Genomic DNA, 131379 nt, shown 5'->3' with positions numbered 1-131379 from the left:
TGTGTCAGATGGAAGAGAGAAACACAGTCTCTCAGGACAATAATTCAGGGCCAAATGCAGTCTCTTACGGGATGCCTTTACAGATCGATTTCTTGGGGCTATGAAAAATAAATGTAAACATTCTTGCAAAAGTCTGTCAGCATTTATGGCTTTGCATTATGTATAACTTCTGCCCATTTATGTCAGAAAGAAACACCACCTTGTGTCATACAGACTTTTCTATATTACATGCTAAATGTTGCATCGGTGTGTCAATGGGATTTCGAAGAAAATCTTGTCTAGCTCAATGTTTGCTTTCTTGGAAAGAATTAATTGCACACCCACGTCCTTCTCCAATGGGAAAATCCTATGTAAAGCACTTTTTTTTTTTCTTTTTCTTTTTTCCCCTGTCTCCCTGCTCTGGGAAGGTATACAGCCATGTAGCAAGAAAAGCAAGAGCACTGAGAGATACACTCCCAGCCAGTAAGTGGTGGAGCCGACCCTGGCAGCTGTCAGTCCAGTTGCTGTTCCACCTGCCTGACCTGTTCATGCCAGTGCCAGACCCAGTGGCTCATATAGGAAATAACGAGGCTTTGGTTGTGTCAAGGCTGCTTGAGGTTGGTGCCTCAAGTTTTCACCCTATATTGCGTTTTATAGCAGAGGAAACTTGCCTCTGGGGTAAGGCAAGGGCTGGACCTACTCTACAAACAGGGGTCAGAGTGCCATCAGGTGTGATTTGTAACTGAAACAGCTGTACTGGCAAAAATTCCTCATGTGAATGCATACGCACAGATTAAACTTTCCTTTAATTGGGGCTGGCGGTGAGGTATGGTGCAAACCTGACTTTCTATGTCCACCTTTCCTTTTTGTTCTTTTGCAGGAGCTGCTCCCTCTGCTTTCATTGATCTTTCCCCAAACCCAGTATGAACACGAGCATATGAAGGCAGATTTCAAGCCCACAAGAAACCATGTGAGCAGCAGATTTAAGAGCTATAGTGTTTGCTCCAAAATATTGGAGGAAGAGAGCTGACACAAAGCATCAAACACCATTTTTCTTTAGGAATGAGAGTCAGGACAAAACACCACCATGAAGTGTCTTCATCATTTCAGAGTTACAGCGGACAGAATGGTGCATGGTTCACCTGTAAAGCTCAATTCCTGAATTGGGTGTTATGCTTTTGTTCCACTTTACAGATGACATGGCTGAGATCGAAAGTGCTGGAATGGGTTGGTACCTTCAACCTGTCTCCTGATTTCTGTGCCAGGGAGTCTGTACTTCTATAGGGACTACAAATGAAGGCATTATATGGATGAAAGTCTGGATCATCCTGGGCAAGGTCCATCACTGTAACCGTTTGATCTATGGGGGAAAAAAATGTCCTCTTATGTTAGATCTATTTGGTGTTTGTGAAGACATATGGAGTGAGAATACTGGAAACCACATGCCCACATTTATCTGAAGGTTGGGGATTACCTTCCTGACAGGTGAGAAAGAAGTTGTCTCAAATCTCATTCGAATGTTTCCTTTGTTTCAGTAAATCTTGGAAGAGAGACAAATTATAGCAAATATGTAATTTTGACATGAAAAACAGTCCAAAAGGGCCTGAAATGAAACCACAAATTCCCTTCAGCTAGGCACAGATATTGAGCATGGCTCTCTTGCAAACAACCTGCTCTCGCATGTTGAAATTCCGAAGATTGGTCTCTCTCCTTCTTTTTCTCTTTTTAATTGGAAAAAAGGATTATTGCTCCCCCACCTCATTAACTCTGCCAGTCTCCAGTGGTATTAAATCTCTCTTCCTAGTAGTTTAAAGCAAGCCTTTTGCATCGTTTTAAACATATACCAGCATCAGCTTTTTGAGCGTCCTGTATCCAGGTGTCAAGCTGGGCGTGGTGGTAAGAGCAGGACCTCAAGGAGGGGATCTTCATGTTCTGTCAAACTATTTCTGGCTTTGACCTTAACAGAGAAAATATGGCCTAAGGGGACTGCGTGAATCAATGTAATCAGCAACTTTCTGTTCTGGTCCCAGGTTTGCCACTTAACTGCTCTTTGATGTTGGACAATGTGGTGCTTTATCTGGGTCTCTCTTCTCCGCTTGAGACACCTCTTGAGACACCCAGCTCTTTGGGTGCATGAGAATCCCCTCCTGTGCGAAGCCTACTTATGCCATGACCTGCAGCACGGTGCCCAGAGACTTGCCCAGGTCTACCCGAGTCAGGGCCAGACCAAGATCACCCTGTTGGTGCGGCAGGCTGGGCACAGGGCTGGGCCACGCCATTGCTGGGTTGGGAGCAGACCATAAGAGTCTGGATGCTGCTGCAACGTGATTCGGCTTAAAAGTGCCCTAGCTGATCCACAAATGGTAATAATAAAATAAAATGTATGGTGTTGCTGTAGGATGCAGCACTAGTGTTTATCTAGAAAATAGAACATGGGGTTTTTTTTCCACTCATCTTCCACTGAAACTGGAAGACATGTTCACGTTAGGAAAAAGTGTACCACTGAAATAGCTATGAAAATTACCCATGTGAATGATCATTTGCATCAGCTCACTAGTCCTGTTGCAAGTTCTAATGTTAAACATTACTATATTTCAGTGAGTGTCAGCTGCCAGCATATTTTTTATTAGTATATAGGCTGTCACTTCACTGCTCTCAACACTAGAAAGCGATGGCAGACTGAGAAACGTAGAAAGCTGCTGCTATTTTGTCATCCTCTCCTTCCCCACTGAAGGTCCCTTTCCTCTACATTGTATCATTTAATCTGGAGAGCAGTGTTTTGCCTTGCTGTGGATTTACTTAAGGCAGACATTGGTGTGATGGCAATCAGTGACAGGCTTTCTGCTCACAACTGTGACACCACAGAAACTTTGTGACTACTTATCTTCTGTTCTCAACTTCTCTGGCATCACCATTTAGGACGTGCTGGGGAAAAATAAACCAAACCAAACCATAAAGTTCCTATGTAAGCAAAATAGGATGTCAGGTTAAACAGTCTGCTAGAACCAACTGAAAGCTCTGCATTAAGGGGTAAGCCGCTTGTTGGACGGGTTGGAAATGGTGCGAGGAGGAATTTGCAAAACAAGGCTGTACTTCTGTGAGCTCTGTGCAGGCCTCTGGAGGGAGGGAGGAAGGGAGGGAGGTCTCCTCTTTTATTATCTGATGAACATCAGTCCCTTTGGTCAGACTGCTAGGCGCCTCCTGGAGCTTAACCTCAGATTAACATCTGCTTCATTTCAGTGTCTGTCTGATAGTGATATCAATAAACATCATCACCTTACAGTAAAAACTGATAATGAAATCTGTGCCTGCTGACTCACTATCTATTGTGCCCTGGGGAATAACTGCAGATAGTGAAGATTTAATAGAAAAAAAAAAGTTATATTTCACTGAATAATGAATATGAAACTCTTGTAAGCATGATTAACCACAAATAATGTGTATCTATAGATCATATGAAGAGCCACCAGAGGCAGGCTGGGTTTCCTTGTGTTGGTTTAGACCTGCTGTAAATGGGTAAGTCTTGTTGACCAGGTCTAGACCTGTTAGACCAGGATGGTACCTGCAGGTCTGACCCCTGCCTCCTTTCTGCTTTGCAAAGATCTGTGGCAACTGAAAAGAGTGTATTGGAGGAAAAACACAGGTGAGCACAGTGTCACATTGCATATACATTTGCAACTAAGAGCTCTTGCACTCTCTATTAGGCAGATTTACTGTCAGGTTTTAGTTGGACAGACCGGCTCTTGAGCTACCAAAATCCATTTTTCATGACTTTCCTCTAAGCTGCCCCATGGTGTCTGGTAAACAGTCTCTCGAAGTGATGGGGCTGCACCTCCTACCAGTGACGAGGAGTAAGAAACGTCCTGAAGGAAAGCGTGAGGCATGAAATGCTTTGAGCAAGGCAAGGGCTGACAAGCACTTTCTAGTATTACGTGTGAGGCCCTGTTAAGAACCGAGCGTGGTTCAGCAGGGAAGCTCCTCGCCGGCAGAAACAGCTCTCCTAGGACCCTCCGCATGGTAGCGGCTGAGCATCCTGCTGAAATCAGTGCGCAACCCCCCCAGTGAAGTGACTGAGCGGTGCTCCTGTCAGCCTCCATTCGTCACTCGCCCTGTCTCCTACGGTCAATGCCATGCTAAAGTGTAGACTAGGAGCTGGAGAGGACTCAGTCCGCAGCTTTGGAAGAGATTTAAGTAGGTGTTCAATTCTGTGCACTGCCAGCTGTTTCTTGGGTGGTGCTGCAGGCAGGATCAGAGCCTTGAGCTGAGGGGGTTTGGTTGGTTTATTGAGAAGACAGACTGGGAAAAAGACAAAAACTGAGTATTTAATTTTGCTTTTCTAAACAGCCAGCCTACATGTTTGTACATGCAGAAAAAGTCACTGTCAGGAAATGAAAATGCAAAGAGTGAATCGGAACAAGAGTACAACAATGTAGCTCTGCCGTAAACAAGAGAAAATGAGACTTCTTTCTTGAATTTTATATCAAATTCTGTCCTGCTGGTTTGGGGAAAAAGATACAGTAGGGGTTGTTAAACTGCTTGCATAAGCACTGATTTTTATTTTTTTTAATAAGTAAAAGTGTAAAAAACAGTTAAGATACTTCAGCTGTGTGCACATTTATCTTCTTCAGTCTACCTGTTGATGAGGGGTTTGTGCAACTCTCCTGATGTCATTGCTTCTGGAGATGGACCCAGAGACATAATGTGATCCTTCTGTGATTGGGGCATCACGTCACCAAACCTGCACGAGGATTTGGGCTCACTTCTGAAATCGTGTGTACAGGGCATTTGGGGTGCTGTTAGCAAGTGGTGTACGCTGGTACACAGAAAATGTACATTTGAGTTAGGATCTGCTCGGCAGCCCAGGTCACAGAGCCAGAGTCATACCTGAAACTGCCCCTGGAATCTTTCAGGGTTTAATTTGTAGGTCTGAATTTCGTGCTGCTTGAGTTGTTTATGAGTGAGGATATTTAAATGCCCTTGCTAGACATTCCTAGATTGCACTACAGTTAAAGTTTACTTAGATTTAATTAAAAACCCCAAACACTGAAACCCCCCCACCCCAATACCCTGCAGTTCTGCACTACCACTGACTGTCATAAGGTTAAAGCAGAGGTAGGCAAAATATCACAGCACTTGAATGTGAGAACCCACAAAATAGGGATCTGGGGACCCATATTTAAGGAATCTTTAGAGATCTGAGATAAACTGTTCCTACTTTAGCTAATCTCCATCATTAAAACTCGTGCATTTATCATGCATTGATACATATCATGTTGTGATCCTGTTAAAATCAAAGGCAATTTGGTCCTTCATCTTGATGGGCTATCATTTCTGTTATTTAAATAATGTCTATTTTTAAAAAAAGAATTATCTGTAGCTCTATGTGTATATTCAGTGCAGAGACCCAGCGTGAGATCAGTAGGTTGTACCAATATTTTATGTAATGCTTCAAAACGAGGCCCGGCTGGCAGTGAAATGGGGGACTGAGGAAAGGCAGTAGGACACATTCGTCAAAGTTTTCATTGACAGGACAAATCTCCTTTGCCAAGGTTTAGGCTAAAAGCTTTTGCTTCACTTTTCCCATATGGACGGTTCCTGTGGTTCAGCCATGTGCATTAACCCATTTAGCTGCCCAAACGCGTCTGTTTGTTGAGAGAAAGGAGACACCCTCCTCCTACCCTCTCCCCAGAGGAAAGGAGGGGACACTTGAGCTTTGTTTGGCTTAGCCTGTTTATAGTCGTATTTTGCATTAGGAAAAGAAACTTTATGTTTAGTGGTAAGTAAGAGTGGCAAAGCTTTGGGGAGACTGTGTGTGGTCTCAGAGGGTCTGAATTTTGAATTGTGCTTGGCTGCAGATTCAGGGGTCTCCCATCCCACAGCAGCGCCCTGGGCAACTTGGAGGGAACCGGGGGCTCCTCCGCTGCTTTGAGCACACGGGGGCACCTTGCGGTTTTGGCTCTCAGGGGCATCCTCACCCGCAAACTGGGGATAGGGTACTGGGGGGGGAGCATAACCCCCTCCTGCCCTACTTGCTGAGTCTGACGCTCGGGCAAGGGTTTGCCCTCTCTCTGGGGCCACGTCTCGTGGACCTGCAAAGCTACGCTGTGGCCTCCTCCCTGCTCCAGGGGCCGATGGACCTCGTGAGGGTGTTTAACAGGTCCTGCAAGCTGCCATCTAGCTTTGCCCAGCACACAAGGGCCCAGCGCTGCTTTGCAGCCCGGGGAGGGACAGCTTCTGGCAAGCGGCCGTGTGTGGAAAAGCTTACTAGAAAAGGTGCTCTTTGGCTTGACAGAGTACCACGGGTGGCCGGGTGGGCTCGAGGCAGCTGGCCAGCATATGCAAGGTCATACCATCAATCTTCCTCCTGGCACGGGGTCCTGGGCCATGGGGGTGGGCACAGAGCTGGCCAGTGCAATGGAGCAGAAGAATCCCGAGCAGCTGGGGTTAATCGGGTAATTTGTGCATGTTGCTTTGAACATATGAAGGGATATAAAATGCCAATTAATATTACGAGGTGTCTAACAGCCCTTCTTAATGTACCGCTGCTGTTTTCTTTAGTGTGCATTTGTAAAAGGCTTCTGGCAAAAGGGACTGTTATTGTTAACATTCAGAAAGGAAAATTTTAGGCTACGTGTCCAGTGCTGTCTTGGAAAAATTGTATCTGATAACTTGCCTGGCTAAAGTGAGACCAAAATTAATGGAGCAGGGCTTACATTAATGGAGCAGAGCCAGCTCATAGCCTTTGCTCTCTGAGCCCTTTTGAAATTTCTGGAAGCATACAGATGCCTCAGAAACCTTTCTACTTCACTAAATGTATTTCAGCTATGGTTCTTAAAGGAATGGTAGCTCAGTGTGCAATATTATTGGCCTATATTTATAGAGAAAACACTTCCATCCAAACTCTTAAGTGCTTTACTGATGTTAATGAATCCTGGCTGGAGAGAAACTCATTTGTATTTATGAACAGGGCACCTGAGGCATGGAGAGAGTGAGTTATTTTTGTGAGTGCAGAAAGGCACTAACATCCACCCACGCAACATGCTCTTCTTTGTGGCTGCATTGACTAAAACTGGGTGGCTCCTAAAACGTGCCTGTGGCTCAACAGCACCCTCGTGGATCGTATCAGCACTAACCCTCCTCTGTCCTTCTCTCCCTGTCCTCAGTGCTCTCACACCTAAAGTAAAAATCCCAAACACTTTCAAAGATCTTGCTGCTTCTGCAGATTTCATGGTACGTTTTCTTTGCTTTCAGTGGTTTCTGGTTGGGCTGGACCTTCCACAATAGACACAGTAGAAAAAACGTCACTCGTGATACCAGGATTTGTGTCTAAAGCGGGATCACTTCCCAGCTCCTAGGTCTCCTGCTTGCCTTGGCCAAATCTATCACCATCGCTCAATGAGACCTGCATGCACCCATACTGCTGGCACCCTGTTTTCCGAGCGATGGAAACCTGTGTGCACAGGAGAGAAAGGAGCTGTGGCAGCCTCCACCAGGTCCCTGTGTGGATGGATCATCAGGGCAATATGACCCCAGGCCATGCAAGCAGCACATGTGCCAGACAGAGAGCATGAGCGTAGTCAGAGCCATTCAGCAGCAACTCACTGAATCTGAGTGCGGTCCTCCAGGCCTCCAACTTTTTTCATCTCCTTGAAGTGTACCTGAGGAAGCTCAAGGGAGCTGATAAGGGAGACAGGGCAGGAGCACAGCCTGCGGGTGACTGTTCAGCAAGGGAATGGTACAGGGTTTATTCCAGCAGGTGGTTTTCCATGAGCTCAGTGAATAGAAAGGGAAATGATTTGTAAACTGCTGTTATTGAGAAGGTGTCTATTTCTTTTCTAGATCCTGTCTCTGGTTCCTGGCTTACCACTCTAATTTTTGCATCTGGAACACAGCTCGAGCATGAGAAACATTGCTCTGAGGCAGCAGCTGGATGGATCGCTACAAGGTAGTGGCATCTCAGGTGAGTTTCCCATTGCTTTACACTACACACTGTTTCCTCCCTTGTTTTCTCTTTCATTTTTCCCAAGCAATAAGTACTCCTGGTATCAACAGCTAGCATGTCAAAATGCACAAATTCAGGTTGCAAACCCAGGGAACTTACTTTTCCTTTGAAGCTATAAAATAAGGTATTATTAAAAGCCCAGCCTGTACTGCTGCCAGACAGTGCCATTAAACAAAGAGATGTGAACTAATTCATGTAACTTAAAAACCTATACAGTATTTCTCCCAAAGCTCATATAAAACCCTTTGGGGACATGTCAGGAGAATTTGACAATTTGACATATATTTGAGAAATTGCATAGCAACAGCCTTGAATATGTTCGGGAATTTGTGTGGAATTTTTTCCTTTTGGGGAAAGGAGGTATCTACAGCAATTTTTTTGTGTTATATTCTCCCCAGGCTATCACTTGGGAAGAAATTTGATGAAATGTGCACAAGAGGAATAGAAACTAGAGCATCGTTTTAATGTGGCAGGTATGAAGGTGAAGAGATAAAGAACTGATTTAATTTCCGTACGGAAATGTGTAACTGGAGGAAAAAGAGGATTTGGGGGTCTTGGTTTAGAAAGAAGTTCTTTTTCCTGCAGAAAAATTTGAAGATTCATGTTCAAAACATTCAAAAAGTGTTTGGCCACAGTCAGTTCTTAATCCTATAGGCTAATAGGAAATAAATTGGGCAAAGTGAAAACAAATAATACATACCATATAAAATTGGGCTTGCCACAATTTACATACACTCACCTTCAAAAAGCTTGTGCAGAGATTTTGGTAGATATCAAGAGCCTCTATAAACTGTAAGAGGCAGCATGGTGACTGATGCAAATGCTGGGTTCTGAGTGGTGGTCAAAGACTTTTTTGGCAAAGCAGGACCCCACTGAGCCACAAGCTGGATAATCTGTCCATGGACAACCAAGACTTAACTGTAACTCTGATAAAACTAGCCATTTAGTTTGCCAAGGGGTTCAATGTCTCTCAAGATTTCTTTGTGAGTATCTCGCAGAAAGGCCAGGAAATTGAACTCTAAACTCCGTTGGAGGCAGGTCATGTAGTTTTTATTTGTAAGAGAATTGTGTGCTGGGGTTTGGTTTGGGGCATTTGTAGTCAGTGCTAACATCTCCTTTCATTTTATTGACTAAACCCTTTAGATGTGAGGTTTTACACAGATTAAATTAAGATATAACAGCTGTTGTTTAGTCTTCCATTCAAAAGTAAGTACATTTGAAGAAAAGAAGCTGTAACATTTAAATAAAGGAGAGCAACGAGTGTATACCCAGAGGGGCTGTCACTTCAGATAAGTGCGAAGGCAAGTTCTGTAGCGTGGTAACACGGAGAGCTGGTTTCTTCATGTGTTAGTTTTGCTCATTACTTGATATAAACAGGAATCCAGGAGCTGTTTAACCTGACCCAGTAGAATAAAAGCTATATTGAAGTATAATGCTGATAGGTATTCAGGATCTAATATATATCCCCTAATATATAGGGTAACAGTGACTCTTATCTGCATTCAGCACATAACAGTAAACATGGATCTGGTTATTTACCATGTTCTAAAAGCATATATATTCAGTAATAACACATATGCCTGGATGACTGGTTTAATCTCTTCACCTGGATTTATGAACCTGTTAACAAGCCTTCCTATTGTCTCTGAAGGAAGCTGGTATAAACATTGTAATTCAATCATAAAGATTTTGACCTTAGCACCCTCAATGAGAGGCCTTATTGCTGGCTGAGGATGTATAGCTGTATGCTTGAAAGTGGGTATTGCAAAAATATGTTTGCCATGAATTAACATTTGAGTGAATTTTGGCAGCTAGTTTTATGTCTGGTTTTGTCTGTTTTCTGGCAAAAAACTTTATTGTGAAAATAGCTGAGAAGAGTTAAATTCGAATTCTAACACAAAAGTATTCAGTGAAACAGAAATGTATATAAGCTACATAATTATTTTTGCTCTTTCAGCCAAGGGCTGGAGCCAGTCCCAAGCGTGACCAATAAGAGCTGACCAAGCCTCAGTCTGGAACATTAAGTATTTGTTTACAAGCTGACTTGGTAGATAATTATACATGTACTTATTGAAATAATTGGTAAATTAAACAGTTGCATAGATGTTTGCAGGATGGTGCTTACAACTAGAACTGTACAGAACAAAACAATTCTTTCGGCAGTGGTAGAACAAGAAATACATTTGAGGAAATTACAATTGGTCTCAAATATTCTGCAGATAGAAAGAGACTCTTATGTCACGGGATGCATTATTTGTTGAGAATGAGTTGCTCCAGCTCCAGTTGTGGATGAAAGACAGAATTTAAACTGATCAAAAGTTACACAGAGCCATAACTGTGAGGCTTAAAATTCAAGTAGGTGAAAGCTCAGAAGTGAAAAAGAGCTATTTCCACATGGCTGAATTGAGATAACGACTTGGGATGAGATCCCTTTGACACAGCCTTGGTCGCTGCAAGAAATTGCTTGCAGGGCATGAAAGAGCCAAATTTGGAGAGTGCCTAGGGAGAAGGAGAAGACAAAAGGGTAAATTCAGCTGCACTGTTTCAGACTTCAGCGAATGCTTTGGAGGTCAAGGAACTGAGTTGTGAGAGCTTTGGTCATAGCCTCTTCTGCCTGATTTTCTTTTGTCTCCCGTTTCAAGGAATTTAAAGAAGGAACTTGGGAAATATCATGTTAGCTAACACTGCTGACCAAGTGTGAGGGTTTTTTGGTCAAAAAGTAGGTGAGCTTTAAAAGTAAACTTTGAAATGGGTTTTACCGATCTGTTTGATTTTCACCTGGGTTCTGAGATTGGCCGGCAGGGAGAGACAGTGACTACAATGGCAAAGCAGAAAACAGTGCCTCTTCTGTCTCAGAGGGGTAGGACGTCCATTTTTGGAGCACAAGGCCTGGTAGGAGTGGTCTATATTCACCTCTTTCAGGATACCACTGTACCTGAGCTCTTGCAATCTCGGAGTACTTATCCTTGCAAAGGTCTGATAAAGCGGGATAGTACTATTATTCTCATTTTACACGTGGTGGAGTCAGAAAGAGAAAGAGTAAGTAACTTGCCCACTGTGACAGAAGCATATTTGAGGCAGAAAGTTGAGTCTCATTACCTCATAGTTTGCCCACATGGAACATACGTTCCAGAAAATAAGTCATTTGAAGGCTCAGGCTAATATACTGATTTACAATGTGTTTGCCAAAGGAAAGGGCCAGTATTTATTTTCATTGCTTTCGAGGTGTGATGGTTCACAGCTAATAGTTTGGACAGCTGTATGGACCACTCCTCCTCCAACCCCATGATGCTCTTCCGTGAAACTGCACCTCCTCTTCTACACTGATCAGTCTCTCTCTTCTTACACATCTTGATGACCCTCTGCCATTTTTACCTGTGCTGAAAATGTTGGTTAAATTTCTTCTTCTACTAATGACTCCATATGCAAAACTATGGTTGTAAGCCTTTCCTTGAGTACCTTGTCTCACATTCTTTTCACTGAAGTCCTCACAAAGTCCTCGCAAAATGTTTCAGCTGCTTTTTACTCTCACCTTTCAACGGTTTGTGGACCTTTCCTCTCCAGTTCTTCCCTTTGCTCACTGGGGATGCTTCCTCTTTTGTCTTTGTGAGATGTTGTCACACAGCTCCAGCAAGCCACGTGCAGGAGAGATTTATTGCAAACTAATGATAGTCCCTGTATTTATTTGAGTTGCTGTCGTGTTTAGTCTCTATCAAGTCAGAGTGGCTGCATCACTGACTTTCACTTACAGACTTGTGTTAAATGTTGTTTTCAGCATGTGTTGTAAAACATTTCATGGTGAAGATAATCCATTTTGTTAGTTCTGAAACACAAAACTCTCACCAGCCATCAGGAAGAACCTCACATAGGTTGTATAAATGACTTCGTTATGGCCAGAATAGATGCTGAACTCATAGATTTGTAACATTGTTAACTGCTTAAGCAGAAGTGCCTGGCAGGAGAATTCACACTGACAGTACAGCATAACTTGGTTTACTACGAAGTCAGGTGGTAACAGCATCCAGTTTTGTCCAGCAAGCATCCACAGGTCTTCCTCTTCTTGCATGTTAAAAGCTACCCCTGCTGTAGACAGCAGCTCACTGAAAAGAGCTGTATTAACTGATGTCCTAAGGCATTATTGAGCGCCTGGACAGGAGTGGTCCCTGAGTGCAGCTTAGATACTGGGTGGGGGCCCCAGCAAGGAGAAGGGGCAACTGGGAAGCTTTCCTTGGAGTCAAGATCCAGCTGAAAGCAAGCAACCTGTAATGATGGAGCTTGTCTAAAGAATCAAATAGCCATGGAGACCTATCAAATGTAACTGGGGAGGTATTTTGGCTTCAGAGGCTCTTGGGTGAAGGGGACACACACAACACTGAGCTAAACCAGGGCAAGGAGGCTGGAGTGCTGCAGATTTGTTTCTCAGTATCTCTCTCTGAACAGAGTAAGTGATCCTTTAACCTCATGTTTAGGAAATTAATCATCTTTACTTTTACTCCAGGTCTTCTCCAGTGCTGAGTGATTTCAAGGTGGCAGAGCAGCATGCTCAATTCACTAGGACACATTGGTTTTATTCTCCAACTTCCTGACATCTCACCCAGTGTAGACGTTCCACAGTATTTGGAGGGTCATCTCCACAAAGATGAAAGGATTGGTAATACATTATTGTCTCTTGGGGAATGGCATCTCCCTTGGCGAGATCAGAACCTCCTTGGCATGCAGCGGGACATCAGGAAACAGCCTGAAACTCGGGAGTCCTCCAAAATGTGGAGAAAAGGCCTGCCTTCTGCTCACCTTATGCGTGGGATAGATAAGGTACATGTTCATCAAAGCATGCTGTGTTTTAGAAAACCTGGCCACATCTGTGACTCGTATTGCACCAGTCAGGAAAAGGGCTCCCTACAGACGGGGCAGCTGATGGAGAATTGCTTCACAGACTTGTCCATTTTTGGGGGGAAGGGGGATGATGATCTGGTAGTTTTATGTATTGCTTACATGTCCGGTTGGTCCAGCAGAGGGGGCTTTTACACAGAGGAGAGAGAGTTTTGTGTGTGCAGTTCCCAACACCCAGGAGCAAGTGCTCCTGCAGCAGGGAACAGCAGTCTGACCAGAATTCACTTACAGCACTTAGTATGTAAACACAGTGGTGGGTTTATTAGATTAAATTTGTGATGCAGGAGACATTTGGCATTTCTTATTTGTGCCTGGACGAGTCATCTCAACTGTATTGTTAAGTCTGATAACAAAATGTTCCCCTGTTGTCACTCCACCTTCCCAATCATAGGATGTTTCAAGAACTGCTATAAAATATGCTCATGCTGAAATGTAGCAGCAGTGATATGATCTAAAAACTCATAAGGTTTTAGAATTAAATTTATGCAGCACCTAGAATTGACCATCTATAACACAGAATAAGCTTTATTTATTGCTCTGAAATGTCTTGTTTGATTTTTAAGTTAGTTGCCTGCACACAGAAAATTAAAACTCCAGGAAATGAAAATTGGTCATTTGTGCAAGCAGGGCCTTGGTGGATAAGAGAAGCTTATGACCTTGTTTTTGACCACTAAATCCCACTCCTTGCAAGGCAACCACACTGTGGGTATGTTGCGCCTTCAGATTTCATTTATACATCCCCAAATCATGCACCAGACCTGCAAATAGCCATACACATGCTTTACAGCAGCTTCTGACTCCTCTAGTCAGCCAATCTCTGTGCAGAGCCATAAGCAAGCTCTTCCTTGGGCATGACTGGCCTTTAGAAATTCACCCATATATTTATTCATGATAAATAAAAAAAAAAAGTTGGCTATTTTATGTCATGCAGAGGCAGATCTGAGTTATGACTGAAAAAACCAATATCTTCTCAGATATTCCCAGCATGATCAAAGGTTTGGTATAGATTATTCTAGATGCAGAGTGAGAAATGACTGTTCAGCTAAGGTGGCTTCTACTGTGGAGCAACCCTGGCTATTGAAATCCAGATGTGACTCCCACTGGCTTTGTATGTCCCTGTGTGATGTATGTTTTAATCAGCTGCTGCTTGCAAGCCATTCATCTTCCAAGATTTCTATATACTGCTGCATATACAGCTGTAAGCATTCTGGGCAGACTCATCTCAACATCTTAATTGTGCTAATTGTTTTGTACTTGCTGGTTTGTTTTCTTTTTTTCTTGCTGTAAATGCAGCCTTTTCATTTGAACTGGTTTGCAACCTGCACATTTATTGGCACTGCCTCCTCAAATAAGGTGTTATCAAATAATATTCAACAAAAAGAAAGTATGATTTAACAGATAAGTGTGAAGAAAAATGTATTTCAGCAACAAAGTGGGGGGGAAGGAAGGAGAAAGGTGTGGGACACCCTTAAAGCCTTACTGAGAGCCTTGTAGGAAGGCCATGGCTGCTGCAATGGAAGAGTTGATAGAGAGGTGAAATCTGCATTTCATCAGAACCTCCCCCTGCAACTCACTTTCAGAGTGATCATTTTTTCCTAAACATTTCTGTGCATTGTTTTAATTATCAGTTTAGCAAAAATTTTAATCAGAAAATCCATATACTGATGGAAGAATCCAGGAAACTCTGAGACTTTGGACCCAGAATTCTGCAAGGTAGAGGGATTTATACAAGGGAATGCAGGTGAAATAGATTAAGTTTTTGAGCTGCTTCCACAGTGGAGGAAGAATACAATGTCCGAACAGAGATGAAATGCACTTGCTTGGGAAAAATGCTTGAGCAAATTGAATTTTCTGGCACCCCTTTATCCCTTTTAAGTGTGAGAGTGGAATCCATATTTGTATGAATTATAGCACAGCCACAAAGAATAGCAAGTTAGCACAGCATAGTTTGTTCAAGTAATCCAAATCTGACAGTGCTTCTCTCAGCTTCTTTTTTCTGACTCAGATTTTTTCTTCCTACTCAGGCATGTCCAATAACAAGTAGCAAAACTCCAAAACTTCCTGTGCAAGTAAGTAAGTAAATGAGCTTTACTCATTAAACATGTCATTTTAACATAGCAAGTTTTCAGTGATGCACAAAGACCATGCATTGTAATTCAATATTGGAACCTATTCTTCAGGTGTAGTCATGCGCTGAGTTGTGGTAGTCGTTTAATACTTTGTTTCCATGCTGAACCTCAGTAGGAAGAAAAAAGATACCCCATTATGTTAAAAAAAAAAAAAAAAAAAGGCACCTAATCTTATACCTAGCATAGAATACATTAACACTTGCTATTGAAAATCCATATAAATTCTGCCACCAACACTGGCCCAGGGTGACTACTGGAGAAATACCAGTTGCTTTTTAGAGAGTTACAGTTTTTCTACTATAATTTGCTATTGATTTCATATATGACATATAGATTGATTATGCTTTTAATACCATTTTGCCTAGTAGCTGCTTGAGGGTTTCTTTTGGCCATTTTCTGCAAGTACGCTTTCTTGGTCATATCTGATCCTCTAGAATAAAACTCATCCGTTCATTTTTAGAAAGTGAACTTTTGCAGCTTTATTGCCAAGCATACAACTTGGTAATCATGAGGTTTATGTTTCTTAGCAAGTGCTTTGTATAGCTCTAGCTTGGAAGAAAAATGCCAGGAAAACCCATTAAGGGTTGCAATAAAAATCACAGAAGAAGCACAGGGCTGAAAGGCAATCCAATAGTTTGCCTGGTTCTTTCTGCTCCAGGATAAGGCTGATTACCTTTATAATAATATTGTATTCTGTTATATTATATCTTCCTAAAACATTCTCCAGTACTTCCAGTGATGGAAACACCACACCATAGCCTTGCCCTGCAATACACTGCAGTACTTCTCTCCTCTTACCACCACCCTATGCCTAACCTTGAAACAGCGTGTGCTATAAATCCTTCACTCATTCTGTGGATGCTTTGAAATAAAATAGATGAAAATGTCAAACCACCTGTCTGTTTCAGAACAAAACTTTCTAAATGACCTTCCCCAAAATGGCAGTTTTGCAAAACCAGCATCACTGAAATTGTCGGGGCTTTCTGTTTTATGAATAATCAGGACTATGATCAAGAAACATGATTTCATTTTAGCAAATGACAACATGACTGTGAGTAGTGAAAAATGTCCCCAAAAGAAAAGCCTTTGTACATCCTGTGAAACGAAAAATAACATTGCAACTTGCATATATGTGCATATGTGTGTTTGAAAACAGAATTAGTTGCTTATTCATGTCCAGAGAAGGAGTTGCTCTGTGGTTTGCACAATTCAGAAGCTCCACGAGTAATAGTTCACAAAGTTTTGAAATGACTCAATGGCACAGAACAAGATGTCCCACCGTGTTCAATCATTTCAACTGAAAGCCACTGTAATATATTAAAAACTATCACTGCCTCTGCAAAATTTCCACCTTTCCCTGGGACGTATTTATAAAGAACTAAGGTCAAGGAAGGAGATCGCTAGGGAAAAAAAAATTAAATCTCAGCTGATACATAAATAGCTAATGATTGAGTTACTATCTGTAACTTAGGAATAGCAGCAAACCACTGATCCTCGTTTGTTCTTTATCACACTGAATAGTTGCTGTGTTTGGATAAATGGGAGTAACTTTGCCAAGATTTCCTATAAACTGTTTTTGTGGTTTGATACTCTAAGGGAGAAATTATACCACAGTGAATTAACAGAAGAGCTCAGCCTGCATTATGGCTTGGTACACTGACAAGGAGGGAAATACATTCAAAGCATACCTGCTATATGACTATCAGAATAGCCTACCATCAAAATTTGACATGAAAACAGATAGCCTACTTTTGGGCAGTGGACAGCTAAAGACCTGACCATCTCATGGCAAAGCCCAACCGGCCCTGCAGCTTAGGTGAGGCTTGCAAATGCTAGTTCAACACAGAGGTTTCCTATACAGGCATGCAGGGACCATCTTCAGCACCTCAGGTTTTTCTGGGCAGAGCGTGCCTAGGGCCAGAAAGACCCTACTGACTAAAACGCCACCAGCCTAGCACTGAGAGCAAAGAAACTGGAGGAGGAAGAACTTCGACTGCCGCATACTTGGTCAGAGCCTGGCTGAGCTGGTGCAGCCCTGCTGTGTAGCTTTGCTGTGGAGGTACTGCCTGGCTGGATTAAGAACGAGGAGAAGCCCCTGTTACCACTGCCCCAGATTACCCACTAAGCTCCTACACCAGTATGCTGCAATACCCTATAAGCTAGGGGTATTAGCAGGTTAGCAGAGAGGCCTAGGAGTCAGATCTCCTCCTCTTCCTCACTCTTTTTCTCTGGATTAAAAATAGAAGAGTAAGCAAGGCTGGTTTATTCCTGAAGAAGGGTTTTGGGGCATGGGCAAACAAACCACATCTAATTTGCTGTGTTTCACACACAGATATTGTAGTTAATGCTATGAACTTAATTCTAATGATGCTTTTTGATCTTGCTTCATTTGCAAGATCTTTACAGTCTTAACCATAATTGAGTGATATCTTAGAATAAGGATTCTTTTGTCATTTTTTTAGCATTGTCATTTTAAGCTATTTTTTGGATCAATAATATACCTTTTTCTTTTTTTTTTTTTTTTAATATAGCTGCTGAAATTCCATGTGTTGGTCAAGCTATTAGGAAAGATATATTTGCTTCAGTATACTTTATGTCAGATTCCCAGAAAATAAATAACTGCATCATAAGAAAGAAAAATAGTGGTTTCTATTCCCAAAAAAGAGTCTGTCTTGTTGAAACCTCTGAGCATCCACTTCACTTTGAGTGTGTATGTTCCTTCTTTCTTTGATCACTTCATTAAAGATGGAGAAATGATTGATTTGCTCTACTTTGTTCTGGCCTTAACAACTTTGCAAGCTGTGCGATACAAAGACTCCTCAGAAAGGAGAAAGAGGAAAATGAGAAGGAAAGAAAATGCTGAAAGGTTTCCTGGCACTGTGAGTTGAAGCAAAGAAATTCGATTATGACAGTTCTTCTAGTGGCAAAGCATAGACCTGCAGAAACCAAGTGTTTAACTTCTCAGGAGGCTGGTCTCTTGGCTGATGTATTGCCTAACAGCAATGTATGCCATTCATGCTACTCTGCAGACACTTTACCGTGCTTGTCCTGGTCCTTTCTGGGGAGGGAAGGATCAAAGATTACCCCCTTGATTTGGAAAAAAAATTACTTAATCCTGCTAAACTTCCTTACATCATTGCATAATTGCTCTCCTCTGCTAATAGCACAATGTATGGGCTCTTCCTAAATTGAGGGAAACAAATTCCCCTTTTCCTTCCTTCCTTTTTTTTTTTCCTTCCCATTAATCACTTACAATCATATATTAATTCTTGTTCTTCCTTACCACATTTTATGTCAGCATAGTAATTTATTTTCTCAGTGATTTTAACTCCTGAATCAACCTCTAACTGCTAGTCCTGTGATCGGAATTTGTCCTCCTACGCTGTAACTCAAATTAAAAGAAAAAAATAACATCCACAGACAGTGCAGGTATTACAGCAACCTGCTTCCTTTCTCTCTTAGGCAGAATGAAAAAATTTACAAATCCATTAGCCTGGAATAGACAAGTTCTGAACAAAAGGATTGGCAAATAGCACAATTTCACAGCATTTGAATCAAGTTCCCATAACACCTCTGCAGACTAATTTCACCAAAGAGCTTATCATTCTCATCATTCTCGAAGACATTTATGATTGTCGTTGGTTTGGTTTTTTTCTACTATGTCTAAAAAAAACCCAAACCCCAAAAACCTTCCTCCTCTCCTGGGAAGCCCTGCAATTTCCCACTGCTTCAGAAGTAAAAAGGGAAGAAGATAGGAGAGATGTGATATGGAAAGGGATGTGAAGTGCTGGATAGCGATTTGTGGTACTTGGTCCCATGCTGTGAGATGAACTCATGCTCACTTGAAGGCCAATTTCTAGTTAGAGCCTCTGTTTGCTCTTCATGCCGCCCTTCTCCACATTTATTCCAGTCTCAGTGCATCTGTCTTGACTCTGGGGGAGCAGGGTTAGGCTCTTAGACGATTAGCCCCACTTCTGTCTTTACCCTTTCCTAAGGGCTGGTCTCTCCCTTTGGGCTGCTGGCTTTCCGGGTAGTTCCTTTAAGGACAAAGTTTCATGAGACATTATTAACAGCAGTGTGTAATATTAATCTATGAAATATCAACAAGTTTTGCTTGAAAAAACTTTTAAGAGGAAAAGTGACACTGGAGCTCTTAATCCCTAGTGAATGGGAAGAAACTGGTCTAGGAACCTTTTTGCCTCAATGTAATTTTCTGAATCTTCTCAAGGGGATGCTGTCATCTTTGCCAGTTTGCGTTGGGTGAGCAGTTCCCCACTGACTTGCTGCCTGGCCTGTGTTACTTATGCAGCATGAGGAAAAAATTTGTCAGCCTTGCCTTCTCTCTTTTGGCTTAGCAGTTGGCCCTAGCTATAGGGATCAAGTCTATTGCTTTGATGTTATTAGCCAGTTGCACTGACTTGCTAAACTACAAGCTTACATGAGCACCTCCTACTCTGTTATACACTCCCCCAAATTGCATAAACACCACATTTAATGTAGAGAAACCCCTGGGGCTAGCTCATACTTGTTTGTACTTTGTAGGTGTTGAGGACTAACCCAAAAGCACAAGTGATGTCTGGGACCTGAAATGTTTTGTGCATCAGATGAGAGAACCCACTGGGTTGACCCATCTACCATGTATGTGCAATCTCCTCCTGGTCTGCTTGCCTGGGGCAACGGACAGGAGGAGTGAGAAGGGAGCTAGGATGAAAGGGACAACAGGTGGGAAGCAAGGATGTGCACCTGAAATGCACAGTCTTAGTAGGAGCCATAGAGGGACCTGACCCTGACACACCGGCATATCAGCTCTTTCCACCGTGCCGTCAGCTCTAAGCTGATACAAGTTTCCCTGGCTTGCAGTTTTCCCTCTGGTGCTCTTCACGCTGCTAAAGAAATCATAAAGCCATGACCATCTCTGGAGAATGGTTTTGTCCATCCCCTTACATACAAGCACCCAACACTCGCTTCCATGTCCTACTGCCCTTTTCCTTAATAGGGAAGGATGCTGGCAGGGGGCACCAGGGATGTTTCCCACTACCACAGCCCTGCTGGGTGATCCAGTCTCTCAGAGGCACCAGCTGGGAGACATTCCCAGTATTCCTGCCTGTCTGCTCCGCCTGCCAAAGGCAATGCAGGGCTGCTAGGTGTGACCAAGCAGGGCGAGAACAGGAGTGAGACAGCATGGCTATCGGGCCCGGCTTTCCCAGAGGTGTGGGAAATGCTGCTGCCAGACCCCACTCTGCTTGATTCATATCAGACTTGGTAAGAAAAGGCATTACTCATCGATCAGACAAACCCCTAGGCTCCTAATTGAAGAGAGTGAGCACAGCAGGTTTTCTTCACAGCTTCTGCATGCACAGTCCTTCCCTTTCATATACAAAATATATTTATGGGAGCAGGAATGTGAACTATGGTCATTTACACAGGAAAACCAGATCTACCAGGCTATCGAGCGAACTGCTCCATTGCAAACTCTCTCTGGCCTTCCAAGTAACAAGTTTTAACTATCCAGCAGGAAGCAGCTATTTAACGTGTGTAAAAAAAATAGAACTGAAAAGTGCTTAGGGAAGCCGTGGGGCAAGCGGCACTGAGCCAGCACTCACTTGGTTCCCTTTCTCTGGATTTGTCATGTTTAGTGCCTGTCACCTCGTCCTGCTGCATGAGGATTTAGAGAGGAAAATCAGTTTAGTTAACCTTTTTTCCAGCAGAATTTCTGAGAACTCCATTGAGAAAAGTCTGCAGGCAGGAGGAGAAACATGCCTTTTTTTTAATTTGAAGGCTGTAAATTTTTATTCAAGGGACTGATGTTTTACTAACTAATGAAGTAGGCTGATTAGCAAATTCAGGAGTTTTGCTTTCACTCATGTGAAAGAAAAACAGGGCAACTGTCACTTTCCACACCCACGTTGCTTTTAGCAGGGTCTCTGTGCTCAGGTTGGTGTCCCACAGAGCATCCAAATTACTGTTGAGATTTCTTTTGCATTTCGCAGTATTACACGACATGACTGACCACGCTGCTATGAAAGAGCAGGCCTGCAGCCCAGCTTCGTCCAGCAATCGGCTGGGCAGGTGCTGAGCATGCCACGCAGGCTGGCTCGGTGGCAGGTCACGTTTCTGATGCAGGGCTGGGGCTGCGCCACCTGTGAACATCTGTATCAGCACGGAGACCCACTGTTTACACGGGTGCCTCCCACCTTCCTCCTGAAATGGGGAGCCTTCAGGTCCCTGATGCAACTCCCTCCATCACTGCTTGCCTAACCCTTATTTCAAGGGATAATAGGAAAGCAAGGAAGCCTGTGGGTTTTTACTCTCATAAGTACACTGGTGTATACTTCAAGCACTGCCTGCTCCCAGTGCTCCTCAGCCCACAGCTGCCCACTCTGCGCTGCCCAGTAGACGATGTAAGGGAGGAGTGTAGAACAGCAGCACACAGCATCCATTGGTTTTCATTTTTAATTTCCACAGCAAGATAAAATAGAGATTCCTTCCCTCTCAAAATGTCTGCTGTCCTCCTCTTAAGGGCTACATACCTGGATGATGAGACATTCACTTTCTCCCAATGATACATGTGTTGGCACCTATATTTGTTATTCACTCATTTGCAGTCAATTCTTAGCTCCTACCTGATTTCAGGTCTCTCGTCTAGAAAGCAGGAATTTTGGGGAATGGGAGGTTTTTCTCCTTATTAAACTGCCCGTGAGGGTTGTCAAACAGGTATTTTTCTTCTGGAAGCTATGCAGCTTTTAGCAGTCTCCCAGTCAGGTACTCTCCCAGTCATTTTCTCTCCCAGCTTTTGCATATAACCTAACCGTAGGCTTTGCTCATGGATCACAGAGTGCCATGCTGCATGGTGGAAGCATGCTCAGAACTACATCTCATCCACACCCTCCACCATACAGGTTCATTATAACACAGTGCTGCTGATGGAAACTTGCTTCTTTTTCTTTCCTTCAAGTTCTGTCCAGAAAACCTGAAATAGGCTTAGGTTTAAAGGAAGAAAAGGAATATGTGAGAGAAAACACTCCTTCCTCCCTGCCATGTCCCTGCTGAGTATTGGCGTCTTTTCTTCCATCAGGGCTAACTTTCCACATAAATATCCCTTTACGTACTTGAGAGCTCATACAAATGCAAACATATGACAATCCCTTTCCAGAGCCTGAGGAGCTATTGCTTCCTCTGTCCTGTAACTGAGTATCATGAGACAGAGTATGAAATGACATCAGTCAATTAAAGCCCTTTTGATACCTACTCCAGAGGCTTGTGCACTGGCTTGCTCGGTCTCCTTTTGCAGGCTGGCCTGCCCAACCTATTAGTTTCCCCCTGTAATAGCAAACCCGGGCCTCACGGCTCCTCCGAAATAACTACCTCGGGAGGTTGGCTGGAGCGCTTGCTTCCTCTCCTCCTGAACTGCGATAGCAAAACCCTAGGCACACTGTGATTTTAGGATCTGCGCCCTCCACTTTTAGCCAAGAGTTTAGTAACGAAATGTATTTCTAGGAAGAAAAAGTACTGGCTGCCGAAACCGAGGACTGCTTTTCCATTCCGCAGCGGTCCTCGCCGCTGTGAGCTGCCTGGCTGCTGCTGCTGCTGCTCCTCTTTGCTCAGGGACTCAGTGATACGGGCTTTGGTTGCAGGCAGTGGACATTCCCCCGGCACGCATTGCCTTGGTAGCGAGAAGCAAGGTTTTTCAAATGCCAAGTCCTGTATTTGTGTTGTCCTGCTCGTCCTTGTGCTGCTGGCAGGGGATGGGGGGCCGGCACTGAGGCTTCACCTTCAGGCTGTGTGGCAAAAAGGAAGCTGATACTGGGAAGGGCATGGTATTTCTCAGTTGGAAAGCATCTCAGAAAAGAGTCTTGGAGGCCAACTTCTTCTGCTCGCTTCGTGTCTGAAGCAAACGCCTTTGTCAACAGGTCTGTCACCCCACCTACTACCTTCTCACCTAGTCACGCTCTCTGTTGGCAAGGAAATCCTAGCAGCCACCTGATGGCTTCCTCCATAGGAATTAAGTTTGTCCAAAGCAGGAACAGAGATGACTGTGTTCCCTTCAGTCTTAAACAAAGATAATTTTTTCAAAGTTTCCTTTAAATCCTAGGGCTGGATGAATGGGAAGAGGAGTTAGCACAAGAACAAATCTAAGCTTCCCTTAAAGTTTGAGCCCAGAAAGTTGAAAACCTAGTAGCTTAGGATCCAAGCTTGGGATGAAAGCTGTGAAGTATTTTTCCTGAAATGGCAGATTCCAGAAAGTTTTAAGGGGAAAAAAATGCTTTTACAGTTTCCAGGTCCAGCTGGCAGAAGGAAGTTAAATATCCCCTCATTCCCCAGAATACCATCTCTGGAGAGAAGGAACTTGTGAAGAGCAACAGTCACTGGTCAGCCAGGTGTGATCCAGATGTAGGATTGCAGGCCATTGCAGAGCTCACTCTCCCTTTTGCTCAGCGCATGAACATGCAGATTGCAACATATCCAGTGCCTCTGCCTCTCAAATCCCATTTTTGGAAGGACTGGAAGGAATAGAGAAAGGCAGGTCAGTAGAAAGCCTGCACGTGGACTGTGCATCTGTGGTAATTTTGCACTGCAGAGCAGAGACTGGCAATACCAGTACAGTCTCTCATAAACCAGGAGAGGTTCTTCAAGGCATTTCTTGTGCATATCTCCTAGCTGGCCTCCAAATGGAGAGCTGTCAGGCTAAGTGGGGACAGCCATGTTCAAGTGAAACATGAGTTAAGTAATGAGTGGCAAGAACTTTGTTAGAAGAGGGTTCATGCTTAGAGAGTTGATCACCCAAATCCTGTAATTATGTACTACCCTCTAATTATGACATCAAGATTTTAATTTTGTGTCTTTGAAAACAAGTTTAAGAACTGCTGATGCAATAGTTACTCCAAAGTTTAGGATTCATAAATAAGTCCTGCTGGTGAGATACCTTTTTTTAAGGAAAACATTGGCTCCTGTTCTACCATTTACATGACTAACGGAGAGATTAGCTTTAGTTAAAATACCAAGATATTTTCTTCTGGGTCTTTCTATATATTGGCTTTGGAAGGTTTCCCAGTTAATAGTAATTATAACAGTACTCGGCTCAAGCTGCAACTGTGGAAGACGCGTAAAGAAAGAACTGATGAGTCACTCTAACGAATGCTACTTTCTAAAGTTATATAGTTTAACTTGACTTTGTTATTCTAACTATTCCTCCCTCTACAGAGTTATAATCCCTGTAAGGTATATGTTACTTAACAGTATAAACAGTCTCTATGAATCCAAGAAGGACTATTTGTACTACTCTTGTACAATTTATGACTACTGCCATGGACGTCAGTACGTACAGGGAAGTGTGACTTGGAATAGCTCAACCAAACAGCAAGCAGGACTGGAAGTTTCACGCTTGCAGCTCTTGTAAAGAAATATGAAAGTCGGTGGATAATATTATCTTACTTTTTGGAACTGGTGAAAAGCATCTAAATGGAGCACGCCAACAAAAGGCATAACGAATGAGGAAATAAAGAGGTAGTTTGTAGATACCTGAGCAGAACTTTTAGGGAAAAGTTAAATAAAGGGTTTAAGCTCTGGAGACCCATAGAATTACAACCACTGCCTTACCCAGCTGGTGTCTGTCTTATCTAGGCAATTTCAGTAAAAACTAGAAAGTCTGAAAAGTTTAACCTGTCTAATTAACACTGATTGTGAAGGTAAAGATAACTGGGCTCAGTACATTGATATAAATGCGGCCATCAGTGTTGAGAGCTCATCAGCAACTGCACTTGAGCCCAGTGTTATCAGGAGGAAAAAAAGAAAAAATAATCTATTAACAAACATATTGTGGCTAACAGCAGGTTCACAACTGACAAGCTACAAGCAATTACACACATCTCACCAAGCAGTCAATGTCATTAAACCATGGATATAAATAATCCTACATCCAGAGTTGGGTAAGTGAACTGGTCCAGTACATTGCAATGTCACTGCCACAGCTCTGTAGGCTACTGCCCGTGCAAAGTCTTTGCTTGTTGTTGTTCTTAGTACTTTCATTGCTGGGCTTTGTTTGGGGACACACCTCAGACTCACTTTTTCTAACTCCTCACAGCAGAGAGGAGACAAGCGCCCAGCCTGCCCGGGCCTTGGGCAGTCCGGGCACCAGCTCTGAAGATGCGGATGCTGTTTTAGAACCCCCCAGGCGATGAAATGACTGCGAGCAGCCTCCGTACCTGCATCTTCTCAGACAGGTGAAGCGAGTTCAGGTGACCCTTTTACAATTCCATCAGGCACCATCTGGAAAAACAACTCATTTCTCTCCCCCCTTTTCCCCTTTTTTTAGCCTTGCCAGTGTGTTGCATTTGCTCAAAGCAATAGACACAAATCCAGATGTAACCTGTGGGCTTCACTCCCCTTCGGCAGGGGATGACTCAGGAGCAGGAGGCCGCGTGTAGAATAACAGTGGTTAAGAGATTACAAAGGAAGGTCTACGTAAATACAATACCAATCTTAAACCTGGAGTGTCTGCCATACTGTAGCATTAAGCTTGTCAGTAGGAGTGAAGAACAGTTTACTTGAAGCAATAGCCTGGACTTTTTCTTTTAAACTGCCATTATTGTTTAACTTTAAAAAAGTGACAGCTGCAAAATAACCAAGTTGTTGATGTCTGATGAACACACTTCACTCTGCAGGCAGCTGACATGCACTGTGGGTTTTGAACTATTGAGACCTTCCCACTGGGCGAGTGAATTCATGGAGGGGTGGCAAGTGCATGCTCCATACAGAGTTATACAAGCCCTTTTTGCAGGCAGCATCTGGAACAAAACCATCTCTGTAAACTTACTTTACACTTCAGTTGCCGTTTCACAGCTCTGCTTGCAACATCGCAAATTCAAAGTTTGCATAGGATACTTTCAAGCAGTGAGCTGTCATTCAAAGTGACAGTTATACGTTCCTTTAAAAATCTCCTGATTTTAAGAACAAACTCAGTTGCTACCTTTTAAGAAAACAACTCCGAAAACTTTTATACATCAAATATTCACCTGTGAGACCTTTGTAGCTAAAATTTTGGTATTTTTATGTATAAATGCACACATACTTTTGATGAGTTTTCTAGATTTCTACAGAATTTGAGCAGTAAAGTTAGCCCCCGGTGCCTCATACTGTCACTATCTTACACACACGAGGATGAGAAAGTAAAAAAAAAAAAAAAAAATTAAAAACCCCACACACAGTTGAGAGCAATTAAGAGCATCTCCTAGAGACCCTTGTATAGCTTGGACTTACTGAAGCTGTGTGCAGTTGAAGTTCACTCCTTTAAAAGACGGGAAACCTCTCCCCACGGAGGAGCGATGCGTGCGGGCAGTCGCTGGCGGGCAGCAGCCCCGGGCAGCCGGGGAGCCCGGCACAGGCGCTGCTCAGCCTCCCCGGAGCGAGCAAGCGGCTCTGGCTGTACCGATGCACAGTACTGGAGATGCTGCAGCGTGTGCTGGGTTTCCAAGCTGTGACAGAGACTTTGGGACAGATTTGCTGTATCTGCAGTTATAAAAAGGCAGGCTTAGGAAAGACTGTCTGGGTAATGACGACAACCTGTTTGTCCTCTTCCAAATACCAGCAACTTTTTTTTCTGTTTTACACCTGAAGTTGTTTAATGTTTTCAGCGATTTAGTCCTTTTATTTCCTAGAGTGAGGCCCTCAAGCTCATTAGCATTGCTCTACTGAGGGAGGTGGAAGGGAAAGGAGCCTTTTTCTTGCCCAGTTTTTGATGGCTCCTTCATTAGATCCTCCCTAGGGCGTTGTATGACACTAGGAGAAAGACGTCTTTGTTTCTGAGGCTCCCGTGCAGTATTTCCTTGCCAAGCTTTCTATCCCTGAGCTGTGCCGTTTCCTGCACATGGCCTGAAGCCCCTAGCAGTCCCACAGGCAGTGCACAGGACCTGCCGCCAGCCCTCCTGCTGCTCTCCGGGACAGTACGCAGCTTTAACACAGCAGCCACCTCCTTCACTGCTACAGATGAATCATTTCTCCTGTTCAGAGCAAAGCCGTTTGCCTCACTCACAGATGCACAGAGAGAAGCCACATCTTGAGGTTGCACAGCAGGGAGCAAGTAATATTTTGTCAAGGCAGTGCAAGAAGCGAGCAGCCCCTGGGTACTAGAGTGCTACCGCATGTTCCCCGACGCCTTCTACAACAGCAGAGATGAGCAATTTAGCAAAGGAAGGTCAAAGATGCTTACAGCCGCAGGGAAGAAAGCAACCCAGCGCCAAGGCTGTGTGAGTCCTTGGTAGTTGTCTACCAGGGATTTCTATCTGATCCACTCACACTGCGCAAGCCAGGTGTTCCCAGTGTCTGTGTGCAAATCCATACAAGCCACCAATATTATACACTGCATGCAAAGATCCTGGCCAACTGCCACATCTCATTTCCTGTATTCTTCTTTTGCTTGAAGGAACAGGCTTTGCCTGATTGAATTCAAACAAGTCTAGGATCAAGCAGAGGAAATATCAGCTCAAAGGTGTCCTCTTAAAGGGATGTATATTGCATAAGAGCAGACATTCTGGAAGCTTGTTCCCTGGGTGCAGTCATACTTAAAAATGTTTAACTCACACAAATTTTTCTCCTGCCCCAGAAGACGTATCGCACCAGATGGTTTAGTACTGACAATGCTGGCTGCAGTGGTGGAAAGTGGAGTGGGAGTTCACAGAGGAACTCAGGTAGAACCAAGACCTTAGGCTGGAGTCTTTGCAGTTTTCCCAGTTTTCTCTTGAATGCCCCATCAGCTAAATCCAGCAGATGTTTCTGAGAAGACAAGTTGCCTGTACGTATCCTCCTTTTCTGTTTTAAATAAGCCCAGTGAAGAGCATGACCATCTATACTGTCCTCAACATGCTACCAGCATTAGCAGCCACATGCTCGAATTGCATCTTACAGCTTCAGTCGCTCTGTATGGATGGGTCAAGGTCCTCTTCCGTCAACCTAAAAAACCAGCTGCATGGGACAAGCCAAGGGGCAGAAGTCCCACCAGGAGCAGCCCCCAGACCGCACCTCGCGGTCAGCCCACTGGCCAAGGCTGGCTATGTCTTCTCCAGGCTCCCTGGGAGCACCCGCATACCCCTCTGCAGGGGAGTCGCTGCCCACATCTCTCTAGCTTTTGTGTGTGGCTCCAGGCCCCACGCTTGCATCATGCTGGTTACCAGATGTGGGGCAAACGAGGTGATGTTTACCTGGAGCTTGCAAAAGCTCTACCTGAAGCAACAGTTATATGCACTGTGCTTGAAGTGATGTAACGTCCTTCTAGCCTAAAAATCTACAGGCATCAATAGTCATGAATTAAACTCCGAAATGGCACAGAGTTGCATTCATGAAATGTATAACCCTCTTAAGTGGTAACAGGCCTGAGCTGCTTTTATCTCCCTAGACCTAGCCTCTGTGACACAACAGAAAAAATGTTCCCAGGCAAAGAGCACTACCCCAAACAGCTGTGACCTTACCTATCTTACAGACAGATACCCTGAATGGTCATCAGCCTATGCGTGCTCAGTTTATCTTATATAGATAAAGCCATGTTGAAAGAAAAGCTTTATTGAAAAAGCAGAAGAGGTGAACAGAAAAGTCTTTGTTAACTGTATTTAGCTGTCTGTCTAATGAATACTTGGGAAAAAGGATTTAAATACCCTCAGCATTTCCTGTGCCACCATTTGGGTTTAAGTGCCAGCATTGTCCTGACCAAACCTAGGATCCCTGGTATTTCTAGTAAAATTTAAAAGGAAGAAGTACTGACCCAGGGAAATCCTTTATGTGTGACCTTTAAGGTCTTTTAGCAAAAATAAATTATTCTATATAACACATTCCAAAATCGATATTTTCTATTACTGTTTCCTTTATTATAACTTCACCTACTATCATTTCTATGATTAGATAAGTTAGACATAAAATACACAAGAATGGCTCATTTTTAACAGGTAAAACTAAATTTCCACATCATTTGACACTGCGGCTGACACAGTTAATTGTTGGTACTTCATTAATAATTTTACAGGGAAATGCAGTATTTCTATTAACTGTGAATCGCACTAACATCCCTAAACCGGCATGATATGAACAGGTGATGCCACGCTCTGCAATTTCCTTCCTATTGGAGGTGCAAAATAGGACGTGGAGAAGCTTAGTGCAATTTTCTTCATCATCTGCCCTGTGGGTTGGTGGAGGTGTCGGCAGCGCTGGGTGACAGCAGCTGAGGTGCATTGCTGGGGCATGAAGAATTACAGTGACCACAGCAGCAGAAAGGATTCGAGCAATGAATTGCAAATGCAATTCAAGGAATTGCAGTTGGCGATAGCAGGATGGGGACTGAAGCCGGTACTCTCACAGGTGGACGGAAATGTTCTCCTTTGCGGCTAGCCCAGGGCAGCTCAGGAACGAGGACAAATCTGTTGAGCAAAGCAGTGGAGCTCAGCCTGGTCTGAGCAGGCAGACCATCAAAATCCTTGAAGCAGCAGGGCCCGGGGCTGTCTTTAGGCTCGTTGCGGAGAGCAGGGAGGAAAGCTGAAGAGTGGCGTAGATGAGAGGCAAGACAGAGCACCGTGCCCCAGCAGATTTCATCTGGCTTCACCTGTCTTCCCCAGATCAGTAATTTAGGCAATGCAGCCTACTCCTTTGCTGTGAAAGACGTTATTTATAACTCCTTTTAAGCCTTCTCTGGTGAGCTTGTGACAGAGCAGCAGCAAGGGTTTGCTCCCTGCCAAGCCCTTAGGCCTCTGAAGGGCTGGAAGGTGGCAGAGCACACGCAGCTGAAGGCATTTATGTGGGTTTTTCCAGAAGGGATTTTGTGGGCACATCACTCTGAGGGAGCACAGAGGGCACCAAGCTCCTTGGAGAACGGACAAAGAATGTTTATTCACCATTTTCACATTAAGCAATGTGGCAAATACTCGAGAAACTCCTTGGCGAAGCCCAGCATCACTGTGAAATCTGTGTTTGCTTGCAGGGACTTACCGCCAGCTTTGTGAAATGTTTCAGCTTTGTCTTTGAGGCAATCGCTACGCATGAGGGAAAAAGCGTAGCTGAAGGTAAGGCCGTGCCGTGCTCCCAGACAAGCAGGCAGGAGAGCAGCAGCTACAGCCCCGCGGCTCCCATCCGCTGTGGCTGGGCTCCTGCATGGGGTCAGCTTTGGTCATTCATGCCTGGCATCTGCTCCGGGCCAGAAAACATTTCTTCTTGCTGGGTTGGCAACAAACAGAGCGCTGCTAGAGCCACGTGGTGATGGATACCTGCCTGGCCACACAGTGCTAAAGGACAAGCATGATGCAATTTCTTTTGTCCCGATATCATCTTTCCGGGTAAGCGGCAGCCCAGGTTTGGTGGGACGTCAGGATGACCGAGTCTGCTGGGGGCTTTCAGCACAAGGTCATTGCAAGTCATGGCAGCTTGACAGAGGAAACCAGAAAGGAGAGTTCATTTCCCCTTGGGGTATAAAGGGTGACCCTCCCTACCCATAGCCTTGCCAAAGGTACCAGCAGAGTGTGTAGTACGTCCACAAAGGCTGTACCCTTTTGCTTTCCACAGAATCTTAATAAAGGAAGGATTTACATGCTTCATCTCTGCTCCTACCTCAAAACCAGCTGTAATCCAGCCTGGGTCACAAGGAGCTGTCAGAAGCATAGAGAGGTGGGTAGTGGAGCCAAGGAAATGTAGTATCCGCCATAAGCCTGAAACAACCCTATACTGCCCACATCTCACTTTTTCCCCCTCCCAGTTATTGTTAGAGTTCTTCCCAACAGCAGAGCTGCACCTGCCTTGGAAGTCCCCCTCTGCTTTGTTACACTTGCTCTTCTGCTCTCCCTGTGCTAATACTGAAGATGGTAGGCAGCACTTCCCTGTCCATATCTCCAATTGCCTCTTCTTGCTGCTCCACTTCCAGGCTGCTCCTTGGGCTGGTTCCCAAACCAGTCCTCAGGAAGGTCACCAGGGTCTCTCGCAGTCCCACGCGTGCCCATCGTGGGCTTCCCGCTCTGCTTTACCCCCCTCCCTCCACCTCCAGCTCATGCTGCCTTTGCTCAGAAACCTGTTGTGGGGCTGGAAACCTTTCCAGGGGGAGTGGTGGGGTTTCAGAAGGGATGTGCTGCAGCCCAAACATTTACGCTTTGGATCCTGCCCGCAGTCTTTGGTTATTCCTGCGATAGATGCAAGTCACCTTATTGATTTGTGTATATGGGACAACAAGCTTTTATTTTCATTTATAGACTGCTTTGGTTTAACTACAAAATCTTAAGAGCAAAACAAGCCATGAAATGCTCTTGCTGTGCAGAGCAGGGGTGACTACGCCCATCATTTAGCATGGGTGCTTGTCTACATGAGTTGTGCTGCAGGCCAAGGGATGGCTAAAAGTAATGTTCAGGAACAAAGGACACATGATCGTTCAGCAAACGGCTGGTGCAGAAATGTTACAGAGCAGACAGTGCCATTGAAAGCTGTATGACAGTGCTGGCTGGGCTCGCTGGCAACTGCTGCTGTGTTTGCACAGTCCCCCTGCTCAGAAGGTGTCATGATGGACGGGGATTTTTTTCTTACCAAAGATTAGGATTTCCAAAGTGTAAGTGTGTAGAAACAGGGCATTCAAGCTCCAATTATCTGTATGATATGCACTCGTACCATACAGATGCATGTGCGCACATACACACAAACAAAAAAACCTTATAATGCTTCTAGGTGGTACACAAAAATATGAACTTGATAGAGATTTGCTGAGAAGTGAAAGACAGAGTAGCCACGCTCTAGTCTCATAGCTGGAGAACTGCATCTCTTTTTCAATAGCTGGACTTGGTGGCAGTATAGAAAACAAAATGGATGGTATGGATTAATAAAACACAGAGACAGATTTTATTTTGAACCAAAAGTTAAAATTTTATTTGGAATATCAATATACCCCCAAAAAATAAAAATAAAAACTTCCTTTTATGTAGTGAAATAGCCATTTGAAAATGGTAAAATAAAGATATTTCTCATACTATTCTCTCCTAGTTATTGTACACATATTTAAGGTTGGTTTTTTCTGAATATAAATCTAGCTTGAGCTTTAAGGCTCCAAAAAGCCTAAAGCATGTAGTGGCTCTTTTGAGAAAGCAGATAAGTCAATCAGAGCTGTGTTTTTTCAGCAGACAGGCCTGTTTGAAGCTGTCCAGGACTGGACAGAAGTGAGACTTCTCAGGAAGGTCACTGTTGCAGGCGAGTATTATTTTATAGCCATTGGAAAATACACTCTAACCCACTTCATGCAGCATTTTATTGAGCTTTATGATGTACTGGGGAGGGCCCTGGCTCCCCTTAGCTGTTGAGTTCTTGTGCAGATCCAATCTTATTTGTGTTGGTACAGTTGGTTTAATTTAAGAAATCAAATCCTACCCTGTCATGTTTGCTCTGCTAGAAATCAAGCGTGTAACAGGGCACTGATCCTGCCTTTACCCCTGTAAGCAAAAGGTTTCTGTGCCTGTGTATAGCTGCACTGACCGCAACGGGGCATTTACGACAGCAGGATCAGGGACTTGTCCTTTAGCTTGCTTTTAATAAAATAAATGGAATGGCAAAACGTATTGAAGTAAAACAGTAGAAACCCATGGACTATTCTTAGTTTTAATTCTTCCCTTTTAGAGGGCTCGTCAACGCTAGGCTGCAAAGTATGACTGAAGAGCCCTGTCAGGCCCTGAGCGATGCCCTGAGTGGTTCATGTCAGAATAAAGTAAACAACAAGGGGATTTAGGTCTCGTATCGCCCTCTGCAACTGGGCTGCAGCAGGCTGAAGCAGAGCTCGCTGAAGTCACTGGACTTCTCACCAACAATCTCACTTTCAGTAGGCATTGGACCACGTCCTGAACTTATGCGGTACGGTCTGCAATTCGCTTTGATTTCTTCATTGATCAAAGCCATTTTTATTACTTAAGGTATGTCTGTATTTATGATTTGTATAAAAACATGTTATACTTCTGTTACTGGTTCTGAAGTACAGGATAGACTACAACTACTAGAGATACTACTGCACTAACATGTTATATCTGGCACTGCTTACAAAGGCTGCTCTTTCACGGTCACAATAATTGGTCTAATGCTTTGTTGCCCGAAACCCACCTGACTATTGATTCCTGAGGTACCATTGCTCTTAACTAATACGTTGTCCCAGGTTTTTATTTTCAGAAGAGAAAAATGAAATACACCCAGGCTGTGAAGGTCACAAGTTGCTAGACCACAGATGTTCCTCCAAACAAATCCACAGACCCATGCTTGCACTCAGGGAGCCACTGCGTAATTAACTTCCACAGGAGGGACCCCTTCACACAAGCCTTATTCCACCAGCCACCCCATCCCGGGCGCCTGGCACTTTGCAGCCCATCCTCCTCCTGCTCTGCCTTTCCTCATCTTGGGAAGGAGGGAGCGTTCATCCTGGAAATACTTTCTCCTGGGATATGGAATAGGTCTTCCCCCTCCTTGCATCTTTGGCAACTTGTGCTCAATACTTTATTCCTACTACCCAGCTTGGCTCTTTCGAGTGATTCCTTTTGCACGCTTTGGCCCTTATCTTGTAAGTAAAAGCTTGTATTGGTTTACTGTGAGATTCTGGTGAGAGGTCTCTTTTCGAGCCAGCTGCTTTTAGTTGGGTGTTATCAGTGAGCCCAGACATAAATAATTTGTGACTGCGAGTTACAGAAGGTCTGTAAGCATGCGGGGTTTCCTTCCTGTCACAGGCACAAATTAAAGAGGCTGCAGAATTACCCAGGTTTTTGTTCTTCCACTAACTAGCTGAAAATATTTTCCTTAAAGCATTCACTACAGAAAAGTTGTGCTCAGGAAGAGCCAAATTCTGCTCACAGCTGCCTAAGTGTAGATCCATACTAACCTTTCTGGTTTTATTTCAGTACATTGAACTAATGCATCAAAACATAAAACACAGACTTCGACCCTGGCAGACTGACCTTATCACCAGTGTAACTCTCCTGACTTTAGTGAATCCCGTAACAGCATTTCCAGCATCTGTGGTGGTTGTCACAGGTCCCATAATGCTTGGTAATTTATATAAAGTTTGAGTTCCCCATGGCGTGTGTGAATGCAACAGAATTACAGCTTTATTTAAAATTAGGAAGAAAAGGTTCTGGTAGTGGACAGAAAAATTTGAAAGTGTGACCCCAAGGCTCAAACCAGGGGAAATAAATAGGACTCAATTAGCTGTGTTTATATTTGTGGCTTGTAGGTTGGAACAGCTGGAGTATTTTTGAGGTGTCATTACATTAGGGTTGACTGGCTCAGTGTTTAAGTGCACGTCAGTGGGTTAAATGTGATGTCTAAATATCATGCGTGCATGTTTTAGGAAGAAAAAAAAAAGTAGGAAAACCAGTGTAAGTTGGTTTTGGTCTTATCCTCAATTTCTTTAATGCCAATTACCACATTTGACACCAGTGGAAAACCTCAGAGGAAAGGCCCAATGCTACAGTAGGGTCACAGGACCTGTGTAAATGCATGTGTGATGTGTCATCTCCTGAAGCAAATGGCAGTGTGACAGCTAATTTCCAGTGTGACGATAAATGTACTCTAATTTATCACTGTCCCTTGCGTGCCTGATCTTCCTGCCCCTTCCCTACACATATGCTTGCCGGCAGCCTTATCAACCGCCAGGACGGCCACTGAATTCAGCGCCGAGTTCCCCCTGCATGCCCGGGGTACACCTGCACTGCGTTTTGAGGAGGTCGCTCAGGCTGGTTTCTGCACAGGAGCCACTTCCCAGGCAGTAAGGAAGGTGGCCCTCTCCTGCCTGGCCCCGGCTGGTGGGGCGGTGGGCACGTCAGGGAGCAGGCACTGGGAATGGTGCAGCGGTACCCACGAGGGCTTTGGATGAAATTTGGGTGAAATAAGAGTGGGTGAAATTCTTGCTCCGCTGAAGTCAGTGTCGGCATTGCCAGCATTGCCATCCAGCATGCACAGGTGTGGGTTTTTTCCTCTTATGCAATTAAGGAAAATAGTGTATGAAACATGGTAGGCTGGTTGCACCACACTCTGTTTTCTGCCTGTGTTAAACTTAAGCTGCGGAGTCCTTGCTTGCCTTGCTGTGGTGTCGCTTCTTATTGATAAAGTTTATGGGGCTTTTAAAGTCACTAGCCATAAGCCTCAAATTAGCAGGAGATGTGTGTGGTTCCTTCTCCTCTGCTCAGATAAAAGGCAGTCGGACACACCAGCTCTGTTCAAAGCAGAGCAAAGCCTCCACTGACTTCACAGGGTCCAAGATTTCTGCTCCAGCTTCAGCTCCAGACGCTAGGCCACTTCCACTCTCTCTTGCTTTATTTGAGAGACCTAAGATACACGGGACTGAGGGTCTAAATGGCACAATGGTGGGCTTCTACCAACGCCTTAATTTTGCCTTTTCCACTCTTAACTGGTCTTCTTAACCTGCTTCTTAGCCAGGGCAAAATTAAACATGAGGAAAAAGGCTTATTCAGCATTATAATTATCTGCTCCCAAGCTGTATAACAAAATGGCTTACACATTTAATTGGTTTTGTCTAATATTTCCACGTATACAGTAGTCCTATTAATGAATATCATAGCTTCATTACTGCATATCACATTTTGCTATTTGTTGTGTACCATAAAATAACGTCAGCACATCAATAACTTAAATAACACAAATGTAAACTCATTTTCTGCTTGTTATAATTATGATTTTAGCCTGCGAAGGCTTTTTGATTTGTAAGACCATTCACATAACATGGAATGTAACTTTATTTGTTTTTCTTTTGTATATAATGAGACACCAAAAGCCCTTGTCGTCTCTTAACAGGATACTAAAGCAGCTCTGTTCCATGAATGACAGCACAATTAAAGCTAAAAATCATAATTTAAAAAAAAAAACCAAACCTTTGTACTGTACAATCTCAAATTAAAGCAAGAAAGATAATGACAATCTTTTGCATTAGCCAGGAAATGTGATTCTCTGCCACTGGGCTTTTTTTTCTTGTTGACAATTCACAGAATGTGTATATGGGTGTAGTTATAGGTGTGTGTATATCCTATGCAGAACAGCAGTCCCTATTTTGTTGATCTAGTTCTTCTAATTGTTTAGTTAAACTACCTAACTGATACAATTTAGAATACTACATTAACACATTTAACATCAAGTTTACATACTTGCGTCTTTGAAATACTAGGAACTTTTACACATTTTATTTGGCTTTGTAAGGACTGAAATATCACAGATAATGCAATCTACTTGTCTTTGAAAGAATATGGCTGTTCTCAACTAACTCTCTAAGGTTCAGAGTGAAATACGTTTCTCCTTATATCTGCAGCTGACTTCAGAGAAGAAAGAGTGTCTTCTGAAGTGGTCAGTCTGATGTTACAGTACAGATTCTGCAGAGAGAGAGATATATATTTAATGAAGGATAATTCTCTCTGGACTTTAGAGTTAAGCTGTTGCAGCAAGATTACTCCGTTTAGACTAATTTTTTCTATACAAATCTCAAGAAAAACCTATTCCAAGTATGTTTTGTAGTAGTATCTCCACATGACCAGAGGAGGGCACTTTGAACATCTTTGCACTGCCCAGGAGGCAGATGCAGAAGCACAGTGTTACCCAATGTCGCGCAGTCCTGCCACCTCTTCCCACCCAGGCAGGTATTCTTGTGTCCACAAAAATACAGAATCCATATTGTACCACAGGGCTTTGTTCTCCAAACAATGGGCAGATATATCACTCTCTTCTCGCTAACTAGGATTTCTTCCAATTTCCCCCATTTAATTCAGTGTTGCTGCAGGTTAAATTGAGATTAACAGATAATTCCTAAAAATCACGTGAGGGGAGTTGTCTCCCTCTCCTTCCTGAACATCCCTCTGCTATTAGCCCCTGGTAATTTAGCAAACATTGATTGATTTAACCCTCTATGACTTAGCCTGCTGCAGAAATTCCTTGCCTTTAACTGAAAAATGCACTTGGAAAATGCACTCTCTGAGATATGTATTGCAACAGTGCATCTTTTCACATTAAACTCTTGTAAAAGTACTGCTCCTTTCCGCCTTCTGAGGGAGGCGACTCTGCATCCCAGATCTGCTCCCCTGGCAGAGTACATAGCGGAGAAATCAATCTCTTCTCTTTTCCATTCATGACCACAGCGTGGAGTTCAGCCACTTTCCATGCAGGAAACATCCCTTTGAGTTTCATTTTGGCTAAAGGTATCAACCTTCTGTGGAAAAGATTTTAATTTTGCAATCTTACTGTTATCATAGACAGGTTATTTGTCACCTCTCTGTTTTGTTTTGTTCAATTTTACTGCTGAAAAATTATTAGAAAGGATTTAGAAACTTCTTTTTTTAAAATAAAAGTCTCTCCTCCACCCTGGGGAAACACACTGCTTATTTAATAAACTTTTTTTTCCCTCAACATTATTCCTTTTCTCTTTTCTTCTGTCTTTTCGTCTCTTTTTTCTTTCTTTTTTTCTTTTCTTTTTTCTCTTCTTTCTTTTCTCCTTTCTTTTCTAGAGCAGACAGGTACAAGAAGGAAGTTGTCTTTCATCAGCAGTCCTTTGAGATAGAGTAGAATTCAGTGAGTCCTCACCATGATAGGATCATAAACTTACTGGGTTAAACCAAGCTAACTTACCCTAAGCTGCCAAGTTTTAGCTGCACCATACATACATGTGTTTCCTTGTGCCATTTTCTTTTCTTATAATTTTGTTTTTCTTGATGACCCTGAGCTATGGCTGCTTGTTTCTACCACTAGTCAACCTTCCTTTCTTTTCTGGTTTTGCCGATATAGGCCTCAAAGAAAAAATGGCAGAAGAGCACAAAGTAGCTGAGGTACATGAGAGAGGACCAGATGATGTTCTGCACGTGGGAATGGCACTGGCCCTGCTGCATCCAGGAGAAGACCAGGTAATTGATCACACAACCGATCAACATCTGAGTGATCTGCGACAAGGTGATGAACATGGCAAACTTGCGTGAGACTCTGAAGCCAGCAGCCCGCAAGGCATAGTAAGAGTACATAACGGCGTGTACTCCATAGTTCATGGTCATGAACCAGCCACCGCCAGCCACCATGTCCTTGTAGGAATACCAAGAATAAAGTAACACAGTAATGTGATGGTACCAGTGTAAGAAGATGAGCTTCTGTTTCCTAAGAATAATGAATATTGTATCACCTGTAACAAAAAAAAAAAAAAAAAAAAAGGAGGGGAGGAAAGGAAATGAGAAACATATTGAACAATTCCATAATTACTGCAGTGCTCTCTTCCCTTTGCTGTTGCTGGAGTAGACACTATTTTGGAGCACGAAAAACCACCTCGGCTCTAGATCTGAGACCCTGTCTGATCTGAGAGCCAGCTTGGCTTCTAATCTCTATGCAATCTTTGGAAAACCAACATATCCACATTTTCTTGTGTGGAAAAGCCCTGTCTGAGAACTCCATAGGTTTACTTGGTAGCCCTTTGCTGCAAACATAATCTCTGAAAGTCTGATGTGAGGTGGGTGGATGTACATGTATCACCTCCGACTGTGAGACTGTCCATTATATATTGTGACTAGAAGAGAAATGCAGCTTGACAGAGAGCAGAAAACCTGAAGAAGCAGCAGCACTGTGTCCTCCAATTCAAATGCCTACCTGCAAACTGAACTTAGCTAAACTCAGTAGAGCCTTTTGAGCTACTATGCAAAAAGCTATTGCATATGCAACCTGCAGTACTGAAAGGCATGTCATTGCCAGAAAAAAATGGTTCTAGAAAGAAATTTGGTTTATGTTGAAATGCACATCCTTTTCTGCAAAAACATGTTGCTATTGTAGAGAAGTAAATTTTATCCCTCTTTCCTGCTTTTTTCTTCCTTCTGCTTCTCACGATTGCACTGAGCATCTCAATTAGATATATGTATATATGCACGCTACTTGTTTTCGGTTGTTATAGACACGGTTTCCAAAAAGGTCCCTGAGTTTGGAATCTGGGGACTTATTTCTACGTATATGTATCCCAGGAAATCCAAATCATGAATATTAGTGATGGGTGGAACCAAAACTGCACTGTCTGCACAAGGTCTGTAACAAGCCGTAATACTACTGTTTGCTTCGTTAGCTGCAAGATGTTGACTCACATTTTAATAAGTAATCATATGTTCAATTTATTGTTGCTGTGCAGTTCTAGCTGTTTTCTTCCAGTTTTAACAACTAAATTTTCATGGGTTTGCAGTAATTTAAGCAGCAGGAAACCAAGGGATTCTGACACACCAAGGCAACTGGTGTCTCTCTCTTTCCAGTTTTTATGCTGATGAATTGCTGTCCTGTAATTTGCTGAATCAAATTCTCTGCGGAAAGGTAAAGACTTATTTTTGCTGCACACCTGAACACAGTAAGTGCTGCAGACCTTTGAGGTTTAGTAAGGGCATCCTCTGAAATGAAAGCTAGAGGCCTGCTAAATCGCTGCCTCCTCCTTCCCATTAAAACAATCCTTTCTTACACTAATAAGCCACGGGACAAGAACACATGCAGACTGGCTATTAAGTTGGCTTTGGCATGTATATCATAAGTATCCTTACCAAAAAAACTGCCAGAGAGACAGGAGTTTATAAGAATCAGGACTGGAAAAGCTAGGGATATTATGGGAAACTGGTTTCTATTTGAAGGAAGCAGACAGCCACAGCTTTCAATGTTTAGGGAGGAAGCACTTTACTGTTCATAACTGTACGCCTACATGTGTATTTAAGGACGAATGCTGCAGAATGGAGGCAGAACCTGACTCAAAGCTTCTTGCTGACACAGCTGCTGTAGCCCACCCTTCAGTTCTGTACCCATGGGGTGAGTGACTGCTGATTACGCTACTCGTATTTGCCTACGAGTAGCTAAGGAAAAGGTATGGACCAGATTCCTCTAGCCTCTTGACTGCCCTGCTGTATATAATTACTGCAGTTTATTCCTGGGCTGGGAATGGTCTTATTCAACTGCACATTTCTCTAACTTCAGCCAAGCTGAACTTAATCTCTAGAGACTAGAACATGCAAAGTTTGGGGCTGGCTTTGTTTACTCAGTTTTTCTAAGACTAAAATGTATTTCAACAGCACTGAGACCCTTCTTGTGCTTCTTGCACAGACATTTCTGCTCTAAATATGCATAATGAGAGAAAGGGAGAGAGGGTACTCACCTAGTTCGGGTGCTTTGCTTAGCACAAATGCATATGCCCAGAATTTGCTGACGGGTCCAATGTAAAAACTCTGGTCACACACTGACTGCTTCAGGCCTTTGGTCATCAAAATGTACAGCATATAAGCACCAGTTCGAACAGCACCGAATATACTTTAAAACAAAAAGAGAAAATGAAGAAAGTTGAGTGGACACTTGAAATCTACATGCCGTCACTTCAAAGCATTATGAGAAAAAGGCCATAAATGTGCTGAAATATTAACTTGGAGACAGCCTTAAAGCTGGAGCAACTCTGCTGGCTTCTAGGAAGTTATTCTGAACTCAGATTTCTAAACTGGACTGCAGTCGTATCCTCTGGTGAAAGTCTGGAATGGTAACGTCAATGTTTTTTATTTCATTACTACTGAATGACCTTTCAGTTTTCAGGAGCAGTGGGAGACATCTACTTCAGCTGAAAACAACATGCAGAGTTTTGATGCTGACAGCTGGAGACTCCAAGAATCGAGTTCATAAAGAGCTGTCATCAACATAATCGGGACAATTCCCTCTTCCGACTTCCTCGGGATTTCCTCTTGTCTCGCTGTGTTTGTTACACCCACAGGAGCTCTGAGCACAGACAAACCCAGGTAGGGCACACAGATTTTGATGGGTGTTCTCAGTCAGGGCTGGTATTTTGGTGCACATGCTGACTTCATACTTCATCTCTTAACAGGTCATTGCTAACAGAGGAATCAACTAGTTGAATTGAGTCGTAAACAGCAGATTCACCCTCACCGCATCAAAGTGAGATGCAAGGTGACAGTGTTCTGTAAATGAGAAACATCAAGAGATTTGCAATGGTATTAATTAGTGCAATTACAAAGGGGATAGGTTCAGATAACAAAAGACATCCACCTGATGTAAGGAACAAAGGCTTCTGCCTCAGCAGTGAGGAGCTCTGCAGAAGGAATTGCCTCACTGTTTTGCAGCAAGAACATGCTTGCCCACTATCTATCATTGTAGCTTGTTGGCCCTTCAAAAGCTGTGACGAATACTGGGTGCAACAAGCAGCTTTCAGAAAAATGGAGCAAAGAAAGACCCAATCTCCTTTGGGGTTGAGTACATCTTACTTTATGCCTACATCATATGTCCCTGTGCCCCTACCCAGCTCCAACTTATCTCCTCTCTAACTTCTTTGTGACCTTGTCCTACTCATGAATCCTCTGGTTCCTGCTCTGCCTTGGTCTTTCGTGACTATCGCATGGCTGCAAGCAAACCAAGCGACCTAAAATTGATGTGTAGACACATGTGGACAATGCAAGCTACCATTTAGGCAAAGTGTGTGAAATAAGGAACATTTCATCTGAAGTTATAGATTCTCTGTTACTTGTCCTTGTCTTGTGAAGTCAGTATTCTTTAAAAAATGTGTTTTAAAATCATCAAGGCAGCCTCAAAAGTTGAGCTCTATGGCAGTTCTTATGTCACTTGGTCAGACTAGAAGGTTCAAGTAAGCTTGACGAGCATAAAAACTGTTGACCTAACTTTTTATATTTTTTGCACGAAGTATTTAGATTTCCAAATCTGCAGCATTGATATACCCAGTCAAACCTGCCTGCTGCTAAGGAGCAATGCACCTTGCTCTCCCCTGTCCACTGCACGCACTCTGCAACCAAGTGGAGTACCACGCTGCCTGGTGCTCTTCTGGCTCTGTCAGTGGCATCACAGGTGGGGCTCTACAGTCAGGACACACCCAGGGAGAAGTGTTACGTCCTGGCTCCTGCACCATTACATTTTGATGCCTGAGGTTTCCCTATGCCATCAGGAAATTCAGACAATAGTGAGCACTGAAGAAGCTACTATTATTATCTGCTATTTGTACGGTGGTATTTGCTCATGGGCTCTACTGCCAGATGAGTCCTCTTGTGCTATGTGAAACCCCCCCCCCCAGCCTGCTGTGGAGTTTAGCTGAGTCTGGGTTTCCCATTAATACTGCCCAAAGCAATGCACATATTCCCAGGCTTAGGCAAGATAGCTATTGCAGTCTCTCACGTTTGTTCATCCAGCCCTGCATGCAGAAGAGATAGATAGTGCAGTATTCTTGGCATCTATGCAGACCATAGTGCATCCTCTCTGTGTAGGGCTTTTCCCTCCCAGAAATGCTCTCTCATTATGCTTTTCTCACGTCTTTCGGGGATAGGTCCTTTTAACTTGGCAGAGAGTGCCAAAGCCCGCAGGAGGAATTTTCAAATGAGGTGCAACGCATTGTGTCTTCTCTCTGGCATTTAACACATGCCCTTTTTTTTCTCAGGAGTAGCATTTCTCATTCCCAAGAAGACAGGAGATCCTGACAGAGATGCGATCTGATCACTTCCTGAGGCAGTGAACTCCTCAAGCTAGCCAGGGCAGGCTGCTGCTTGCTCCTATGTTTTGGGTGGTGGCAAAACTGGGTGGAGGAAGATCAGGCAGAATATCTAATGCTACGCTGGTTCTCCCATTAGCAAATACCTCAGTACTGACATTAAAATGGAGGAAAAAAAGGAAATTTTAAATTATGAAATTAAATAGCTGCAAGCAATACGCCTTCCCTTGAACAGAAGCTGTACTGCTTTTTTAAAATATCATTTATTATTAAAGTTTTAAAACCAAAGAGAATTCTGTGCCATGAACACAAACTCAGATGAGACGAGTGCTTGTTTGAGCAACAGGCAAACACTGACTTAACTGAAAGTGGTTGAGTATGGACACCCAGGGATTTAATCTGGACTGATAACAGAGCCAAAGAGTATTTGCCCTGCGGGGATTACAGAGTTTCACTTTGCTGTCCTTGAGATTATCATGTAATTCTTCCCATCTTTCTGTTTAGCAACTACTGCAGAGCTCTCCTTGGAGTGCATGTGCACACACACTCACTCACACTCACACACTTTTCTGTAATTTCACAGCACCGTGGCTTCCGCTAGTTCCATGACTCTAGAAGAAGTGACTCCAGCTACTGCTCTACATGGTGTGAGTCAGACTAGTCTGAATTTTTTATCAGTAAAAAATAAGTTACATTTTTGCATAATTCACAAGGGAAGGCTTTATAAGTAAAGAGGATGGCAAACTGGAAGTAACTGATTCGATTACCTAAATAGATGCCACGAGCAGGTAGCTGTTTATGAGATATGCTGCATGCCAGAACACTACCTTGCCAACAAGCACATGCCACCGGAGACAGAAAAAGATCTAATGCACGCCTGCAAATGTGCCTTAGACCCAGAGAGCCAGGACTGCTTTTTGTGCCTCTGCCACTTCGTCTTGTTTGTTCTGTAAGGTAAGATCAACCAACAAATTTCTGTCTTGCAAAGACATGATGAGCAGCAGAGTGATGACATTGCTTGCTCAGTAAATCACTTCTGCTTCATTTTGTCCTCGCCCTGCTCTCTGCTGTAGCTTTTGTGAGGTATTGTAATGAACTGCTTACCAAAGCAGTCTGTCTGGTGGGAATCATCTGCAGGGATTTTAGAAATAAGGTGGCAGTGAATTACTGTAAAATTACAGCCTTTTGCAACTAGAGAGACTGATCAGAAACAAACTGCACTGGCTAATGCAGCTTTCTCATCTATTCAGACTCAAAATGTCCTACATTCTCCTCCCTTCAGGCAGTGACTTCTCTGGTAGACTAACAAATGCCCAGTTGATATTTTACTGTCCATAATATGATCAAAATATATTCGTGAGTAAAATAAAAACTAACACTTTTCCCTCACAAACTTGTTTTCAAACGAGGGCCTCAAAACACATTTCATGCATGCATTAGGTTCAGCATTAAGAAGGAGGGAAACGGAGGGCTGGGGAGCTAGCTGATGGGAAAACAAAGCAGGCAGAAGCCTATTACTGCTTTCTGTTCCCTCCAGCTTACTTACCAGGAGGGAGTGAAGTACTTGTTTCTCAAAAGCCTGAGAGGGCAGCAGGTACGTCAGGACTTCAGTTCAACCCCAGCTGCCACTGTAGCAGGCTCAGCTCCTTCTCGCAGTGAGGAGAACACTGCCCATTTTTGCTAGGGCTGCTTTCTATGCAGACCCATCCCTGCACTTGGCTCCTGGCACCTCTGGACATCCTGGTCCAGGATCAACACTGCAGAATTGAGCAGCAAATGTGACTTCCACATAAAAAAAAAATATATATTAAAAGTTCAGCACAGAATATAGCAAGATTTTCTAAAGGATTTTAGTGCTGTGATAATCGCAGAGTGGAAATTCTCTGCTCCAGTTTAAGTCTTAAAAAAACCCTTAAACTAACCAAACACATGACGCAAACTGCCTGCAGAACTAGGTGAAGATGGCACTGAAGGGGATAAAAGTCTTGACTATGGCTAAGGTGAATGTAAAATCTGTTAGCTACAAGCTACATGTCAAAAGTGGAGTATCTTTACTTTCAAAAGCCTGCCATCCTGCGTACACAGCACCAGCAGAGAGCAGCAGGGAGCCCGTAGACAGCAAGACCCAGGCTGTGCTTTGCAAAATTAAGGGCTGGTAGGGACTTCAAGCAGAGCTCTCCTCATCCAGGCCCACAGGCTGTTCAACACGGCCCAAACCACAAGTGCCCAGCTGGTTTAACCAGTCTCCAAGGTGCCGGACTATCCTCTGCCATGGGTGTGTTGGGCTAGTCCAGCAGCGAGCCCACCAGGCACATAGCCAGAACTCCCACGGGTCCGGGTCCAGCTCCAGCTCCAGCTCCCAGCCTGGGGCCTGGCTGGAGGAGAGAAGAAATCTTAATTCTGCCCCAACCTGCTTACATGGCGACTCACAGGAGTCCCAGCAGGTGAGTCTGTGCCCCGAGAGCACAGGGAGATGGCGGAGAGCGCGTGGTCCTCCTCTGCGAAAGCCACATCGAACAGACGGTGGTCCTGAGAGAGCAGTCGAGATCACCTTACATGCGGAGTCACAGCCCCCAGACTGCAGCCTGCTTGTACCGTAAGGATAACAAAAAAAGGAAGCAGTTTTTTTGGTGTTCTGGGCTTTTTTTTTTTTTTCATTTTAGCATGCAAAATATTTACAGAGGAAGCACTCTGAATTCAAAAGAAATGTTTAAAGGTCAGCACATGAAGAACGCAGAGCTTCCTACACCTTCTTTCATGACAAATCAAACCATGTTCACCCTTCTGTTCTGCTCAGCAGGAGTATTTCAGTGGTCATATCAAGTTTCCCTTCTGCTGCTGAAGAGCTGGTCTCTTAACACAATAGAATGGCCTTTCTCTGCCCTTCCAATTTAAAACGCACAGTCCTCAGGAAAGAGGAATAAGTTGTGCTGCTAATGCTGTGGCGCAGGAGCGCGGGATGCACAGCGACCCCTCGGACTGACAGGTCAGAGCGGCAGGGTGGTCCGACAGCACGCCTGGAGAACGCAGTTCTTATAAAAGGGCAAGAGAGTATTCCTGTGCTTAGCCAAGCAACAGAAAACATGTAAAATATGCACTGATACTGGGAAAACGCACAGAGAAAACATCTATGAGAAACAACTCTCTGAACTAAGTTTCTTGAAAAGAAACGCAGCTAAAGACACCTTCATCAGAACTCCCCAACAGGGCTGTTATCCCCAAATCAGTAAAGAAACTCAGAAACTCATGGTATTATCAAGCAGCATGGACCAAGGTGGGTGCATCTCCATGTGAAGGAACGTCTCACATCTTTCAGCCATTTGCTCACTGTGCTCTTTGATTAATTCCTAAAAATAAGTTTGTAACATGACTGGTGGGTTTGTTTTGTAGTTCTTTGGAAGTATTTATACAGCTTTTCTTCTCCAGCTGGTAAGGGCCAGCTTCTTTCAAATCGCTCTTACCTTCTGCAGTCTCGTGAAACATGGTCCCAGAGTACCAGTCCACCAATGATATGCGCCAAGTGGATGACACAGCAGGGGCAGGGCTAGGTGACAGCTTGCTTTAGAAACTGATGGATTTTGTTACCGGAAATTAAACTGTTTTGTAGATTTCTATCTGTCTCCCACAAAACCCCGCTTTGGCCATGTGAAAAGGAACAGTAGTTTTGGCTGACTCAAAAGACCCAGAGGCACCTCTGGAGGAGGCAAGCGTCAAAGGGGCCGCTTGCCTTGCAAACCAGCAGAGGGAAGGGTTTTTTTCCAATCTTGCCACAGAATTATTTTTTCCTAGGTGACTTCAGATAAAGTTGGCAGACCAGCGCTGGGAAATGGCCCTTTCCAGGGAGGAAGCACACAAGGATAGGTCCTTCATAGCAAACAGGGCACGAGTTCTGGGAACATGCATTTGTATGGTGACCGCACGCTATATGTACAGCTGTATTATAAGAAGATATACCTAAACTATTATCTGTGTAGACAGGTGAGGTACTCAGATCACAGCGTGCTTGCTGCTTTGCTACTGCTGTGGTGATTATACTATCAAACCAGTAGGAAAGATGGAAGATTTAATGAACCGTTGGCCTGCTGTCAACCTAAAATTTGTGCTTACATTTTGCAGAGGCTTCAGGTCCCGCAGGAGCAGAGTACTCTGGGAAATTGCTAACCTTTGCATCAAAAAGAGAAGACCATCAAACAAAATTTTAGTAGCTAAATCAGGAGGTTTATGGGAGTCTGCCCTCATAATCTGTAAAAAAAATATGAAACTGTGTTTTCCCCAGTTCTCCTAGGATGTGGTTGTAGTGAGGGTATTTTCTTTTTATAGATGAGCCAAAATGCAGGGGAATGTCCAGGTTAAAGTGTTTATCTGGGTAGTGTCAAATGAGGAAAGGATATTAGGGTCTAGTTTGTGCTGACCGCAAACCAGGTCAACAGCCTACTGACTTTTACTGGTGCCTGGGTTCTTATTTAAAGGGTATTGTTCCAAAATTGTTTTGTGGGTAGACATGCCAGACTGTTTCAAGGCTGGGAGAAGAATTAAAACCATAAGAGTAGCCTCCCCAAGAGCCTGCCCAACAGAAACAGCATTCATTCCACCGCAGGGAGGTGACTGGCGAGACCTGCCATCACATACCAACCTTCCAGCATACGGAAGCAAAGGGCGAGTGAGAATTATGTTTCCTGGCTAATTAAGTTTCCTTAAACTTAGGAGTCCATGGGCACATGTTCACAGAGAGTGAACGCAGATCCTGTGGGCCCCCCTTTCTGGGTGGGATGGACGTGTGCAGGAACGTAGCAAAGGAGCAGCACAACCCACCAGAATTTGCAATTGCTTTGCTCTGCTTTCTGACACCCAAGCTGCTCCTAGGTGTTTGTGGACTGGCTAGATTTCATTGCAGCTGTTCCTCCCCCTCTTTTTTTTTAAAAATGAATCACCTCTTAACTCTTTTCATGTTTTTTTTCCCAGTGATGTGCACATTCATCCACATCTGACAAGCTTTGCAGGAGGAAGGGAGGAGCAGTACAACCTCCACTGGGCAATGTGCAATACATGATGGTGCAATATTAAAAAAAAGTTGGATGTTCCAGATGGAATAAATTCTCCAAAAGAGAGGAAGAATTAATTAAGCCTATGGCAATTTTAATAGATAGGTTCACTAAAAGATTGTCAGACTACCTAAATGTTCTCTCAGATGTGACTCCTGTCTTAGTTTGTATTGATTGTATTCAAACGCAGTTCCATAAAATGGTGGATCTTCTTGTATTTAAACAGGTGTAGAAACTATAAGGTTGCTTTAGGCTCATCTTTGCAAAATCATGGTATTCTTACTGTACAGTGAGAAACAATACACTAAAATCCCGATCATTAAGTACAAATGAAATGTGGGCAATGACTGAAGGATACCATTTGGCTGTTGTTCGGTGACCTACCTGGAATTAATGGCTCTTATTTTGATCTCAAGGAGTTAATGAGAACTGTGGCTAAGTCAGTGCAGTATGACATGTCCTCTAATCTCATAGAAATGCAGCCTAGAAAAGGATCTGGCACCCAACATCCTAAATAGTCAATGTGACACAAGGACAGCCTACATGAAATATTCATATATATTAATAAATGACTAGAAGAACCAGCTTTGTAAGTCTGCACCTGGTTATTAAAAATATTTTGCTAGGTTTATGGAACTGAGGGTTACATTTTCCAAATTAAATGAATCAGTCTCTTGGTCAGTGAAGGATACACAATGATACGGTATTAATCTAAGTGATAAAAAAGTTTGAAAAAGAATAGTACTGACTACGGATTTGGTCTCTCTTAACTCTAAATGTAACATTTATGAGGCATTTTACAAGCGTTTAAAAGAGAAGACTTCTTAATAGTGAGTTACCTTGAAATCCTAGAGACACTTGTTCAAATTAGAGCTGACGAACTTAGCCCAACTGTTATTTTTATAAGAAATGGCAAAGCAAATTAATGTAATTGGGCTTTTGTTTCATCATCCTTCAACATTCCTGAAGTGCTTTCAAGCAACACCAAAGTTAGTGGTGGAGAGAGGGAGACCCGATCCTGCAGAAAGACTGTTCTTACAAAACACTTGTAAAGCACTTCCCTGTTTTACCTCCCAGAACTGATCCAGGTACCTCCCTGGAAGACCCTGTCTCCTCATCGAATCCACTCGTGATGAAAAGGACATCTCCATTCTCTCCACAGAGCAGACCTTCCTGTTGCCACACCAAAATTTTGGTCTTGCCTGCTTTACAACAACCAAGTGACCTACCACCTCCAGCTTGGGCTGTCCCAGAATTACCAACGCCTCAACAATATTCAGGCCAGCAACCGCTTTAGCTCAGACAACCCTGTGTGAAGAACTGCTAAGTACAAAGCTGTTTCTAAGTGGGGGTCTCTTCAGGTTCAGACCTAACATCCTTCAGACTTCTTCTGTCCATGTTGGCATCTCCAAGACCCTTAGCATTGTATTTGTGAATATTTCACAGTCCTTAATGGCCTTTACTCTTGTGACAGCTTCATAAAGTAGCTAGCTAAGCGTAAGACCCATTTCAAAGACAAAGAGGTGAGGCAAACTGAAAGTTAAGTGTCCTGTCAAAAATCTGTGTCTGAGCCAGGATGAGAAATGCTGTGCAACATCATGAGTTGTGGTTCAGTGCCCTACCCATGAGGTCCGTTTGATGTAAGCAGAAAGAGGTCTGACCTCACTCCGTAGCAGTGAAAACAGTATTAATGAATTAACAGTAAACACACTCCAGTAGGAGGAATTTTCTTCAGAGTCCTTTGACCTACTATAGATTTTCTTTTCACTTTTTAAAGTTACCTTATAAACCTTCAAGTCCCAAACCCTCCATCTTAATTACCCAAGGTACACCTATGTCTTTAAAGATAAGTAGTTTATAGACATAAAAGCTGTTACACCTCTTAACACCACATTTTCATTGTCTGCACATCTGATATTTTGGCAGCATACTTTCAAGACCTAAAAATACAGAGTGATGCGCAGAGAGATACAGTGCAAGTTTACAAAGCTGTGCTGTCCTAGAAACACAAACAGCTGAAAACTTCCTGACCTAGTCAGAAGACTAGATAAGAGCAAGATGTGCCTTCCACAGACTCAGTCAGACTCTTGCTTTCCCTCTGTTTTCCCTTGACATATTAGGCAAATACCAGGGTGGATTTGGCCTGACACAGTTGGACGCAAGCCACAGAGAATGTGAACCTACGGAGTGACTTTTAAGAGCATCCCTGCTTCTATCTCCTCCCCACTGTCCCACCTCTTGAATTTGCATAGGACCAGACCCCAGCAGCTGACCTTGCCATAGGAGAAAATATTTGGATTCTTCTCCCTTTTGGAATTTTTGCAGTTGTTCTAACTATTGTAGTTGTTTTGTATTAATGCTCCCTGCTGATCCCCTTACTCGCACCAGCGAACTCCAGAAGAAAATCAGGTATGGATCAGAATCCACAGTGGGGGGTGCCTAATTCCTTGCGGCATGGGCAGGTACAAAAAACACACTAGTGAGGTGGAAAATTCAATGCCAATATTCTTAAAAACTCCTGTTTTCCTTTACTAATGCCCTCAGTTGATAAAACTACAAAAATGCAGGTTTTAATCCCATTCAGCAGGAACTGATTCTGTGGGAAGTTCATTTTAAAACTCTTCTATCTACCCAAGTGTATGAAGGAAAAGCCTGAAGACCTAACCAGCGAGTCAAACGTGGACAAAACCAGAACCCTAAACTCTCACTGTAAAATGAAAAAAATCTCATTATTTCAAAGGCAGTCTTGCAGAGGACTGCAATGCTTGTTTGTATGGAATGCTTGTATGCAATGCTTGTATGTTTGGGATTTAGGACTAGCATGACGTTACTGTGCACCTAAGTTGAACTCCTTTCTGACCCATATTGTTTGCATTTCACTGTGAAAAAAATCACATTGGCTATCATTTTCCCATATTTTCCTTTAACAAAACTAACTTCAGGCACAGATGTGAAAACATGTTACCGAGTCTTCTCTGGTGCTGATGAACTATGGTAACTACTTACATGCTCATTCTGTCTATAGCAATTTTAGTGTAAAACTGTAAAATCAGAGAAGGAGGTTTGTGCTACCATATTTTATCCCTTTGTAACTGTGTTTAGACAACCATGTGCTCAGTTACCACAATCCAGTTGCTAGCAGGTAACTGAAAGCACAGTAACACCCTTGAGCCTGTGTCCTCCAAGGCCTAGCCTATTGATAAAATTATTTGGGACCATTACTTATTCTCTTACAATGGGTGGGAACATGAAAAAATTATGGAAAAAGCACCTTGGTCCCATGATATACCTTTTTCCCATGGTAACTGAACACCTTTAAAAGACCATTTTAAAAAATTAACAAAAAGTCATTTAAGAGCACTTACATTAATCTCATTCTTTAAAAAGAACACAGAACTCATCCTCTTCAGCCCATGTGTCTGAAAGGCCGTAAGGTGTCTATATTCTTCAAAATGACTAAACTACTGTAATTAAGTGCACAATTTTCACAAATGTTTTTAGACTAAGAAATGGTTTTAGCTTCCCAAACTCCCTGAAAGCTTGAAATGACTAACGCTTTTGTTCCCACTTGCAATTTTACCTCTCCAGCTGAGGGAACGTGTTATTTGAAAACGTTCATTTTCTTCGATGAAGTGTATGCGATAACTATTGATGGGCACTCTCTGTGGCTCTTCTCCGCTTTGAGCTCCTGTATCTGCGCATCCCACAGTGAGCTCCGCTAGTCCTCCCGCACTGGAGCTACTCCACCACTCACTCCGCAGGCAGGCTGCTGCCTCCACTTCCCCGCTGCCTGCCCAGTTGTGCTGATTTGGCTGGTTGCGTGGCTGTGCTGTTTAACTAGACTGGTGAATGATGCAGCTAAAATAGTCTCTCCTCCACTTCTTTTTTTTAATGACATGATTTCATTGCTCTCAGTCACAGCAGGGAAACAAGACTGGGGAAGGCAGGAGTCCTTCCAGCCAACCTTGGCACTACAGAGTTCGAAATGTGGCACCGTGCTCTGAGCAGCTACTCTGCTCTGGGAAGCCATTGAAAAGGCATTTAAGACAGTGGTTTGCATCTCTCTGCTGGATCTTGTTTCAAATATGGTTCCTTCAGAGCATTTAACAAGCCCCAACAGCAAAACCTTCCTTCTAACGTCTTGCTGCCCAGCTGCTCCTCAGCCTCTCCCCCTGCCCATCTCCTGACAGGGAAGGAGAACAGATGTGTCTTGCAGCTCACCCACAGAGTCCTCCCTTGCCCTCCTTGAAGATGACGGAGTCTCATTTAGGGTGGAGTCCAAGCCACGGTATTGTTAAAAAACAAAGGTAAGAAAAGGGAGAGATGAGGAATAACATATGCTTTTTTCAGTGTGGCGCTCGCTTACCCTGAACCCTGGTGGTCAGCAGTACTGGAATTGTTTTATAATAGGGTGCTCTAGCTCTCCATACTGTGTGTGAGCAAAAGTTGTGCTGATCTTTGCAGTTTTTATCACTCTTTTTGGCAGAAGACCTTCCTTTGCATAAGTTCACGAATACTTTGAGGTTTGGGTTCAGTCCTATCAAAATCCCAAAGCAAAATTGAGAGAATTCCCCTTCCATCTCTAAAAAAGACCCCCATCACTGAACCAAACACACAAGCCCTGCTTTTCAGACCGTTCTACTGTATCTGATCCAGATGTCTCTCTAGTAAGCTTTTCAATGCAAATCATTTTGAGCTTTCAGTTGGGACCAAAACCTGAAGCCAGGCCAGCTCAGAATGATTTAAAAATTGTGCAAATATTTTACATGGCTCTAAGAAATAATATATCATTTGTGCAGGTTTATATATCCATAAGCATATGCATACATGCCTGGGTGGTTATTAGTTTCCCATGTGATAAATTTTGGGGAGGGAAATGAGGTATATTAAAGTGACAGCTTGATCTGTGGTTTTCAAGTGCGGGCAGATACTGTGCTCCTTGCATCAGTCCTTTTTTTTTCTCCTCGGCAATAAATCCCTCTATGTGGGGCCACTCCCTTCAGCCCCTCCCTCTTGTCAGCAGATTTCCTAGTCACAACTCACCTGGCTCCCAAAACCATTTCTTTGTCCTTTTTATTGACAAAACTGGAAAGAAAACCAGGCTTAACTTATTTCCTTCCCTCTCCAGGGACCTCATTAAGCACACCCAAACAGTGACATCTCTGCAGGGCTCCAGATCAATGGACACTGTCATCTGGAGACTTTAATCACATTAACACCACAGCAGAGTAAAATCCATCTGATTCTCCCTTGCTAAAGTGGCAAGCTCAACACTTCTGCCAATTGCTGCAACTTCTACTCAGAAGCCTTATTTATATGTGTGGACAAAAATCAATCTACCACAGCTACTGCTTTTCTGTCCCCCCTCAGGGAGCCTGAATTCCCTCTCCAGGAAATGCAATTTGATCCCCCAGACCTGCCTTCTTTATGATTGGGATTAGCTATATTCAGACAATCCTGAGGAGCAGTGTACAAAAATGATCAATAAAGTGAAGCTCCGTGAGGCGGTGGAAGAACCTGCACCGCTTACAAAGCATAGCAGAAAAACAAATGCCAGGGCTACAATCCTACAAGTAATCTTTGCAACAGAGGAGAACATAATTGGCAGAGGTAAAAAGGGTTATACTTGCAAGGAGAGTCTTACAGAGAGCACTCAGTGGCTATACAAGGCCCATTGGGTTTTGGTAGAGATAAACAAGGAGCAATGGTCAGGCTGAAGGGCAGTTGCACTCAATCATTACCCTAGGAACATGAGAGAATAGCATAAATTGCTTACAGGGACACCTGTGTAACCATACACCATTGAAAAACATGTAACTGTTTTCTTTCAATGAATGAGAAATAATTTCTCAGCTCCGTCCACGCATCCCTGCATCTCATCTGACTGCCAAAGAGTCAGTTACAAGCTAATCAATAGTAATTACCTATCACATGGTCTTGCCCTCCTCCATGTGCTGTTACCTGATGCTGCTCCCTGATTATCTGGCACATGGCGGGTAGGAACTTGCAGGAACAATATTTCTTGACGAAAGCTGTTATTTCTCGAGCAACAACTCACTCTTCTATCACTAAATAATAACTGGACTTCTGTTGCAGCTGAAGATCCCTGGCACCCTGTGAAGGCTGTATACTCAGTGAGATGTTCTGTAAAAAACATTTCCTAGTTCTTAGATATTTATTTCATCAAGTTTGGACTGTGGCTAAATTACTAAAAAGAAAAAAAAAATCAATTTTCAAATTAAGCCCTGTGTTTGGTGCAAAATCTCATAAGAATTAAGGAATCCATCTCAGGATTTCTAAAGTAGCCCATGAGGATTCATAAGCACAGTGTACCTCTTAAGCAATCCTTAATGAATGCTTCAGGGGCTTTTGCACTTGTTCCTGTGTCATCACTGAAATTATTCTCAGCTTCCAACATTATCTCAAGAAAATTTTAGAATAACTGTAATATTGCAGTGATTTAAATGATAACCCGAAGAAAGTAGCATATCTATTTCTGCAGGATAAATTAAAGATACTTACAGGATCAAATGTATCAAGTTGTTAGAGTAACTGTCATGTAGAGCATTGAAATGTATGTATTCAGGAGTCTGAAATTATCCTAGGCAAATAAAGCCAAAAAGTAATAAAGTACAAGATTTAGCAGAGAATCAAGCCAACCAATGGAGCTAGCCATCACTAAAGCTGTAAAACAGGCAGGTAACAAAGTAAGCAAAATCTAAGTTACAGAAAAAGACTAGCATTTGACAGAATAAAGAAGGCTTAAAGAAGCCAGAAGTTTTAATACAGCTGTAATGAGCTGCTCAGATCCATAAATTTAATGGCAATTACAGGCCTGGAGCCATTGATCTTCCTTTTTCACTCTGTCCTCCCTGGGGCAGTACTCCTGCAAGCATCTAAAGAAGTTCAGATCTCAGGGATTCGCCTACAGTTGGTAAATAACAAATACATTTTATTCATTCAGCAACCTAGGGAAGATGTTGAACGGTACAGGCATGAGGATGCACATTTGTTCAGAAGAAGTTAAACTCGTCGCAAAACAGTGACTTCGCTTAACCACGGCTCGACACCCGTATGCAACCCTGCGTGTGAGCACTGCTCGGTTTGGCAGTGTTTATTAACATGCTCGTCCGCAGATGCAATGTTGGATTTGATAGGTCATGCGAGTTAACGCCTCTCAGTGTTTTATTCCCACTGTCTCCAACCAGCACAAGCTGTTGGGGACTTACTCAGAAGAAACTACATGGAGATTTCTGTTCCCCAGGGATTTCTGCATGGAGGAGGATCTTTTACCAGGCACACGAACCAAGTACTGAGGCTGAGTAAAATGCAGAAGTGCCGCCCTAGGGAGACAGATGGGAGGTTTGATTTCTTTTGAATGAATTATCTATTTTCTCTCTAGTACAGTTCCCTTCTTAAGCCACCAGACAAATGTTCTTTATTCCTCAAATACACTTTTCAGTCTGCTCCCCATTTAAAATGGCGAGGAAAAGTGTCACTCCCAGCAGTCTCTGCTTTGAGTACAACATTCATGCTGAGTGGTGGCGTGCGAGGGCTCCCATGGGCTGGGACAGGGTGATCTCACGAGAAAGGTAAAATTCAAGGTGAAAAACTGAGTGTGAACACTCTCATTGATTGTGAGAGTGGGGAGGGAATAGGGGCAAAACGAGAGCAACAGCTACTTTCCAAATAATGTATTGAATTCACTTCGCTAAGATGTTCCGGTTTTCCAGCAATAAAGACAAGCAAGTGAACAGTCAGAGAAAAAAGGGAGAAGTTTTTAAAGAAAGGAAGCCCAGCTTAGCACTGAAAAAAGAGATTTTCATAGGAATTTTTAGCCATTCCTATCCATATCTCCTGTACAGTAGCATCAGCCAGGTCTCACAGTGAATCCTTGGCTTACTTTTAATTAGGCCTGATTAGGTAAAAACAGTAAAACCAATTTACATTCAAAATTACTTTGATGGACACAACAGAGTCCACAGCAGTAACAGCAGAGTGAATGAAGACGTGAGATTTCAGAAGAGGATGGGCACAGCATTTTGTCACATGGCATCAATTACAATTCTGGGAATTAAGATACCTGTCGTGGGATGCTCTTCCTACTTGGAATAAATAAGGTACATATTGGAGATACATCTTTGTGACAGTACTTTATTGTTCTTAGTCTATATATTTTTATCACCTCTACACTGTTTTTTTAATGGCAGCTAGCATTTGTTTTGCAATGTATGAATTCACCCTACACAGCACTGTTTGTATTTCACTATAGGGATTACAGTTCAGCTTACAGAAAAGAAATTTTTCTTCTTAAACTGTAAAGTCTCATCCAAGGGATTTTTGTCTTCTCTTCAATCATTTTGAATTCCTACTGTTCACCCAACTTTCAACTTTTGCTCCAAAATGGTAATTAAAAAGATGTTTCCAGTATCTGTTATATAAGAAAATCAGATAAGTACTTAAAGATGAACATGGTCCTATAGAAATAAATTGTTAAGTAGGTATATATTAAGCATTTTACTAATCTGGGTTCTGAGAAATGTCCTACTGAGAATATGCATTAATGCTTTACAAATATAGGGAATGTTTCAAATGGAATTCACTTGCTTTTAAATTTATAAGAGAGAAGATTATTACTTCACCTTAAATGCTGCTCATTAATTTTAATGTTATTTGGCAAATATTGCTCTTTTCAGTAATTCATTTTCTCTTTGAAGGTACTGTCAGGACCTTTATAAAATTTTGGAGTATTTTAAGATTTTGATGGGTTGCTCAGCAACATATGAAATTAAGTTGTGTTTTAATCTCCAGGGCAAGTATCTGTGAATGGCAGCTCTTGAGATAGGATGTAAATTTGAATCATTTTTCATCAATTTTCCTACTTATAAGCATGATAACTAGAATGCATTTCAGAGTCACAAATCCAAGCAATTGAAATCCTTTCTTTAAACTTATGTTTAGTCTTTTCCATTCAGTTCAGCTCAGGACTGAGTTCCTCACATAAAGACGTGTTTCGGACTGCCTTGTCAGGAGCTCTCTGCGGAACAAGTGCAAACCCTTCTACAAAATGCTGCTGTGCTTGCAGTAATAAATCAATTACACCAGTTTTATAAAAGCAAAGTGAGTCACCTTCTTCCAGTGAGCCTTTTTGGTTTTGTCTTTCAAATATAAGACCTGTTGCTGTTGGGATACTTCGCTTTTGAGGCTCCAAATAGCTTTGTGGCAAGCAGCTAGTGACCTTCCAGCTATGTTTGATACCATTTCTTCTACTTTGAGAGAAACTGTGTCCCAGGAAGACAGACATTTGGAAACCTTGTATTGACATCAACTGATTTCCACCACTGCTACAAAGCATAGCTGAATTTGGATTAGAATCCAAGTCATCTCAGGTGATGATAATAGCGTTATGGTTGTGTGATTTGGCTAGACAGAGACAAATCCCTCCTTTCACTGCACCAGTCATGGTTAGGCTTAGCCTCTGCCTACAAATGACTGCATCACATTGGATGTTTTAGCTTCTTCGTTTCCTGTACTGACGTGACACTATTCCCTAGGGAAGACAACCTTTTATTATTATTAGTTAGTGCTTTGACCCTGAGACTTCTGTTGGCAGCCCCTTAACGATAGAAAGCAAGTGAAAACAGTGCCATGCTGCTGCCTTGTGTTTAAGCTCCTTGATAGCGATGCTACCCTTACACAGACTCTACAGCCTACAAAAATCCAGCTGAGATGTAATGAAAACATGAATTAATGACTTCGTATCCTTCTGTGAGAGTCCTGGTCTCAGCTTTGCTGGTTCCTAGAGATGCCAGCATGACACTTTTGATATACTCCAAGTAAAAAATTCAATGAATGACCTAACTTTATGTTCAAAGTGGCATCAGTATAAAACTGGCAACTCAGATTCAATGTGTTTTTGCAGATTTTTAACCCCAGGAAATATTCAGAAATACAGGGCTGACTGTCACTTTGATGTGTAGGTGAATCAGCAACAGTTTCCTTGGGGTCTTATGAGACTGAAAAATGAACTTTTCTGTCAGCTTCCTAACAGTGGGTTCCTGTTGACATGGAGCAGCACAGGGCTGCTCCTCCAGGACCTCAGTACATAACCAGGCTGGGCATAAACACTTAACTGAAGTGTGGAAAACAAAACAAAACAAAAGACTGAAAACATTTCAGACACCAATAAATCCTGAATGCTTGAAATAAGTCAACAAACCTGCTAGGAAGAAAAAAAACCCAACCCAATAACCCAAGAAAAATATCCCAAACTAATTTCTCAGCAAAAGATTTCAGAAGACCATGTTTTCACAGTGGTTTCCAAGTGAAAAGCAAGATGTACTTTCATTGCTCCTACAGAAGCTTCCACTGAGAAGTGGTAACCTTATTCCAGAGACAAAATGTTCAAAACTAGTCGATGCTTCCAAAGGGAAATAAAGCTGCTTTTCTGCCCCAGAAATCCTGCTGGCTGCCAGTGTTGACACAAAACTCACTCTTGACCGAGCTCCTGAATGCTCAGCAAGCTCAGTAGGGTGGTGTAGTTGTTTTGTTTATTTATAAGCATGGCCAGTTTCCTACTGTAGCTGCTACCACGTTTAAATGATCTTGGCAAGAGCAAGGCGTACGGGATACATTCTGAAGAAGGACCATGTCATTGCCTGGCAGACAATTTCCTTTTTTTTTAAGCCCCAAACACATCTTTCCAGCCTCTGCTAAGTGTTACTATTTCTGCGGATATTTGAAGCAGGTAAAATGGTAGGAGAGGTAGAAGGGAGATAAACAAGGAGTCTGGAAAAAAGCCTCACACTGACCTTGAGGCAGAATACTGAGGGCTCTCCAGACCGGCTTTTCTTCCTCAGTACAACCACTCACGGCAGACAAATACATTACTTAGAATTTCTGCAAGCTATTGTAAAAGTCATAGCATTTTAGCATCCCAGAAAGCCAAAGAGGAAGTCTTTTTAAAGTCAAGGAGCATTTTCCTGGATCCATAGTAAGTTTACAGGCAGAACATTGGCATCTAAATCTATCTGAATTGACCTTCAGAGGAAGCAGAAATGTCTTTCAGGCCAAGCTTATGAAAATGAACCACTTAGTTATGCGAGGAGCCAGAAAAAAAAGATCCAAGTTACTTGGAAAGTTTACAGCATTCAAAGTCTAATGCAGCTTGCTAAGAGAGTCAATAAGGCTGGGAATGACCAATGGCCCTAGAAAGGACAGTGGTGGTGAAACACCAGGAAATGCATGTTCCAATTAACACTTTTTATAAGAAGTCTTCATCTCAAGTTTTAATGAATATTCTGCATTTCCTCTGTTTTCCAGGCAAGAAGTCAAGGGGTTTTGTCTTTGGGTTGGTTTTGTATGGGATTGCATGTTACTATGGAAGCTACAGAGGTTTCATGCTCTGTCTTACTGCAAACATTTTGGGTCATTTTTCCCCTTCCCTACTTCACTCTTCTGCGTACTACTCAGTGCCTTACAAGAGCAAAGCTTTCTAAGCACAGACATACAATTTTCATAACCAACTGGTCCCCACTAGTAAATCCAGCAGCTTAAATGCTCAGTGCTTCTGTGTAGTCCGAACATCTCACACTCCTGTTCATCCCTCCCCCCTCAATCCTGCTGTCTCATTTTCCGACGTGCAGAGGAAAGGGTGAGTTCTGCAGTGCTTGGGGAACACTTGTCCCTGAACAGTGCTGTTTGAACTGATGGAGAAAGCAAACTCTGCAGTGGTGAATCCCTCTCAAACTGCGCCCTTCTGGCCACCGCTTCTTATCTGCACAAGTAGAGCTCACCTCAAGTGCCTGCACCGTGGGGCACAGCAAGAGGTGGTCTCTGTGGCAGGTTCATCCTGGCAACTTCTAGCTTCAAAAACACGAAGTCCACATTTTAGATTTCACCCGGCATCATCACTCAGCAGCTCATGCTGGCCATGCGTTAGCTATTTCATATGATTATGATGGGAAACTCCAATTAGCAAGTAATGAACGTGCTGATTTTAAAGTCCACCTAGACAGCACTTTCACAGTGTAGTGTATATTCTTGCTATTCGTTGATCAGTGCATTGCTTATGATTTGGGGAGGAAATGAATTAGTGAAATTGCTTAAAAGCCCCACACTGTGAATGCCAGCCACAGACCCATCTCAAAATAATGCGATTTTAAAATTCATCCTAGACACCTTCTGCAAAGGACAGTTCTGAAATCATGCTTCCCCCCCTCTGACTGGGAATGAAACTACAAATGCTTTGCGTAAGTCAGCTAGTTTCTAGTGTCTACATTCAATAAGAAAGTGTAATTGGAATATGCATTTTGGGATCCTGCTTGCTACAAATCACTTTACCAACTGATCCACAAATGACATGCCATCTAGAAACCACTTCAACAGCTGCTGAAATTCAGCTGTTTCTGGAACAAATGATGACAATTGCTTACAGGACCCTAACAGCAGAACTATGTTAGACATGCGGCCACCAGTACAGCGCCAAATGCAAGCAGATGAAAATTATAAATTTTCACACTGTTAGAACTTGCTGTCAGAGTTATCCAGATCGCTCAAAGTTTTGTCTGCACTAGGATTTTTTTTTTAAAGTTACCAATGAATTATTAAAACCAAGCCAACATAAAGTTCTTCTGTTAGCATGTCCTAGCTGGATGAGACAACTTAGAAATATAATTTATTTTTACCTGCCAGAGTTTTAGAAAGTGTCAATGTGATGGAACAATTTTGGGCAAAAAAAGCAAAAACCACAAAAGAAAGCAAACTTCTCCATTCCTGCTTTATTTTACTCTGTAGAAAGTCTCTGCTCAAACTATTCCCATCCTGTGAAAAATCATGCACCATTCACAGCTGGTCAGTAAGCAAACATGTTTTATGTACTTGTGAACTAAAAAATCAGTAATTATTATATTGATATTAGAAAAAGATACAGGTATCAATGCTTGTTAATGGTTTGCAAATGGTTTCTATGCTGTTGAGTGAACTATAACTTACACTCCCAATAGGCACTGAAATAAAGGATAATCTTCAGGTCTTCTGTGTACTGTTATTAGTAAATTGTACCAAAAGTTTGTGTGTTTGTAAGGGTTATTTTTATAAGCATTTGTTCATTTGTTTGTTTATCTTCAGCCTCATTAAAAATTAGCATATTAAGCAGATAAAGTGGATTTCAGGTTGGTCAGTTTTACTCCTGGCTTCAGCAACTATCCAGAATCTGAACCTGACTTTCCCCATACTCGATGATACAGAATCAACACACAGCTAGAGAGATGTGCATCACTAAAAAATAGCCTTTCCCTGTGGAGCCACCCTTTCGCTATATTCACAAGCTCTTTGCGATGGAATAACCAGAAGCCAGATACTGGTTTCAATTACAGTGACCTGATTTACCTGTCATCTAAGCAGTGACTTTAGGTTTACCTCACTGTAATGGAGATGAGAGTCTTTACTAAATATTCCATATATGCAGCCATATAAATGTTAATACTAACTAGTAAGTGAGAACCAGACTAACATCTTAATGTGTTTATTTCCATTTGTATATTCCATGATAAATTTATTGCAATGATAAGTGCTTTTTCTCGTGTCCTCACTTTATTTTCACCTTTGTTCTTCAAGAAGGTTATTGATTTCTCTCCTCTTCAAACGCCGAATGATCTGGCAAGTCAAAGGGGACCATTTCAATGGTGAGGAGTGGATCAGGACATAACTCTGAATAGCAGAACTAAAGAAATGCCATTTCTGGGTGAGCCTGTTGTCACGTTAGCAGTGCTGTTGTATGTGAAGAACCCCAAACCCTCCTCACGGACTACTGTCAAAGGCAGTTGGTGTGAAGAAATGCCTACCTGAAGACGGCAAGGCTCAGGGACCAGAGCACTAGTGGTTTCCTCAGTTCAAATTTTGCTCGTTTGTTCATTAGGTGCCGACCACCAAATATAAAGGCAGCATACAGAGCTGAAAATAGGAAGGATTTCTTCCTGCAAAACAAAACCAAAAAACACCTGTCAAGTATTTAATTACTATTAGATACACAGCAGAGTCGCATCTGGACATAACTGCCAAGGGCTTGTTTCCTTGAAAGGAAACTCTTTTGAAGACACTCCTGCAGCCCAGTTGAGATTATCGTTAGTGTATGAACCTACATGCCTGCACATAGGGCCAGGTCCAGGTGCAGGCAAAGCTGACACTGGGGAAGTTCTGAAAAAGGACAGCCAAATTAGGCTCCCATTCTTCCCCAGTTTCTGAAGACTGAACTTCTGTGAGAAACAGAATAGATATTGCAGAGCCCAGACACTTTTCTGCAAGCACAACACGGTTGATACTTGAACCAGCTGATTACGTTTTGTGGCTCATTTATCTTTTTCATATCAATTTTTGTTTCCCGCAGGCTCCTTGCTACCTGGCAATTTAGTTTCCCATTGTTTCCTCCAAGAAGACACTTAAACTTGAGCACTGCAACACAACATGAAGAGCCTCATGAAAAGTGGAGAACCAGCGAGGAGAGGTCAGTAGCCCCGTTAAGCAGCGACCCCATTAAGCAGCGTGGCATCGTCCTGCTGCACAAGCCCTGCCTGTGAATGCCAGTTCAGGAAATCCAGTGAATTTGCTGAAAGGTCAAGCAGGGGTCTGTTAAGGAACTTCAGTGGTACTTTTAGAACCGCAATTTTTACTTTTAAAACTGCCTGATAGTAGTCCAGCCAGCAATAATCAGCAAACATCTGAACTCTGCTACTATAACTTCGTGTACATCAACCATTAGAGGTCAAAAATAGATTCAGCCTGGATTCCTTCCCACACAGCACAATATTACACTGACTAAGACTTAATGATGTACAGCATTAATGGTGGCCTAACTGGATGGGCATATATTTAGGAACAGATTTTTCTCTAAAATCTTCTCCCTTTTGGCAAGGGATATGTACAGCACAGCACGGTCCTGAAGGCCAAGCAATACGTGCAGAACAGTACGGCACAGCGCAGCGCGTGTCAGCGCATGCTCAAGGCAACTGCTACATGGATCGCAAGCTTCTTGATAGACAAGGGTCTTCTCATGAGGTCCATGAAAACTAAGAAAAGCTGTAGTAGCACATCTGATTGGAAGTACAAAGAAAGCACATGCAGCCTTCACTGGAGATAAATGAGTTTTATATGAGTTTGAAAGCCAAGTAAAAGCGAAGTCCAAAGAGACAAAGGCATATCAGTATGCCTGCAGCAGCACACCATTTTCTGCCCACTAGAAACTCCTCTGTTTCTATTGACATGTTTATAGCTCTGTGTTGCAAAACACGGGTAATTGCATGAAAATCCGACTGGTGCTCTGCACTGAGAAGGGTGGAGCCAGTGCCTGTGGTCCCCTGGGTGAGCTTTAGCATCCACACTGGCAACAAGCCCCAGGGTGACCACAGAGCCAGCACCCTCTCACCTTGCGCATTGAGATGGTCTAATTGCCATGGCAATGTTTATCACAACCGGGTTTTGAAAACCACAAAGCCTCAACTCTTATTCGTCGCATAATAAAGAAAAAAGCATTCATTTTCACTTCTATGGTCTTGAATTTCACAGTCAGGGAAGGGGCAGAATTACCACATTTGAATAGCATGATTGCTGTTTAGCTTGGCTGGAGGTCAGTAAATATTTGTTAACCAGTTTGGATAGTGATGAACCACCTCAAACTTGCTCATACTGAACCATCTAACTGTTAAGATAAGATTTATAGGTTACGAGACAGGAGCAGACTCTCAGTGTGAGAGGTCGGACCGCGTTCCCATCTCCTTCCCTCTGCAGCCTCTTCAGCAGCAGTGTGCAGAGCAGCCCATCGCCAACCTGTGCGTGGGCGAGGGAATGCAGAGGGCGTGTGATGGGCTGTACCACAGCCTGCAGTGCTCTCCTGGCTGCCCCAGGGCATCGGGAGAGACATCCGCTCTGCATGCTTCTGCCCCTTCGATCCCACAAAAGTCTGGGCTCACAGCGCTCAGCGCAGACACACAGCAATGCACACAACGAGGTATGGAGATACGCATACACATGTAGGGCCCCTCAAGCCAGGTCCTGCGCAGGGCCCCCACAGGAGGGACCCTGGAGCCCCACGCCACGAGGGAGGTGCAAACCCCCCGCCCGCCGTACGGCACTGTAGTGGGAGTCCCTCACACCAGAGGCAGGAAAGGTCTGTCTTGCACTGGTCCATGCAGGGAGCTCCACAGCAACTGAGAGCAGTGCAGGATGACATCTCGAGCAGGGCAGGATGGCATCTCTGTCCAGGGGAAAAAAACTGCGACAGTACCGCCACGCAGCTGCCAACAGGACACGGGCTCCGTGGGCTGGCACGGGAGGAGGTTAGGATTTAAGAGCAGTAGCTAGAGATGCTTTGCAGGAAGGCAGGTGGGCAGGGAGCAGTTCAGTTCTGGATCAAATACAGCCAAGACTTCAAAGTAATGGTTCGACTTCAGTTCCAATTCAAGAAGAAAAGACCAGTCTGAATGAGTTAGCAGCTCAGGTCTGTGCTCTGTTTGACTCCCTTCTTCCTGGGCAAGATACTCCATATATTTACACCAAGTAACATTTCGTTTTGTTTCTTACTACTGAAACTATTTTTTGTGAGTTCAGTCAAGTCTATGGAGGTCAATAGTTACATTATACTAATTAGAACAACAGATAAATTTTAGGTCACTTTTAACAGCTTTGTAATGAGTTTAGCATTATTTGCAATGATGGTAAATGGTATTCCCACAGTATACAGCTTTGTATTGGCAGTGGCAGACACGAGAAGATTTGACTGCAGGCATGATGTGAACTGCAGAGAGCAGCTGTAAGCAGTTTCAGACAAGGAAAGATGCAGTTGTATTATCTCCTATCAGAGGTAAGCACAATACTGAATAATGACTAGGCTGATTTTGAAATCACCTCTCTGTTTTGACACCTGCTGACAACTTTTGATAACTTTTTGCATCCAAAGGACTTGGAATTTTCCCTCTTTGGAGCATAATAATGGTTAAAAGGACTGGGTAGTCCAGGTGATATAGTTATAAAGGGGTTGCAGAGGTATGTACTCTTAAGATAATCTGTTTAACTGCATTAGACTGGTATTAACCAGCTTCCTGCCAGTGTTTTTATGATGGATTTTCCTGAAAGGTTCATGACTACAGTCTGGTTCCTGGGCTGGTGACACAAAGCAATGGCAATCTGACAGCATTCAATTATATCTGATACGGTTTTAGCCAAAGGAGGTTAATATCAAATGAGCATGTTAAAGACAGAGTTTTGGAGTTGTTCTGGAGCACTGTAACTTCTCATTACTGTTATCTGAAGAGAAACTAAATAGAGCAGAATGATGACAAAAAAAATTAACCTTGAAACTAAAAAAATAAAAAAATCCCCCAAAGTAATTCAGTAGCAGACTCGCATCCAATAACTTCAACATTAGCACATTCATGTGTTTGTCTTCAATTCTGTTCTGCAGGGTAACACAGTAGACATAAAGACAGGGCTGCCAAATCCTCCATATTTTTCTGGCATTTCTGTTTCTCACAGTTGTCTCCCACCTTCCTACATTTTCAGACTTCAGGGACTAAGTACTATCTCTACTGAATACAACTCCATGTTTCCCCGTCAAAAGTTGCCAGCTCTTTCCCCCAAAAGGGAGGCAGGGGAATTTTCTGGAGAACCTATAAAACGCTCTGCTTGGGCTGGGGGTTACTACAAGAAAGGGAGGCAAGAATTTGGGGCAACAGGCTGAAGATGTGAGGCAGATCTTCCAGGACGCTAGCACAGAGGTGGCCATATCACGAGGCAAGGGGACAGGCAGAAGCAGCTGACACGATGGGAGAAACAGAAGAGGAAGGATGAATGGTAAGCAGGGCAGCAAACGAGGGGAGCTGGTGGCCAAGAGATGGACGTGAAGCTGGGACAGCATGGAAGGGAAGGAGGCTTGAAGTCCTTTCTCTGCTGAAGCCCCTGCAAGGATGCTTCTTGCACCCATAGGCACACCAATGGGCTCAGGCTACCCACGCTGAACACAGAGCTTTGGTCACTCTCCTGCAAAAATCCTACAACAGGGACAGGTGGTATTATCATCCCCTGGACCACAGCCCACAGGTTCTGCTTGTCCCTCTGCACTATGTAAACTATAGGCAGGTGATGTGTTTTATCGAGGATGGATGAAGGTTTGGGCACTCATGCTTTTTAGAAGCTGAAATCCTTTATTAGGTCTGCCCTATGGCAGAGGAATGGAGACAGGAAAGAAAAGGAAAAGAAGTATAATTGAGAAGAGGGAGGCAGAAACTGGGGCTGATAAAGGAAGACAGAGGAAATCCACCCCACCAGGAACTAAGCTTCTCTTCGCTCGCAGCCGGGGAGTCCCACCCAGCAAAGCCCACTCAGGCACAAAGGAGTGACAGGGAGAGATCAGCCATCCAGTCTCAGGCAGGAAAACACAACACGGAAAGGGGCAGCAAATAATCCAAAGTAGAAAGCAACAGTAAACAGATGGCTAAGGAATAAGAAATCCTGACTCCCCCAGAAATATGTTATTTATAAAATACCAAAAGTATAAGAATTACCACAGTATTCTAAAATAAGGGGCCAAAGCCTGAGGGTGGGCCTCACGCGCAGCAGTGCAAGACATCCCGGTCTCTCTGATTCAAAGTGAAATAGCCCCGAATATTGCAGTGCTGCTGAAGCGGAGGTGGTTTCAGCCCAGATGCACTGTTATCATTTTTCCCCTGAAAATAGCAGCCTGAGTCATTATTGTAGAGTTCTCTGATGTTAATGAGTAAATTGAAACAGATATAGATATTTGCTATAAAATTTAATATTTCCATAGCATTTTCTTTAATCATTAAGGAAAATCCTTATAGAAATGCAGAAAGGACAACCTTATCATAGATCTTTTAACTACCCTCTATCATGTAATACAGGATTATCCTCATAACAGCATTCAGTAGGGGAGTAGAAAAGTGAAGCAGTGTTAGCCCCCTCTATTTACATTCTATAGGACTTTAAAAACTTTTTTTTATCAAGATGTATTTCCTTTGCACAGGCAGAGCTCATTCTTAAATTCATTACCACGTCTTCATATGCTGTAAAGAGAGCACAACAGGTAAAAAACCAAAACACTGCAGTTGCCAGAGCAGAGTGCTTCTGGCAAGTAAACAGGCAATTTCAGGCTCCCAATGTTTTTCTTTTGGCCTTCTTCATCACCATTTTACTGACTTAACCAGATTTTACTAGGGGGAAAAAAAAAAAGAAAAAAAAGGATGCTTGGTAAGGTGAAAGCAAAGGGACTTTTCTTACCCATTTCTCCCAGCTTTCAACAGAAAACAACCACCACTTGTGTTTAGAATTGAAACTCCTAACTTGAGAGTCTGATTAAAGTGCTTTAACCTGAACCAGTGTAAATCACACAGCATACCCGTGTCCACAGCTCACAAGCAGTGGCTGGTAGCCTTGGCAAAGTTACTTTCTCTCTGGTGCTTATTTAAAAATCACACAGTCTGTATGTATAAAAAAGGGTGTGAAAACGCTTCTCAGTCTCTCAGTGTTTCTACCTCAGAAATACTGTCAAAGCAAACCTTTCTCTCTGTCTTCCCAGATATAATTTTGACAGAATCAGCAAGAAGAGATCCAATGTGTGGATATGCCAGATCTGCATATGAAAATATAACCTGTACTCCTGGCTTTAAGTTTCTGCAGCTGTTTCCCATTGACCGTACCAGCCTTAATAATGGAGAGAGAAGGACATGCAGAAGACCTGTCTGATACACACATGCCAGCACACTCTGATTTATTTCTACAGCTCAATATCCTCTGACATTTATATTTAGAACAGCAATGATGACAGTCACACACACGAGTAGGTGACTCACTGATGATAGTCTTTGACGTAACAAGCTATCAGAGAGTAAACAGGGATGTATCTCATACCAATCACCTGATCCTTTGATTTCTAAAGCCTGCCTCTCAAAAGACCGTTTCAGCCTCCTCATGACAGGTACTGTCGGGTACGAAGCTCTGCGCTCCTCCCAAGGCCAGGGCAGCTCCCCAGGCACCCCTCTCCCTGCTGGGAGCAAGGGAAGAGGAGTCATGGCCCCAGGAACACATCCTGGCCAGGGACTGCTATTCCCCCACTTCTGCCTTTTCTCTGGGGTCCTGTTCCCGTCACCCAATTCATGTCATTACTGACAGACAGTACCTGTATCATCAGCCCAACTCCTTAACCCACGGAAAGGAAGGAAACACGGCGCGGGGAGGCTGCCAGAGGGACTGCTGCAGGAACTGTCCAAAGCTCAACTTGGCTGAAAAGGATGGAGGAGGAGAAGGACTTGCGCGTGCACTCCTTGCTCCACGAGTGCTAACAGCTGAGCTGAGGCATAGCCTGAAGCCCAGGTCCCCCGTTGCTCAAGTCGGAGCAGGAACCGCTCCCCGGAGAGCTGCAGGGCCAGCTACCTCTGAAGCGTAGAGCAACTGTTTTTTTGTGGTGTATCACCAGGTCACAGCCTGCTGTGGTGTATCCATAGGCCTGGCTGGAGACAGCCTCAGTTCCCCACCGGCCAGCCTACATGGGCATCCTCCTTGGGGAGCAAGAAGCTGTGACCACCTGAGCCTCCCCCCCACATGGCATTCAATCAGACCCAAGAGCAGGAAAGCACTCCCACCTCATGCTGTTGGCAGGGCAGGCAACAGCCCTAAAGCTACAGAGAGGAGAAACAAGGGCACAGCAGTGTGGAGGCACGGGGGAATATGGCTCATATCCTGCACCTCCCTGATGGTTGTATTTGTTTTGTTGAAATGTGTTGGCCAGTAGTTTGTCACACTCATGCTTGTAGAATATAAGTGTTACACAATATTAGCCACAAACTAAAAAGTGTGCAGCTAGGGATGAAAACAGCAACAGTAAATTTTTCTTGCTTTCCCGTTGTAGTAGGAAAATGTAAGAAAAGCGTTAGGGTGAGAAAATGAAGTTAAAATACAGGGACAATTTTTTTTTCAGGTAGAAGAGGCAAACTCAGCTCTAAAGTACATGAAGTCCCTTGTTCTTTATAAGCCTCATATAGGCTTAATGGAACAAATCATAAACCCTTAAAAACCCATAAGCTACAATCCCAAATAAAAGCAACGTCACAATGTCTCCATTCCTCCCCAGGGGATGGGCCAGCATCTGACCTCACTGTTACTGACACTGATGATAAGTAACATTTTTGCACAAATCCCCCAAGATTTATGTCACCAGAGCTAAGAATTGAATCTAGCCCCAGAAGAATCATAGGAGCCTACCAGCAAAATGATGACCATCCCCATCCCTGTTAACAATTTTCATAGCAGGTTAGTGTAGTCAGAGAAACTCCTCTTCTACCAGGAGCCTCTGCTACACTCATCTGTATCACTCTGACAACGTACCTAGTTCTTAATACAAAGACTTGGGGTTATAACAGCTGACACAGTAGGGTGTCCCACTGTCCCCTTGGACCCACCAAGGGTTTCTCCAGGCTTTGCTGGGGCTTTCAGGTGGTTGGTGGAGAGACGGCAGAGAGCAGTGGAACCTAATGTAGGTCACAGGCACTGCAGTTCTGAAGAAAAGCTACAGTACTTTCACTTCTAATTTCATCAATGTAAATTTAAATGTCTGCCCTCCACAATAAAGACCTGGAGCTAGTAAACACAACTGCAACTGAACTTGGGGACTACTAACCTACATCTCCCCCAGTTGAAGTAATTCTGTTTGTACCCACATCTCACCTGAAAGCAGTTAATGAAGATGCTAGTGGAGGTATGTCATACAGGCTTAGCATGAAAATAACTAGATGTCCACACCGCCTCACTCATTTGATCTGCTTTATCTGATCAAATCAATCAATGGTTATGACATTCAGTAAGTTTACACTTAAAGGAGTACATCAGCTTAAGGCCTTCAGAACCAGAAAGATCCCTGAAGCAACTCACAAATGTTATTTATAGACATATAGACAAGTGCTGCTTTTTTCACTGCTTTGGGGATAGATATTTATTTACTTTACAGGACACAACACAACACTACAAGCCACACATCAATAAGAATACTTTACTAAAGCTACCTTTGCCCCTGCATCCGCAGGAAAGCCTATGCACCACAGTGGCATGGTCAGGTTTCTCTACCATTGCAAATGCAACTTGTAAACAGTCTTGGAAATAATGTCTGTTGGATCTCAAAAAATATTTAAGTGGAAAAAAAGCAGTCATTCAAAATGAAACATGGAAAATGCAGGGACTGCAAGCAAGCAGTGTGTTATTTTTCTATCTATCCACCCTAAAAGACATTCCAGCAGACGTTGCTCCCTTCCAGCCTTCTGCAATACCACCTCAGAAAATGATGTTGCTACAACTGCCACTGGATTGCAAAACACAAACAAACAAAAACCATTCTTATTTTCCTGAGAGCATTCCCAGCCAAAAAAGACATGCAAGACCCTCCTGTGGAGCAGAGCACAACCTTAGAAACAGGGCAGCCAAAAGTCATGAACAAATAAGCCCTTACTGCTAGGACTTGGTGACCACCATATGGAAAGGATCACTTCATAACTCTTTCAATGCTGGAAAACCTTAAATTATCCTGGAGCAAACCAAACTGAGGGGATGCCTGAAAAGCATAATGAATTAGAATATACACTTACCACCCTTCTCCTCCCCATCTAAAGACCCAAAATCATATAGACAGATTGGAGCAAGCCAGCAATGCCATTCTGTGGCCTAGGTCTGATTAAAAGGGGATACTGGTACCAGCGACATTGCAGTAATGGAACTGCAGAATAAAATGTCTTGCTTTCAAACCCTGTAAATGCTCACATGCCCTGTGGAAGAGAAGGGACTGAATGGAGCTCATAAAAAAGGACATTTTGGTAGAGAAGCAAATGAAAGAATATTTTCCAGCATCCCTTAGTGAAGAAAAATCAGGTCATGAGGAGAACAACTGCCTGCACTGACTGGTCCCGTGGTACTTTTCGATACATGATGTCAAGGACTGCTTGATGTATCTAATAAAATCTTCAAGGACATCTGATCTTTGTCTAGTGCTGAGCGATCAAGTGACAAAGGATGCTAATGGAAACACTGCAGCGAACCTGGACCTAACTCTTGACTGATAGGAAACTAGCAAATCCAGAAAAAAAAATGGGGCAATCTTGCCATAATCTTTTCAACCATCTCTCTAAAACAGAGCCCTGCCAAACAGCCATTTTCCTTCTTAATCAACTGGGAAGCAGGTCAGGACAAATACAAAGGTGTTTCAGCAGTGCTCAAAACTTGCAACAGGGAACAGTTCGGAGTAGCTAGGAGGCAGGTTGACATGCTGCTACCGCCTTACAACATGATGCTTTGCAGCTTGCCCAACGCGTCCACCAGCAGAGAAGGTAGCCCTGCACATTGGCTGGCTACGTTATCATTATCAAATGACATTTTCATGAACTAAACCTCGCCACTACTTACATAAGATTTTATGCTTTTCATTCCCAGTGGAGGTTTCAGTCCCCAGACTAATCTGCTACTAAATTTCCCAGTACTTTCATCTGTCATGATTGCCATGTCATTGACCATGACCTATAGCTTCTTCGTTAAATCCAGAATCGCTCTGCTTGAAATCAGTCAAGGCAGTACCTTTAAAGCAGACCCTTACAAAGATAAAGGAAAAGGCAAACTGCCCTGAATCCAACTAAAATTATTTGAGGAGAGAACGTAAACCACCGTGAGAAATACTGCGAGTGACAAACCATTAGAAGTAACGTTCTAATTACTGTCAGAGTTTTCAGGATCTGATGCAGACAAAATTTAAGAGGCAGGATGACATTCCTAAACCTGTAGTAGAAATGAAGATGGGACAGAGGAACGTACCAAACACTGTACAATCACCAGCACCCGTTCCTCAACTAAATATCGCAGCCCAGCTGTTTTTCGGGCATTTCCTGCAGACATCCCACTTGCAGTCCTGAACCAGCCCGAAACAATCGGAATAGACCAGCAGGAGTGGCACAAGGAAGTACAAAGTACACAGCATTAACGTAGCTTATCTCTATCCTGTCAGCAATATGTTTGTGACAGCTTGTTCTGGTTTTCCACCTCTGCCTACAGCTTCACCCTTGGCATGGGCACCCTCATGTCTCTCTCGAGGTGGCAGGACCCGCCAACAATCCCGAACTAAAGAGTCTGGGTCTTTCTTCTTGCTTCCAGTTGCGAGGGCTCGGCTGACTGCATCCTGCCCTTAGCCACCCCCTCACCTAATTAGATGGGATACTAAACTGCTTAGCAGTATTTCACTTTCCACCATGGTATAAAGAGCCCAGGTTACTAAAGGATTACCAAGTATAACATTAAAGTGTTACATATACACAGAGAGTTGCCTGTCCTAGACTCTGCTAAATCTTGGTCACAAGGGACCTGTTAAAAAGAGATGCCAAAAGGAAAGAAACCATGGACAAACAAGGTGATGAATCTGGACTACAGTGGAAGTGGCTGCATACACACCACAAGAAGGAAAAGGAGCATTACAAGGAGCGAGCAGTAATTGACATTCAGCTCTTCTGGACAGGCAGACAAATGGAGCAAAGCAAGGGCATAAATATGAATATGTTTTTAAACAATTCAAATACAACAACAGTCAGAAGTTAATGGCCATGGTCATTAAGGGGCAAAAGGGAGAACCAGGTTACTGCAAATGAATAGCAAAGCCTGTCAGCATGTCAGTGATACCGTTTCAGATTTTTTTTAAACAGAATGTAGCCTCCCATGAAGGTAGAGCAATTAAATAAATGATCTGACTGTTGTTTTTTCTCAAAGGTCACATAATCAAAATTTGTTTTACATCTCCAAACATATACCTTTTCCTATTCTTTTTCTTAATTGGATTGTCCACCACTTATTACCTCTGTAACTTGTGGATTTTGCTCCAACTTCTCTCCATGGCAGGTTTGCTAACTTATGGCTGGCCTATAAAGAGGTAAAAAAAAAATGTGTTCTAGTAAAAAGCCAGACTACTCCTAAATTAATTTCTGTATCACACAGCTAGTATAGTAGAATACCCTGTATTCTCATCACCTATTCTTACCACTTTTCTTTCATGTGGCTGTTGTAAGAGCACCAATAAATCTGCCTCTTGCATCTGCTCACTGTCTCTGTCATGTTATGATCAGATGTCGTAACTACACATGAACCTGTTTACATCAGTATCTCGTTCAAGGATGCTCTGTTGCTCTGTTTCTTCTTTCATTTGTAAAGGGAATACAAGAGTCCCTTGGCACCCATGCGCAGGATCTCGTGGGCAACAGAGAGGGGGAAGAAAGTGATCTTCCGAAAGATACTATTTTCCCTGAGATGCTCCCGTGCTTTGCATCACTCCCACCACAGCCCATGCCAGCAGCTGAACCACAAAACCGCCCAGGCACTGGTCACCCTTGCTGACCCTGCACCCAGCAGCCCTGTCACACAACTCACATGCTGAGACTGGGCATCTTGATGCCTTCTTGCTAAACCAGCATGATCCAAGCGCCTACCACAGTCTCCATGGGCTGGGCACTCCAGTTTCTGTGCATTAAGTACGCATTAACAATAGCTTGCTTTTACAAGCCTCTCTGCTTGGGAAAGGTAAATGCTATCTCTTTGAGGTTGGTAATGATCAACACCACTGCATATTTGCCACCCAGCTAACCTAAGTGCCCAAAGAAAACGTTGTAACACTGTGTATTCAACAAGTTTTTCCACTTTCGTGATACCCTGGAGCAAATGTTTACTGCTTTTGGTTTTGGATTTTTTTTTTTTTGCCTTTAGCTGTAGCCTGCTTTGAGATTCATGAGTGTAAGCACACTATAAATGCGTATCAGAGAGTTTCACAATTACTCTGCGTCTGGACCAAGATTTCACTGCAGCATGTTTTCCAAAAGGCAGCCCGTCTTGGAATTCAAAATGCCAAGGGGAAAGAGTTTACTCATGTTTTAGGGACCTACGCCAGTGATTCACCTCCTGCCCCATTGCAAAGTTTTTTTCTACTTTAATTTCTCTGGCTCACTAGGACTCTGTCCCACTGAAAACAAAAATATTTTAGAGACCATGACCTGCACCAACAATTAGGTTAGATATTAGGAAAAATTTTTTTACTGAGAGGGTTGTCAAACATTGGAATGGGCTGCCCAGGGAAGTGGTTGAGTCACCATCCCTGGAGGTATTCAAAAAGCGAGTGGACAGGGTACTCCAGGGCATGGTTTAGGGGGCATGGTTAATGGTTGGACTCGATGGTCTTGAAGGTCTTTTCCAACCGAAATGATTCTATGATTCTATGACTGAAAAACACAGACACGTGCCCCTGTGTTTGCCTGTGTCCTGGCTGTGGTACTGCTGTGTTGGGGCCAACCCGTACCTGTGCTGAGAGAGCCAGCAGTAATGGTCTCGAGCACAACCTCTGCTTTGCTGCTTTGGGGCTCTGAGCTGCTATCTCCATGTGGTCAGCACAGTGCACAGGTGCACTGGCTCATGTGGAAATACCCAATGCAGCCCTTCATTTTGCTCCTTCTCGCTCGCCTGAATCACTGACGTGACTGCATGTGCAGAGGGACGAGTGGCAGAGAAGGGTCTCTGATGAAAAATAACTCGTGCCTTCTGTCTTTTACCAAGAAGGCACAAAGTCCATGTTCAAAGTGCCTTTCGGTTCAGCAGTTTCAGCCCCGTTGGCAGCACAGCATCCGGCCAGTGCAGAGTCCCTCTTGAGTGGGCAGAGGCCAGCATGCCGCTCCAGTACCCAGACCAACAATCGCAGCAGAGCTCCTGCGTCCCTCACCCGAATGGAGGCTAGCAAGCATGACAGGTTGGGCCAAGCAAAAACACATTCAGTTTTGTGATTCATTGTAAATTATTTGTTTTCAGCCTACAGTTTATGTTTTAGTCCCTCCAGCTACCTAGTGTATCAGCAAAAAGAATAAGCATCTCTCAGCCTTAGATGCTTAGCAGTCTCACACAACACTGGTGACTTGTTTAAAGACGTATCAAACCTGTAGTTGCAAAAGTTTGTTCTTTTGGGGGTTGAATTCTTATAAATACAGATTTGAGCTTCTCATACACATTTCTGAAAAATGCTGGATCCGTGCTATAGCCACCACTCCACCCATCCTGCCCTACCCTGGCAGCTTTTGCCCTAAATAAAACAAGGGTGTTACGTGGCTACAAACCAGATGACGGACCTAAGTAGCCTTCAGTCACAACAGTACCAGTCCTTATTACTCAAATTAGCTTGTGCTTCTTTCTTCTTCTGTATGTGTATTTAAATATTGTGCTGATATACACCAAAAACTCTCTATAGCACTGTAACAGATTTTATTCATGTCTCCGATGTGCTCTTGTTTGCTTGGATGGCAGAAAGAATAAATCCCACTTCTACTTCCCACTCACTCCTGTTAAATAATAGCAATACTACTGATAAAAAACAAATTGTACTGATACTACTACTACCGGTAACACGCTAAATGATCCTGTTAAATAATAATTAAAGAAAATGGGTTCACTCGCAAAACAGGTAAGTACACGAGAATGTGGCCCCATGTAATTGAAACTTAACTCAACAGCATTGCTACATTTGCATTTACAGAAAGACCATAAACTTCAAGTAAAACTATATTCATTCAAATGATTCGGCTAAATTTGGTGCTCACAGCCTGTGCTAAGCTGACACCTTTCTGAGAAGGCTCAAGAAAATGAATTGGTTCTATCAGACCTCCTAAAACCTACAGAAGACAGGAGGTGTTAATAAGCAAGAGTTTGGGAGCTTCTTGGGACCAAGAAAAAGCTGCTAATGATGGGCCTATCTGAATTTAGTGGCTGCAGTTATCCAACAGAGTAATGGAGAAATGTTCTCAAGCAGCTGCTTCTCTTTCTCACCGCAGTATACTGAAGCATTTTAAATCATAGGGGTGGCATATTAAGCAGCCTTCTGGCGTACGTCCTGCAGCCAAAATGAAAATGTGAAAGTCCTGGTATGAAACTCAATCATCCTGCAGCTAATGTAACTGAAAAGTGACACAATACAGGCTTGATGTCCTGAGAGATGCTGGCATGGCTTATTCTTTTATGTTAGTCCATTTTGGACAGCGTGAACAGTCCTGGAAAACTCCCTGCATCCAGGGCTCCCTGAACCCAACAGGACCAGGGCTCCTTCCCTGTTTAGTTGGTTCCCCAGCAAAACTCATGAGCTCTCCGAGCAGCCTCTCTGGGGGCACAATTTTAGACCAAGAGCTGTAGTTCTTTCCTCACACAAGTCAAAGCTCTGCATGAGATATTTCAGCGACTTCAGGTCAGACTTCTGCAACGGCAGCTCACCCAGCACTGCTTGAATGCTCCAACCTCCATTGCCTCTTAGTGTGTCTGGAAAAAAAATCCCTGCTTCCCCCAAATTAAACATTTTACAAAGAGCTAAACTGGGCTGGGGAAATATTTGGCTCTGATGAGTCTGAGGAAGGTCCTGGCAGACAGGCAGTGAGAAGGTTGGGAAATGAAAGTCCCTGCAGGCACCTGCCAGCAATGAGCACCCACCACTGCTCCCAGGGCTCCCTGGGCTGCAAGTGTGTGTCGCGTGAAATAAGTCCATATCTGATGCTTAAGTTTCTAAATTGTCGTTTTCATGGTGCGCCTGGGGGCAAAATGCAGGCCTCTGCCATCCTTCCTGCAGCTGTCAGGACTGGACTAAAAAAATGGAGGAAAAATATGGAAACAAAAATCTGAAGGAAACTAAATTCAGGTCATGGCTGTGAGTCAGGTCAACCAGCTACAGTGAAGGCAGGTCCTTTTCTTTTCTTTCTTTCTCTCCTTCAATGCCAGACTTGTTTAACGAGACTCTCCTTGGTGAATTTTCTTTTATAATTAACAATGAAAAGGAAACATGCTTCTCTGCATTTAAAAAAAAAATACCGCAGCTGCCTTACGCAAGCCATTTCCATTTTTAAGACTGGGAAAAGGCTTTGCTGCCTCTGCTTAAATACAGTCTTACTTTTCAGCCTTGTTTAATTTGGGAGGGAGAGGGGGAACGAGCAAGTGTCTTTAAAGATTGAGGATTTCTGCATCCATATTAAACGATAAACACTAACAAAATAACAGTGAGAAACAGTCTCCAGCACACAGGCTGGGGCAAATCTATCACAACAAACACAGCGGGTGGCTGATCTCACAAGGACTGCAAGACCGTCTTGATCCTCAGCGTGTGCTAACCACACATGCTTTAAATTAAAAAAAAAAAAATCTCTCGACTCTTCCGTGCTACATGTCTATTAAAAAAACCTAGCAGGTTGAGTTTGCTCTCATGCAAGGGGGAAGGTGAGGAAGGTATATGATCTCTCCAGTTTTCTTGGAACCAGAACAAACCTGCAGACTCCAGCCACCACTACTCATAGGCAGGAAAATTACTCCCAACCATTAGGACATCCCAACTCTGGAAGACTCTGTTTTCCAAGTGCAGAAAGGTTTGCCTGCTTCAAAGATGGGGCTTGGCAAGTTTGGGGAAAAAAAATTAAAGACCAGGTGAGGGGCTGCATGACCCTGCAGGTCCCTTACAGAATAAAACTGGGCTTGGGCTTGGGGACTCCTGCCTACACCCCAACACTTCCAGGATGATTGTACTGAAAGTGGTCACTGGGAACACAGACCCAGGAGAGGAAAGGCTCAATGGTGTTTGCTACGGCTGGGTGCAATGCATGGAGGTGGCAGAGAAGTCTCACCTCTACCCCACCGCAGAGTTGAGAACCATGCAAACCTGGCACCTTCCAATTTGAAAAGCCTCTCCCTTGCTTTCTGGCATTTGCGGTGCCAATGCAACCCCCCCCAGGCTGCAAGGCTGGGACTTGTTGAGCAAGATGTACACAGTGAAACCCTGACCGAGACTCCTGCGCAGCATGATGGCATGGATACAACAATATAAAGCCATCCTCTGCACAGCACCTTCCTACAAACTGCACCCTGAGGAGAGCTGCGGAGTTATCAGCAAGGAAAAGAAATTCAGAGAAGGAAAGAAGGAAAGGAAAGGAAATTTTGCGAGCATTAAGGGACAGAGAGACTATGTCTGCCCTTGCACAGCCATATAATGACTGTCAACCCAGCCCAGTCGCTATATCCTCTTCTGCATCCCTTCTGCATCCCTGTAGCCCCAGCGGCAAAGGCTGGTCTCTGTCCCCAGGGCCCCAGAAGACCAGGGCTGTCTAAACCACTCTGACACAGTGCCCAGGAGCTGGGCAGGCCTGGGACATCCATCATTACTCTGGCCCCTGAGATGGGCTGGAGCGGCTGCAGCTGCTCTGGCAGCAGGGGCAGCAGGAATCCCAAAGCAGTCCCTTGGCAAGGTACCGAACCCGCCTCCGGCACAGCACTCTACACCCAGGGGTTTTGGCTGCACTGATAAATGCTGGTGGCTCAACCCAAACCAAATAAATTAAAATGAACATTCCTTTGGGGCTGACTCATAGCAGAAGTGTAGTCTTTTTACTAGTCTGCGCTTCCCTTCCCCCATGTGCTCATCTCCCTCACCCACAGAACGACGAAGCACTGCAGTTTACCTGAGACCAGGTTCCCCATCACCCCAAGTCAAGCCTGGCTTTGCTTAGCACTCCACATCCCTGTAGCTACACAAATAGTTTAAAGGGCTCTGGTTCAGAAGGCAACTCAGAGCAAAATGTTTAAACACCTCACTTGGAAAACCTTACCGAGCTGTGCCCATGCATGGATTCCTTTTTTGTTTTCATTTATTTTGCTGAAATGCTTTGCTGCATCAGTGCATTGATTTGGCTGACATCAGTGTATTTCTGGGAACTAAGCAGTAAACTATTTGCTAGCCTGTTTCTAGTAAATATGTCACTTGTCATAAGAGCATGGTTTTGTTTGGCTTGGTTTGGATCAGTGGCATGCATTATGCATTGCCACAGAGTAAGAAGAGGGTAAAGATTGCAGGGGTTGGTCCTACACTTTGTGTGCAGAAAGGAGAGAGAAAGGGAGCCTGGTTCTTGGAGATAGAAGTCTTTATCTGAGCTGGAAGTTTTGGTAACTAAAAGTTTTTACCAGCTGATGGTGATAAGTCTTTGGTAGTCTCAACCCCCTTCCCAAGAGACCTCCTAAAGGACAACACTGCACTGATGGCACTTGGCAGCCTCAGCCATTGCTGCAGCGGCCACCAAAAGGGCTGAAGGGGAATTAACTGAGTCACTCCAGGTCAGGTCAGCCCAGGTCACGACTGAGGTGGTATGGAGAGACCTGCGCTGATCAACCCGTAAGGGAAGCCAACAGGGCTGCCAAGCTGGTGTTTGCTCCCAGTTGTAAATTCACACATAGAAGCGGCACACTCTGTGCTTTTCCACATTATTCTCTAGCTGTGACCCTACCATGTATCAAGAACAAACAGCAGTAGCATAGGTTACTGCAACTTACTGGGCAGGGAGGGGAGGGAACAACCCTTGCTTAGGGCATAAGCAGGGCAGAAAGCATCTATTTCTACAGCCGGGAAATACAACTCAGCAACTCCAAGCCAAACATAAATGCTGCAGGCAAAGCTGCTCTACTGCCTGTCAAATAACAAACATATTTGTATCCTGTCCTCTTTATCTGCACAGGCCCAGTGGGAAATAACAGAGTGAGGAGGCTCAACACTGCCAAAATACGTGGTGAAACTGCACAGAAGCTGGGAGAGATTGCACCTTTCTCTTACTGCCAGAGAAGTGCTTAGGTGTGGTCCAGAGCTCAGGGACATTAATGGAAAATTCCCTACTATTTCAGAGCACTTTGGAAAAGTTGCATATTCATTGGTGGATATTGTTTTTGCCATTTGCCACCCCTAACTCAGACAGTAAAACTTGACAGCTTTAACAATCTTATTTTATTTCTTGCTCCCCCAAGTCCCTCATCCAAAATTTTTTCTTGATTAAGCAACCTTTCTCACAGGACAGATCAGCTTTCAGTGATCTCTCCTTCTGTGCAACCTCTTCACCGGCAGAGGTGCATTGAATGTCTGTTTCACTTCCCTGGGGTTCCTTGCAGTATCTCTAAAGTGTTCAATACTGTTCTTTCCTGACTTGCTTGGCAAGACTGCCACTCCCTATCTAGGTGTGTTAACTATATCTATATTGCTTACTAAATGAAAAAGAAACATTTTAAAAAGCTATTCCTCATCTAAAACATTCACGTGACCCTGTTTCCAAGAGTGAGTTAAAGGTATCTATCTGAAGAGGAGAACTACACTACACATCTGACCATGTTCCTGCTTTGGTGAACTGAAGGAGTCAATTCAAGCCACTTACAACCTCTGCATTCTTACACCAGCCCTTAGCAGGGAGCGAGAAGGGGATATCACTGCAGGCTTGCCTTCCTGCTTCCTGGAGATCATGCTTGCGTGACGACCACTTGCTGCACGTGGGTGGTGTCACCCTGGTCCTGCTACAGCTTAGCTTCTTCTTGAGACAAACTGAGAAGACCCAAGGCTGCTGAGGAACATTCCACACAAAGTAAGAGCAACGTGCTCTCTACTAAAGAAAAAACCCAATTTGTCTCTTTCTATTAATTTTTGGCCTCTCCAACACAGCTGAGCCCATTAGAGTTCATTTCATTGGCATTCGTGGCAGTACTACAAGACTGTATTTGCACTGGTGCCAGGTTGTCTGCGTTGTGAGTAACTCCTTCATTATAGTTACTCTAGTGCAGCTTTCTCTTGCAACAAGACTCTAGAGTATGTCTAAAGAACAGAAATAAAACCAGAACTTACAAGGAGCAAAAGTAACTAAGCTTCATCTTCGGTTTACAATGACAGCTCATTGGATGCAGTCTGTATGTTATATATATATAAGTACCACCTCATTAACTTCATTGTAGGTCACTTGAAGTATCTCAGTTTAGTTGCTTGGATTTAAAACAAATATATAATGATATTTGCAATGTCTGCCTTGTCTTCTTAAACTTTAGATACGCTGTCTCCTGCAATGTGCCTGTGAACAACACAAAAATAATAGATAGCAAAGCCAAGAGGGAAAACTATCCCTAACTTCTCATACCTGTGCAGAATGCCACAGCATTATGGGACACATAAAGACATGTTAATATGGATAGATTCACAGTCATAACTAGCAGTTACTTTTACTATATACTCATATATGTGTACTGTACACTCATATACAGTACTTTCCCTAACTAACAGAGGGCTGTTTGTGAATGCAGCTGACTTCAGGCCATAATTACTGGTTCATATACAAACTGGTTCATCTACCTTAAATACCAGTGCAACCCTGTTACTGCTCACACTCTTTAATCTTTTCAGGTCTCTCCAGAAAAGGACTGTGAAATTTTACAGACAGGAGACAGAGGTACAAAAATAGAGCTGGCCACATTCTCATCTTTGCTTTTGAGTCCCTTATGTGGGGGAATGCTGTCCAGTGGTAAGAATTAGCAGAAACTGATTTATGACTTCTTCTTCCCCTCCACTCACTCACCCCAGGAAAGAGATAAACATATCTTAGACTGTAGAGCAAATAATTTCTCATAAGGTCTAGGATTATAAACACGGTGCTCTTGGATGATCCTTGGCAAAGAACTCTCTCTTTGGGGTCAATGCGGCCAACTCTCAATCTATGACTGCAGAGGAACAACTTAATGGTTTAGAAACTTGTCTACAAACCACTTTTAGCCTACACCTATTCCTGGGTCTCACATGGAGCTGCTCCCCCATCTACCTGCACACAAGTAGAGGAACAGGCTGTTTCACTGGCCCTGCTAAACACCTCTCGGACCATAACTGACCACATGATGAGAATGACTTTGTTTTTCATTCTTAAAAGCAGCAGGTACCTCCAGTGTGTACCTCCACGACATCCTGTGGAGCACATGCAGGTTCAGGAAGACATGGGAAAGGGATGACAGCAACAGCAAATAACAGTCCTCGCAGCGGCAGTGGGACCAGACCTGCTTATACTGGGCACAGGAGTGATGTGGTGGACAAATTCACACACTGTCAGCAAACTGGAGTCGTTGCAGTGTTGGGCTGCCAGGTTAGTACTCAGGAAACTAGAGCTGCTCCATCACAAACTGTTCCTGTGATCTTGAGCAAAGAAGATCTGACCATGTCCTTAGTCACAATCAGATGCCAAATTCCCATGGAAATCACTTGAATAGATACCTTGTGGGCTCTGGTCAGATCTCCTCAGTATACCCACGTCTCATTTCTACATATCCAAACTAATCTTGATACTGGGTTGAGTTTGATTTTATCCAAGTCAATGACAACCCTCCTGTCCCCCAACCCTTCTTATCCTGCAGACTTTCAAGTGTCTGAGGGAGGAAATACAGAACAAAATATTGCCCAAGACCCCTCCTCTACTCAAACACACTTCTGATTATTCATTTCATTAATTGATTGCATTAGGGAACTTCAGCATCAAGCACATCACATTTAGGACACATCTGCATTCTCCTTTTTAATACCTCTTCATGATTTGCAATGTATTTCTCTCATTTAGAGGCAGAATAACATTTCCTAATGCAGACTGAATTTATTCAGAAGCACAGAAGTCAGTTGCCTTTACTACTGACAGATGCACTTCAATGTAATTAGTTTCATGACTATTAATGAAATAACTCATTTGAACTTTTGCCACTGAAATGTTAATGAGTAAGACCGGATAGTGGTTTGGTAATGGGATATAGATCCTTTTACAGTTTGTTAGTTCAGATCTGGCCCATGTCCACCATGAGCAAAGGTCATTACTACCTGAAGACTATTGGATAATCAGTGAGAGACGAGTTGGTAGCATTAAGCCCATGCTTAGCAAGAAACAGCCTTACGATTTGCTCTCAGCAGAAAAGCAAAGCAGAGAAAGGTCACTGCAGTGTGCTACTTTTACATAGCTGTGGTCAGAAAATTTCAGTCGTTATGACTGTTCACCCAGCACCTTTCACCAGCAATGAATTCAATGAAGGTAGAAGAGAAATAATTTGAGTTGAAAAAGCTTGTGGATTTTTTGTGTGAGATACAATTAGCCTCTCTGACTCACTGCTGCAGATTGTTTACTTTTAGCACACTTCTAAGAAGAACTGGAGAAATAAATAAATACTAAACCCATAATACTTGGTGTTTCTAAGTTTTAGCCGGTCACTCATTAAGTTCAGAAAAGCATTTCAGAGGTCACCCATGTTATTCCTGATATATCGCTCCCTATCACCACTCCAGGAAACCAAAAGGTTACACATGACCTTCAATAGTGGCCAACACATACTGCATCCACTCTTTTAAAAAATGATGCTCTTCTGTTTGGGTAGTGATATAATTCAGCCCATACATAAGCACATGCCCAAATTAATCCTGACAGCACACAGTGCAAGCCTTAAAAATTATTGTTACCTCTTCACAGACAGTAAAATGTGACAAGCCACAAAATTATTTGCTCAAGGACTTAGAGGAACCAGGACCGATTAAGTTTTCATGGGGAACTTTAGGAAGGGTAGGCACAACGTAATTACTCATACAGAAATTCAAACAGTGCACTCAAGCTGGCAACCCTTCTCTTATGATTGCACATGGGCTTGACCGAGGTTATTTGTCTCACTAACAGGATGATATCTCCAGCACCATATTCCTCTGCATTGCCATCTAACTCCTGCCTTTACATTGAGTCACAACACAGCCACATAACGAATCCTGAACAAGCCCCCTCCTGAAGCACTGCAATATGTGCAATAAATGCAACAAATATACACAATATGTGCAATAAATCCAATTTCCTAGCTTACCTTAGCTTTCCCCTTTTTTAGTCTCCTAAGAATATAGTTTCATTTGGACTAGATTATCTTCAGCAAGAGATCACTTGTGAGAGATCTCACAAACCCTCGCCATTCTTCATGGCCATGGAAAATGAAATTAAAACTGCTGAGTGACAGCCAGGTCTGTGTGGATTTGACACTATGATGGGAGCACTCTTTCAAATGTAGTTATGGGCTATGGTCTTCAAATGTCCATGTGTGCAGATGTAGGATAAATGAAATGCTTGTAGGGGGCTGGTATTCCATGAAATTTTAAAAATAATGATCAAGACTTAGGCTTCAGTTTTGCGCTCATTTCTTTGAAAGTCACATCATATAAGACAGTAATTCTAGCTTATTCTTTTTTTTTTAGAAGTGTCACAGCTTGGATAAAAATCAGTCACTCACCTAACAAGGAAGTTGTCGCGTATTTACATATACATACATATATATACGCACACGACTGGGCATCAGCAATAGGCAATACATGAAAGAGCCAAGAAGAGTTTATTGAGCAGTGTTGTCTTAGATTTCACAGGTTAACAGTGACTGTACATGCCTGCAGTTTTCAGATGCCAAAATCTTTGCAGTGAGTCTGGTTTTTAGAGTGGAGCTGCCCAGTACCTTTTGCAAACCAGACTCTCGTAAGGTGTTTCTGACTAGGAAGCTACTGGGGAGGTATTATAACCATTAGTCACTTTGGAAACCTTGAGACAGCAGTAGATATGCAAGGTTAAGCCTCTCACTTCATTCACGTTTCAAAGGGAAACTTTCACATTCCATCCTGTAGCCTTAACTCCATAGTTATTGGCCCACTCAGGAGCAGACTTTTTCCTCTATTTCCAGCTTTCACACAAATATGTGCAGCAGAGTGATGAATGTTACACATGAGATCCAAACAAACAATTCATTAATTAGTTAAGAACCCTCCAAACCCCACACCGACAAAAACAAATGTGGTTTTCCCCATGTTATGCGTGCACCCTTCAGTAACAACCCAGTTGCTCCGTGCTTTCACTTGACCGTCTCCAGTTGGGATATGGAGTCACCCCTGCGGTCCTTGACTAAACCCCGGACTGCACCCAGTCTGGGACAGTCTCTCTCGGTAAAACCCTCAACACTAAAAAAGGCTCAAACCAAACACCCTTTGACTAACTACTGCAACTTGATGAGTGGCTGGTACTTTTATCTAGGAAGCCACGCTGTCAGTCAGTGTTGTCATCTTAAGTACAACCTCATTCAAATTATTTGTTTATTGACTTTAATACTTAATCCAAACAGATTGGATGGCAGCTTCTGAAACATATTGACATTACAAGGCAAAGGTGACAGAAGGATTACCTCGATGTAGCAAAACTGAATCTGTCTGAATTCAGAAACTCAACAAGAAAAAAGTGCACTTTTAATAGCACTGCTGGAATACTATGCTTTGATTCTCTAGAAATGCGGCATTTTATTCTCTATTTTTGTTTTTCCTCAAACAGCAAGCTATGGCACTGCTCTCTGACTGACAGATCTTTTTACTGTTTGCAGTGATAACTTTTCTATTTTTTTTTAGTATGCAGGATTCTTCTAAAGTGGGATCTTCTGCACTTCATAGTGACGTTCCTGAAATAACTTTGAAGAAGAAATAATGAGCCTCCCCTTACTTTACAGGTTCTCTAATACAATGTAAGCAGCTTTACAAGGCTTAGCTAGTCTCTGCTGACCTAACTGCATATTTTACTCCTACAATAAACTAAAATAAGCAGCCTGCTTTCACAACAATTGACTAATTAACATACTGATTTTGTTAGTTTCTTATTAAAAAAAAAATCCTAGTCTTTCAAAAATCAGACATATCATGTAACAGTGGATGAGATTACTAGAAAGAGAGACAGAGAGACACAGATACCATCTCAATAAGCAAATCAGTGTTGGGCTAAGGTTGTTGTGTGGAGGGTTTTTTTTTTAATTTCCAGCAATTTAGGTGGTTTTTTTTTCTTTGCCTCTGATTCATTTTCTCAAGTGCAGACACTGTGTTCAAATCCCTGCTGGCTGCTGTGTTTGACCACCCGCCAATCAGCACTACGGTGTTTATATGAGATCTGTCTGCTCCTGAGTCACTGCGTCCCTGCAGAGAGCATGAGGTCACTTGCTGCTAGATCAGAGCACCAGCAGGGAGGGCCCAGAGCTGAGCCGGACTGTGGCAATGTCTTTTACATAAGAGGCAGGCTCCTCTCCTCTCCTCTGCCCGCCATAAAATTTCCTGCCAATAATGGGCTTTTTATTAACAGACATATTTAGGAAAGATAAGCTCGCAGAATTTACTATCTGTACCGTCTATGCCTCTTGCACTGTGCGAAAGGGATACATACACTGCATATACACACTGTATATATACTGATATTGGGAAGTACTGGGAGGAGAGGGCATTTAATTGGAAAAAAAACCCAGACTGTTTTCTCAGACTCAGCTCATCACTCCCGTGATGGCAAGACAGCATTCAGATGCGAAGCCCCCAGCCTACTTCTTTTGTGTTTGCCCACAAAGGAATCAGCAAAGATGCCTTTAAATTGCTATCATTAAACTTCAGAACTGGTGCCTTATGGAAAAGAAACTAGGCAGCACTCAATTCAGTTCAAGCTATCAGGCAGAAAATTGCATGTTGATGCAAACTTACTTCACAAGGGTTTAATCATTTTCTTTTCAAGGATTTAGTTCTATCTTACCTGAAAATTTGGTTTCTGAAACCCAAGTGGCAGGTCTGAGAAGCAGTAATTGATCAAAAACATGTCATGCTTTGGCTTTACCCACGGCCAATGCTTTTTGCTTTCAGAAAAAAAATGGTTTGCTATCCATAACCACAGCTCAGTGGCCACAGTATTTTTTGATTCTTCATTTTCAGAGCTTCGCCTTCTGGCTGATTAATCTGGGCAAAGGTATAAGTAAATGAACATGACAATCCAGTGGGAAATGCAAGGCAATGGTATCCATAACTATTGCTACATCCATAGCATGTAATAAAACTACATAGGTAACAGATTAAACGTACACATAAGCTGATCCTGTGAATGACAGTGAGCAAGAGCAAAGAAAGAGATGCAGCTTGTCTCCAGCAGCTGTTTATGTGGCAACGAGCCTTATCTTCCAGAGATGCCACCATCAATACTGATTATGCATGAAACGCTACAAATGAAAAAACGTATATGGCAGATAGATTACTACAATTTTTTTACCTTGTTTCACTCAAGAAATTCCAGAAACTCAACATTAAAGGCTTCTACATAGGGACTTACAGTACATGCTTTTTCTAAAGATGTGACCATCTCAAGAAGAGCTGACAGGAAACACTTCTGGAAAGGGCAAAATCTTCCAAGGTGACAAAACATTTTATAGTGCTTTCATTATGTAGCTTTCCACTTGTTTACTAAACTCATTGGTGTGTGTTTATATTAGAGTGATCAAGACAACACTTTGGGTTCAAAATCAGTCATTTATTCACAGCTTCAAGGCCAGAAGGGACCACCATCTAATCAGACCTTCTGAGTATCTCAAGTCTTCACATTTAATCTAGAAACTCCTACACTGAGCTCAAAAACCTGGGTTTGGCTAAGGCATATCTTCCAGGGGGACACCTGCTCTTGAGAGGAAGAAATCCAGTGATAGGAATGCACCAATTCCCTTACTAACTCGCTCCAATGCATAATCAGACTTACTACTAGTCACAACTGCTGTGCATAGGACTTCACCTCCCAGGCACAGACCCTTCTTCAGCCTCCCTTTTCAAGATGGAAGAGCTCTTTAGTGCTCAGTATTTTCTTTCCTTTCTGGTGCTAACATGCCGATTTTGGATAAAATCACAAGATAAAAGCTTACATTTTTCCTCAGATGGCATCTTCAGTGGCCCCTGAATCATCTGGGAGCTCTTTAACAACTTCTCCAATCTTCCCAATAACATTGTCAATGCTGGAAATATGGATAATATTTTTTTCAATATCCAAAACAATCTTTCGCCTTTCTTCCATGTTTGCCTCTTTGGACATTGACTCGAGCATGTTCTGTGGAAGGAAAAACCTGACCTGCCTAAAATAGTAACAGCTAATGCACAGAAACATCTTCCAAAAAAGCTGTTTGAAATCATGGGACCTCCAAGCACCCCTGTATGCACATTAAAGCCCATAAACACTGGCTGTGTGTGCTTGTTTTCTCTACAAGACACTTTACCAAAGCCTAAAAGCATCAAGAAAAGCTGGGATTTCTTCCTTCTTGGCTATAAAAAACAAATACCAAAGCACTCACTGGCTGAGCGGCACAAGACAAACTGAAAAACGGTTAAGCTACCCACAAATGTTTGACTGGAGGTCATTCTCAGCCCTTGGGAAGAAATATCAAAGAAGAAAAACTTAGGATGGCTACAACTAAAAGCATACCCTAAGACCTTAACCACTACCTCATCAGAAGTAAGCACCAAGGCCCAGAAGGGCTCCAAACAAACTGCAGCTCAGCACCTGCTTACCACATCTTTTACACATCTTTCTCAGGGTAAGATGGCTGAAGAATCAAAGGAAATGCTGTGCAAACAGCTTACTACCCAATTTCGAGGTGAAACCTTAATTGCACAAAAATAAAGGCCTTTGGCTTTATCATTACAAAACCAATTTTATCTTTGTCCTCTTGCTTGTTTGAATTGCTCTTGATTGTGCAAGTGGACACATCACCTGGTTATGCAAGTTCCAGCAAGATGACTTTTATTCAGCACATATATGTAAGAAACTGAACTTCTAAAATGTTAGATGCATAAATGTAATTGTTTGCCTTCCTGTAATTATTCTAGGCTGTAATTTAAATACCATCACTCCAATACAACTATGTAAAAAGATGAATTCTGCACCACGCATATAGATTCAAAAGGCATCCTTCTCTGTAGCTGTGGATATATTATCAATCCAATCTCATATTTCATGTTGGATGATCATAAAATGCTTTCTAATGAAAATTTATGGGGCAGAAGCAAAGTGGCACTTCACAGAGAAACTTCTAAGCCCAACCACGGTATCTACAAACACATATCTCAATAATACTGAGAAGAATCACCTTGCCAAAAAGTGCACATATCACCAGCCAAACAAAAAGAAAAAAAAATTGATTCTGAGTTAGAACATGGTATTTATTTGATCTTTCCTTTTCTGTGGCTTATAAAGCATTTTTTGGCAGTAATCCCCTACCATGTTATTTCATTGTTTCTCCATAAAAATTGCCTTTCAGAAGTTTACATGTATGCATCCATCCATCCATACGTCACGGCTACATCTGAGTGATCCAGATGAATAATCCAGCAAGTATTACAAAACCCTATAGTTTTTAATTGCAGACTTACAGGGGGACTTAGAGAACCATTGCCTGTGTCTTGCTCTGAATTAGCACTACACAGTTCTGGAAAGATCTTAATCCTCCTGGGCAATTCCAGAAGCTTTCTGGCTCCTGTACATGCAGTCAAATTCCTCTACCAGATGCCTCAAAGCTAATGCATCTCTGAGGCCAAATGAAAGTACGATACAATTCTGAGATCTTCACCAGGGATAAAACTTACCAGTGGCATCCTGAGCAGAGTTTGATAGCATTTAAACCTGCCTCTGGTCTCGCTTCTTTTCAGTCAAGAAAAATGGACATACCAAGCAGTTGCCAAAGAAAGCCCAGACTTGTGTTCACCTGCTGCTCTGCTTGGTTACTGCTATTAATTACGCACAAATTCCTTGAACTTTCAAGGGTTTATGGATATCTTGACGTCCTCATTTCATTTCACTGGCACTTACTAAACTTTCAAAGGACTTGCCTGCCTCAGGTGGTCGTCTTCTGATTTGGAGCTACATCATTACTCCTGTGACAGGGCAACAAACAGGGAGCCCCGAAGCAAGCAGAGCAGCGCATCCCACAGAGCTCAGAGGATTATACATGATAATGGTTTTGTGCAACACACACAACATCCTGTGTGACCAAAGGGCTGGTGCAGGCAGTTTGGGTTCCCCCAACCATGCAGTGTGACTACCTGATTATGCCGATCCTTCTCTGGGAATGCCTGCGAGGAGGATGGTGCTGTGCCCGTACCCAGCCCATACCATCCCGCCTCCCTCCCGCAGCTGGCAAGATGGGCACAATCTCTCTGCAACTCCTCTTGCGTAACCGAGGACTATATCCAGCCCTCAGTATTTTTAGTCAGCAAACTAAGCTGAAATACCTTTCATTACACAACGCAGGTTGCCTGAATCAGTTCCAAGCAGATGTGGGGGGGGGCATCACATAAAGTCAATCAACACACCTCACACAACCAAGGGTGCAATTAAGGGGAAAATTCCCAAGTGGCTCAGCCCACAGTTTTACACAGGAAACGCAACAGAAATAGAGCACCACATTTATTCTCTAATTGCTTCCTGTTTACATGAAACCCAGCATTGAAGGGACCCTATAAAGGCAAACACCGTAATTGCTAAGAGCTGCCCAGGTTAATCAGGTCTGCAAAGAGAGGTCCAGACTATGCCTCAAAGACTGTCTGCTTCTTCTCTTTTAAATTCTCTCTGTCCTGGACTCAGAGGAGTAGGTTTCAATATACAAGGCCCTTTCCTATGGACCATGAAGGACATTTAGGTTTAGCCATCTTTACACTTGGGAGCCACGAGGAGTGATCCAAAAAATTAGACAGAATACAGCAAATTCCTCCTGGCCTTGCAGGAAATGGCAGCTTGAAGTCCCTTGCAAAGAAGCTAGTTTTCTAAGCCTTTGTGATGTTGATCAGGAGGTTTTGATGACTTTTTTTTCCTGGACTCATTCTCCAGTCTTCCTGTTTATTTCCCCGCTATTTTAACTGCCTAAACTATACTGAATTGAACTAAATCTAATACAGAATTATGTAATCATCCTAACAACAATTAAAAAGTACAGAGCCAGCCGATTCATTCATTATGATCTTCAAAAATTACTTCAGAATTTGCCTTTTGTGAAAACTGTGATTGACCCTAAGAACATCACAAACCTGTGATTTTTCTCTCCCCACACAGACACTGAAGTGCAGAGAACAACAGATGGATCTCTGCGCAGTTCTGCAAGCATGGGACTGGGGAAAGAGCACCCAGTGTCTACATGAGTTTGCAGCTGGGGTCGTCCATTGTTCTTCTACTGGTAGATAGTAAAGAACAGCATTATTGTAATTCTGTATTGGGTACTCCAGTCTGGTCACACCAGCCTGTGCAGGTTACTGCATCGCCTGTTGTTACTGAGGAATAGCTTATGTAAAAGCTCAGATACGATTTTATTACCTTCTAAAAGGCTACCATTTAAATACAGAGCTAAGTGTGTCTCCACATGCAAAGTGCCACAAAGACAATCCAGATTCCCACGTGTTCCCATGTGTTGCAATTTCAATGCTTTCAGGGACTTGGCTATCTTATTTTACCTTATTCAATCTGTTGGAAAACCTTTGCTTTGGGAAAAGACTACTACACCTATATTTGGTCTGCTATGTCTGTTGTATGGTTAGGACAGCTGTTATGGTCCATCCATGGGGACCAAAAAGAAGCACTAAATAAGAGAAGAAAGCACTGGTGTCTCAAGTAAAATGATTATTTTATAACTGAACAGGAATTGCATTAAAGATCAGCTGTTAGTAGAGAGAGTACAACTCTACCCACAGAATAACCTAAAGACAACGGTGATCCTTCTTTGGAGAGCTTTTTCTGCAAGGTGAGAACATTTCACATCTCATTAAAACCTGAAATGGTCTTGTGCTTTTTGCTTCTGGAAGTCTGTACTTTATGCTTCACTTCCTACTTATTTGACTTAAAACTTGGTCCTGACTTATGAATATACCTGCAGAGAAGCATTAAAGTGAAATGCTGAAAACTTTGCTACTATATTCCAGCTCACATTGCCACAATGGCACAAGTTTAAGAATTGTTTTAGGTCTCCCAAATTAACCTCTTATCAGACTTAGGATGGTTACCCAAGTGACACCAAAAATGTACCGTCCTAACATATTGCTGGAGAAGTTACAGAACAAAATTATATAGAAAAGAACAGTAACAGTGGTTGTTCTACATTTCACTTGGAAAAAGTAACCCTGCAAGGTTTGAAACCTCTGCATTCAGTGAAATGAACTCATCTGAACTTTAAAATGTACAGCATGTCGGGATTTTAGATCTAGTTCACATTCACTGTAAGAGATGAATAAGAATCAAAATCAAAGATTTTCAATACTCAAAAACTCTAATATACTTGAAACCTGGGCCTGAACCTTTCCCTTTGTGCATGCAGATTTGCTGGATGTTCATCCTGAGGTGAACTGGAAGCAGGTCCCAGAAGTCAGAGAAAGGGTACCACCTCACGCAGGACAACAGTCCCGGCTGGTATCAAATAAAATGCAACGCTGTAAAACACAGAGTACACACAACACATAGTGAAGTGGAAATGGGGGTTTATCTCCATATGTCAGTGACTGTGGGTGCGGTAAGCCTCAACAAAGCAATGCTCGTTACATCTGCTTTTGAGCAGCGCCATAAAATGTATCAGAAATAGTGTGGCCAGCAGGAGCAGGGAAGCGATTGTTCCCCTGTACTCAGCACCGGTGAGGCCGCACCTTGAGTACTGTGTTCAGTTTTGGGCCTCCCACTATAAGAAAGACATTGAGGTGCTGGAGTGAAGCTGGTGAAGGGTCTAGAGCACAAGTCCTACGAGGAGCGGCTGACGGAACTGGGGCTGTTTAGTCTGGAGAAAAGGAGGCTGAGGGGAGACCTTATCGCTCTCTACAACTACCTGAAAGTGGGTTGTAGTGAGGTGGGTGCTTGTCTCTTCTGTCAAGTAACTAGTGATAGGACGGGAAGAAATGGCCTCAAGTTGCAGCAGGGGAGGTTTAGACTGGATATTAGGAAAAATTTCTTTACTGAAAGGGTTGTCAGGCATTGGAACAGGCTGCCCAGGGAAGTGGTGGAGTCACCATCCCTGGAGGTATTCAAAAAGCACATAGACGAGGCACTTCAGGACATGGTTTAGTGGGCATGGTTGATGGTTGGACTCGATCTTAAAGGTCTTTTCCAACCTAAATGATTCTATGATTCTATAGAATTGAGACACTGCATGGTGCTACTCAAGGATGGTACTACTTTCTACTCAAGGGTGATAAAACAACGTTTGTCATTAGTGTGACTGCAGCCCACTGCATAACACCCTAACCTTTGGTGAGGAGTCCAAATACAAACATAGTCATTTACCTACCTTGGGTTAGAAATAGGATTACCATTTAAATACATTTCAATGTCTACTGGGATAAGCTATTTCACAAAACAGCTACCTGATGGCACAACTGGACACCTCTCCCCACAAAGCTCTGGACACTTTACAGAAGTGTTTATTGCTTTTGTTTACAAGCCAAAGATCAAAAGATGTTTTAAGCTAAACAGATCATAAACTGAAAAAGGCAAGGAGCAAGCCAAGAAAGTCATCTGGACAGAGCACCAACACCAGGAACCGAAGACTCCAGCTTTGGTTAGACAGGTTTTATCACATATGCCTTCACTACTGAATTTAACCAGTGAAAATGCTGTAGCCCTTCATGAACTAATAAACTGGCAGGAAGAATTTAGAGGCATACTAATTATGGTATACTTGTAAAAAACCAAAATTGTGTTAATATTTGCAGAAGAACAGGTTTAGTACAACTTCCACAAAACCTGCACAGATCTGATGGAAAATACCCAAACTGGTGCTTCCACTCGGTGCAAAAGTATTTTGTCATAGTTGGGGAAGAGTTAATGAACAAGATCTGTCACGTGCAAGTACCTGCAATATGACTGCAATACATCTGTGTGGTATCTACATCAGCAACTCTTTAGACTCAAGCAGATTTCAACAGAGGCTGAGAGGTATTTACTTATAAAACAGTCAAATATGTAAATCCCAGGATTTGCACACATTACCTCAAGTTATTAGACGATGAAAGCTGATCCAAGGAAGTTCAGCAGGCATTTAGTGCCAACGTACACTTAAGAGAACAAGAGATGGAAAAACTTGACAAAATATTTAGGAAAATCGTATAAGGATTATCTCTGTAAGAGAATCAAGTCCTTATATGGCTTTCAATCTCTTCTCTTTTTAAGTTATTCATTTACAGCTGCTCATGGTAAAGAAGAAAACTTGTCCTATGGCATTAGTGGAAGCTTTGCCTCAGCAAAGCATGGCAGGGCTGGGTTTGCTTCCTGAAACACAGTAGCAAAAACATAGCAGTCACAGGTAGAGACTTAAAAGCTGCTTTTGTACATGTTTCTGATACCAACCACAAAACATATCCCTCCAAAGAGGTGAACAGTCAATTGGAAGATGCTCTCTGATTGTTCAGCTGCAGTGATACACCTGCAATTCTGAATAAACCAGGAAATCATGAATAATCTTTACTTTAAAAATGAAAAACCGATTCTGTTTTTTAAATAAAGCAGACGTACATGTAATGTGCATTTAGTTTAAAACCTGACTTACAAGATCAAAATGCCTGAATCCTGGAGTACCACCAAATCCTAGCTAGATTAATTTTTAATCACTGCAAATCAGGACAGAAATTGCCAGCTAATAGAGGGCAGATTAAACATTGATGTAGTCCAGAAACTTTGAAACTTAAAGTTAAATTGCTGGAGAAGCACTCTTATGCCAAAAGAAAAGATGTTCAAACAACACAGAAAAAAGTGGTGGCTGATACTTATTCTGTTTGTGCTGTAACCAGCAGGATGTTTCTCCCGGGGAATCTGAAGCGGGCTGGAAGCATCCTGAGCTAGGCTTCATTTCAGTGAACAAGGTCGTATGGTCTGTTGGGCAGCTTCTCAGAAGACCTCTTGGCTGTTACAATGTTTTATGCCTCATTTGAACTAAACCAAATCTGTTTCTCTCTCCATCAGCCTTCCGCCCAATGCCTCTGCCTGGCAGACACAGGCACCCTCTTCAAAGTCAGCCGGTGACGCTGCTAACTACAGCATCAGGCTCCCTTCTGCAGATGGTTTTAAATTGTAGTCCAAACGCAGAGCTGAAGTCTACGTTGGTTAACAGCAGAAAGAAATTCATCCAAGTATCTGGGAAATACAAGTGCTCTTTCAGAAAGCTGCCAAGTCTGAAGCTTTAAAAAGTATCAACATACCATGTAGGCCAATAAGTAGTACTGGATTAAACATGAATGCTAAAGGTCTATTAAAGTCATTAAAATTAACTTAACAACTTAGACTTAATAACCTCTAACTGCATTAAGATGTCTCAACATGCTTATAAAATAAACAGCTGGAAAATCTGGCCTAACTATCCATATAACTAATATATGGATATTTCCTTAACTCTGCCCACAGCCCAAAGCATCTTACGGAGGTACAAATCTCTTCCCTCATCTTAAACAAACAGCCAAGTGGCCACCTTTGGGCCGAGGAGGGGATATGGCATGAAGCTATAGGGCCAGCAGTTTGAGGGCCAACAAGGGTGGGAGAAGGCTTAGGGTTTCCAGCCTGCAAGGGTACTCTGGCAAAGCAGTGAAGCCTCCTCCTCGACTCTCTAAAAGAGGGGATTTGAAAGTTGGGTGGCAGAGTCCTGGTTTCCATTTTAAACTCTGCACTGAAGCAGCTATTCATCCCAGAAATTCATCACGCAGCTGCACAAGGGGACATAAAAATGTTACCAGGAGCAGGTGTTGCAGTCTGGAGTTAATCTGCTCCAGTACCACTGCTCACCCCATCCTGTGACAGAGTGCCGTGCTGAAGAGAAAGCTTATTGCTCACCATAGGCAATAGAAATGAAGAAATATTTTAGTAGAGCAGTTCTCAACAGAGTATGCACTACCACTTACTGATAAAGATAAGGCATCTTTTTTAAAGCTCTCGTATTATTGTCTGTTCTGGGACTGGTTTCTGTTTACTTGGGTAAAATAAATCTAAATTTATGATTTACAAATAGGTGATGCCAGATGCTCTTTGCCAGTAAATATAACACAAATTCAGAGGAAGCTGGGGTAGAGAAGATGGACTAATTTAATGTAAAACAACAGCTCTGCTCATCATTTAGTCCTCACTGCACGGGTCCAAGGTGCCTGGCACTGCTTTTGAGAATCAGTAAAAATAAGTGGGGAGAATACCAGCACACACCCTCCTGATATTGTTTGCATATATATTTGGCCCAATATGTTTTCAGAATCAATGACAAAAACGTAAATCCAAAAGTGAGTAAAGCCGGTCACAAATCCTTAGCATTGCCACTGAAATGTCTGGAGAGCTTTCAGAGCTTGGTTCAAGAAGCTGACAGTCATTTCCACTATGAAGGAACAGCTAACAGGAAAAGACACCAGAGAAGCTGCATGCTTAATGCCCTCCAGCGCTTACAAAAGTCACAATCAAAAATGCCAAGATTTTCAAACCTAGAATTTCTGTTTGCAAATGCTAAATACCACTGATTTTGCTGAACCTGGAATACTGAAACCTGCAACAAGAAATGCCATAAATACTGTTTAGCTTGAGAAAAGCAATCGTGCCTAAAAAGAACCAAAAAGGCAGCCCTTTCTATGTTGAATTTCCTTAAAGCAGAGCTTTACCATGCCCAGGCAGTCAGAAGGGTGCCTCTGTTCAGCTGCTGCCGTGCAGAACCGCCGCACAGGGGCCGTGGTTTCAAGGCAGGGAGGGTTTTGAAGGCACCGTTGGTGCTGGATTCTGCTTGGTGACGTTGGGGAGCACTGTCTGTCTGCTCCCAGTCTGACACAAAATAGATGAGCGGGAAAAGGCACAGAAGGAAAAAGCACTCTTCATTCACAGCAATGCTGCTGCAAGGTGATGCTGCATGGTATGACTTCCTGGGAATGCATACATAAGGCTCTTTGAATCACGAGGGAAGAAGTTGTCTGCTAATTAGTTCCCTGGTAATTGGCCATGCAATGTCATTCCTTGCATGAGGATTGCTGGGAAAACAGTGAATATCATGTGATTAAAAAGAAAGAAAAGAACGTTATGTGACAGCAACTTAAGGAGATGGGCTTCAAACGAGCCCTAAGCATGCTGGACAAGAAAAATAAATGGTGGCCTGTTCAGAAGAGATTGAGAAGACAAGATAGTCACAACCATCTGGGATACCCATACACAAAATCTAAGAGCCAGGGCTTTAAAGGGAAAGAACCTGAAGACATAATTGTCCTTGCATCCTAACCTGGATCCTCAAACATTTTAGGAACATCGCTTAAGACCGCTGGTATTTGAGAAGACACGCAGGGAATGAGCCATACCTCCAGAAGTACACGAGCACTGCACATCAAGAACAGACATCCTTTGAAGTGGCAAGAGACACAGACGCTTAATGGCTCCAGGTGAAAGATCAAAGTGGGAAAGCAAGCAGGGCTGCGAGGGTGCAGGGCTGCTGCAGCTCATCCAGAGAAGAGGAGCTGGATGAAGCCCTTCCAGGAGCACCCTATGACCAGGGCAGGTGGTCAGCAGGGCCTTCGATCACCCAGACGCCTCCTGGAAAAGCAGGACAGTGGGGACCCAGCAGCTCCGCCGTGGTTCTCAGCCATGCTCCTGTACGGCTCCCACCCTGAAAGTGCTTTCAGACACAGGCTGCCTGTGTGGGTGTCTTCTACAGGTGAAAGCACGAGGCAGAATTTAAATTAATCGGTCAAAACAGCACTGGGGAGCAGGACCTGAAGAGACAGTAAGACCGCATGCAGCTGGGGATGCGAAGTCCCAGGCAGTGATGCTGGGGTGGCCCTGCCCCGAGAGCGTTTCACAGCCCTCCCTCCCATGCAGAGGGGGGAGATTCAGGCCCCTGTATTTTGTTGCTATTATTCACTTGCGGGTGAATTATATTAACATTTATATCCAAATGTAGATACCTCCCACCGCCACGGGAGCCAAACACAAACACACTGATTATACAGTGTCTGGGGCACAGCCCTAGTAACAGAGATAAAAATCAACACATCCAGGGAACAAGAAAGAAAAAGGCAGTGCAAGAGTGAGTCAGCAAATGCAAGCAATATGTTAGTCAGGCGAGCATTTCTGAATGCACCGTGAGGTTGTTTATGCTACAGACAAAGTGACATCTCCGATAACCTGGACAGCACACCTCACTAGTGTGAGGGCCCCCTCCCTTTTGCAAAGGGGCCTCTGCATTCTCATACTGTTTTGGGGAAGGCTTTAATGCAGATTTCTTCCATCGCCCCCCCTTAAGTCTGGGAAAGGAAAAAAATCTGTGCCATGTTTAGAAAGATGGAGACGTGAGTGTGGAAATCTGGTAAAGCAGAGGAGGCTGGCTGTGCTGCTGTGTCAGGTGTAATGATAAAGGCTGCAGGTTTCCAGGATTAGCCCGGTCACTTTGCAGGCCATGAAATGCTCCACTGAGCCTGTTTACAAATTACCCTGCAGTCTGGCTCATCCTCCTGCCAGCCTGCATTTCTCTGCAAAACAAGTGACTTAGTGCCTCGGAGGACCACCGCAACATGCCCCCATCAGCGGGTGGACCTGTCCCTCTGCAAACAGCCATCCATCGGACGGCAGGTCTGAACCTCTCCTCTCTCAGGCCACACAGATCACAAACAACAACACCGAGTTCAATGGACACAGCTGCAGAAAGCAGTGAGTGGGAAGAAAAAGCAACGTACGAGGCCAGGCAGTTTTACAAAAGTCACCGGATAGCAACTCACCAGCAAACTTACTTGCAGTTTTTCTGATCTAAATCCTGGTTTTCTGCCACTTTGAAAATGCAGACTCTAATTAACTCATATTCTCATACACTCTGGCGCCCTGAAGAGGATAGTTGCTTTTGTAAATGATATTTATAAAGCAAGAGCTATTTAATACCTGCTTAACATATATCTGTAACCTTCAAAATGTCTCCTATGAGTCAACACACCCTGACTCAAACTGACATTTCTTTCCCCTTTCTGTTCTGTAAGGCCTTCTCCAGTGTAAGGCCACTACCCGGAGCATGGCAGAAGCCTCTGCTTGCATTAACTGGTTCAACATTGGAGACAGGTAGTTTTATTCTCGAAGAGGAGCCCTTGCACAGGGAGGATTGCACGTAAGCCAATCTCTGGGAAACAAGCCCTTCTCAGTTTAATCTTCATGCTTTCTAGTGATCCCCTACATATTACCATTGACTCCATAGCCACATCCTGTATTTACATCCTCTTCATCGGTATTCCTGCAGGAAGCCTGCAGGATGGAGGCTTATTCTGACTTCAGTAGCACTCATATCTCTCTCTGAATTAAAGCTATGGCTAATGCCAGAGCCACCTCATGTACTGATGCACAAAAATTTACATCCTCTTCCCATTCAAGTCACAGGCACGTCTCCCACTGACTTGGATGAATCCCAGACCCCAATTTTAGTAGTGAAGGTCCTTGAAATTCTGTAGTTCTCCAGACAGGTGCCTTACCCACTCTTTGAATGAAGCAGGTTGAGAAGGATAGTCTAGGGACCAGACCGCAGGGTGTTATCATAGCAGACTGTGAGATCCAGTTAGAGAGGGGTGTTTGTCTAATTCACAACTTAAGAGTATTTGTCCCCACTCACGCAGCTAGAAGGAAACCACTCAGACTGCAAGGGTGCAACATTTTGGGCACAAGCCACTAGCATCTCAGCATACATGCTCTCATGGGCACCACATACCAAAGGACACATCATCTCCGCACCATGCTGTCTCCAGGACTGCTTTCAGGAAGGCATGCAGGCAGCCTCCGAGCAAGGCAGCTGGAGCAGTTTGACAATTTACTGCCTCCGTCAGTCCCTTCTGCTCCACCGCAGGAGGTCACGTCCCCAGAAGTCGCGACAGGCAGCCCTGGCACAGGCAGCCAGTTCACGTAACAGTAGCAGTGGTTGCATCTACGTGGCACAGGGCAAAAGTTCAGCCCTGGGAAGCTACTCCAGCGCCAGCAAACCCAAGGCAACCCACCTTGACATCACCCCCTTGTGCAAACTGGGTGACAGGGAGGCTGTCCCTGTTGCCTCACAGGCTGGCTGACATTCAAGCGGCAGAATTTCATCCAGCAGCCAGGGAAAACGCATGATGGTACCAAGTTTGTCTGATGTGCTTTGCCTTACTGTACATGGAATAGGAGGCTCTCAAAAGTGCTGGGAACCAAAGTCTTGCTTTCTTTTAATGTCATAAAGGACTTGGGAGCTAAGGAGATAGACCTCAGCTGAAAGTCAGTGGAATTGGTCATTCTAATCTGGCAAGACTTCCAGTTGCAATGGCTTCTGGCAGCTCTCAGAGCAGCCCTGCTAGCTGTGCAGATCGACCACTTTCAAGGCATTCCTCCTGTTGTTAGAAATGTTACATTATAGAGCTTTCTGTCATTAAAGTATCTAATTCACCAAGAATGTGACTGTGGGATTTAGTCTAGACCTTAGCAAAGAGCAAAAAGATACTAAAATACCATAACTCTCCATGGTAATACAGTGAACACAGGTGTCCCTCTTTCAAGTATACAGCTATTATAACAACATAAGAGCTACTTGAAATTCCACCAAATCAAGACTCATTCTTGAAAATTTAAACAAGGCAAATGGGTTAAAGATGTCTGAAGCCAAATTTATGTCCCCTGTAAACAGATAAAACACGATCTAGTTGAATGGAAAGGGGCCTAACTCTCTGCCAGCAATAAATATGGATCATAACTAAGGTCATCAGGATGCAGCCTCTGAAGCTGACATGGTGGAACACAATCATAAAGGAAAAGTGTAAGCAAGATACCTGTGGTCTGTCAAAAGCCTCCCTCAGTTGCATATGCCATTTTAATTGTTGTAATACAAAACTGCTCACCATACTCGCAAGAGTTCACTGAGATAAACCAAAGGACCACCCTCAGTATCTTACATGCCTACCCTGAAGCCACCAGCATTTCGTTAGGGAAGAGGCTCCATGACACAACAGCTGAAGTCATGGGGACTGCTAAGGCAAGAAGAGCATTTGGAAAGCCCGAGGTCAAAATCTGCGTTCACAGCTTTAGCGCTGATACACGGTAGATGCTAACAGATCCCTTTTTGTTATCCTAGTCCATTTTTCTTCTTGATCAAGGGCATGCTGCTATAGAAAGCACGGGGAGGAGCTCTGCTTGTTCACTACACATTAAAAAGCTGTGGTAACTCTTATAATTACTGTTTGTCTCTAATCTCTGGATTGCCCGTATTATCAGCCTGGTGTGTATTTTTTCCTAAATGTAGACACAATCTCTTTTCTCTTAATATTCTTCTAGCATCTTTTCCAATTACTCCATTTTCAGTAACGGCCATTTCAAAATATGTGAATTGTCATCATCATTTTACATACCAGATGCTACATTACATTTAGCCAACACATACAAGTTTAGGAACTAAGTCTCTTACACTGAAACCAACAGAAATTTTACTGTAGACTTCATATAGGATTTTTTCGGCTAATGACTGTAAAGCGGCTTTTAAAAGAGAGGCCTCTTTTACAGCAGGATGTGATGGGGGCTGAGGAAAGCTACAAGCAAGCACTCTTCTTCTTTTGTTATTGCCTTATTCCAGAAATCAAGCACCAAGAGACTTCATCGGAAGGTGGCAGCGAGACTACCCCAATGCAGTACTTTTTCTGTTCATCTGAAGACAGCTCAGGGCCAGGCCTGCACTGCCCAGCTCCATCAGCCCAGCACCAAAACATACGCCAGCTGTTTCCCACTGCACAGCCTGTTTTATGCAGGCATACAGGGCTTCCCCAGCCACCCACGCTGCTGGCTTGACTGTTCCTAAATGGGAAAAAGTTATACAGAAAATGAAAGAGGGAGGGGGAAAGGGTGATAAAAAGGAAAAATCAAGTAAATATCTTGAAAAAGAAGAAAATGCATGGTGGGGGAGAAAAGAAGGAGGACGGATGGAAATAACTATGGTCCAATTAGCTCCCTGGAGTTTCTCTATATTCAGTGCAGAGAAGGGAGTAGTTTTAGGATGCAACTTATCTCTCTCAGCTCCCTATTTCAGGATGAGATGACTCAGACACCTTATGTAGCAGGCGACTATGTGTGGTCAGACAAATCCCATCACCAGTGCCTGCAGAGTGCTCAAAGGACTGAATAAGTGAACAGTAATATAAACCGTCTGTAATCACCAAATACCAGGATCCCGGACATGTAAACCTCCCGAGCAGGATCAAAAGACATATGTGGAGGAATCTGGGAAAGGCATGTCCACCTTTATACAGGGGTACCATTACACAAGGACCACCTCTCATGAACGTCTAGGGCCAGGTTTTCAAAATGTTTCCCTCAGTAAAACATTTTCTTTCATTTCCTAACAAGCATGAGCATCCTGGGTACAATAGCCTTGTGACAGTCTGGCTCAAAGTGTTGCAATCGGAACACCTGGTGTTGATCCTAGCTTTCAAACTAAATTTTGAAATTTGTCCATGATGTAAGCACTGATGTAGGAGGGGAGCTCTTAGAAAATGCTGGAAGGCTTATGGGAAATTGTTAAAAATGAAAAAAAACCATTTCAGATGTGATATTAGAAGTCAGTGACCAAGGACACATTAACTGAGGATTCCTTTCAGTGCTATAACATTATTTTTACCCCTGGTGTTTGGCTCTCTGGAGCCATCCTCCCCCCGCTGGGACAGATGCAAAACTCCCCACTGGGTCACAGAGACGGTGGCAATTGTAGCTGCACAGATCTGGCTCTCACAGTCCAAGCAATAATTTATCTAAACCTTTTAAAAAAGAATGAGTTTTGTCTGCCTGGGGTACTACTAGTCTTAAACTAAACCTACAAGCTGTTAGGGACAAGACAGAGTTTTTCACAGCATCCATGGGCAGTGCCTTGCACAGAGAGAATCTTGCCAACATCAGACCCCCAGAAATGTTGCGGTATGTAGGATTGCTGGGCATTATCAGCATGAACTGCCAATCCAAGTAAGATTTAAAAATAATGGATTTAACTCCACAGTATTTATAGAGTTCTCAAACAACAAATAATGATTTAACAAAATAAACCGACAGTCTGTATACACCGAGCCATTGCAAGTGGGAATGTCACTCCCAGACAGTTCTGGCGTGACTGGTACCAAAAATAGTATTTTCTTTATCACACATGTGATCAAAAAAGGGTATTTAAGCACACAGGAGTGATTAGGTCAGTCAAAGGTTGAACTAGGTCAGTATCTTGTTTCAGACAGTGGCCAACAGCAATACCTTATGAAAAAATGTAACTGGGCAATACCCTCACAAAATAATATAAAGACAACATCATGCATCTCAAAATACTTCCACCTGTTAAACAACCTGTTTCATCAGTGGTCTGCAACCAATGCCGTGCACTCTCATCAGCAGTTCCACTTAGCACATCCTCACAGCTTCAGCTTTTACCTAGGAACGCAGTGAAATCACCAGCGGGTTTTGCTGGGTTTGGGTCAGTCACCCATGAGCACGGAGGTGCCCATGCCCAAAGGCCAGGTCCCTGTCCACACCCAGGAGAGGGAACCCAGCAAGCACCCCCGATGTTGAGACCTTGAGGTCTAACATGGGCCAGGCAGCGGTCAGCCCCAGAGCTACCATGTCAAAGGAGCAAAGGTTTTCGTGAAAGTGAAGGCAGCTAATGAAGACCAGAGGATCCAGACATCATCACGGTGTACAAAATAGCCTGGAGTTTTCTGCTTGGCTCTCAAGCCAAGAAGGATGAAGAAACAAGAAGTAAGGAATTGAAATATAAGGTGTCCACAGAATTTCCTGCTAATAACCAACGTCCTCCTTGGTTGTGATCTGCAAAGATGTAGAAAAGGAGTTGGACAGCCAGCCCCTCCCAGGAGAACAAAAAGGAAGAAACCCCAGGATTTGGAACAGGCTGCCCAGGGAAGTGGTGGTGTCACCATTCCTGGAGGTATTCAAAAAACACGTAGACAAGGCACTTCAGGACATGGTTTAGTGGGCATGGTGGTGGTGGGTTGACAGTTGGACTCGATGATCTTAAAGGTCTTTCCCAACCTAAACGATTCTATGATTTTCAGCTGCCTGGAGATTTTGTATGTTGGAAACCATAAAATTCCCATTAATGTTTACAGAGGACCTGCATTCAGCAGATGCACAAGAGGAGACCTAGAGAGAAAATTCCCAATAAAGCTAAAAGGAAAATTACATAAGAAAAAAGCTGGACTTTGTAAAGATTTGTTTAATAAACCCACTATCTGAACAGGACAGTGCAACAACTTTGGCATCCTGCTTTTGTTTATACTTAGGGGATTTTACTATCATCTTAAGTACCTCTTAATGGTTCTAAATAAAAAATAAAAGATGAAAAAAAAAAAAAAGAAAAAGAAAACCAGACAATTTTATTAGCCACAAGATCAGACTCCTCAATATCATCATTCTGGTGTTTTTACTGAGATGAACTTGGCCCATTGTTTCTTCCCCTTAAAATGTTAATTGACAGTCCCTGGGATTGCTCTTTCCAGGTGCATTTACACTATGGATGGCTCAAGACATATAGGGCAGATATTTGTCCTTAATAATGCTCTTGACCAACCTTAAGTTTTATGTCCAGGGGTAACTGAGGCCATTAGATATCAAACCCAACACATTCAATTTGAGGAGCTCATAATCATGGATGATGTCCAATTCATTTTTCACTCAGTTTGCAGGCTTCGTATGCTGAAACTAATTACCAACAAATTCAAAATTTTCTATTTAAAAGTTATCATTAGAAGATGTTGAATAGTCTGAAGTTTTATTGGACTATTTGAAGGACAGTTCCTTCCATAAATTTGCAATTAAGAATGGTCTGGACTTTTGCAGTTTAATCCCATAATACCAACAATAACCTGCCTTGCCTCCCCGATACTACAGCAGCTCTTCTTACTCCTCGGTTACCACAATCAAGGAAACAAACTTTGCCCCACATCCTTGGCAAGAATAAAGTATTCTTCAGTGCTAGTACAAGTGTAAAGCTGCATAGTAATACTGTAAAACCATTACGTTTTCTGTACTGTTTTAATGTAGTTACTCACACAGGTCTTACCACCTCAGGATCACCTGTGTGACATAGTGTTGTTGTTCAGGGCCCCATTCAAAATAGTTCTTTTTCCACGTTACTCGACAGAGAGGGCTCACAAGCTGACTATAACCTGGAATATGCATTCTCCAGAACCCCACAAGGCCTAGGAAAGCTTGTGTTTCTTTCTTGTTAGCTGGTGGAGACATAGTTGCTATCTTGTTAACCACATCCATAGGGACATGACGGAGTCCATCCTGCCATTTTATTCCCAAGAACTGAATCTCCTGTGCAGGTCCTTTGACCTTGCTTTTCTTTATGGCGAAACCAGCTTTCAGAAGAATCTGAATTATTCTTTTTCCCTTCTCAAACACTTCTTCTGCCTCGTTGCCCCACACGATGATGTCATCTATGTATTGTAAATGTTCAGGGGTATCGCCTTGTTCCAGTGCTGTTTGGATTAGTCTGTGACAAATGGTAGGGCTGTGCTTCCACCCCTGGGGCAGTCGATTCCAGGTGTATTGGACACCTCTCCACGTGAAAGCAAACTGTGGCCTGCACTCTGCTGCCAAAGGAATGGAGAAAAACACATTGGCAATATCAATTGTAGCATACCACGTGGCTGCCTTTGATGCCAGTTCATATTGGAGCTCTAATATGTCTGGTACAGCAGCACTCAGTGGCGGTGTCACTTCATTCAGGCCACGATAATCTACTGTTAACCTCCACCCTCCATCAGACTTTTGCACTGGCCATATAGGACTATTAAAAGATGAATGAGTCTTGCTGATGACTCCTTGGCCCTCTAGTTGATGAATCAGCTCATGGATGGGAGCCAGGGAGTCTCGGTTTGTCCGATATTGCCGGCGGTGTACCGTCCTGGTAGCGATTGGCACCTGCTGTTCTTCAACTTGCAGCAGTCCCACAATGAAGGGATCTTCCAAGAGGCCAGGCAGGGTAGATAGATAGCTGTTTGATCTTCTCTGCGTTTACAGTGGCTACACCAAAAGCCCATTGGTACCCCTTTGGGTCCTCGAAGTACCCTCTCTTGAGGTAGTCTATGCCAAGGATACAAGGGGCCTCTGGGCTGGTTACAATGGGGTGCTTTTCCCACTTGTCCCCTGTCAAGCTCATTTCAGCCTCCAATATAGTCAATTCTTGGCATCCCCCTGTCACTCCAGAGATCCAGATGGGTTCTGTGCCCCTGTACACTGATGGCACCAGTGTACACTGTGCACTAGTGTCTACCAAAGCCTTATACTTCTGTGGGTCTGATGTGCCAGGCCATCGAATCCACACAGTCCAGTATATCCGGTCATCCCTTTCCTCCTCCTGGCCAAAGGCAGGGACCCTCTATTGCTGTTCCTCATCAGAGTATTCACTGTCTGACCCTTGCGGTGCCAGACCAGAAGTCCCCTCACCAGAATCAAGGGAGGTGGTTTCAGTTCTTCTGTGCCTGGAGGATCGCTGATTGCTTTCTTGGGCCTCTACAGCAATGACACTGACAGCTGCCTTCTTGGGTGACCCCTTCTTAACAGCTGTCTTCCCTCTCAGTTCACGTATGCGAGCTTCCAGCTTAAAGGTGGGTTCACCATCCCACATCCTCATGTCCTCCCCTTGGTCACGCAGGAAGAACCAGACTGTACCACGTGGCATATGCCTTGGGCTCCCTTTCCCTCTGACTGGGGCAGGAGAGGACTGATTTCTTGGAGCGTCCCTAAGAGCCAAGGCACTGTCCTGTAGGGATGAGGAGACACAGAGATTTTCTTCAAAGTTTTGGAGCCAAGAGGACACTTTCTCCACAGTTGGTGTTTCCATATCTGGGCAATACATTGCTGCCAAGCTGTTAGAATATGACGCTGGGGCACCTTGAATCACCTTTCTCCACATGGCCCGCGTGCACAGGACATCCTCTGGATCTTTTGAGACTTCCTCATCATGTAGATCACTGTAGATGACTTCCACCACTGCTAACTCTCCCAGGTACTGGATGCCTTCATCTGCGGTAGTCCACTTTTCTGAGGAATTCACAAGATCTTCCTTGAATGGATATCTTGCCCTCACACTTGACAGGAGCCGGCTCCAGAGACTGCTAATTGCTGCCTCTTTTCCAATTCCTCTTTCAATTCCCCGGTTTCTAGTGAGAGATCCCAGCTGTTGGGCTTCCTTGCCTTCCAGTTGCTGACTGTCAGCCCCGTTATCCCAGCATCGGAGCAGCCAGGCAGCAATCCGCTCACCTGGCTGGCGGCTGTAGTCTTTCCGCAAGTCCCGAAGTTCTGAGGACGTCAGGGACCGGGTAGTTTCCGCTTCCTGTTTAAGCTCCCTCACTCCTTCCTCCAATTTCTTTATCGAAGGACCAGCTTCTAGATTAAACCTTTCCTTTTCTTCTTCTTCCCTCACTAATCGATGGTATGGACGTGTTGATCTCCTTGTCCACTGTTTCTTTTTCACTACTGGGGCAATTACTGTAGTAGTTGTTGTTGTTGTTGTTTGGGTCCCTATCTCGAGCATGGTGTCCTCAGATGCAGTCTGGATCCCTGCCTCAACCGTGGTCCTCTGAGAGTGTTGAACTATGGCTCGGTAGGCATAGGCCAGGCCCCAGTACAGTGCGAGAAGCTGCTGGTTTTCACTAGGATAGGCAAGGCACCCTTCTATCAGGTGGTGCGTCAGTTTGCCAGGGTTACTTGCCTGTTCAGGTGTAAAGTCCCAGATTATGGGAGGTGATAACTGTCCTAGGAATCTGCCCAAATCCTTCCATATACCCTGCCACCCAGGGACCGGTCGCTTGAGGGCACATTTCAGTATTGTCTCACCCAAAACTTGTCTTCTCTTATACCAGGACGAGACCAGATTCCACAATACCCATAATATACCACCAGTATTAATTATTAGTATTGAACAACTCACATAAGGGTGAACAAGGACCTTGGGAGCCTGCATAATAAAACCATTCACATCAATGCCCGGTAGGGAGAGGGAGATGTGTTTCCTCATCTCCTCCACAAGTTAGCTCCCACAACACAGCAAAGCCATCAGTGCCAGGACAAAGCACACAGATATTATTTGTGTTAGCATGTTCCCGAGTTCCTTCATTCTCCCCACAAGATAGCTCCCGCAGCACAACAAAGCCATCAGCGCCAGGGCAAAGCACACAGCCATTATTTGCGTTACCATGTTCCCAAACTCAGCAAGGTAGAGATAAGCAAGCAGCCAACAAGCTCCATGACCTGCACAGGAGCTTGCCACTTAATAACTAGCTATGGCACGTTTAATGCAAAACTGCCGTTGTCAAGCCCCATGCTGGGCGCCAAAAAGGACTGTAGTGGGTTGACCCAAAGCCGCTCTATCACTCCCCCTTCTCAGCTGGACAGGGGGGAGAAAATATAACAAAAGGCTCGTGGGTCAAGATAAGGACAGTTTAATAAAGTGAAAGCAAAGGTCGCACGCGAAAGCAAAGAAAAACAAATGATATTATTCTCTACTTCCCATCAGCAGGCGATGTCTAGCCACTTCCTGGGAAGCAGGGCTTCAGTACGCGTAGTGGTTGCTCCGGAAGACAAAAATGCCCCCCTTCCGTCTCCCTTTACTTAGCTTTATATCTGAGCTGATGTCATATGGTATGGAATATCTGTTTGGTTAGTTTAGGTCAGCTGTCCTGGTTATGTCCCCTCCCGAGATCTTGCCCTGCCCCAGCCTGCCATTGAGGGGGGGGCAAAAATGTTGGAGAGACAGCCTTGATGCTGTGCCAGCACTGCTCAGCAGTAGCCAAAACACTGGTGTGTTATCAACACCTTTCTAGCTACTGATGCAGAGCACAGCGCTATGAGGGCTGCTATGGGGAGTATTAACTCCATCTCAGCCAGACTCAATACACATAGCAAAAAAACAGCTTTGAATATCCCCAGAAAGGAATTGTTCCCCATTTTACAGCTGAGGAACTAAGGCACAAAGAGCAATTTTCAGAGATGACAAAGGTCCCTGATTTCCACTGAAATCGTGGGATTTCGGCACTTTCCAAAGAACTGCGCCTGACTGACTGATGCCTGACTTGTGCAAGGTGGCTATGGCTGCATTCAGTTTGAAGTCAGGCTCCCCACGTCCTCAGAGATGTATTGATCATCATTCCCCTGATGCCATGTAGTGCACAAACCACTACATGTACTCTGCAAAGCCCCAAGTCCCCGGGCATGAGGTAAACTGTTGACTTGCATCACCCCCTCTTCCTCGCCACTCCAAATACCAGGTCTTCCCACAGGAGGTCAAAGACTGCTGAGCAGATGCAAGATCTGCCCGCCGTGTCATCACTTCATGGCATGTCTGCTCTGCAGGATCTGGGTCCCTTCTCTAGCCAAACCGAGGTCATGTTGGTTTTGGAGTCCCTCCAACTTGCTCCTAGTCCGTAAGACTTGCAGCAATCAAAGGGTGAGATGTCCTCACAAAAGTCAACAAGTTAAAGGTTTGCAATGGAGCACACAGTACAAAGCACACAATGAAAGGCAATATCAGGTACCATTGCTACTTTGGATCTGAAAGCAATAATAACCACATTGGCAAACCCTGCATGTGAAGTGATACAATTTTCTCCTTGAATTAGCCTGGGTGCAATCCCAGCCCCGCTGTTTCCTGTTCTGATGCCAGCTTGCATAACGCTAACCTGGGTGTCCCCGCAGAGCACCCCACCGGGCTGCACCAGCCTCCCCCAGCAAACCCAGCCCCAGGGGATGGGATGCTGGGACACGAACAGGAACAGCATGGCTTGTAGTAGCAGCAGTCTGGGATGCTTTGGACAGGGATAGGGCACCACTGTGCTAGGTGCTGTGTAGACACAGAGCAAACACAAACCCCTTCTGCTCCAACCCAGGACAAGGCTCAAGTGGGCTGACAAATCAGTTGACAAGAAAAAAAGTATTGGGTAGCAGTACGCAGGTAAAATGGTTACACAAACAGCTCACGTGTTGATATAGTCTGAGTCAGTTAAAAGTTTATTTTACATTTTAGCTGATGCTAATTTACATTTTAAAATAATATGTTTTAACCTCTGCCCATTTCCATTAAAAGAAAAAGCACCTAAACTCTCTCTTGATTAAGCCTTCCAAAAAGTGTTTTACGTCATCTTGCCTTGTGCAGCCCCAGTGGACCCTGTACTACAAAAATCATTCTCAAAGCTGTGGAAAGCTACATAAACACTAATAAAAGTTTACCCTTGAAGCAAAAAAAGAAATCCCAGAAACCCTCCAACATCTCCAGCTCTGTACTGACACCACCTTTGCAGAGAAGGGTCTCTGGCATTCCCCATCAGTCTGTCCCCCTTCCCTAGACCCCCAACACACCAGGGGTACCAGCTAACACAGTCATGAAGACAGAAATACTACAGCCTTTCCCTTACAAATTTTTCCCCCTTTTTATCTCTGTATTTATCGCTAAGAGTCAGCAGATCAAAGTCAGCTGGAAAGGGCTTGGGATAGACTCTTGAGCAAGGGGCAGAGACTGCGCAATGACATAAAGGAAGAAAAAAGTACAGAACATCCTTTTATACCCAGTACCACTACAGATAGCTGAGGAGAAGAGACCGACAGCAAATGCAGCACATAAATTTGAGAGTTAAATACTCAGCAAGACCTTTCTCTGCTGAGACCAATTGGAACGTAACCACGTTTGACTTTTTAAGAAGCAGTAGATGTACTGGACATGAATGCTCACTGTGTTTTCAGCAGGGAGGTCAGGGAAAAGGCCAGTTATGTCAGGCATTGCAGAAAACGGAGTAATCAAGACCCCTAATCACGCAATGAGTTACACACAGCGATCTCCTGCTTACCCTGAGCCCCATTAAAAAGCAACACCTACCAGCACAGACTTCATTAAAAGACCAGAATCTAATGAATTATTGTAGCCTGTCTACAGTGCTTCTCTTACCAGATTATGGACAACCAGACTGCGCCTCTTTGAGGGAGGAGGAGAATGAGGAAGCTGTCCCCATGTAAATTTTATTCACTGCTTTTAAAGAAGACATTTTATAAAGATTTCTAGGTTGCAAGGGACACGCTCACGTAGTGTCCGCCTCAGACAAACTAACAGGAGGAAAAAATGCACCAACCTAAATAACAGTGGCTCATCATCAAGGTAGGATTAAAATTTGGCAATCAGGAAAGGAATGCCACTGTGATGCCTAGGAAGAGCCCAGAAGCATGTGCAACCTGACAGCAAAACAGCCAACAGCAACTCACGTGTCATCATACAAACTCCTGTCCTATCCAGGTGGGGCAATGACCTTGGCCAAAGATGCGCTTTGCGCTCAGACAGCCTTCGCCCGGGGTGCAGAAGAGCCTGTGGAAGTTGATTTCAGGTTGCACTTTTGCCAGGACTGATCAAGTAGAGACGTTACCACATAACAGAAAGGATATCCGCCTTGCTCTGCCCCAACAGCCCTAACACTGTATCCTTGTGAAGCTATGGCTTGGCAAACTGGAAAGTCGGACCAGTGCGCAGGGTGCCTCCTCCCATCGACTTCGTGTGGATTTATCCAGTGAAGGAGTCTGTCTGTCTGTCTCTGCATGGGTGCCTGTATCTACAAGCTAGCAGAAATAGTCACAGAGGTGAAAATACCGTCTTCCAAGGGACAAACTCCCTGTGATTCAACAGGGCTAGGGCATTTAGAGGAGAAACAAGATAGCTGGGCACTCTGCACCCCGGTCCCAGGTGAAATCAGATTCTTCCCATCGCACCCATCCACAAAAAGCACACTGACTCCAGGGGTCCATGCCACCATTTGCTACTCAGCCTGTGCTTGCACCAACACCTCTCTGCTTTCACAATGTATGCCTAGTTGAGGATATGAGCTACTTTTTCAAAAGTATCAAAATAATTCAGCGTCCTACCTCTTATCCCAAACCAAAATGCTCCTGAATGTCCATATTCACTTTTGAAAATGGTGGCAAGCTCCTAAATTACTTCTTCCTCTATTCTTACAAGTTTATTATTCCCACAAGCACATGGTGTTTCACAAAGTAGAAGAGATGTCTTCACTCTCAGAGACTTAAAAATTAATGAAGCAACATGAGGAGAGATGTGTTCATACTCTAGGGATAGAGTAAGCAAAAGGCCAATGCCTATGTTTCAGTGGTAGGCTGAATCCAGAAGACACCATTGTATTTATCTTCAGAATGACATTTTTGTGCCACCACCTTTTTTTTCTTTTCCAAGCACACACACAGACAGAAAATACCTGAACTCTGAAACGACGTGTACTTTATTCCCCATAGACTCCATCCTTGTATTTTCAAGGAGCCAAAGCTCTGTCATACTCCAATACATGGGTCTTTTGCTCAGAAAGGCCTGTGGGATGGAAGAAAGGCAAAGGAGCGGGTACCCTCTAATCTCTGCAGCACCAAAGCTGCCATGCACTGGTGGCCCTGTCACCCTTACGGCCAGTTTGCACAAGAGAGCAGCAAAAAGCCCCTCTGGGGGATGAAATGTGGAGGTAGGCTAAATTGTTGGGCTGACTGAATTTTGCTCAAGTAAAATAGTCTCTCTGTGGTAAAGAGCAACTCATACATCTTCCCTTTGAGTCCTTGCCACAGCACAGAGAAAAGGACAGGGTGACTGCAGCGTCCCTTCCACATCTTTCACTGGCATTTAGCAAGAGCTCAGGGGAGGAGGAAAAAAAAAAAAAAGTAATTTACATCAGTTTTTGGCTGCCACGCACGTATGCCTGGAGGGATACGCGCAGAGCCTCTCACTCTTGATTCCTGCATGAGGTAAGAGTAGCTTAAGTGGATGAGAGAAGCTTGTTCTGCATTTAGGAAACAAACGTGTCTAGGACGATGGTGCTTGTGTGAATTATTAAAAGGCAAGTGCATTTTCAAATCCAAATTAGCTGACCCTCTGCTCTTCCACATCTATCCCCAGTTTTGATTCAAAAGAGAATCACACCAAAGATAAATTTCTCTCAGCATTGGCTGCACCTTCTGCCTCTTGCCACATAAAAGTTTCGGTAACAAAAGGTTAAAAATAACTTCCTGCACCAGGATGTTTTTTTCAAATACACAAACATGTATACTCATCTAAGGTTCACAAAGTTAATTTCAGAGTCAAGTTTGAGTTGCCACAGCCCTTTAAAACCAAAAAATGCCCAGCTGCCCTTACGCAATGCTTCTCTCTTCACTGAAAGCTCATTAACAGAAACGGCCAGTTTCTGCAGCAGAGTCCCACAGCATCTTTGGGAAATAACCAGCCCCGCTTTCATCCTGCTTGTCCTCCTCCGCTCCGACTCGGCTCCCACTTCTACCTGCGAGCACGCTGCCAGCTGCCAAGGCTTAAACCTTGGCTTTTCAGGGAGAAAGACAGGAGAGGAAAAAGCCAGGAGAGGTAAAAGAGAGGAGCGAGGGGAGCCTGCCCGAGCTCTGCAGCATCCGGCAGGAGGGTAGCAGCACCAGGGGCAGGGATGGCCGGAGCTCTGCAGCAGCCAGCGGAGCAGCAGAGGAAAAGTTTCTGTGATTTTAGGCAAGCCCTCGCGTGACGTCATCTCGCCCAGATAATCTCGGCGCAGTCAGCACAGGCCTCCTGCCTCCCCATTGGCGAGCCCCTCGTCAGCAGACATCTGAAGATAATTATTATTGGCCAGACAATTATAACAGGAACAACTGTCACTTCGTGCTGATGCCCGAACCTGGCGCTCTGCAGCACGATGGGGAAGGACCCTGGCGGTCACCGCTCCGTCCATGCATTTCTGTCACTTTTGCTTTCCTAAGCACTGGCTGGTTTTTGCTACCTCACTGGCTGCAGCTGGGAATCGGCATCTCAGCGCTGCAACCCTTTTTGCTGTATGTCTGACTGAACTGCAAATTTTCTGCAAAAATAGTAAGGTATTTATTCATAAGAAATAAAGGACTAGAGCTGCATTAATTCTCATGCAGCAGTTTAAGGCAAAAAAAAAAAAAAAATCCTCTGCAGATTATTTACTTCATCCCTCTTCCCTCTTTGAAGAAGTTTGGGAGGAGGTGCTGGGAGAGTTTGATTTCAGAAATCATTTTAAGGAATTATTTTAATAAACACTTGACTTAATCCTGATCGTACTGAAACCAAACCTCCCATGGTGCAAGCACAGTAAGATAAAGTATCTTATCTTAAAGCAATACTGTATCTTACATTAAAAGCTACCTGATGGCACTATACGTAAATGTACACCAACAGCTTTCCCACAACATAAAGCGTAAGAAGTTTCATGAGAGTAAATGGACCTCCTGAAAACCTGTCATTCCTTGTTTATGGAAGACAACTAATTGGCGGCTCTCACCCTGAGACCAGCAGGCTGCAGGTCTGACTTTGCAGCCTGCAACCTCACTCTGCCATTCGTGCCTCCCCACAGGAGAAGCAGGCAGTCTGGGGACTATACCATAAGGGCGTGGATACACATAAAGCCAAGCATTCAGGGAGGCACAAAACCCATCAGCTTATAAGCATCAGGGAACAGACTATTCATTTTTCCTGTGTCAAAACAGTAGCCTCTTTACAGCACTGCTAATCTAGGCCCAGGCTCTAAAGAGGTCCCGGCGCGATGCACGCTGCAGGATGGGGGCCTCCCTAAAGTGAAGCGGGAACACCTGGCATGAAGCAAGGGGGACCTCCTTCACTGCCATTAGACCAATTCACCATCAGCCAGCCTCCATTCATGCCAGCCTCAGAGGGATTATTTCCAGGGGCAGATGACAGAGAGGAAACAAACCCTAGGATGGGGATGTGCTGAAGAAAAGCCAGGGTGCCAGCGACTGGTGAGCGCAGAGGACACGCACTTGACCCAGGGAACGATGGAGCTTGGAGCAGGCTTGGAGGACAGAGGCAAAGGAGGGGCGAGCCTTGGCTGAACAGAACTAGCCACTTCATTCCTTGCACCGTGATCCATCCAGACCAACCATACCGGTACCTAGGGGTATGCCGCTACCCTTAGGCTTTGCGTTCAAGCTTTTCCAGCTTTAGGTTTACACAGTTATAATTAAAAGGGCTTGTCAGTGCTTTAACCAGCTCAGAACCCAGAGGGTATGTAAAGGGCTTCATGTCCTTCCTCAAACTGGGCTACGTCTTCATATGGGACCTAGTCAGATTCCAAAGACGCTTCTCAAAATCCAAAAGATAGGGTCAACTCCTTAGAGCCACTTCATCCCCCCCTAACACGCTACAGCCTTTTTGTTTTGGCCTTGTAAGGTATCAAGAAATATTTCTGAGATGAAGTAAAATAACAAATGCCACACCTATAGAATTTGTTTACCTCCATGTCAGGCATTGTAATAGTATTGCATCCTAATTTAAGCAGCAATAACAGTACAAAATCCTGCCACAGTCTTTCCTGAAGCAAGTCCACTATTCTGCCCAAATGACAACCAACCATGTTTATCCCTACACACTACTACTTAACAACCTCATCTTAGGAGGCTCTTACATTAATGACGTGTACATTAAGGCTACGCCTACAAAGTCGAGAAGCCACATACTGCCACCGATGTCTGCGTAAGCAAAGCTATTGTGTCACCCTGATATGAAGTAGAAAAGCCTTCTTGTATGGCCCTTAGCTGCTGTATTTCACCCCGCTCGCCTTCAAAATTCTAGTGCTGGAACAGGACCTGTTTCATTAGGTGAGTGAATCTCCTGGAGATAAGAATGCACAATTTAACCCGAAATTCAGAAGAGTCTTCAGCAGTGTTTTCAGGAAAAGCCTGCCACGACAGGGGCCTCAGCAGGCACAGCTCCGTTTTGTTTCCAGAAACATTCCCAGGCCACAAGCAGATAGCTCTCCTTTACTTTCCTGGGAATCAAAGGTATTAATTCATCAGTTCCCTTAGAGAAGGCGAAACTAGACCAAAAAGCATGTGCACACAGATCATCGTGTCTCTTTAGCTGTACAGCAGCAGCATAAAACTGACGGTCTCCTCCTTTGAACGTGGGAAGTGGGAGCCTGGCGTTACGGGAGTCCCAGCTGGCGACCTCTGCAGCCCATGAGACTGCCAGGGAGATTTTAATAACACTGCTTAGCATTTATATAGTACCTGACATCTTCGAGGCGCTTGACAAACATTACCTAAGTCATCAAAGTGCCTCATGAGGGCATTTCAGCATTATTACCCCTCACCCCCCCCCAGTCTTCCCCTGCTGGGGAAACTGAGGCCTAAGAGAGGTTATGTAATGTTCCCAAGGTCATGTCATGAAGCGCAGGAGAGCCAAGAAGAAGACGCAGGAGTCCTGGTTCCTAGTCATGTACTTTAATCTAAACTGCCTCTCTCCTGGGTTATTTGGCTATTATATACACTCAAGTATCACTCCCTCCATCCTCTTTTACCAGTTTGTCCTATTCTGATGCCAGTTTTCTTCTGGAACATGGACAAAATGGGAAGCATCCAGCACTCCCAGCCCAAGAATATCTATGGGGTCTTCTTTCTCCTGAAACATAAGCGACACTAGGCACCCCACAAGAGCTAATGAGCTCACCTGCAGGAGAACAGAGGGAGACATACACACACTTAAATGGTCATTTTAATTATACTGCCCTTAAAAGTCCCCAGACGAGTCACTGGAGGATTCTAGCAAGTCCCTGGCTGAGATCCACCTAGGATCTGGGACCATTCTGCCTTGCAAATGTAGGCACCAAAGCTTGGACCCAGAGACAGTCCTATCCTGTTATCGTCACGTGAAGGTGGCATGGGGAAGGTCCTCACTCAGGAGATACAGGAATGAGGGAGCCCGAGAGGGTACCGCCGAGGGAGGGCATACGGGCAATGGGAATGTCGGGGGCAAGCTGGGAAGAGAGACAATGGGAGAAGCAGGAGGGGCAAGACTGGGCACCAGGCGAGGGTGGCCGGGGACGGTGCAGCAGCGAGGCGTGGGTGAGCCCGGGCAAGGCGTGAACACAAGGCCCGTGCAGGTGGACGAAGCCAGGACGAGGACCGGGAGGAAGGTGTGGGTGGACGCGATGGAGAGGAGGATCCCGGCCCCGAGGGCAGCCTGGGAGACGCTGCGGGGGGGGGCGGGGGCAGCTGGGGCGCTCCCTCCACCCCTGCCTCCACGCTGCCGGCCGCGGCCCGGGGAGCGGCGTGGACCGCGCCCGGGACCGGGGATGCCCCCGGGGCAGCGCTCCCCTTCGGCGGGCAAGGCTGCGTGCGTGCGTGCGTCCGTCCGTGTGCGTGTCCGCGAGGCTCCGTCCCGCCGCGGCCCGGGGAGCCCCGCCGGCTCTCTGAGCAGCCCCCCCGGCACGGCGGGTCCCGCCGCGGCTCGGCTCGCCCCGGCTCCCCGGCCGCACGCACACGCCGGGAAAGTTAATAGCCGCATGGCTGCAAATGAAGTTTTATGAGGAGCTGGGGGAGGGGGAGCGGGGAGGAGAAAGGGCTCCGCGGGGAGCGCAGGCACACGCGCAACTTGTTTTAAGGGGCGCGCCGCTCGGGGAGCGGGAGGGACAGACGCGCAGGGGAGGCCGAGGGCAGAGCCGGGGCACGTGTGCGGCTCCGCGCCGCCGGGCCAGCCGGAGGGCCGGGGCGCGGCGGGAGGGGGCGGCGGCGGGGTTCGGGGCTCGGGGCTCGGGGCCCGCACCGCACCGCCGGCAGGATGCCCCGGCCTTGCGTAACCCGGCGGGGAGGCGGCGGGCCGGCCCCCGCCCGGGCGCGCAGGTAGCGCCGGCGGCAGCGCCCGTGTGCCCGCGCACGGCGGCGCAGAGCCGAGCCGAGCCCAGCCCAGCCGCGCCGCGCCGAGCCGCGCCGCGCCGGCCGGGCGCCCACAGCGCGCACCCGGATGGGCTCAGCGCCTCCCCGCCGATCCGGGCGGGCGGGCGGGCGGCGGGGCCCGGGGGCGGCACTCACCAGTTCTCCTGCATCCACTGGATGGCCGCATGCTCGTTGAACTGCTTCTCGAATTCGTATTCCTGCAAAGTCAACACTGACATGTTCATTGGCCCGGTGGCTGCGGAGCCGCTCCCCGCGCCGAAATGCTGCCTGCCGCCGCCTCGGGAGCCGGGCCCCTGCGCGCCCGCCGCCGGAGAGCCCCCGCCTCTGGCCTGGCCCGCCCCGCCTCAGCGGTACCCCGGGTTTAGCATAGCTCCGCTCCCCTCCGCGCCTCTCCTCCCGGGCCCGCCGGTCTCCTCCTCTTCTGCGGCCGCCGCGCAGCGCCCGGGGGCGGCGCGGTCTTAGTGCCCGCCCGCCGCCGCCGCCGCCGCCGCCGCCGCCGCCCGGGACACCCGCCCCCCGCCGCCCCCCGCCGCCGCCCCTCGCACACCCCCCGCCGCCCCTCGCACACCCTCCGCCGCTCCGCACCGGCGCTGCGCTTCGGCCTGGCACGGAGGACACCCCTCCCATTCCCCCCCGCCCCCAGGCCGTCAAAAATCACTACAAAAAATAGGAAGCCCCCACCCCTGCGCTGAATCGCCGCCGCAGCGCCCTGCGCGCCCTCCCCGGCCACCCGGGAAATAAAGAAGCGCAAGCTGAGGTTTAGCCAGAAAAGCGACCCATGCGCCCCCTAAAAAACCCTACCTCCCCCCGTCCTTTTTGCATGTAAATTCAACACGCGCACCTGCTGTGACTGCCGCCCCCGCGCGGGGGTGGACCGTCTGCCCCCACTGCCCGGGCAGGCCCGGCGTGCTGCAGGGGGACAGGGCTGCAGCGCGGTGTCCCCATGGGGGGGGACGCTGTCCTGCTGACAGGCAGCCCCAGGCTCCCCACTGTGCACAGACACCCTTTCGGATGTTATCGTACGGACGGGGCCGGGGCAGAGCATGGGGCAGAGACCCCGAGTGTAATTATCACCCGCTCAGCTCCTCTCGCAGCTAGGGCACGCGGTGTTTATGTATCCTTAATTTCGCCTTCCCGTCTCATCTGCCACATGCTGATGTCTCCAGCTGAGCTCCTCTGACTCCGGCAGCATCCTGGACGTGCTTTACAGTATGAGCTGGGCTAAGATAGCGGTCCCAGCCCCCACCGAGCTTGCAATCTGAAGGCAGGAGGAAGAACAGCTTTTGTGTCAAGAAAGCCAGCCATAAGTGAGCAGATCCGGCACAGGTCAGCATGCTCTTGACTCTCGTGGACTTCAGTTCTCATTGATGTGGAAGTGCTTAACGTCACTAAACCCCAGCACTGAGGAAAAAAAAAAAAGAGAGCTCTCAAGTTCTGGGACATCAACAGCTAACCAGTCTGATGTTCCTGCTTGCATTTTGATTATTATGCTCTTCAGAGTCATGTTTTTCAGCTTTTCTCTTCCTTTTTCCTGACAGTTAGAACTTTTCTTTTTTCCTAATGAGGGCTGAGTTTCTCACATTGTCATCTGACTGGGGGTTTTAAGCAAAGCACCAAACATCATGCTGCTCATGCTGAAACTGCAAGGTGGTGCTAAATTATTATTTATTACTATTGTACCCAGAGGCCCCCAACAGGTCAAGGTCCCATAGTCCTTTTCTCAAAGAGATTACTGTCTGTATAGACAAGGTAAAGGGGAAGAGAAACAGTCCTAGTGTTGCTTCCAGATGGAGAACCTCAGAGAGCTGCAGGTGTTTTCAAAACTGCTTCACATCACCTTTCCATGGCCACTGAACTGGCTGGTGGAGTGGTGTTTGGGCAAAGCTGACTTCATTTGCACTCCTGCTCCAAAAGATCTGCCCCTAAAGGTGCATGTTAGTCTTCCAAATCTCCACCGGCAGGCAGTTTCAGTGGACGGGGACCTGAAGGCAGATGGGGGAAGATGAATGGAGAAATCTCCAGCACAGCCACAGATGACATGGTGTGGCTGGATGAAGCACAGGCTGAAGGGCTCCTCGCTCCTCGTCAAGCTGCAATGCTTGGGCTCTGAGCCACGGGACTGCTTCTTGCCATCATGCTGGAGGATAAATGCTGCCCCACAGCAGGCGTCAGCCTGCGTGCCCTACTCCTGTTCCGGATGCGCTTTCTGTAGGATTATACATGGATGTGCCACCTCTAGCTGAAATATCTCCTGGTGGTGCCCTCACCACACCATGCGTCAGCACTTGCTCCATTAAAGGCTTCAGGTGATATTGCTCATCCATCTGAATATTAATACAGAGATGCAGAGAAATTAATGTGTGAAACAACAAATGCCAGTGTATTTCAACGCTCTTTGGTCAAAAATGACTAGGAAATAAACAAGGAAATCTGGACCCCAATTTTGAGAGAATATTTGTGTGTCTGGTACATTTACTCCCATGAATGGCAAAATACTTTTTCTGTCTTAAAAGTGGAGTTGTTACAGAGAGGCAGTTACCAGAAATTTTAAGGGGGGGGGGGGGGGGGCAGAAATCAACATCCCTTTTTCTGCAACTCCAAACTCTTTTGGATTAGAAAATTGGGTAGCTTAGTGGCTTATCCCATCTGAAGATTTCATGAGTATCTGGTGGGTTGAAGTTTATGGTCTGGGAGTTTCTTTGCCCCAGAGAACAGTTGTTCAGAACAGAATTGCCCCAGAGAACAGTTGTTCAGAACAGAATAGCCCCAAATGCAAAGTTTCCAGACTGCATGGATGGACTTTAGAAACCCTGAAGTGGCAGATTAGCCAGTAGGTCTGGGACCTGCTCCCTTACGCTGGTGGCTTCCTAAAGTGAGTGCCAGAGCTGGCAAGGTGCACAGGATGACGCTGAAGGTTATAAAATGCTATGGCAAGGGCTCCTCTAGGGTTAGAATGGCCACGGGGCTTCAGTTGAGGTTGACTATTGCCCCCAGGGTTTCTGTCTGGAAATATCTACCCTGGAAGTTCAGCTGCCATCCGGACTCACAAAGCATCTATGTGGTGTTCGGCGCTCATCAGCAAGTGCTGACTGCAAGGCATCACATAGAAGTTAAGCCCCAGCAATGCTTGAAAATCAGCTGTAACAGTTTCAGGAAATACAGTAACAGCCTCAAAATGCTAAACCCTACTGGGATTCCTATGAGTCTTAAAAGCTCATCAGGGACTTCTCCAGGTTTTCTATAGCTCACAGGACTTCTACATAGGTTAAACAATCTGCAATGGATCCTTCTTCCCTTCCTGTCCCAATCTCATGGGGGCTACCTGAAAATTCCTCCTAGCACATGACTACCTGCAAGGTAATACCAAAGCTCAGGGTCACTTACAAAATCTGCTTGGACAATGGAAGAACGTATAAAATCTTCTTGGCCTTGAGGAGTTTGCAAGCCTTGCTTCTAGTTGCTTATATCAATTGCAGTCAAGAACAGTAAACAAAAATATATAGTCTATTTTAAGGGGAAATAATTTTTATGTAACCATTTTTGAAGTCTTTTAATTAAGTCCCACATAAAAGCAGGAACTTGAAGTGAAAGTTGTAAATACCTTTCAGGAGAAAGGATGTGGAGAGAATGATATGGTTTCAAGAGGCAGGGAATACAGCCTTAGTCTCTGCGCACATTCATGTTCATGCCTTCGTATTTTTTTTCTATAGGGTGCCCATCTTGTTCAGTAAATGGATAGTTATTGAGCATTACTTTTTATTCCCCTTATTTAGGATGTCTCCTAAGGCTGTATAGAAGGCATAGCAGCTAAATGCTGCATTTTCTACCAGATATATGTTAACGCCATTTCCATTTTACCCAAGAGACTTCGGCTGAATAATGCAAGCAGGTTCATTCAGGATTTACAAAGAACTATCTAATCAGGTTGGGCACCTTACCATTATCATTCCTTTTACTAAGCAAATACTTTCTCCCTCCCTGTCACAGTGTTAATTTATTGCAAAAACCATTAGGCTTCTATTGCTGTAAGAGTAATTTTGAATAGTTTGTCGTACTGATGTATAGCTAAGTCTCAACTAAACTCTTAGCAGCTGCTGGGAAATGAGATGCTATATTGCTGACAAGTCAACATAAGGTATAGTAAGTGGCAATGAGAGTTGACATTGTGATTTAAACATAACATCAGTTACTAAAACAAACAAAAACTTGAAGGAGGCTTGTGTGCTTGAAAGCTTTTTTTCCAGCTGTATCAATTAATGCATTAAAGGATTTAATCTCTCTGTCTGTGATTTTGCCATACTCGAAAGCAAATCAACGTACAAATAATGGAAGCCATGGAAAACTGGGTTCTCCTATATACCCCATAATCTAGAAACAATTAGTTGGTTCCCTTGGATAAGATAATGGGAGTTGGTATCAAGAATGAATAAGGGACCTCTCTAGGACTACTAGCTGGTCCTGACTGGCCCTAACAAAATGAAAGGTTTCATCAAGTGCCAGGGAATAAACAAAAAATGGCCAAGGAATGTTTATGGGCAGCCCAAGTCTACCTGGCAAGTCAGGCCTGCAAATCGGGTTAGTCTGTGCCACTGCATTACGCCTGGACTCAACCACAGACAGCTGGGAAGCTGCTTGGACGGATGCCGTGGTAAGCCTAAGCAAGCCCTATAAACAAATTTTTGTTCTCAGGAAGTGTCAGCTCATAATAAATCAATAGTAAGCACTAATCAGTATTAAAATGTTATAAGGGAATTTAAAGCAGAATTATTGTGTCATCTTTCAGGTCTATAAAATAATCCATGTCTCAATGTACTCCCGTTCCATCGTGCTACAGCACCCAGGGCCTTTGGCTTGATCACACGCTTAAAAATCACCCATGTGCTCTGAAACCACCTCGATCTAAGCTCTCATGCAATATTTTTAATGCAGCTCATGCCAGTTAGTTACAACAGAAAAGATGATGGGCAGAAGCAAGCTGCAGAGTGCACCGCAGGGGCCAGGCAGCAGCTCCAGGGTGCAGCCCTTGTGGGTAGCTCGGATGACAATCTTCCCCTCCTCATTGTCAGGGCTATGGCTTAGATTGGCTTGATAAAACCTCACTGTGGTTGCAAGTGGGGTAATTATATCTTTGTCTTCACACGGTTCACCTTCTCAGACCCTCTCAGTATTTTCTTCACAGCCAGAAGAAGCTGAGGCATTTTTCAATTCATGCTGAAGCTCTAGGCCATGGTTTGTGGCAAGAAGTGGAAAATCTCTGTGGTTTCAAAGCACATGAAGTCTTGTGAATAAAATGCAATCCAACAGCAAGACCTCCCTCATTACAGCCATTTTCATATAAATCACAGAATGTTAATTTCCCATCTTTGCGTACACTAGTAGCAGTTCTAAGCATATCCCAGATGGTATCCATTCATAGACAAAAGACATGAGTTTTTTTCTACATTATCTGCCAGTACATCTGCAGACTTGTGGACTGTTTCATCCCTACAAGCCAGGGAGAGCACGACACCAACAGTGTACTTCCTTCCCTACAACCTTGGGTTGGACGATATCAGTAAATCTGAGAGAAAATAAATTGACTTTCATTGCTGAGAGATCAACAAAAATAATCTGGTTTTTAAGAGAAGGAGGCAAGATGAAGAAGCGAAAGGCAAAAAGTTCAAACATGGGCATGTCAGTTTGGAGCTGGATGCCTACACTGAACCACCTAAGTTTGCATGCTGAGGTCATGCTAAAGGTCTACTGTAGAGGTTGGAAGAGGAACCGACTTTTATCATGTTTGATGTCAATCCATATATTTGCTTGACATTCCTACATATTAGTTTTTGATTGAATTAGGTTAAAAATGGGAAAAGTGGTTGAAACAATGGGGTCTGTGCAATCACGTTCTAAAGACTAACTTAATTTTACTTTGCAGTACAAATGAGCCAAAAAGCACTGCTTCAAGTGATTAGTGCTGTTATTACAGGTGTCTATTTATGGGTGGGTATGTGTAAATTTTGGGTGATGAGTGGAGAGATACAAAAGTAACAACAAGTGTGTGTACTTCAACCTTAACTTTCCATAATTTTTTATGCTTTGAATTTCTCAAAAACCTGTTTCTGCATATTTCACAATCTTGGAAAGCGAGCAAAAAGCTGACAGGCACTTTGATGAAGTGGCTGCAGAGCAAAATACTGGGCACCCTGAAAATCTTGTAGTCAGGTATTTCTCCTCTTCTCTTCTCTTCTCTTCTCTTCTCTTCTCTTCTCTTCTCTTCTCTTCTCTTCTCTTCTCTTCTCTTCTCTTCTCTTCTCTTCTCTTCTCTTCTCTTTTCTCTTCTCTTCTCTTCTCTTCTCTTCTCCAGCCTCTAGCACGGAGCTTGCCTGCCAAGTGTGATTAGGAAAGTGTCATCAAGCAGGCCTGGACTCTTCACCTGCTTCTGCTCTGTGCAGGTTTAGCTGCTTCCAGAGCCAGCACAACTGATATTGCTATCTCTCCTGAAAAAATCAGTTCACTCCCTTCCTTAAAAAAACCTGATAATGCAACAGTGGTATTGCCAAAGGGCTCATAGGCTCCATCACAACTGTCACAGCTTGCAGTACATACAGATCGTGATTCTGCTACAGGCTTTTGTGGTGTATCTTGCAGTGGCCCTGGAAACTCCTGCTAACCTCAGCAGGGTTGAGTTGTGGCGACACACTTGTTGTCTGAGGCAATGGAGTCAGCGATGGGATTTGGCCATAGCGCTCAGCCCACTTGCTGCCCATTTGAAGATGAAAGCGATCACTTGGGCTTTTTGCCCAAGGCAATTTGCAGGAAGGCAATAACAGGATTAATTAATCTTAACTATTATGGTTAAGATTACTATTACTTACCACTGTTATTAAATCAAAAATGAATATGCTACACAAATCCCATGCAGAGATTATTAAAATGAAGGACAGGACTCAGTCATCAGTTATGCTGCATAATCTCCCTGCTGCTGCTGAGATCATACAGGTATGCACAAAGGCTCACTGATTAGAAAGGGGAAAAAGGTGTCACTCTTCCATGTAACAATGTGACATTTAACTGTACAAATATTGATTGCATTCTATTTTAGGGATTTACAAAAAAAAAAAAAAGAAACAAAAAAACCAAAACCAAAATGATACAATGATACCTAGGCTGATTCTTCAAACCTGAAAATGGGAAATGATTGCTGAGCTTTTCTCTTGTTCTTTCACTTCATCAGTTGGACTAATCCTGCAGTCGATGATGAAGGGGGTACGAAAGCTGAGTAAATCTTTATACTCACCTTCTCTAAAATCTTTAGCTTTACATAGCAAAGTCACTTGCTCTGTGCCATCTGGAATCTGTACAAAAATAGTCTATGAAAGAACTTCACTTTGCAATTTAGAGTCGCATGCACTTTAGAGTACAAGAAAGAAAAGTCGTACAGAAAAGTAGTTGCACGGTTGCACAGAGAATCTGTTTTTAAAGGACTGCCTTTAATTTTTAAACACATCTTTGAACATCTTCTCAACTACAAAGGTATTTTTTGGCCTCAGAAGTGCTTTTTGTTGGCGTAAAAAAGTGGTCTATGTTAGCATTAGATTGAATACATGAAGAAATAGGAACAAATTAAGATGATAATAAAACTGCCAGGATTTTTGTAGGAAGTCAGCAGGGTCAAGGGGAAGCCTTTGTACCCAGCTGTATACTCAATCTGCCGTTACTATTTCAGAGGTATGGGGAAGTCTGTGGGCAGGCTCTGCCACTGCTACTCAAGCCTAGGCGTACCTCATCTCCCAGGCAGTTTTATCAGTGTAGCTGGAGCTATGTTTTGTCATTGCCAAGGACTCTAACATTAGTTGCTTCAGTCTCAACTCATTTTCAGAGAGATGGGTGTCTGGTACTGCCATTTGAGATGTCTTCCAGTATTCTTCCTGGCCTCCAGCAGCTGTTCCCCTAAATCCCATGTCCTATCTGCTGGCCTCAGGGATGTGCTGGATACCCTAGCCCACCTACCCATGGAAGCAGACACCTGCAGTTGCATACATGACCATGCCTGTGTGCTGCAAGCTCTTTGCATTCCAACAGAGAGGCCGCAGGAATGACTCTTCTGGAGGCTGCCAGTCATTTGGAGGATGAATGCTATTTGAGGAGTGTTCCAAAGTAACAGGTCATCCTGCTCTCTGCCCTCCAACCGATTGCCACACTAGCAGGCAGAGACTGCCTGAGTGGAAGGGCTGAGCCAGCCTGGTTGCCACAGAAGGGGAGTTTCTGCTCCCTGCTCTCCCGTTGGTCATGCATTCCCCCTGCTTCCCTGCCCCTGGCACTCCCCTGACCCCTCCGTCAGCTGATTCAGCTCACTACAGTGGGTGGGTAACCCACCTAAAAAAAAAAAAAAAAAAGAAAGTAAATAGCTTTTGTAGTGAATTGCATTGGCTCCCTGAAGGGTCAGGTCTGGCTCATGGAGGAGGTGAGTAGTGTGGCTGGCCGTGGAGCTGGAGTTGGGATGCCCCCTTGCATTCTCTCTCAAAGGGGCTGAGCGAGCCAGCAGGCTACAGTGGCCAACTCTTGCAACAGTGCGCTTGGCCCAGGGGCTGCGGGATGGGCAGGGGAAGAAAGACCACCTGCTAAGTATGGCAAGGATGCTAAAATGTGAAGTGTTAATTCTTTTGGGGTTTTATACATTCCTGAGCAGTCAGGTTGTTTCTCAGTTTCAGCTATCTGTTTTTATCTTTTATCTTGTTTTACGGCTTCAGTGGTCATCTATCTACCAATCTGTAAATTGGGAAATGAGTATTGCTATAGCCAAGTGTTGTCCAAGGATAAGCCTGCAGCAGTGCAAGCTTACAGCAGAAACAACTTCTCACTAATAGGAGCAGAATGCTTGAAACAGATTAGCCCTAGGCCAGCTACTCTGACCAGAAAGAGGCAAGTTCAGGTTTGCTCGGCTTGATTGACTTGCAGTTGATGTCGGAGAGGGCTCCGTTTGAAGTGATCCTGGTTTGGAAATTAGGGGTTTCAGAGTTCTGGTACTAGGGGTTAAGCCATAAGTTGTCACATGGACATAAGGTAGGATGTGAATATATCTGTTTAAGTATTACTGAATATGAAAAAAAGGGTGATAAAATCTGGAACTATGATTTTTTTCAGCATTTTTAAAGGTGCAGATATTGTGAAAGATCTTTCCAGGGATAAGAATTGCATTTCCATAGGAAGATACAGAAATATACCACTGTCTTTGATCCCATACTCCTTTTCCCAGTCATTTCCCTCTCCCTTTTCCAGGACAATCCAAAGAAGAGAGATGAGTTTTCTGGCATGCTCACATGATTATCAAATGAAGATTTGAATACACAGAGGTCAGATATGACCACTGATCACCATGAGAACCTGACCAAAGGAAGATTCTTTGCATTTCCATCCAGGGTTCTTCACTAGCTTCCTTAGGAAGGACAGTGAATCAATGCATTTCTTATCTGAGCAATTCATCTGTTCAAACCAACACACAGAAGACAGGAAATTTCATCACTTGCTTCATATGTGTATAACTTGTGTCACCAGAAACTCATAACTTGGCCTCCAAAGGTCAAACTGCCTATTCTTAATTACAGGAATCAACAGAGTATTTGTTGGACTTCGGTCAGGCCCCAGAAGCAGACATGCACAAACACAATTTATGGTTATACGCCAAAACTGTGAACTTAAAGATTTTTATTCATTGAGCCTAAATGAGTCAATGGCATAGTTTCCAAGATGCTTCTGACAAGTCATTTCTCTGCTTCAGTTTTTCTCTGAAGAGCAATACTAACAACTCTCCCATCACAGCAGATACAGTGAGACTAAATTCATTACTGAGTGTTAAAAGTTTGGAGAGCCTTAGAAGGAAAGTGTTACTTTATGTACAAAGCATAATTATTATGTTGCTTATCTGCCATATACTTTGCCCACAAAATTAAAATGTGCCATATTCATACTGTTAATAGTATAAATGTTTGTCTGTGGTTTGTGGTCATCACTGAAGAAAGATCGAGATGCCAGCACGCTGGAGCTAGGTGTTAATTACTGTCATGTTGTACAATACGAGGATTGTACTTGCCATGACGATCTTCTGAGACAATTAGAGAAAACTCAAGTGTGCTTAGTTATGCTGCAGAGGGAGAGCCCTGACTGGGGAGAACACAGTGCTAAAATGAGCATTGGGAGGCATCCTAGGAAGACAGGGTCCCTGAGCTCTCCTTTGCACAAGGAGGGCACATCTCCTGATTTGTACCTCCCTGAAGGTTGTATATCAGTTTCCCTGCACATGCTGGCTCAAAAGGAGGGATGCTCTTCCTCTGCTTTGGTCCCTTTGAAATGCTGCACAGGCTAAGGGAGGGGAAAGGGGGCAGAGCTGTCCCAGCTCAGAGAGGAAAAGTCTCTGTGCCCCCCTCCCCTCAGCCCCACGGCTCATGGGTGGACTAGGCATAACAGCTACAAAAAATTATCATCTTACAAGTTAGAGCTGGTGGTTTTTCTGTTTCTTGCAATGCAAGAAAGTTAATCATTGAAGCACACTGGTCACCAAATTAGTGGAAGTTTTTGCAAATAAAGAATGAGGGCCAAATTCTGATCTCGGTCATTAATCCTGACCTTGTATCAGTTACCTCTGGATCTAATAACACGTCAGTGAGAAGAAATGGTAACCCTCAGTTGCCACCTCAAGAAGCCTGCATGGTGCACATATCCAGAATAAGATCAAATGTAACACTGCAAAAAAGCAACATTCTGGCTGTGCTAGCTTCCTTTCACCTGCCCAGACCAGGTGATCATGTGCTCCAGAGCCAAAAGCAGATGCTGTGCCTCTTTTGAAAGTGGCAGGGACCAGCGTGTTTTTGAAGGAGAATGCCAGCTCCTTTTAGGATGCAGCTGGGGTGGGCAGGAGCCAGCCCTGCTAACTGCTGGGGGATCTCTGCTCCCAGGAGCATCCTCCTCCTGCTGGCTGCTGCCTCTGCCGCTGCCCCAGCTCCCCACTTCTGCTGGGTGGCTGTGCCCTCTGGTGGAGCCTGCGTTTTGGACACTGCTGACTAAGGACCAGACCCCAAACCACCCTTGGGCAAAGGTGCCAGTCAGTGCTAAAGTCCAGGTAAGCCATCCACAGCCCCCCTTCCCTCCCACCAGCCTCTGCCCCCGAGGGCCAGGTAGGCTGTGCTTCCCCAGGCTGCTGTTTCAGGGATGGGGCGACTGTGCCACTTTTAAGTGCCTCTTGATTGCAATGGTGTCACTGCTGGATGTGGGAGGGTCACTGGATAAACCCCCCAGCAACCCTAGGGGCAGGCACCTGAGCTCCAGTGCCCTGCTCCCAGGTGAGTTTTAGGCACAGAATGCAGAAACAGTCTCTGTTGGTGCCTCTCTTCTCCAGTGGGGGTTTAATTAATTCCTGCACTCTGTACAGCAATTTCCAGCCTGCTAGCACACTTTCTTTCCTGGTGCCCACTCCATCTCTCTCCTGCACTGAATAGAGGGAAAGCAAGCATCAGTCTTGGGACTGGGAAACCCTGATAAGTGGGACGTGCTGCCGAGCTAGCTCATAGTGTTGCTTCCTCCTCGATTTGGCAGAGAGAATCAAGACTGTTGCACCAAGAGGTAATTTGGAGTTCGGCTCTGTAAGATGTGGACTGTGGGAGGCTTTTGTCAAGGCTTCACTGGAAGTTTGAGCTGTGCTGAGTTTGTTACTCAGTACCATCTTTTGTACTGTCCTGAGTATTGTTAGGTACTTGCAAGCTATTTCCTTCTGTGCAGGGAAACACAGCTCACACAGAGTTAAGCAAAGCAAATACAATGCTCTGCCTGTGTGACTTATTGTTTATAAACCTTAGGGGAATGAATCTAGTGAAACGTATTCTACTGAAGGATGTCTTACTCTGGAAAATGGTTAGGTAGGAAGAGGGGCACAAAGTGGATGAAAGTACTTCATGAAATTCATTTCCTAATAAGAGACAGATTTGGGTAAGGGCCAGAATTACTGGGGCAGATTTTTACTGAGGGTCAACCACTTTAGCTGTGTGGAAGTCAGCGGAGGTAGGGCAGGTTATATCAGCTGGTCCAAGTCTGCTATGAACTCCATCACAGGTTTTTCCTCTGCTGACTGCAATGTAGGGAAGGACTCTATTTCACCTTCACATCCAGTGCAAACATCCCAAATCATGTTTTCATTAAATGGTTTTGCAAAGGCCTCCTAGAGACCAAAATGAATAATAAAAAGTGTTACTGACTTAGTCTCTCTGAGATGCCTTTATTGATGCACGTGATCTGCATTTTGGGAATAGTTTCTGCTCTCACATACAAGAAGGGGTGTGGGACCACCTTGAATTTACCTTAGAATAGTTAAGCATTTTCAAAGGGCGACTCCTCGTAGGGAAATTGTGCTCCATGAAAGTTAATATTCATGCACACACACAATTACTATGGTCTATGCATAGCAATGGGAGAGATTTCGATCCAATTGCAGAGTGATACTGGAAAATCCTCCCATATTAATAGCATTCTGGCATCTATAAATGAAACCTTCCAGACTGACTTGTTGTGGACAGTCTAAAGCATCCCCTCAGGAGCCCTGAAGCCAGTGCTATATGTGTCCATGCTGTGGTTGGTGCCTAGGTAAACAGATCTTGTCGCGTATCAGGCCCACAGTTTATGTATGTCACAGTCACTGTTTCACTCGGATAAATAGGAAACACAGACATATTTTTTCCATATTTGTTCTTCAGTGCTCTGATAATAGCAGTCTTTTAGGAATTTTTGCTGGTGGTTTTCTTCTACAGACTTTCCAGTTTTGTTTTATTTCCCAATTTAGTGACCTGAAACCTGTTACCTCTCAATTCACCCAGAACTAGTAAGCCTTGATTTTGGAATAGTTGAGGGAATAAAGGTGACAAACAGCACTACACAGTGTATAGAATAAATTATTACTCCAAAAATTTAATAAAATAAAATAAACAAATACCAAACAGAGCAGAAAGAAATCACATCTTTCTACCCATCTGCACATATATGCCCCAGAACCTTTCAACCACACTTGGCATTTTGTACTTCTACATCACAAATTTTTCTAAGCACATTGGCCTAAATACATTCTTGGTATAACTCCAGTGACATTAATGACTGGCTTTCACAAGGGCTACATTTAACCTCAAAGGCCTGATGCACTTGTTGAGATCAGCACTGCTCGAAGGAAATCCTCATCATTTTCAGTCTCAGGCAAAGTGGTCAGACTGGCTATGAGACTGTACTTTTGATTTGTATCGCCTGGCTAGACCCTTGGAAATTTCCTGTGAAACGCTACACCCAAGTGCATTTAGAATAAAACCCTGAACTTCCATAAAAGCTTCTAGACTTTGTCTTTTGGCCCTTACTCTTGTGTTGTGATGGCCAGGAAGATGATCTGGAGTCAAATCAAGCCCCTTTTGAAACCAACATCAAAACTCTTCTCATCTCCTGTTTTCTCCACAGGGGAGCCTATGCTCTGAACTAGAAAACAAAGAGCAGGGACAAAAACTACTGAGGATCCATGAAGAGAGGAGAGAAAGGAAACTGAAGGAAAAGGGGAATTATTCTTGGGAGAGTGATAAACAACTATATTCATTCAACTTTGTCACCACTGATATTGTGCATAGAAATACTTAATGAAAAATTTTTTTTCTATGCCTGTGTTTTAAACAACCATGCACGTTACTTTACCATACACCTTATTAAAGGTAAACAACATTTACCTCTAATGTAAAATATCTCCTAGGTATTTTGTAAAATACAATGTAACAAGCAATAAAATAGTACTTTGTATATTGTTACCTGTTTGTAATGCTGCAGTGAAGTAGGACCAGAGATCGATTCAGCTCTGTATATACCTGCATATATCATGGGTGATACAGACATGCCTTTTATTTTTGACAGCTGAAACTAAGGACAGTTTTCCTACTGCCTTTTGAAAGGCATTCATCTGCAATTTCAGCCTGGAAGGTCACCCCCTTTTTTTTCTAACAGGACAAACCCTCTCTACAAAAAGCTGTGTGGTAGCTCAAGCTGCAGGGAAGACTGAGTCCAAGTACAGTATGATGACGGAAATGCAGGTTTCGGACTTTTATAGCGTATCTGTAGCCCCTGTGCTCCTGCTGGCCATAATAATCTCCGCCTTGCTCCAGCATCTGTTTCTTCTCTTTCTTCTCATTTTCAGAGCCTGGCTGACAAATGGTGACTTCAGTCAGATGTTAAGGAACTGAAGCTATGACCTGTTTGTTGATATCTCATTTATTCAAATAATTCATAAATACAAGTGGCATAAGGACCTTAACGGCAGAAGACACTTCAAGGGCAAATCCTGCTCTATAGATTATAAGCATCCCTCACCCCCTAGGTAGAAATATTTCTTGGATCTTCTGTTAAGATTTGTCTAATTTGACCAAAGCAAGTGCTAATGCTTTTTAAACCCATCTGTCTT

General features: G+C 44.1%; 1 protein-coding gene across 2 annotated transcripts; it reads right to left on the bottom strand.

The window, feature by feature from the left end:
• Positions 1 to 35711: 35711 nt before the first annotated feature.
• ELOVL6 (ELOVL fatty acid elongase 6) lies at positions 35712 to 117350 on the bottom strand. 2 transcript variants are annotated; one of them, XM_052774565.1, is made up of 4 exons: positions 117066 to 117347; positions 61350 to 61481; positions 40127 to 40278; positions 35712 to 38143 (listed from the first exon to the last, which is right to left on the bottom strand). In XM_052774565.1, the coding sequence occupies exons 1-4, from the start codon at positions 117152 to 117154 to the stop codon at positions 37719 to 37721; spliced, it is 798 nt and encodes a 265-aa protein (XP_052630525.1). In that variant the 5' UTR covers positions 117155 to 117347; the 3' UTR covers positions 35712 to 37718. The 2 variants fall into 2 exon arrangements, with proteins under 2 accessions (XP_052630525.1, XP_052630530.1); XM_052774570.1 differs by lacking the exon at positions 61350 to 61481 and having other exon boundaries at positions 117066 to 117350.
• Positions 117351 to 131379: the final 14029 nt, after the last annotated feature.

This window comes from Harpia harpyja, chromosome 2 (genome assembly GCF_026419915.1).
Source record: "Harpia harpyja isolate bHarHar1 chromosome 2, bHarHar1 primary haplotype, whole genome shotgun sequence".
NCBI classification, from domain to species: Eukaryota; Metazoa; Chordata; class Aves; order Accipitriformes; family Accipitridae; genus Harpia; species Harpia harpyja.
This window is presented reverse-complemented; position numbering and strand designations above follow the sequence as displayed.

Excerpts from the sequence above, each read along its gene's own strand:
- ELOVL6 (XM_052774565.1), bottom strand. The coding sequence starts at position 117,154 with ATGAACATGTCAGTGTTGACTTTGCAGGAATACGAATTCGAGAAGCAG. Across the intron at positions 40,279-61,349 it reads CTGAGCCTTGCCGTCTTCAG|TATATTCGGTGCTGTTCGAA; the intron begins GTAGGCATTTCT and ends TTTGTTTTAAAG. Across the intron at positions 38,144-40,126 it reads AAGCAAAGCACCCGAACTAG|GTGATACAATATTCATTATT; the intron begins GTGAGTACCCTC and ends TTTTTGTTACAG.